The 144,179-nt window shown below is 43.9% G+C and overlaps 2 protein-coding genes across 2 annotated transcripts; one reads left to right on the plus strand and one right to left on the minus strand.

Moving 5' to 3' along the window:
* Nucleotides 1-28,553: 28,553 nt before the first annotated feature.
* On the plus strand, nt 28,554-104,896 carry LOC133114711 (trinucleotide repeat-containing gene 18 protein-like). Its single transcript, XM_061224294.1, has 30 exons — nt 28,554-28,714; nt 30,419-30,748; nt 58,552-58,713; nt 64,185-64,313; nt 64,966-66,735; nt 69,218-69,314; nt 71,821-72,014; nt 73,351-73,497; nt 73,897-74,084; nt 74,460-74,847; nt 75,825-76,748; nt 78,170-78,318; nt 78,820-78,953; nt 79,514-79,642; nt 80,048-80,219; nt 80,798-81,176; nt 81,969-82,238; nt 85,151-85,381; nt 86,812-87,218; nt 87,612-87,755; nt 88,784-88,928; nt 89,763-89,880; nt 97,738-97,813; nt 98,179-98,287; nt 99,557-99,673; nt 100,556-100,714; nt 101,078-102,399; nt 103,067-103,303; nt 103,708-103,782; nt 103,885-104,896. The coding sequence occupies exons 2-30, from the start codon at nt 30,541-30,543 to the stop codon at nt 104,089-104,091; spliced, it is 8,787 nt and encodes a 2,928-aa protein (XP_061080278.1). The 5' UTR covers nt 28,554-28,714; nt 30,419-30,540; the 3' UTR covers nt 104,092-104,896.
* Nucleotides 104,897-130,762: 25,866 nt separating this feature from the next.
* Nucleotides 130,763-135,214, minus strand: LOC133113998 (actin, cytoplasmic 1). Its single transcript, XM_061223190.1, has 6 exons — nt 135,058-135,214; nt 133,264-133,393; nt 132,727-132,966; nt 131,905-132,343; nt 131,617-131,798; nt 130,763-131,497 (listed from the first exon to the last, which is right to left on the minus strand). Exons 2-6 carry the CDS (start codon nt 133,384-133,386, stop codon nt 131,354-131,356), a joined length of 1,128 nt encoding a protein of 375 aa, XP_061079174.1. The 5' UTR covers nt 133,387-133,393; nt 135,058-135,214; the 3' UTR covers nt 130,763-131,353.
* Nucleotides 135,215-144,179: the final 8,965 nt, after the last annotated feature.

A 144,179-nucleotide genomic window follows, 5' to 3' on the forward strand; every position in this document is an offset into this window, starting at 1 on the left:
GCTTCTTGAAATGACTCGGTCATTAATTAAAGCTATTACAAGAAAAAAAGAATACAAAAGAAGGGGAGGGAGAGTGGCCCGTGAAGCTCTACTAGACCTTTGAGAAAAGGTAACCAAAACCACATACTGCTGCACTGTACTCCCACTCCCAGCCCATAGTCAGGGATTCAAGTATCAGAGTTTCCTCAGAGTTTTGCCAAAAGAGTGCCTTCTTTCATTTTAATGGCAGGGTATTCTTCAGATAGAACAACAAGATAGGGAAGACTATTTTAGTCTTTATTTTTCATCGAGCCCTTATTTTTTTTGTAGCACATTGACAATGGTGCACGGAGGAAAAGAACGAGACAATGAGGTGATCTGTGGAATTACAATGCAACTGGATCCCGGGTGCCTCCAGGAGAGGAAGCTGACACCTATGATGTCATCGCTAAAAGAACCGCGGAAACAAATTGTCAGGTGGCAGGTGCTCTCAGCCATTGTTACGTTTGGCAGTGTTGTGGTCTTTGTGCGTGCGCTGTTGGGTTACGAGTAAGTGTGTCCTCTTAGGGAGTGGAAGGGGGGTTAGGATTGGTTGGGGTGGTGGGATTGCTGGTGATATGGGGAGATGAAAACAGGGATATCATGAACCACTTTTCCCCCCTAGAGGGCAGTTTCCACCTCTTTGGTACTACTCCTATAAAAGTATCAATATCTCAAAAACTATTGACTGCACACACATGATTGAAGACATAAATTACAGGCTTGGACCATTCAGAAGTTTCAAATTTATGTCAGAGTATGTACATGGAGTGTACACAAAAGATACACTAAAATACAAAATAATTACAAAACCTTATGTTTTTATAGTTTAGCACTGAACATTGCAATTTCTAAGTAAAGGACCAACCCAGAACTATTATATTTGTGCACAGACTTGATGTCAACGCATGTACAAAATATGGTAAAGGTATATCGACAGGCATTCAAATTCTGCATGAGTTTTCCCAAAACTGCACCCAGAAAAAGAAAATGTGATTATTCATGCAACTTCTGGATTGTCTATTTTTGTTCTTATATTGGAACATGATTTTTTGAAATGGTATCAAGGAATGTTAGAAGGTGCCTTTTATTGTCTGAGTCTGCCAGGTGAGGGTTGTAAACTGTGAGTGTGGCGAGGGGGAGTCTGGAGTATTGCTCTGCTTTGCAAATAACAGGCTGATAAGCATCTAAACAGCTGTTCTCGCTAGAGTCTTTTTAATCTGGCATTGCCGTTTATTACTTCTGCAGTTGTATTATATAAATATGAACCCAACAACAATTTGAGACATCGATAACTCAACCGCAAAGGGGAAAAGTTCATAGGGTTACAGCTGAAAGGAAGATCTTACTGAAAGATAAGATCTAAAATGAATTCCTTTCTGCTGCTGTTGTTTGTTTTTTTTGGGCTGATATTAGCTATTTACCCCTCCCCCCAGATACCTTCAAATATGACAAAACAGACCTGAGGCATTGCTGTTTTCTGCTTATTGGCCTACAGGCTGTTGTCTAACTTGGGGTGTCTCTAACTTTGGATTAAACACAGTCAGTTGCTATTAGCTTCCTCTCTGCTAACTTCCATGTTCATTTTTAGAAAGGCAGCCGCTCAACATACCTTCATGCTGTGGATGTATTGTACAAAGGGCTGATGTAACACCCTGAAATATTTAGTCTGGCTTGCTGCTGCATGACAAAGCAGGGAAACTAGGAAGCTGCCCTTGTACGGTGAGATCAGCATCATTGAATGAGGAATGAATCCAGAAACTCCACATTAGCAGTTCATCCATTTAAAATGTTTACGTGTGGAAGATAAACTGATTCACCGGGGACTGGGTCAGGGCTGCTAAAGCAGCTCTGTAAATAGATGCAGAATGACTTGTTCTGGTGGTCAATAGGACAAACTCTGTGACCCACAGAAACCTGACTCACAAATGAAATCGAGACAGAGCGCTGCCCATTCAAAGCCATAAATCAAGGCCTCGATGCCTTAGACAGCTTTGCCTTTTTAAATCAGGCCTTTCTTTCTGATTTTACTTTTCCCAATCACAATCATTGGTGTGGGAACAGTGCTAGTTTACCAGATAAATACCAGAAATAAAGCACGACAGAAGCCACTGCACACTACGCTGGCTTAATGGAATTGGGCAGTTGAGGCGTAGTTGCTGTTGGTTTACAATGAGTACTGAGCTTCAAGCTGCTTCCTGGAGATGTGCCTAGAAACAAAGGGGTGGGGGGTAGGGGGGGGGGGGGGGGGGGTTGGGATCACACTCTTGAGCCTAATGTGCATCTCTGTCTGTCTGTCTCCTGTCCTTGTTGCCTCCATCAGAGCCCGCTGTGCCCAGCTGTGGGTGATGTTTACATGCGGGCGAGGTAACAGCTGCTTCTCAGGAGGGGTGTCATGATTTGAAAGATCCTCATACCCCACCCCTTAAGGGATGCTTATCAACGACCTGCAATGTCAGCTGCCCGGCTTGAGACATATTCAAAATGTGTTCTGCGTCAAACGAAAGGCTATACTGTATTGCCTTGCAGGCTCTTTGGACTGGTAATGTGCTCATTTCATTTTACTCATTTTGAATACTCATAATTTTGTTATGGAAAAAAAGTTACAAATATCTTGATTACACAGGTTCATAGTGAACATATATAAAGGTATAGTGTGTGTGTGAGATTGCACCCTCTTTCTATTCTATGGTTTTATATATGAGGACATAACTAACTCACCCTCATCTATTTCATTTAGTCCTCACCAAATCCTATAATTACATAAATCTAATCTCATGTGACTCATACCACTACCACTGTTTCTAAGTACCACTGCGAGAAAATGTATAACATAATTAAAACTGGAAATAATATATCAAGTAATGAGTCAGCACCAACACTGGATATACAATGATGTGAAAAAGAAAGTATACCTTCTTTCAGTTCTAGGTTTTACATATCAGGACATACAGTAAATAACCCTGATCTTATCCTCAGTAAGTCCTAATAGATGATAAATCTAAGCTCTTGTGACTTGTCATCACACACAATTTTTACTTTGTCCTTATTTACCCAAGCATAAATAAGCCACCATGCAGAAACCATGCATGGAAAAAGTACCCTTATTGCTTCCATAGAACCAGGAAAGTATTGAGATTAATAATCTTTTTCAAGAGAAACCAGGCCAAGACCGCACACCATTACAAAGTCACAAGAGCTTGAAAGAAAAAAAAGTTAAGAAGGTAATTTGAACCAGGTGCTGCTGTCAAGTGTACGTGATTAGTTGATCATCAGGAAGTCCTTCCACCTGTATATAAAAGCAGACAGTTAGGTCTGCAACATTCAGGTTTCTGTTAAAATAGCTTGCCAAATTATATGGACAAAATATATCTTTGATGGTTTCAGGGAAGTAATTTTTGCTGATCATCAGTCTGGGAAATTATATGATGCCATTTCCAAACAATGGGAAGTCCACAGTCCAACATTCTCAGGGTTGTTGGGAAATCTACACAGGAGATTCACCCTGAAGCTACACCAAAGGATCTACAGGCCTCTGTCAACAAGGTAAATGTTGGGGTTTATGATTGTATAGAAGGATTGCTTTCACTGCCATGTGTATCACAGTAAAGATATTTGCCAGACTATGGTGTGCTACAGTAGAAATTAAACGTACTTTGCAGTTCCCCTTATCCTATCTGCATCCCTACATCTATGCCAGGGGTGCACAACTCTGGTCCTGGATGGCCGGTCTTTGTGCTGGTTTTTGTTCCAACCAATTACCTTAATTTAATTTTTCTGACAACTCTATAAACTATGCTGGTTCACTCCTGTACTTGAGCACAGTGTAATCTTTATGATACAGTTACAGTCTATGGTTGGAGCTGGTGCATATACAAATGTCAAGATCAAGATATGATTGAGCTGATTAAACAAGAGCTGAAGATGGCACAAAATCCTGAAAAGCCCAAAGACATGCAAGTTAGGGACCACAGCGCTCATTAGCTAACTCTGGCTCATTTACATTGATGTGGAAACTGAAAATGTTGATTAATGTGCGCTGTCCCTGGTAAATATATAAATAAAATTGCCCCATATTGTGCACTCCTGATCTATGCTACACCATGCTACCTCTTGCTATGTGTTTTTTTTCCTTGTGTAGCGATGACTACGATGAAGCGTAATCCAGGAGAAGGGAGAATGTGAGTCTATGTTTAGATTGACCTGCAGGGGGGGCAGTGCTCCACTGACAGCGCTAGAGGAGCGATGGTTACTGCTTAAGGGCTGGCGAGTGCAGCAGGAGCGCCCCTAATGTGTCAGGACAAGGGAAAGGGAAAGCTCATTCCACACTGTTAGCCCAATCTAAAGTGGATCAGGGCTGCCGGCGAAAATGATCCCAGACACGCGATCGAGTCGCTGTGGGGGTGAGGGGGGGGTGGGGCAGTCGTGTTTTTGTGAACGGGGGGAGGGAGCTCTCCTCTGGTTACTTGTCATCATAACTGACACCATCGACGGCCATCGGTAACGTGGCATGCTGACTTTGGTGCTGGGCTTTCTGGGAAAAGTTAAACAGCGGCCATCAGATAACGTTACACTATTTGCCTAGTTTTGTTTAAAAGCAGTGTCTCGCCTGGGGTGGGCCGTTGGATTTAAAACTTTGACCTCCTTTTGTGAAAGTGTGCACTTACCCTGGCCCTGAAGCGTTGGTGTGATGTCATCTCTCCATCACATGACAGTCACCCTGCAATCACCCCTGAGCTCTGTCACAATGGGCTCTCTGTGCAGAGATCGCTCTATTTAAAAGTCACTGTTGACTTTTCAAGCGCAATTATCTAAAAAAAAAAAAAAAAACCTGAGCTGTGACCGTTTGACCTAAAAGCCAGACGTGCTCAGTAGAGACCAGACGGAATGGAACACACAGATCAGGTTTTCTTTTTAAATCTAGGGATGTTTTTCTAAAATATTTTGAAAACATGTTTGATTTAGCAACATTATTTCAAAGGAAATCAGCAAATGACTGTCTGGCAAAGAGACCTAAAAATGGATGTGACCTCTCAAGAAAAAAAATAATAATGGCATTTTCAATTCATTATTTATGCATTAAAATGGTAAATGGTAAATGGCAGGCATTTATATCGCGCCTTTATCCAAAGCGCTTTACAATTGATGCTTCTCATTCACCCATTCATACACACACTCAACCACCAACGGCGATTGGCTGCCATGCAAGGCACCGACCAGCTCGTCAGGAGAATTTGGGGTTAGGTGTCTTGCTCAAGGACACTTCGACACAGCCCAGGCGGGGGAGCGAACCGGCAACCCTCCGACTGCCAGACGACTGCTCTCACCGCCTGAGCCATGTCGTATTAAAATAAAATAAAAGTTTTTAGAAAGCCCCGCAAGTCTATCTTGAGGGTTAAATAGAGTGTATAATTAACTTTCCCAGAGGAAGTGCTGTTTAGCTCAAAGCCCCAATGGAATTTACCATTTGAAATTATTTTCTGCTTTACAGTGCATGTGTACCAATGTTAGAATAACTGAATCTCAATTAACCGCTCCTTCCAGGCATTGCACACTAAAGGAAATGACACCTTTTCAGAGTGGAGGACGCATATTGTCCAATATCAAAGGCCACAATTACTACAAGTATCATATAAACCGCAAAATGAGAGTCCAAATTTAAGCAGGAAGGTCTTTCAGGAACAACTCAGCTCTCTCTGCACTCTCAACCTGCGTTCCCATGGCGTCTTGTTGGAATATTTGTTAATGTTATTCTGACTCTTACATTCATAATTTGAACTCTTTTGTCCAGATTTGGACTCTACTCTTCATATGTCTTTTTCTGTAATTCTTATACTTGTTTACCGCTTCATTAGGTGTCCATTTTGGATTGACACTCAAACTGACATTTTCTGCCATTATCCTCAGAATATTCCATGTCATGCATACATACTTGCACATGTTTGTGTGTGCAAACGTGCATGCATATGCTCTAGCATGTTTCTGCATTTAGCATGTTTTTGTGAGCATACATACAATACAAACTTGTGTGTACTTCTGCATGTGTATTTGTTTGAGTGAGTACTTGTACAGGGGCGACATGGGGCGACAGGTGCTACATGGCTCAGGCAGTAAGAGCAGTCGTCTGGCAGTCGGAGGGTTGCCGGTTCGATCCCCCGCCCGGGCTGTGTCGAAGTGTCCTTGAGCAAGACACCTAACCCCAAATTCTCCTGACGAGCTGGTCGGTGCCTTGCATGGCAGCCAATCGCCGTTGGTGGTTGAGTGTGTGTATGAATGGGTGAATGAGAAGCATGAATTGTAAAGCGCTTTGGATAAAGGCGCGATATAAATGCCTGCCATTTACCATCTGTACAGTATGTATGTGTGTGATCCGCTCATGTGCCTCTGTATATGACACATTCATGTTTGTGTATACTTATCATGCATTTAATATAGGTCTCAATCAATCAGTTCAGTCAATCTGGGAGTCGTGGGCCCACGGGGAGCCAGTGGTGGTAAAATCGATCAGAAAGTGTAACTCTTTACAGGAAAGAAGAGGTGAAAAAATTAATTTCAGCCTCTCATCATGCCACAGCCAAGCACAACACCTTCGCCTTCCACTAAGGCATGTGACATCTTCCACAGACGTGGTAAAATCTACGTAACCGTGATGGCGTGGAGCCGCGTGCTACTTCAGAGGCCAGCACACGCACATTCAACAAAGAATGTTCCGGTTTCGGAACCCAGTCCGGCCAGCACTTTGACCTTTGACCTTAGTCTGAGCGTCTCCCGGGCGCCGACCGTGCCTGTCCCCAGCTCTGGCCTCGGACGCCTTGGGCTCTCGTGTGCCGGTGCGAAAGGGCGGGTGCCCGGCTGGTTCACACCTCTCCGTACATGACCTCGGAAAAAAGGACATTCATAGGCTGTAACTCACGGGGGGCGGGGCTTGCGGATAATACTGAAGTGAGGGAATTGTGAGCAGTCCGCAATTAGACAAGAAGCTGACTGCCCATGGCTGGACTACAGAGGCTGCTGACATGGATGTTTGTCGGTAACCCAGTTTGCCACTCCTGCTCCACATCTGCTGTAAAAAATCTTAATTTTCCCCCATAATCGTACAATTCATCCTTGTGGCAAGGGATTCGTAGGTTCTTCCCAATTAGCATAAAAAATACATTACAAGTATTATTAATTTAGGGCTAACCATAACTAATCTCTGAATACCTTAGCAATAGACGGTGCTAATCTCAGCATGTATGTCTAATTGTAATTTAGGAACTGAGAGATTTCCAAAATAAATATCATGTGCCTGTAAATACCCTAGAGCATGTGATTTAATACGGTTTACTGTGCGTGTGCTAAATCAACAGTGTTTACAAGGCTGTTTAATACATGTTTCATATTCCTTACCAAATAGTTGCCTTGGGTTTTATTGTTCAGAAGAGGTGCAAGTCTTCCCATTCGTAAAATAAGACCAACAGAAATGGCCTATTCCAGGTTTCTGTCTCCTTATCCTCCTGAAAACCAGCGATTCAGCTTGGTCTCCAGTCTTAATCAGAAAACCGTACATAACACAATGCTGAAACCTACACCACAAGGGACATTCAATTACCTGTTTTTCCTGTGAGGCCTCAGGACGATACAGGCTACACAAAGGCACTTGTTCACCAAGGACACCCGCAGACACAAGGCGATCTCTTTAAGCGGACTGGTGAGACGGTGGACTGACAGGTAGGGCTGTTGTATTTCACACAGGCAGTGGCAGGAATCTCTCCCCCCGCTGAACGCGGTATCCGAAACCGTTTCCCACCAGTCCCCGGGTTGCTTTGGAAGCTTTCTGCACAGAATGGCTGCGGATGTGAGATTAGCCGACAAGCCGAACTAAACTGAAAGTGTCAGACGCATTCCAAGCGTTTTGGTTTTTTTTTTTTTATTCACAAATGCATTTTTCATTGAAATTCCTTTCCTGAAATTGTTCCACCCTCTCTGCCCTGTTCCCCACTGTGATTGGTCTACATTAGAAATGCAAAAGCCTCACAAAAATACCTTTCATTCATTTGACTCACAATTAAACTAGCTTGAGGCTTTATCAGCAGATTAAGACCCCCTATTCTGCGAAAAATGAATCAGAATAAAGTATCTGACCTGAAAACTATAGGCTGAATAAGACCATGATTGTGGAATGTGCATTGAGTGCTTGTGTGTTCATTATAATGGTGGTGGGGTTTTTAAACTTTAAAGCGCATTTAAGTTGAATGTCCAAAACTGCCTAAAGCTACGTTTGTAATACATGAAGAAATAAATGGGTGTTTTGTGATTTAATCATTCAATTTGTCATGCCCTTGTTTCCTCCATTTGTTCCCTGCTGTTGGTTTCAGCTTCTGCAAATCAGTGACTTTAGGTTGACCTACTTTCAGTCTGAGGTCCAGTTTATCATTTTTAATTAGAAACATTTTCTCTGTTAATAAATGTGATCTATTTACATATGGTAGGTCTACTTAATCATTTAAAGTATTAGTTCAGTAGTATTATATTTTCATATTTGGATGTGATCACATTTCATTACAATTTTTTTTTTTTGTTCTATTAGCAGAATAGTCAGTGAATTTTGTATATCAGCTGCATCGTTAATGCACTCTGATAGGCTATACAGCAGTGTCAGTTGTGTTCATTGAAAGCTGAGAGAATTAGATTTCAAGATAAGGTTAACTTTCAGAAATCAAACTTCCCCTATCATCTCTTGAATAAATAAGTTGGCCTGCTGGTTTTTAGTTTTGCGGCAAGAGCAAGGAGAAGAAAACGGACCCAAAGCAAAATACTCCAAAAGTAGGAAACGCAATTAATAAAACGGACGCCGTGAAGCTGGGCTGGATCAATTCGGCAGTGACGTGAATATGACCGCTGCGCTATTTTGATTAAATGCCGTGGCCGACGAACAGTGATGAATAGCGGCGAGAGAGAATTAGAGTCCTTCGTGAAAACGGGCATCCCCTCGGAGATGAAACTCTCAGCAGTTCGGCGTCTGGGCCTGGGAGAGACGTGGCGGACCCCTGGCCCCGCCCATCACGCGCGGAGCTGTCAGACGCTGTAAGACGGAAGGCCCACGGGGTGCCGTGTCACAACTCCCTCCGGGACTTCAACCCAGGATCTACTGGTGACGGAGAGTTAAAAGTTCAATAAATTTTGTGTTCCACCACTGCTACTTCGCTTAAGTGGTTCACATAAAAATGAGGAACGTCACTCAGATGAGAGAATGATTTGTTTCCTATTTTGAAATTTGAAAGGGAAAATTGGTGTGTGATTTTCTTTTACTGAAAAGTGCTTTTAAAACATGCAATTCTGCTTCAGATGCAGTGGTAGGGGGAGGTTTGACAGAAATGGCTGTTGTATCTCCATAAACCACATAAGGAGTTGTAAAGCAGATTATATCTGTCCCTGGGGACTGCTTTAAAGCTTTTATGTAATTGAAATAACAGGAGAAGGAGAGGGCCCTTTAAATCAAAATGTTTCTATAAAACTTAAAGGGACATCGCTCTTTTGGAGAATGAGAATTTCTGTAATTCTCCATGCATGTTATGATTTGTGTTTGAACAAAAAGGGCAACAACATAAATAAACTTGTTTAGGTAATTTTGGTATTGCTAGAGAACTGCCTCTGTCTGTTTTCACAATGAGCTCTGTTGAGCTCTGTCATTACCCAATACTATTGCTAACTCGTATTTCAATGAATGGAAGACTGTGGCCTAACATGGATCAAATCCTAAAAATAATTTTCAGTATTGGAAATGTATGGCACGCACAAACATTCTCACTGGAACTTTTTGCTGAGAGGGCCTTTTCCCCAAATATTGTTTTACTCTCTGGCCAGCAAAAAGGACACACAAGAATCCTGTTTGACTTGGAAAGGACAGGAAAGCATCATTTTTAATGAATGAATAAAATGTCAAACAATACTAAGAGCTAAGTTCTTCCTGGCATCTGGGAAAAAGCTGGCTTGACTACATAATTTTTTGTTTACTGTTTAGAAATGGTTACAGTCCAATATTTTTTTGATGTAGTCTATTTATTTCAGGAGGTGATTTGTGAACCAATACACCCTCAAAATAGTTATAAACCACACGTAAGCTAACATTTTTGTGATGCGATATATGGGGCTCATACCAATCACTTATATTTTCTCAACTTTTTTTCTTTCCTTGCTCCTGAGCCGGAAACCTGCCATCTTTAAGGATATCCCAACCCCATAAATGTTCCTTCTAGGACCTTGAGGTAGAAGTCAGGACCTCCCAACCTTTCCTCTGAGCAAGAAAACATCAGCGCATCCTTTGCCAAAGCATTTCTTCGGGAAGCCTGATCTAGAAATGACCGACTTGCGGTTCACCTCTCCCCATCTGCCACGTCTGTAACTGACGTGACTTCAAACTAATGTTTGACATTCCATTTGCCAGATTCACGTTTTCTCGATTTCCCTGTCTTCACTTCTTTGTCTTGTCACTTTTCCTGGCCTCTCTGTATGGGTACAGCTAGGAGTAGAAAAAAGAGCAAGAAAAAGAAAAAAGAGGAGAAAAATAAGCGATTTGAATTAGCCCCTGGACTTTTTGCCAGCGGTACGATATCCCTGGGGTGAGGTGCTCAGGTGACTCAGTACCTGGGGGTGGAGTTTGAATGTGCGGAGGCAGGACACAGGGCTAATACAAAAAAGTTTAATTTCTTCATTGTGAACTCGTCCACTGTATTTGCGTCACTGGCAAACAAGCAAGTTTCTTGCCGATCACTTTTTGCTCACCGTGGGGTCTGGTCTCATTGTGTGGACCTGGACTCCTGATAGCCATTAGACACAAACGACACTCAATCACCACAGCCCAGAGCTAGGCCAGCCGGCCCTGCGCTCCATATATCCTTTTAATAGCTGCAGATGACGAAGACGGACTGTCACAGCGGGGGTCTGCTTTTCCTGCGAGCCCCTTTGTGCCTAATGGCACAGGACCCCCCTTTAAAAGAATCCTGACCATGACCAGCCTTCCACGGAAATCTGTGGAGGAGCCAATTACCCGGTCCGAGAGCACGGAGGCCGCAATTCTCTTTTTTGCGGTCCATTTTCATCTTACACACCGACACTCGCCCTTCCTTGTTATTCCTTCGCCTCGTGTTTTCCCCTCTCGTTCTTTCGTGCCCAGGCGGAACCATCCGGACGGTTCTGGGAAGTTCTGTTTTCTCTAGATAAGCCTTTATGCAAATGTTTGGGAAGAGCAAAATCTTGAAAAAGTCCCATTAATCAACCAGAGGGAGAGGTTGTTGTGATGGCAGTTTCTGTTCTTGCGAAATGCTGACAGTCTGTGGACTGGACTGTATGGCATTCTCCAGCTTCCTCAAAAGCAAGCGTACCCTGGGCCTGTGGTGGCTATAACTGAAAACAGTTATTTCCCTGATTCCATTTAACTGTCCAACATTATGTTGTCCACTGAAATTATACAAAACGATATATACAATGGGCTCCAGAATTATTGGCATCCTTGATAAAAATGAAAAAGGCGGTATTTAGTAAAGAACACAGAAAATAATTTAGCCATAAAGGGATCACAATTTAAGATTTGCAAAGATCATTGGGGTCACCAAGTCTCATAAAAAAAAAAACCATAAAATGGCACCTCCATAGCTACAAACTCTTTGGAAGGGCGAACAGTCGTTACTGAGTACAATAAACAAAACCAAGGATCTGGAGTTTGCCAAACCTCATTGGAATTATGACTGGAAGAGAATGCCATGGTGAAATGAGACCAAAATTGAATATTTTGGGCGTAGGTCATTGATGGTTTGGAGATGTTTCAGTGCTACTGGCCACTGGCAGAAAAACTCTGCTAGGAAGCTGAGACTTGGCCGTAGGTAGATTGTCCAGGAGGACAATTATGCCAAACATGCATCAAAATCCACACAGAAATGATTAAGTGAAAACTTAATCCATTTTCTGCAATGGTCATATCAGTCTCCAGACTAAATCCCATCAAAAAAATCCCATCTGTGGTATGAACGGCTGGTCCATAAGCGCAAACCCAAGGACATCAATGATTCTGGAAAGTTCTGCATGAAGGAATGGACAAAAATCCCTCCAAATGTGTTCTCTGACCTTATCATAAATTATTGGAAAAGACTATTTGCCTGGGGTGTTTACAAAAAGTATCAACCAGGGGTGCTACCTGTGAAACCTGTTTATTTCTTTATTAGAAAAATGATTGATTCCATTCAATCAATAATAAAGCACACTACTTTACACATGTTGGAAAATACACTCAGTAAGCACTTTATTAGGTATTTATTAGACTCATTAAATGCTAACTTCTGCTGCTGTAGCCGATTCACTTAGTGGTTTGATGCGTTGTGCATTCAGAGATGCTCTTCTGCATACCACTGTTGTAATGTGTGGTTTTTTGCATTACTGTCACCTTCCTGTCAGCTTTGACCAGTCTGGCCATTCTCCTTGGATGTTTCTCATTAACAATACATTCTACCCACAGAACTGCTGCTTGCTGGATGTTTTTTGCACCATTCTCTGCAAACTCTAGAGACTGTTGTGTGTGAAAATTGCAGATGATCAGCAGTTTCTGAGGTAATCAAACCTCCCTGTCTGCCACCAACAATCAACCCATAGTTGCTTAGATGAAATTACTTCCCCATTCTGATGGTTCGTGTGAACAATAACTGAAGCTCCTGACCCACATCTGCATGATTTTATGCATTGCTGCCACACATTTGGTTGCCTGAACAAGTAGGTGTATAGGTGTTCCTAATAAAGTGCTCAGTGAGTGTAAAGATATAACTGTATAATTTCTAGTTTACAGTATTTTTGCCCATATTTATCAAGGATGTCAATCATTATGGAGCCCACTGTATATATATAATAATATTGAAGTCCACAGACATAGTACACATTGATAAAACAATAAATTCTTGGTCAATATCCAATTCTCACCACCCAGGGTTTTATGACACCAATTGCATTGGAACATATTTGAGGTCACCTGTCCATCACACCAGCCTTACAGATTTGCCATTAATACAGCCTGCCAAACTTTCTTGCTAATTTCATTTACGGCTGTAATCATTAAAGCAAGCTTGAAAAGTGATGCAAGAATTACATTTCAATTTGAAGGAATTGTAATTGGTGTAATGTAATTGCTGAACAAGTAAGATTCCATGCTGGCAAGAAGTAACATTGGCCAGTCCTGTTTACGTAGAACCCGACAGCCAAACACCCATTATATACAATAGTTCATTAAATTGGCATCTTCACCTGTGGCTAATGTGATTAGTTATGTGCTGCCTGGCTAAGGATTATTACTGAATTGTTATTAATGACGAGAAGGCTGAGGGATAATTAAAATCACACTGTCAGAATATTTATACTTTTCTCCCAAGCCTCTAATAATGTAACAAGTAATGCAAGAAAACAGAAGAAAACTGCTTCCTTTGTTGCTTTTTTTCATTTCACGGGCATGTAAAACACCAAGGCATGCCTGATTCTATATTGTTACCGTAAACACATCTGTGTATGGTTGCCCTGTTTTTTGCCAAGTTACACATCAAAGAGGAATCCTAAAGAGACTAGTCCCAGCCTAGGCTGAGATGTACCTAAACGTGGTATAGAAGCCGTAGGCCTACATTTACGCATCCAGGCAGGCGTAATATCCTGTTTGTAGCAGAAAGGCATATCACCGCTCTTCGACGGGATTCCCTGTTTCCACGGAAGTGGAGCACAAACATCAGATGACACGTTGGCGAATCGAGGATGTGAACCTCTTAACTTGCATGTCATGGGTTTTAGCAACTGAACAGCTTCCCCATTGGAAGGTATTACGCCTGAATGCCAGTGTAGATAATGCCTTTGCCACACAGATACTCACTTCCCAGTATCTTCGCTTATGCCCTGTTTTGGAGAGCGGTCACAGCGGTGTATAATTTGATCTAATTTGATCAAACACGCAGCCCCTGCATGTTAAATTGCATGTTCCTCATTCCGCATTCCGTGGCTAATCTCGACTCGCTACGCTCCAGACACCCAGGTGATAGTATTGTGTTTCGACGTGCTCACCTTTATTTTGCTGACACGTTGCAACATTAAACAACGTGAAATCGTTTAGCTAGACTGAGAGCCTCTTGTTGTTGAGTTTCGGTTCTGAATAGTCGCATTATGCGCTTTTCGATTTGCGTCGATGAATGACTTTTACTCCACTGCTGAGATTCTCTTAACTGTGCTTAAACAATGAAAATCTGTGGGTGTGTGAGGGCCACGTAATGAAACATCCTGATTTTAACATAAATACTTTTATTGTAAATCTGCCAAAGCCACTGGGTGGTGCATCCTTTTTCTATTGAGGAACATAATCTTCAGGTATGACTATTTGCATCAAGCCAGACAGTTTAAAAATTAGATTATACAGCGGCTAAGACCTCTCTGTAGTTCATCAGTTACCTTCACATTGGGATGATAACTTTTCATGCGAGCACAATTTGAAAAGCAACAATACTAAGGCTCAAAAGGAGGGCTCAGAAACCCCATCGCTGCAGATAGTGTGCAGAGTATGTTCAGCATTAAACTCCAATGTGAGTCTAAAATGGATGATGTATTCTGCCAGTGTAAGATATGCTCTTCTCAGAGCGATTTTACAATGATTTTACAATTACACTTTGCTGTGTACGATGCTTGTAAAGAGGTGCAAACGGAGACGTCCATCTTCATCTGGTGTGGGATGATGCCGTGTACTTATAGCACAATTCTTATAAACCCACCTGTGTACAAGCCAGTAGATGATGTCTCAGGAGGCTTCTGACGTCTATCTATCTATGACATCACAGCCCTTCAGTTCTGTTCGGCCTATCACTGGAGCCTGTCCCACCATGAATTAGGCAAGAGGCAGGAATACACCCTGGAGTGATCACCAGTCGATCACCAGGCAGACACACCATTCACTCACACTCATAACAGGCAATTTATGGTCTCCAATTAGCCTAACCCACATGTCTTTGGACTGTGGGAGGAGACCCATGCATACACGGGGAGAGCATGCAAACCAAATTTGGACACTGGACCTTCTTGCTGTGTGGTGACATTGCTTCCCATTGCACCATCGTGCCGCCCCAATTTCAGTTGTGCCTCATGTAAATTATCAGACAGTCTAAATATATTTTTTAATTCCTCCCCTGTTTGGAATGCCCAGTCATGATCATGCTCCAACCCTCATCACAACCTCCGCTGTATGGTCTGAGCACAGACAGCTGCATGCCTGCCTCTCGATAGTGTGAAGTCAGATCAAGCAGCAGTTTGGTTGGGCCCACACAGACATAAGCCTGAGCCAATGTTCTGCATCCCTCCCCCCCTCCTCCACCCAGCAGTTATCAAGCTGGAATCAATTATGTGCCATTATGTGTCGCTATTTGACATGAAAGCAGACAAACAAAACATTGACATTTCAAATTTATCATGGGCCTTTTTGCTTCCTGGGTGTTTCTAAGCAAAGTTTGACCACACCTTCCCTGGGCCTTTGGCTTGTTAACCCCTTAAGTATCACCCCTTTTCTTAACACAAGCTTGAAAATGACTTGTAAAATGGCTCAACAATCTCGAGCTGGGAGCTGGTCTGAACTGGTAAACCAGCTAATCCATGTTGTACTGGGAGCTGGTCTGAACTGGTCAACCAGCTACCAGCTGTATGAAAACCGTAGGGTAGGATACTGTATTGCTCATATCAGGCTAAATTGGACAGCCCTATCCAGAGCACCTACCCTGGTGTCAGATTTAAGACGATGACCTTTGGAATTGGCATTGCAAGATAAGATATGATTGGTTTTCTGAGCCAAAGGATCCTGGTCCCTAGCTAAGAGAACTGATTATTTTGCACCGTCACCTGGGGACAATGTCCCTTTCCGTAGCAGTCAAATATGAACAGTGCTAAATATGAACCTTTAACACAGTAGATTTTACATAAAAAATAGTCTGCAATTCATATGCTAAAGATAATGTAGACTGAAAAAGTACTGCGGATGTACTCAATCAGTAAGGAGTCATGCATGCATCTTCTTACCATTTCTACATGATTGCCTCCTGTTCTATTTAAATAGTTATGAAACTGTAATTTCATCAGACCAGTCTGCTTAGTATCTCTTTAAAAACTGACATTTTAGTTTGCTAATAATCAGATTCCATAAATTGCGTGCCAAAAGTATTTCAATTTCTTAATTTGCCCTTTTGTTGTTAGACATGTTTTGCATGAAGAATGATCAAAAAGCCACTGCTGTTTAATCATTCATGGGACACTTTTCTGATGAAGTAATTCTCTTTGGAAGAAAATATATTCAAATAGCCTTGCCCAATAGTTATGGTGCTGAAACAAAATGTCCAATGTTTATGATAAATTGCTAAATAGATTGTGGAACCAAAAGGATATCTGAATCCAAGAGGAAGACATGTGAACAATTATGTGGTGAAAATGAAATCCCTTAATTTTGACTGGATTAATAGTTGAATGCCAAGGTTATAAACCCATACCAAATACCAGGTGTGCCTTTATTGCATAATACGTTAGAGAGCTAAAATAAAGTTGTGATGTAGGGACAATTACTCTGAATAATAGTCCAGGTTCATTTCAACAGGTTTGAAATATGAGTTTGACCATGTAGATGTCAGTTGTGCCAATATCTCACGCCGTTGGCATACCATCTCCAATTGCTCCGCTAAATCTCTCAGCTACAAATCTCCAACAGAGCTGTGGATTTTGGTAATCTGAAAATAGCCCGGTATTTTTGAGCATCTGTTCCCTATTTGAAACAAACCACTCGTATTGAAATTTGGGTGGGGAAGGAATATGAACCATTGTTTATCTGGCGGCTGTCATTTGCCTCAGTTTAATTTTTCTCTTTACTCTAAAGATACACACATCCTAAAGGGTTGTTGAACTAACTGGCAACACATGGATCTTTTGTGGTTCGTTCTGTGCTGCGGCACCTTATCTTAAACTCACATCAAATGGGCATGTGCTGTTCACGATAATATTTGTTACGGAAATGTGTTTTAGCTTAGTAATGGGCTCTGGAGATAAGGGAAGATGTAGAGAACCACCAGGAGGAGAATGGGGAGGATTTCATTGGGCTGTTGGGCTCCTTTGAGGAAAGTCCAAAAGAAGGAGTACCGGCTTATTTTGGAATGGCCTTTTGAGTAACACAGGGAGTGAAACCCTTCTGTCAGAACTGCTGACTGTGACATGATGTTTATTTTGGCCTTAAATGCACACACTCATAGCCCCAAAGCCACTGTGCAAAAAAACACTTCTATATTGTGTTTCTGTATCCTTGTAATGTGGTCTTGCCTGAGGTTTGCTACCAGCCCACCTGTTTGGATGAGCTAACATTGATCTTGCTTGCAATATAAAGACAATATTTTTTATGAGGACCAGTGAGGATCTTTAAAGGTCAAGGAATGCTTTAAAACTAGATCCCTTGTATGCTAATTCTGCTATTACATATTACATTGCTCATTTATGCACATTGTATTGTGATATGTTAATTACATTTCTCTTGGGAAACTATCTCGTTGTCAATTAATTTAATATGATGTTGAGGATTATGATGATAAATTACTAAACTATATCATAAAGGATAAATCTTTACAGCTATGACTGAAATTTATCAAATGAATCAGCATGATCATTGATAAAAATAGAAAATAAGCAATACATTTAGTCAAATTAGATCTTGGACAGATAGGTAAGCCTAATTCTACACATAGCAAAGAATGAATAACATTCTGAATTACTGGCAAGACATCCATTTAGGTACACAAGTTGAAAATCCAATTCAGACATTTACCAATTGTGAGGTCAATTTATGGAGCTAAATAATGCATGTATAAATTAAATGTGAATATATTAACATTTTATAGCATTATAATCATAGCAACAGATCAGCTCACTGATAAACCCAGCTGTCATGTCTCAAAATGTATACTGGAGTTGAATTTTAAACCCAGAGGCAATTGTATAGTCTATTATCACAGACTGATCTAGAGTATAGTCTTGCATTAATGAAGATGTTGCCACATTTTCAGATATTATTTCCACTAAATATTGAGTTGCATGGTAAATAATAGCAATTACGTACATGATACTCTCTGGTGTGAAAACAGTACTTTTTGATTGTGATTCTCAGAAATAGTACACTCTTACATATCTACCGTAACAAAAATGGCTTGAGCAACTCCATATTCTGATGTAGGGTGGATCTCAATGCAAATTTGTTGCTAATAGCACTTTTTTAGATTTGAAATTTGAAGGTTCCCCTTTCACTCACCGCAAAACTAAGGTACAACATTAAGCATAATTTCGATCAAAGACAATATAATAATTGTTGTTTGCGATGACATTTAATTATACATCATCCACTGTCTTGCTTTAAAGTTTTTATTTATTTGTTGACAGAAAATAAAAAATAAACTAAATATGGAATGACGTGCGTTCCTTCACATTTCGTAGTGGATTTTGGCCGTTGCGTTTCATGGCATCGGTGTGAGCGCTTTATGTGGCTTGTTGTATCGCTGCCCTTGAGGCGTGCAACATATTTTCCCCATTGAACTACAGTTCCCAAAATGCAAATATTGCTGCTGACGAAGCATGTCATCCCCGTGTGATTTAAATGTACTTTCTGAGTGAAGTGGTCAAGTCACTCTCGCCAAATGGTACAAATGAAAAAAGAAGTTGAAAAATAAATACGACGGGGACTGTACAAATGAAAAAATCATGTGTCGGGCGTGCTCTGCCGCTTGCGTAAGGCAAACCTGCCGGGACAAGAATGATAGCCTACAACCCCATGCTGCACTGGAGTTTATGTCAATTTCCAGACCAGGAAAAAATATCAGAATTTCACAAAGAAAAATACCTTTAAAATGTCACATTTAGGCTACCGCCTTATGTGCATCATTCCCCTCATATAACCTACTTCGGAGTGCACTTACATGAATATGAACATGGTTATTATAACTTTTACAGATTGTGCCCCAACTAAATCCGACCGACTAGTAAGTTCAAATGCATTCATTTGAATGTATTTTTGAAAATATGAGAGACACAGACCCTTTAACGACGCATATTTTTCCATTTTGGTGCCGATGCTTTGGGCATTTTCCCACCGTTTTGCTATGGTCTGACTATGCTCTCCCCGGCTCCACACGGCGATGTCATCATAAGCTTTAGCAGGGATTACAGAGGAATTGTCAGATCCAACAGGAAAAGAACCCACTGCCAATTTATGAAAACAAAAAGCCAAAAAAAGCGCTTGTCCACAAATGGTCGCACGTCAAACATCAATGGAATTATGAGAAAATAAAGATAATGTAAAAAGAATGCATACACTGTGCAGCCTTCATTTGTACCGTGCTATGTGCTTTCTTGCATTCTGTCCACGTTTCCAGTCTAATTAGTTGCACTTCAGTCATCGCCAAGGCTAAATCGAAACGAGTGGTAATTCAATGTAATCCAACACGTTTAAAAACAATCTTGTTTTATAATTGACGGTTTTTGATTCTTGTGTATTTTTGGTAATAACGGAGAGACTCTTTTGCTTCTGACACTGACAGAAATTGGCCTTTTTTTATTTGTAAAAGTAGGCTTTCATCATCTCCTCAGAAGAAGGAACTAGCCTATTTTCTGCATTTCGGTTTAAACCTGACGCTCAAGAAGCTAATATGTGAATGAAAGGATTCTAAATTTTGAACAACGAAATAATCCATCTGTCAATTTATACGTGGTTTGTTTGGTGTGAGTGCGTAGGGGGTTTCTGTCTCATTTGTCACGCGGAAGCTTGAATTTGAAAGAATAGTGTTAATGCATACGGCCCATATGTGATGATGAATTATTATTTTTAATTAGTGTTTCTGTTTTTTTTTTTTTCTCCTAGAATGGTATTGTTAAACAAATGCAGGTAAACATCTTTTTTTATTAAATGAATAGGGAGACATACATACCTTGCCCTCATTTGGGCATTATTTGAGAAAATGTACAGCTAGTTTCTCCAAGATGTGCACACTTGTAGAAAAAGTCCTCATTCATTTAATGTGTCAGGACAAAAAGGGAAAAAGAATGTCATGTTTTTTATTCAGCTGGAAACTATTCAGGGACTACTGTGAAAGCTGTAGCCTTGGAAAGGATGTAGACAGGATCTATACAAATAAAAAAATAAAAACCTTTCTGTACTTTTAAAAAATACCACATGGATTCAGAAAAATGATGCAAGAAGAAACCTTGGAAATGTTATGTTGTTAAAATGCTCCAAAGGTTTTGGTTTCATACAGTATATGTTCCACTTTGAAACATTGCTGGTCTAAGATTTTTATGAGAAAGAGATAGAGTGGTCCCTGAATTAAAGGAACCTGTATCTATCCCAAGCACTGCTATCTGGTTTACCAGTGGTTTGATTTGTATGAGATGCTGACAGATGCCATTGTACAGGTCACACATTCTTGTTGTAGTTCCATAGACGCTAAATATTGCTGTAGAGAAACAAGTATAAAGGCAGCAGTGAGATTCTCATTAACTGGACTGTTTTTCTCCATGTCCACTTGGAAAGAGCTTAATGAGAAATTCACATCTTGTTTTTCCCAATTTAATAGAATCGTATATATGTAACAAGAAATGACACACCCAGGATGTGAAGCAGTTTTAATTTCCGTGTTGTCGCAACATAACAGATGATATTCAGTTCTATAATTTTTTCAAAAGAAAGAAAATGAGTCTCAAAGAACCTGTGGAAAATTAAAAACATAATCTTTTGGAATTATGACATTATGCAGACAATAAAGTACATTTCAGAATGGTAAATGGATTGCATTTATCTAGCACTGAAGCACTTTTGCACAAAAGCCATAAGCACAGTTGATTCCAAGTATATCGAGGAACCTTACTTTACCTAGTGTACTCCAAGACCTTTAAGAACTTTGTAGTTTGTACATTTACTTTTGCCTGGCTTGTTCAAATGAATGAAAGTAAAACTTTGAGGAGTAGTCATGTGGGTGGCAGTAAGTCACTGCATGGGTGGGGTAGTGGTTAGGATGCAGGATGTGTAAACAGCAGTTTGTGGGACTGAATAATAGGAGGGGCACTGCGGTTACATCACTGAACAGGGACTTTTTTCAAATTACTTCATTAAACTCTCCCGCTTCATTGGCTGTCCTGAAGGATACACATTACAGCTATCTACGTAGCCCTGGATTAGCGTATCCAATAAACATGATGAGTCAGGGTCTGCAGTGACAATGGGCATTTATCATCCTACCATTTAAAGACAGTTTGAAGGAAGGCTGTCAACCACATCCAGGAGGTCCAAGACACACTTACTGATTTGGCCAGTGAAATGGTCTTTCTACTCTGACATGGAACATAAGCTTTTTGTGTTGTTGTATCTGCTCTCCGTGACATACATTTGTTGAGCCTTGCCAAGTATAAAATCAGATTAATTTTAGGACCCATAAAGGAACAGTCCGGTCTTAAGACTGCCTGCAAAATTTGCTTTCATAAGATGAATTACGGATATTGGAAAAAGTCACGCTTCCATTCAGAGCAACATTTACTCAAATCACATTCCGCAGCAATTCTTCATTTAATGGCAAAGCTCATTATAGGTATTTTATAATGCAAAGAATACCAAGAAATGTAGTTTTATGGATGCTTGGCGCATGAAGAACATTCCAATATCACAGATCCAGCTGAGGAAATTTCTGCAAATTTACAGCTCCCAAAAGGCCAAAGAGGACATTTCTCAAGTTGCTGCCAGACCATGACTGCTCCCTTAGACAAACCGGTAACATTTTATAATAAGGTAGGCCTCCATGAATTGGCACTAACTAATGTAGATGTTGGATTAATTGATGTACAAATGCATTAAGCGTGACATTTACTTATTTCCTTAGTTAATGTATTTAACTACTAACTACTAAATTAGTAACTGAATGTTTCATTCCAATAGGCATTAACTAATGTAGTTGCTTATATGAATGAATGATATACAAATGCATAAACAAAGTTTAGCAGATTGGCTACTCTGTAGTCAAGTTCATAACAGCAGTAGTTAATGCCAATTAATGTAACCTTATTGTAAAGTCCTATATTTGTGGAATGCTGCATTAAGACAGAATTTCGACAGGGCACAGTTTAGAGAGCTCTGTTCGTCAGTGAACAGTACATAAGTAGAAATCTACTTAAGATAATGTCTAATGTCTATAATCCTTTTCAGCTATACTATGTTTGGAATATTTGTTTGAGGCATGGATGACAGAAATGCTGCTCATATCCAAGATTAACCCCTGGTTAATTGCTAGCTGAACTGAATTGTGCGCGTGTGTGTGTGGGTGTACGTGTTCTGTAAGCTCCTGAAAGCTCCAGTTGCCAGGTTTCCAGGTAGTACCATCTTATGTACATTTGAGTAACAAACAATGGTGGGTAGGTGAAACATGAGCGTGATGTCTTACCGTCAGTAAAGTGGAATTTATAGTAAAGGGAAGGCTTAGACAATAACTTTTCTCTCGCCTTGAAACATGCACACGGATTACATTTCTGGAGAGGATACATTATCCTAGAAGCGCTCGCTCAGTTCTTGTTAGCAGGCACGCCCTTTTTAAGTAAAGGTTCCCTCGCTCTATTAAATAAATACATCAATTAATATTTAATGGCCATTCAAGATTATGCAATAATTAGGCTATAACATGTTCAACTGGATAAATTCAGACGGATATGGTAGACCTAGTCTAAAATCTGCCTGCATATACCAAATGCGTCAACTGAATGATTACAGTTCAGTACAGCCGTTCAAACATCTGTGAACTTTTATTGGATATGAATACTTATCCACATTATTGTTGATAAGTATTTTGTTATTTGTAGTTGTGTGTATGAAAATGTAATTAAAACGTCTTGCGATTTGTAGTATGCTATGTATTAGTTAGCAGGCCCATATGCCTATGAAGCGACGTAAAAAAGAATTTCCAATATCACTGTGTGCGACTATTTTCTTTGAGGAAATCAGCTCAAGTGAATTGATAAATATAAAGAGGAATTTTCGGCATTGCGTGATTGATGTACTAGGTGTCAATGAGACAGTACTTCATAAAGATATAATGGAAGCTTACAAACTTGGTCTGTAAATTAAAGAAGACGATCAACAAAAATCAAGGACACTCCCTGTAATAGTATTATAAACGTCATACTGGCGTTCTTTTTGTGTTAGTTTAGTCAGCTGCAGACTGGTGGTGTTATATTGGAGCACACGTTTGTTGGCTACAAACACAATTTTTGGGAATCGTACTGGAATTAAAAGCGTTTTTAACGTGCTGCTCTTTCACTGAACACTGAAGGAAATGAACTTTTGGCATGGGGAACTTCGATGTGTCTTAGTCATGAGTGTTTGTATTTCTATTGGCAGATATTTCTATTTTGATTTTTAAATAGGAACAAGTTCTATATTGGTACTTATTGACTGACATTTCCCCCGTTGAAACGTTATACGCTTCTGCATATTTCTGCATATCCATGCAACATTGTATACCCCCAAAAACAAACAAACAAAAAACATGTTTACCCAAGTAGGCCAAGACAGAAAACTTAATTTCTCAATTGTCTTAGCTGTATGGCCAATTTGCTGACACTAAAGACAGTAGACTCTCAAAAAGACTGTGTGCAAAAATACTCACTGCTAGTTTCCGCATGAATCGCACATATACACGTGATGTCCATTTTAGCCGGGGTATTGCTAATTGCTATTCGTAGCTTCATAATCTGTTATGGTGTAAATGGGTGTGCGTCAATTCACGCTCTGTAGGGAAAATACAACTTTAAAAGTTAAGGCCAATGTAGCATTACTTGAACTCATGCTGCGATAATGTTTTGAATTTACAAAGCAAATAGACCTACTCCCTCCATTTTAAATCAAAAGAGGTCTTCATGGATTGAGGTCTTTTCACGTGCTTTGCATCAATAATTGAAAGAGCGTAGGTATACAGCTTTATCGTATCCCATCTAATGCTTATGTAATACTCTCTTTATTAATACATTGAGGCTGAAGGTCCCAAGGACGTAGGCGTTTCATTTCAATGATATGAGACGAGCCGCAAAATAAAAACTGCAGTAAGAGGGAATCCTCTGAGAAGTTATATCCCTTTGAGGTAAGATTGATCAACATAGGCATACACAGTGCTATCCGCTTTTACTGTAAATTAACAATTTCATTCCGGTCATAAAATTCGCCAGCGATGCAGTAGGAACGGCGTTGTACGCGTGAATTACGTTATCTAACATTGAAAAGGTCAAATAGCGTATCCAAATGGCACTGTAGGCTAGTCATACTATTACATAAGCTAGGTGTGGGCCGTTTAAAATGTTGGAAGGACGCACTACCAACACTGTTATCCAGCAAAAGCGTAGGTATAAGAGTGTGTAATTTGTCTCTAATGAGAGCACGAATATACTCACATTCAGTGTCGGTCTGTAATTAATCGTAACAATTACATTTTATAAATATTTCAAATACTAAATACGTAGGCCTATACATATTCCAACCCACCGTGGTCAAGTAACAAACTTGTCAAATTGACCTGTTGTAGACATAGGCCTGCATACGTAGAATTTCTAAGTTTTAAGTTCACTGGCGTTCAGGGGGTTTGTCTTTAATGTGGTTATGTTCAGAGTAAACGTTTATTCGCATTATCGCATAGCTAACCCTTGGATGGTGGTAATAGGCTGTCCAGCATGTACACAAATGTATGCGCTATCTACAATTATGTTCCCTATGTTTAAAATAACGAAACTACATCCTGCATTTAATCTGCAGATAATTAATATAAAATCAGTAACCAATCAAACTGGTAGTCTGATTTGTCACTTGTCTAGAAAGCAGCTGGCTTCTCTGATATGTCGACATTTCAGACATAGGCTATACATTTTATATAAAATTGATTTGCATTTTTATTTATTTATTTTTCAACTGAGTTGTGGAGTAGGCTAGGCTACATGAACAAGCTTGCACAACGCATTCCGTGCTCCTGGCAATGGATACAAATCTCACTGTCAAACTAGAAAGTTGTCTATCACTGTAAGACTACATTTGCAGTTTATTTCAAATTATGATGATTTTGTTTAATACGCATACGGATACACAGTGTCTTCAATCTGAAATAAGGAGTAGAATGTAGTAACACAAAATGCAGCACAATGTTCAACTATGTTTTACATAAAAAGAGTGACAGCAGTAGGCTACGATAAATAGGCATTGCTATTATTATTAAACGTATTTTAGATTGGCGTTCTTGCAATAACAGCCTACGTATCCAAGCAAGCCTGAAGCCATTGTTTATGTATACACGTAAGACTGACCAGTCATCCACGCTGACAAGATACCACTTTCCATCCTCGGATTGCGCGAGGTCTCTTACATTCTTCGTCGTTGTATACCTGTTCTACCTTAAAACACGTTTTCTATGATCAAACATAAGGTAATGAGCTGGATGAATCAAGCAATGGTTGGGTTCTTTATTTGTGGGGTTTTGTTTCTAAGCCTGATAACTGAATTGTATATGAAAAGGTGAAAGTAGGCCTAGTGTAGTGCAAGTAGTGTTATCCATGGTCTCGAAGGTAATGCTCCAAAAAAAGAATTCAAAGTACATTTTCCCAACATACAAAGGCTAATTTTAAACATTAAAGGCGTGACCGGTTATGGCATGGCGAGCTAATTTTGACTCACTGGCAAAGGTGTATGAAACGGTTTATGTGACTTTGTAAAATGACCGTTTTAATAAGCTATCACAGATGCTTTAATCGCCAATACCATACTCAAATAATCGAGAAAATAAATGGCAACAGGTAACTGCGAGGTAACTGCGATATCTGGAACAATTAGCTACCTCCTGGATGCAAGTCACTGCACAATTGTGCTATCGACTATTTATTTTAGAGGAAACGCGTTCTTATTTTTTATTTCGAACAGTATTTTAATTACAAACAAGATTCAGCTATGGTACTAACATTTATGTTAGTACCATATGCTCTTAGACAAATGTCACAGGCTAAATGACAAATGAACGCATGCATTAAAGAATTGAAGGCAGGACAAGCTATTTTATTTATATATATTTTTTATATTTTTTACCAATCTTTACTTTCATCAACTGAACTAAATCTCAATACCCCGCTACTGAAACCCATAACACGTGCTTATAAATGTCGTTTTTATTTATGCAGCCATATCGGCTAGCGGGTTTTAAATGCGACATTTTCTTTTATCTGGTGGAAAAGCGACTAATTATACGATAGTCAGAATATTCCAATATATGTCGTTAGGCCCATTATAAATACAAAGAAATGACAAACCAGTATGTCTCTTAAATTTTCCATCAGAAAATAGCCTATAATTAAGTTACAAAGGAAATGTATTTCAAATACGCATGGTCATAAACAAAGAACATGTACTCGCATTGGTTATTTCGTCGTTTATTGAGTTAAATGTTTTTATACATACCCAGAATAAAAGAGAAGCACCTGGCGTCTGTAAAATATCTTGCAAGACGAGGAAACGTAGCAGAATTAACAGTTTTAACGCAAAAATTGACGACGTCTGGAAATCTCCTCGATTTGGACAGATTTAGAAAAACAGCGTCGGCTCACCACCACCACTTTTGTTATCGAAAATATACAGTCATGTTCGATTGCAGCGTTCACTTAGAGTAGAGTAAGTTGGAAGGTTCGCGTTAAATTAAGTCGTTTTTTTTCTGTAGCTCCGTACATTGGACTTTGTCCGCATTCAGTTCAAGAAGCCGCGAGCCTCCATGTTGTTATAATTTCCTCGTCACAACAACCCACCCCCATGCTCAGATCTTTCCCCTTTTTCCTACTGATCCTTTGGCGGGGAAAATGGAACGTCCAATGTCAAAAGGTCTTCGAAAAAGTAGGCTACGCTTGTTTTGCTGAAGGTTAAAATGGCAACTGGATAAAATACAGAGGAGACCCATTTTTGCCTTAACATTCAGTCATTGCTTTTTCCTTCAATCGGTACTATTTTAGTCTTTCCTTCTGCCTCCCAAGAAGGGGAGGCTTGAAACCGCCACTAAGGACGTAACAAAGGAGGATTTGAAACTGCACTTGCATAACAACGTGTAGTGCTGTATGCCTAATGTATATATATTAACTGTATGCCTATATATATATATATATATATATATATAGCATAGTGTTATAAAAACATAAAAATGGTAGAGATTGCATGCATGGTACAAGTCAGTTTCAGCAACGTAAATATCGAATATGTCCGCTATTAAATTAATAACATACCACAATGTTTTTACCTTTGATGTTTGTTTATGCGATTGTGCCTTCGCTTTACATAGGCCAATGTCTGTTATCCTGCATGTAGGCTGCATGTGCCATCAAATCTCCTTTTATCAGGTGCGCGATTTTAGTTTATCTTGTCTGTTTTCAGGCCTAATGTGAACGCCTATTGTGGTATAGGGGCAAAATAAAACAAATTGAGCGGTTTAACGGTGGAAATGGCGCATGTAAATGCAAATGTATTCTGTTGTTTCACTTGTTGTTTATAACGATATAATGTTATAAATAGCCCAGCCTACATATTTATGGGTTGGTGGAATTACAGTGATGAAGAACATCATTTTATTAAATACGACAGCAATTTCTTGTAATAATTGAATAAAATTGAATCTACAAAATGAAAACAACAGATTTACAAAAGCAACCACGCAGATGTTACACTGAGTTTTCTTTCAAATGTAATCAGAAGTATTCATCTAATGACTTTAAACATTTGCTTGTTATTACTGTAAAACAAAACTCAACTCTAAGAATATTTTATCCATCTTAAGACTCCGATGACTTATCACTGAGTATTTTACGGTTTACAAATTAGGCTGGACATATCTCCAAAGAAAGTCAACCACAATTAGAAAGACGCGCATTTCTCACTTTACCTTAATGCACATTATTTGCAAGTATGTATTTGGTCTTCTTGTAGTTAAATAATTCCGGAAAGTACTAATAGTGGTCATCAAGTAGCTAGCTAATAAAGTAGGCCTATGTGGCGCATCAAAAAGGTTAAAACCTTTTGCCTGCAACGAGTAAAATACAACCACAAACCTATAAACATATACAAGCTAAATCTTGACATTCATTCCGATTATTTTATCCAAATTAACACAGTGGATCTACGTCTATCACCAGATCTGCCAGTGTCTATTTTGATCAGCAGAGCTTGAATAGAAAAGGTTCCTTTGAAACCGCCTTCCCAAAAATTCCCACTGCTTGTTTTGATCATTCAGTCTTGAAGGGAGGGCACCCTTGAAACAGCACAATCTCCTTGGTCCATAATTGGTTTTATAGAGCTGGCGAAGAGCCAAAGTGTTTACATTGCGGTGATTGGCACTTCGTGTAACCAATCGCAGTTTCTTTCTGCAGAATTCTGTCTTGTTGGGTTTAAATGGGCGGTGCTTGTAAAACAATGCTTGTTTCATTGCCTAAGAGTTTACCGAAATCTACAGTGAGGGACCTACAAGGGGCTTTTCTCCCCCCGATGTTAGCCTACAGTTTATCCTCCGGCTTGTGTGTAAATGGAGTATTCGCAGTCTTTCAGCAAACATTTGGATATAAAATAAGCGTTGGATTTATGTAGCACGATTCACCATGGCAAGTAAGCATTTGTGTTTTACAAAGTAACTTATAGCTGCTTATATCCGATATCTTGTACAAAGCGTATGGATTAGCCTACGGACAGTCAGTTTTTTAAAGTTATTAAAAAGGCGGGTACTGTTTAAATTAGAGCATAATTTCAAAAAGGGTGCTAAAACAGACATACACGCACAAGAACACTGAAGGTGGGACGATTCATTGAGATAAGTTTGATGCGAAGTTTGATAAACGAAGTTTGAAATGTAGTGATCATCAGTTTGGTTGATTATAAAACATGACAATTTAATACGACCAAATTAATTGTTTTTCATTGGGAAGGATTCAGACTTGTGCTATTGTATTATCAGAAAGCGTAACATTGGCGATAATTACCATAATACAACTAGGGGTTTTCTTTAATTCACATTTTATTCGCGGCTCGTCCTAAATGTTTGTAATCAATGGCGTGGTCACCATTACAGTTTGCGTTCAAGGGGATGAATGACACCACCAGTCTTATGAACGCATCAATTAGTATTAACGTGTAACACCCTGTGATAGCAACAGCACAACATAACCATTTCTGATGAAGAAAACAAACCGTTGCATGATAGCGACAAGTACTGACTAGGAATTATAAAGCCGTTTGTGGGATATTTGTGCAAGCAAAGAAAGTGTGATTTTGTATTATTGTCTGAAAAAATGTAATAACATCTAGCACTGTTGGTGATTTTATACGCTTATTTTTAAATATAACAACATACTGGACAGCTATTACGAACGAAGAAACTATCCGTCGTTCACAAGTCCATAGTAAGTAGTCTGCGCCTCCGTCTGTGGCGTTGCTATAACATAAACGTTAGGTTACTTTTTGGTAAACATTGGCATCGGTTGCGAGTTCAGGGCAGTAGCCCATCTTCCACGGTATTGGTTTGTAGTTCTGTGCGTTGAAAACACGGCTGGGAACAATCGTTTTCAATGTCGTATTTTAAATCGTTTCATCCGGGATTTCCGTTGCAGTTCTGCAAGCTATATCTAGGCCTAAATGCTGAGTTTTTACGTTTTCTTTCGCTCGGGAGGTAAGACATTTGGGCTTACTGATGCAACGAAATGAAGCCTAGTCGGTATACTACGTTATATAATGTTTTTTCATAAATGAAACCTGGCTACTTTACGTGTAGCTACTGGACGCGTAAAATCTGCATAGCGTTGCGTGTTTGAATTGAAAATGTTCGTTTGTCTTAAATTAGTCTGCTAAACGTTCACTACCCACACTTATTTCCTGCACACGAAAATAAAACGCTGTCTGATGCTTCAGATACTGTATCACATTTGTAGCAAGATCAATATAGGCTATTTACTTGAACAAACGGTGTTTTTGAGCAAATTAGTTCGTCATTCAAAAAGGCAAAGCAAAGGTTTGTAGCTACGGTGTGAGGGCTGCAAATTAGAACAACGTTGCATACCTTGCACACAGTCAAAACCATTACGAAAACAATTATTTAAATTTACCAATACATTGTTTACAAGCGCTGGAAGACTACAGCATCGTTATATGAAGGGATCTGGAAATAAATTACAGGATTGATCAATTATTGCAAATGCGTCATTGACGTTCTTTGAATTAGCCTGCGTGCTTTGATACCTATTCTTCGTTTAAAAAAAACTGTTTTGGTCCTTGTCCGAAAAGAGTGCTCTGTGTTTATTTGTTTTATTTTCTTTTTAGGTCAGCAGAATGCCTGATACAGACACTGATTTGCCCGGAAATATAGGGACTGTTTAACAGTCTGGCTTTCTCGGAATTCCTCAGTGGACTGTTTCTGACACGAAGTTTATCTGTTTTGGATAATGGATGGCCGAGATTGCGGACCCCCGAGATCTGTTCATATACCCCCACCTTTACTCACGGGGCTGGCCATGGAGTCACACCGGCTTGGAGCGGCCGCTGCAGCCGGCAGAATTCCTCCTTCCCCCGGCCACTTGGGCGCGGGACACTCGGCATCACTCCATAGTGGAAAATACTTGTCATCGGCCATTAACATCCGTTCTCATCACGGTGAGTGTCGCTCTATTTTTGAATTGCGATCGCTTTGTGAATATTTGGTTTGACCATTTTTGATGTGTTCAAAGTGAATGGATGTGTAAGTTATTCGTAGAACGTTAAATAGCCACAGACTATGTCAAAGTATGAAAAGAAGTGTACACTTTCGAGTTGGCATATGTTTTGCGTTCAATTTGTTTTTCGCTTTTGGGTCATGCTTACGAACTGTTATTATGTATAGGCTACTTGTATAGTCTTTGCATTGTGTAAATTAAAAGCGACGCCACATATTTTTTCGTTTAAGGGGAGTGCATTATGGGCGTGTAGCTATAACGTAGATCATCTAACGTTGCCTTCCAATAATGACCACCACATGCTTTGTAAATTTTGAATGTAATGGAAAAATGGCACAAGGTCTTCCACTGTTAATCGCGTTCATTGTTAGGCTCTTATGGCATAGCTTATTTATGTGTTCACGAGAGCGCTGAACTTTGACATTAGCTATTAGATTTGGTGCGTTTTGATCCTCGTGATGCGAACGTCGCGGATGACTGATGATTCGATAATATCAAATATACATAATATGTTAATGTGTTTTGATGGGTTGTTGGTGATTGCCATAATTAAAATGTAATGCGATATTCATCAGATAGCTTGTCATTCAGTTTATTTGAATTTCCCAGGGTAAACGCATGGCTGAGTGTTTGATTTTCATCGAAATGTTGAATGTGTAAAGATATGTTGTTTTTTAAACAGAGTAGAAACAATTATTGCACCAGCTTTTGCATTGTCATTATATGCATGTCGCGTGGGGCAATGATTCATACCACTGCCAACTAATCGTATTTTACATAGCCTACGTAGAGGTACAGTTTCATTGAATTGCATAACGGGAGTTGACTAATGAGATGGAAGCTACAGTTAGACCAGCTGCGTCTCTGTTTTGCTGGCTACAGTGGCTCGTCTTAGCGTCTCGGATATCTGTGTGAAATGGATTGAGCGAACTAAACATGTACATCGTATATGTCTACTGTAGGAGTATATTTGTCTTCTGTAAGGGAAGCAGTTTTGGTGTTCAGAATCTGTTCTCAATATCTATGCTGACTGAGTGACACAAATCACAGAGAGAGCTTTTGTGCTTTTTGAGATCTTTTGTGCTTTTGATTTTAGATTTTCTTTTTTAGCTGCAAAGCAAGAACAGTCAACTGGGTATTTTTATTTTTTTTAAATTAAATTATTTTTATTCATTTTGCATTAACTCTAAAGAGATGGGAGAAAATAACTTTGAAATATCCTGGTATATTTTAAAATATACTGAAGACTCCCACAAACTTTTTTAGATGTTTTCCAGACTTATTTTTCTTTAAGGTTACTTGCATCGACTTCTATATTCTTAAGCATGTAGACTAGTTTATAAAGGACACATTCTGTGACACCAGTAGGAATTTGGTATATTAAGATATATTAGATATTAAATTTATTACATGGAGTTGTTGGCCCAGCGCAACATTTTCCAAAAATCTGTTAAACTGTCACCAGTATGTTTATATGTGTCATCCAGCATGTGCCCCATGCTCTGTAAGCTTAAAATGTGTTGCCGTTTTGCTTAAACATTTCTGAATATTATGTTTTGTTTAATATTTTAAATGGACCTTTTAACATTTAATAGCCAAAGAGCCTTTTTGTTTTACCATCTTCATTTTCCTTCAGAAATGGGGGCAGAACAAAACCTCTGTTTGCAGGCTGCAAACTGCAGGCTTATTGTATCTGCCCGAGCATTACAATTTGTGAAAATATGTTTACAAGCAGATTAGATATGCAGACAGGGAGCTAAGTAAGGAAGCTAATCCATTGTAATAAAAGCTCAAAAACAGAAAGAACGTTCTTGCATAACAGGGGGAGGGTGCGAGTCAGAGAAAGGCAGGAAATCTCATAATAAAGTAGCACTCCAAAACTGACAGATTGTAGCATGCTTTTTGTGGAACACAAAAGGAAAAAGGATTATTTCAAGTTTGGGGTGGGGTGGGGGTGGGGTGGGGGGGTAGGTGGGCAGGTCTTGGGCAGTTTCCTGGGTATGTCAAGGAAATGGTTTGTTATCTCAGGTCAACAGTCAAGCTGATAGTTTGGAGAGTATCCCCTTCTCAGTGCTGTTCAGAGCAACCTGAAAGCAGTTTCAAGGAACGGCTGTGTTGGAAATGTCAAACATGATTGTAGCTGACTGTTGCAGGTCTCTCTAAATTTGAAATTCAACGTTCTGTTCCCGACACAACCGAGACGTTTGTCAGCCAACCCTCTCTCAGGGCATTGCTGGTTTTGTACAATTGTAATATTTTCCACCGTATTTCTCTTGAGCTGGATTTATGTGATTGTTGGTTTGACATGTCTTTTATAAACACAGTGTTTGTACTGCTGAGAACTTGCATTTAGCACTCCCCTAGTGCTACCAGTGTGCGGTTTATTGCAGGCTTTTACCTGTACTGTGTGCCTGTCTGATAATGTGGTTGGATGATGTGTCAGAGAAGCCAGATTGATCCCGGTGAAGGGAAGCCATTTCACAAAATACAGTGCTGTCAAATGGTAAGAGATCTGATAGCTGGGCTAGCTACGCTGCAGAGTTTATCTAAAATGGGGGAGGCGTTGTCGAGACGATTTGATACAGAGGCAGAGGTCTTTGCTTTAGAGGTTCCACCTCTGCCCGTTCTGATCTCCCTGAACTGAATGGCTTGGACCTCTATCTGCATTCTGTCATGTTTCCTATTGGTTAATGTGGGGGAAAGTGTTTTTTTGGGGGGAATCAACACACAATGAGCACATTATTATGTATTCTTTAGACTTAACTCTTCTGCTGCTGTAGCCAATCCACTTAGAGGTTTGATGCATTGTGTGTTCAGAGATGCTCTTCTGCACACCACTGTTGTATTGCGTAGTTATTTGCTTTACTCTCACCGTCCTGTCAGCTTTGACCAGTATCCTCCTCTGACTTCTCATTAACAAGGCATTTCTGCCTGCAGAACTGCTGCTCACTGGATGTTTTTGACAACGCTCTCTGCAAACTCTAGAGACTGTTGTGCATGAAAATCCCAGGGGATCAGTAGTTTCTGAGATACTCTACCCTGTCTGGCACCAGCAATCATTCCATGGTCAAAGTCACTTAGATAATATTTTTTCCCCATTCTGATGGTTAATGTGAACATTAACTGTAGCTCCTGAGCTGTATCCTCATGATTTTGGCTGATTACATCATTGCATTAATAAATGAGTTATATGTTAAGTGCTCAGTGAGTATTGTTAAATCACAGTCCTCAAAGTCAGAAGAAAATCCTGGTTTTCCACCCTCCCTTTACCTTGGAGTCAGGTATGAATACAGTCTGGCCAATCAATATCACATTGTTCAGATAATTACCTCAGGGTAAAGAAAACCAGGGCCGGAGTTGGATGGTTTCGTGGTCCAGATTTGATGATTGCTGCTATATGCGTTTATGAGAAGACCACCTGCATCTGGAAACTGTGTGAAAGTGTCACGCACAGTGTTTTAAGTGAGCGATACCTGATCCAAGTCCTCTTTCTAAGATGGTAAGGAAGTGGGGGTCGGGGTGGGTAGAGCAGGGTAGGGCGATGGGGGATTTATACCATCTCAGTCTGTGACCTATAGCTCAAACGGAAGTGCTAGGACAGGAAGAGAAAGTGTGGTGATTTCTCAAATGGCTCCAGTAATGGCTGAGTGTCTGTTTGATTGTTTAGGAGTTTGTGCTCCCTGACTGGCATACAAACAGGGGGGCCCTGTCTTGCGTAGAGGCCATAATGTCACTCGCTATTCAATTATTGTCTTTGCTGTCAGATTTTGAATTTGATGCTCTCTACGCTGTATTAATACAGCTGTATGCCATTTGTAAAAAAAATATATATATATACTATTTTTTGCCACCTGCATAACATTTATCATTGTCCACATGCAATCCGTCTAAATTATAGTAATTGTAATAATTGCTCGATGTCTTGGCAGGATTATTTTTGTTGTTGTTTTTTTATTTTATTTTAAACGGTCAACTTTTTTCCAGGCCTTATTTGGTGCAGTTAGATTTTATTCGCTCTGTTCGCGAAGCGTGAGTGGGGGCGGCAGGACCGAGGCAACGTTCTTCATTCCCCTCACAACTTCAGTTCAAACCAATTTCAATCCCCAGAGTTTGTGCCGTGAGAAGGACGAGACGCAGGCTTTTCGCTTCCGTTTCTTCAATGAATCCTCGCTCGGGGCGGCAGCTGCCGAACAGGCCGCGCTCCGAAATAAAAATACAGCCACTCGCTAAAGCGCATACCAGAAATGTGTTACTGATTACAACCCAGTGGAGAGGATCTGGGCGCAAGGCGCGTATTACTTCTGACGCTTGGGTCATTCGATAGCGCTGCCATTTGGTAGGAAGGCTAAACCGGAGCAATGTGTCTCAACTTGCGCGGTGTCCGTCTGAGCTTTGGTTACGGGAGACTTCAGTGATTGCAGGGCGCTTTGGACCGAGGCTTTCTTTATATGTACGTTTACGACAGTGCATGCAAATGTTGAGCGCGTTTGACTGCAGAAATTGTACTTTGCCTGATTTATTGTTTCCACCGCTACTGCAGGAGAGGCTTGTAAAAATATTGTGCAATGTCTGCGTTGCCTAGAACTGTATCTACACCGTGCCTCGTCAATATCTGTTCTGAGAGTTCATTCTTGTGTCCAGAATGTTGGCTGGGAATAGCGAAATGAAAGGTGGAGGGTGGCGGGGGAGGAACATTCTCGGACTTAAATGGGCACTTCTGTGCAGCACAGCATGTGTTTATGGAATGACTCAATTTCCTCAGAAACGATTGAAAATAGTGTACTTCCTTAAAAACATAATTCATCAGCCATGTTGGATGCTTTCTTTGGAAAACCGAAATAAGTGTGGACAGGGTTGTTCCTGATGGTGTTGAAGTACACTTAACCTAACTATGTATGTGCTTCAAGTTATGGCCATTTAAAGCTATACGCCTTCATGAATATAATGTTTATGTTGGACAGTTTGTAAGCACTCACAAACTGTCATTCTTATAGATTCTTTCCTAAAAGCCAACTCTGATAAAAATGGCTTTATATTTAAAGTGACTGCAACATTTTTTTAAACAATCTTTGGTTACCACAGAGGGATAGGCCTATATCCAGCACACATCCGCAACACATATCTATTAAAAGTAAGAAGTAACTATAATAACACAATTTTAACGTCAGACAAATTATTTATGTCATGATTGTATGAGTGTGGTCTGGACTGTCTCACCACCCCACCTCCCTCCTTAACTCCCAAATGTAGCACCTACAAGTGTATTGGAAAGGAGGGAGACTGGGAGAGGGGTAAGGTCAATAGAGGGATTAAGATCTGAAAAAAATGGCGAGATGCAAACTCCACACAGAAAGACCCCCGGTCAGAATTTGAACCCTTGATGTTGCTGTTGCAGGGAACAGTGTTATCTACTGCACCACCATGTTACCACATTACTCATGCTACAAATCTTTCTATAAAAAATCTCTATGTACAACTCTGATGAAACTATGGGAGGAGATATGCAATGAGACCAAACTATTTATTGGCCATTAATTCTTGATGTCATCAAGGTACCTGACCCAGAAGCTGAGACTGGTAATAAATTGAACTCCACCCATTCAATCCCCACATTGGAATAGATGGAAATGTTTACACTGATATAAGTTGATATTGCAATGCATTTGATTTCTCTAATTTGGCTGATGCTTAGTTCATATCATAATAACACCAGTCAATGTAGTTTGAAGCCATTCACAGATTTACCTTTACAGTCCTTTTGAGGAGTAGTGGTATGTTTAACCCCTGTTGAGTAATGAACGGTGAAGATGGCGCTCATTTTTCATTTTGTCTGTTGTGTTTTCATTATGTATTTGAATTCTGGGACAGAGGAGGTGAATTTGTCTTATTTAAAGCGCGTCTATTCGCAGCACGTTTGTTGTGAACGGGTCCATTTAGACGTGTGGAAATGCTAGGTGTCTGGAAACATTTAGTGTTTGAGGTTTCATGTGTTGTCTTAAGACATGCTGTGTGAACCTTGTATATAAAAAGCCCTGCAATTTGAAATTTTAGGTTTTTAGTTTCCATGTAGACTATGTGCAGGAATTGAATTTTTACAGCAAGGCCTATGCTGTGTTTCCTGATTTTTAACCTCAGGAGAGCGCGGAGGACTTTGACGTTCTACAATTTGTGGCCGTGTTGAGCTAAAGCCAGACTGTTGGACCCTGGTTAGGGTGTCCAGAGCCGAACGGAACCATACTGCGTCACTCGATGCAAAGACTAAATCTACGGAACCCAACAAAGATGAGCTACAGCCCTGTCATGTGCTTGTAGCGGCCTGAGCTAATTTGTGTTCTACCAGTCTGCTATTATTGCATTAGGACTTGATCAATTTAACAGATGTCTTCATCCATGGTGAATTAGGTTAGATATACTTTTTCCAGCGTGTGACCCAGCTCTAAATATAAACATCTACTTAATGACAATTCATTCAAAGCGTACAGGCGGAGGTGTGTGTTCTGGTAACGGAGCGCGCTACTATGTGCAAAACTCACAGGTCTCCATTTCATCAGGCCTGAGATTGTCAACAACGCCCCTGTCCCAGAATTGGAAAGGAGATTAGATGCACCTTCTGTGTCCCACGAAGGCCCCCCCCGCCCCCTCCACTGTTCTCTCGATTCATGTAATCTTCATCTGTTTAAAAAGATTGTTGTGGTGACCGTGGGTGGAACGCCATGCAGAATGTAAGGGCAGGGGAAATGACAATAATTAGAATGACGCATATTGCGGCCTGCGAACATAAAAATAAACACGGAGGAGAGCAATTATTTTGGTTGGCAGGCGCTGTAATTAGATGCTATGAAATGGACGCTTTAAAAAAAAAAAGAAAAAAAAAAAAAAAAAAAAGACAAATCTTGCTGGTGTGGTCTTCAAGTGTTGCTCTTAGCAACAAGCCTTTTCTCCCGGTCTCATTGTGAATGGCATTCCTTCTGATTTAGCGTGTTTTTTTTTATTTTTTTAGTGATAGTGTTTTTCACAGATATTAAACTGAATTCATAACTGATGGGAGAGCGACTGTGTTACCACAGCTTATTTCAAGGCGAGGCATGTACTGTAGAATGGGCCGTCAAAGATGGGCTGCAGTCTTTGCCGATTTACAAGGCCGTTGCGCTTTGCTGCCTTAGACTGACGGTCGATTGACAGCGGTTTTTATTAAGCCGGCAGTTGCTGGAATCCCACCTGTAATACTGAAGCAAGGCTTTCCCCTCTCTGACCCGTGGCGACGATCCCATCAATTATTGACACGGGGCCCTCTTTCGGTTTTGGACGTTACTTTCGCTTTCTCTTTCACTCGTTTTGTCTGGACTTTTATGCGTTTCGGCAGAGACGAATCGCGTGGTTTTGTTACATATTTGCTCGCATATGTGACCGTGCGGGCATCTGCGCATGAGTGTGTATTTCCCATTTATCAGTTTTGTTATTTAGTGCTTTGGGGAAATCACGCCATATTTCTGACTGCCAGTGAACTTAGGTCTTCAGTTCACATTTAAAAGTAGTTTCTGTCAAATAGATAGTGTCCAGGAGTGGATTTCCATCAGAGCAGCTTTGAGGATCTTGCTTGGATTTCAAGTTGGGGGTGCAGGTCCAGGGTGTAAAGCGAAACCAGTCATAATAGTCATAATGGAATGGGGCCATTAGTTTGCCCTCCAGGTTTAGTCGTGCAGTCTTTTGGGACCCCCCTCCTGTCCCTTGTGTGTTTTGGATTTCAGTTCACGGTGCAGGGATGCCCAGTGATTCTGAGTCTCTATGACTAATATTGGAGAGCTATGGTTGTGATGGGTAGTCAAATGACTGATCTTTGCAGATTTTTCTGGTCTTAAGCGCTGTAGTATTCACAGGGAGTGCAGGCCAGAGGAGTTTTCATGGGGATGAAGGAGGGTGGCAAGTTACAATGCAGTCTATGACGTAAGCTCACGAACGGAACACGGGAATGCGGCCGCTTCCACTTGAAGTTAACGTCCGTTCAATGGTAGTTTTTCTCCTGAGGAATGTGGTTCATGATTATGCTTGCTTATTGACTATCTCAGGCACTAAAACACTTTGATTGATGTGAATTGGACCTATAATTATAGAGAAAATGACAAATAACCTCTCTGTGTTCGGAAGACCATGTTAGCTCATGATCGTTCGAACCACGCCGTATAAGTATTCCCGGTTCGTAATCTTTCGTTAGAAACAGCTTCCTCAACACTGTGTCACAGTGGAGCACTATTACCACGTCGCTGTATGCTGAAATGGATTGCATATGTGACTCGTACCAAGTGTTTCTGGAAACGGAAGGAATTATACTTTACACACACAAAAACCAAAGCTCTGGAAGTTATTTTTTATTTATTCGTCATTGAAGTTGCACTGTTCGGAACACAGTGACTTTACGTTTTGCGTTTGGGTAGTGGTACAATTTCTGTTCTTTTGGTTTCTATTCTCCAGCACATTGGATTTTAAATGAAGCTGTGAATAATGCTGTTAAAATGCTCTCTTAATAATGTTCCAAACAGTTGAATTTGGTAAGCCTGTTTTTTTGGCCAATGTTTCTGCCTGTTCTTTAAAAAAATTATTTCTCAGCCTCATAGTAGCTCTGGTCCTCATGTTGACAAATGCGAATAACAGACTACAAAAGCTTAGAATCAAGACTAGATGGTGAAAGCTTTCTTATATATGCAAGGAAGCGAGTGAATACGCCTGGCTAATCAGCAACCACTGAGAAGCCAACTGTCCAATTACTTTTGACTATGTATAAAAAATATCGATACCCTGAAATTAAAAGTGACCGTTTGCATTTTAACCTCATCATTTCGAATCCCATGTGCATGAGTACAGAGCCAGAAGAACAGAAATTGTACCCCTGTCTAAATACTTACAGATTGCGATTTGTGCAATAAAATCCATCCATTTAGAAGCTGCATTTCCAGATTGTTTCACCGCTGGAAGTTCAGACGACTCGCACATCTGGGTGGCAGTGGCAGCATTGTGTAACCTGCTGCTTCTCGGAACGACATTCTTCGGCTTTCGGATTCCACTGAACTGCGTTCATCTGCTGGAAGATTATATGGCTTTGTGCTCCTTAGGAAATGATTCACTGAAAACACTTGGCCTGCACTTTCCAGCTAATGCCTTTCAGACCTCCAGTCATCTGCCGGGGCTGAATAGGTTTGTACAATCCGTGTTTTTTGTTTGGTAAGTTCCGTGCAGAATGCTCGCATTAACATTAACGGGCGTTAATGATTGCTAAATGCGTTGTTCAGTAATGCTCTATTTAGCAGCGCACCCTCCCACCCTCCCAAAAGTGGTCAGGAGATGCATTGGAGCAGAGTGTAATGGTGTAGCATCGCCATGAGCTGCCTGAACTGCAGTTTCAATCAAGCGCGGGCTATATTTACAGCTTTGTTTTTGGAAGTGCCGATACAGCCTTTCCGCCATCGGCTCCAAGAGCGCTTTTGGGTGGGACCGGCTTTCTGTTTTTATCTTGTGTGCCGAAGCATTCTGTAGTCTCGCTCTTATCGGCCACGTAACTGTTTATTTAAAAACAGGAATCCTGGTCTTCGTCTGGAGGTGGGTGTGGTAGCTGAACGATGGGTGATATGAGCACTTCCATATTGTGTTTAGTTGGCCATTAAAAGACATGCCACTGCCTGGTTGAAGTGAGCACATAAGAACTGTAATTAGTGGGATTAATGTGGACATCGATGAATGCATGTCTTTAAAAGTAAACTCACTGGAAAACCAGTCATTGTAAACCAGTCATTTTATTTGTAAAATATCTGAATTTAATTTAGTTTCTTAGGTTCGTAATATTTATTTAATGGCTTTCAAGACAATAAACAGCCAACAGATATACATAGATGGCCATTCCAAATTATGGTGGGAATTGGATATGGTCACCCCCACATTGGGCTCCATAATTATATGTAAATGAGTAATATAATAATAATGCACACATGATTTGTTTTTGTTTCAGCTACTGTGGCTGTGAATTCTCAAATCAAATTCTATTAGTGGATGCCAGTGTATGCCAAAGCCAGTCTGGAAGAACAGCACAACAGTTTCGTTTGGGATTCCTGCCCTTCAAACCCAAGTTAAAATTCCACGGCCATCGCCTTTTTTTAAATGAGAAATTTGCTTGGCATTCCATGCTTTTGTGACGTTTGCCCTCAATGTGCGTGACCTAGTTTCTGTTTTGAACAGGTCTTAGTTTTCAGATGAGCCCATCGCAATCATCACACCCCCAAACCGGGATTTGTTGCCAAATGGTGCTTTGTGCACCTTGTCATGCGTATAGCTTTAGCCCCAAGCTATTCTGTGACATCGCAACCTGCAGAGCGAATGCTAAATGTCTTGTAAGCTTGATAGTTAGTGCACGGTTGCAAATACTCTTGCAGCTTTTTTACACTATACTCCTGGGAGCGCGTAGAAATTATCAATTTTTAAATGCCTAAAATAATTTTCCTGACACACCTGACACTGAACGTAGCAGCAGCAGCAAAGCCACAAAAGTGTTCTGCAGGTAGTTATTCGCTACCTTTTTTGAAATGTCATTTCATTTTTGTGCCTAGAATCCGTTCGCTAATCTGCCTCCGAATACCTCGGATCCGCTCTGGTTTCACAGGAGCCCCGGGAACTTCTGAGCGCGAGAGAAGTGAAATCCACAGATTTGTAACGCGAGAAGAACGCATTACCCGCCGTCTCCAGTGGCCGGATGACATTTTTTATTTGGCGTAGCTCTACCAACGGGCAGCTCTTCCGAGAGCAGACTAGCCAGTGCTCTCTTCAGATAAATATTTATCCGTTTAATTCCAGTAAAGGCTCTGGATGTTATTGGGAACTCCAGAGGTGAAGGAGAGGTGCTGTCCCAGTGGACAGACTGCAGCGCTCACTCAGGGGGCGGCACGGACTGTGGGAACGTGATGCGGATCGGGTCTGTCATCACGCACAGTGGCTGGACTGGCCTGTGTGTAGGGCTGCATGTCTCTGTAACCCCACCACCAATGCTTGGGTGTGAAAAGCCTCGACTCCTCTGCAGTGAACCCTGATCTATTGCCACTTGTTTTCGCCTGTCTGAATTTCTTTGCTCCCTTGTTGTATATTAGTCTAATATGGACTTGCATTCTTATTTATCTTGGTACTGTAGTTACTGTCCTACCTCCTGCTGACTCCATTTGCCACGTGTGCTGGAAATAACGTTCATGGCCGTACAACTGATTCTTTGTGAGTTGTAGCTTGTAGCTTGAGTCTGACCCGTTCTGTAGTTTGTTCTAATGACCTTGAAATGCACTTTTCTAAAGTCGCTTTGGATAAGAGCATCTGCTGAACAAAATGTAATGTAAAAATGGCAGCCGATAACACGGTGCCGTGTAAACATGCAGCGGCTGTCTCGACTTTCCCTCTGAACTGGAATGTGGCCGCGGGCTCAAAGCGCTCTGTTGGGCTCGTGTCTCCACACCGTTTCTGCCGCGACACGGCCAGGAAGCCCGTCATTTCGCGCGCTGCAAATATATTTCACGCCCAGATACGCTCGTCTGTGTCGGGCGCCGCTCGCGTCTGTCGAAATGTTTTGGAAGTGCCTTCCTCCCTGCTCACGAGGGGAAGCCAGGCAAAAAGAATCACTTTCTCGCTCGGGCAAAGTCTTCTGCTGCTCCCTGCCGGGAAGGGTCAATGTGCCACAACTCACTCCTGTCCTTTCAACGGGGATTTCTTCTTGCCTTCTCGAGTGCTGTTAAGGTTAACGACGTATTTATGTTCTAAATGCTTTGATTCATTCTATGTCATTTTGCTGAAAATGAGTGGTGCCTAAAATGGTGCCTCTGGAAAATACTGTACTGTACTATTGGCAAAGGGATGGCTTCACATTTTTTATGTAACCATGCTAAGATAATGCACCACAAAGAGATTGATTGGGTAGCCATTTTATCGATAAGTGATTTAGGTAGTGAGTCGAGTCGTGCAATCCCCGATCTAAGAACTGTCTTGTTCCAAGTTGGCAGCAGGCTGCTACTATAAAATGTGATTCTGCCACTCTAGAAAGGAGGCCAGCTGCATGTTTCTTGAGTCGGTCTGTCTGGAGGCTTTGATGCTCAAACTCGAATGCCTCCCTATGGCTTTACTCCTCCTGTGGTACATGTCGAATGTCGTAAATCTCAGAGTGTATTGCAATTTTAACCTGAGGAATATATCTGTCCGTAGTCCTTTATTACTTTGTCTATAACTGTGAACTGTGATTTGTCATTTGTGAAAAATGTTCTGGTTTTACTGGTTTCTTTGTGTGTGTGTGTGTGTGTGTGTGTGTGTGTATGTATGTGTGTTCTTTTTAATAAAAACTGGTTTACTCATAGACTGGATTACAGTAACCGTTAATCCATGCTGATGGAGGCTGTCAGTTTGGGCCAGGGCCCCGCATATATGTAACCCTTTGAACCTGCTCCAACAGCAGGGCCCCCCTGTGAGCAAAACAAACACACACACACACACACACACACCTGGAGCAGTCACAACAAATTTCCTGTGATACTAGGGATAAGGGGGAACCAAGGTCTTACTTATACCTTAAAGGTGTCTCACACATTCAATGCCTTTATTGAATTTAACTGGTGTATTTCAAAATGGCCAATAGAGTGTCAATGTCATGTTGAATTCTGCTTCAAGTACCCGATGATATATCTTTATTTTAAATTCTTTATGACCTTTTCATCTTTTTTTTTTTGGCCCACAGAAAGGCCTTTCTCATTCATCCTCCAGTATGTGTTCTCTTGTATCCTCCAGAATGTATCCTCTTATATTCTCCAGAATGTACTCGTTTTAGTTAGCTTTCTGGAGTCCAAGCTGTTGGAGAAATAAGCCCTCAATGCAATCTGTAAATATCAGTGCTCCTAATTAACGTATTTATGAAAAATTTGACCATTCATGTTGACATTGTTACTAGCCTCCCAGAGAGATGATCAGTTGCTCCCAGGGTTTTGTGAACGGCTCTGTATTCAGATGTGCATAAGACATGAGGCGCCACAACTCTGGAAAAGCGGTTTTGCATTAAAATGAATCCAATTTTATTTCCATGTTATTGTCATAGTTACAGTGAAGTAACCATGACGATGGTAATTTGGAAAACAAAATTGTCATTCCCAGTGGCATGGTGTCATCCATCATAAAATAGATTTATTTTGTCATTTGTCTTGTGTTTTTAGCCAGATGTATTCTTGCTTGGGTTTGAAATGAGTGGCTGTTATTGTGGGTTATGTGGCACACTGCATGGACTAGCTTTGGCACAGCAGTAATATGCCTAATTAATAAGGAATAATTAACGTTAATATAAGGATATATCCAATGATATATCCAACGAGGGCAGTACTGTGTTTTTGTACTCCCCCCTCCCCCAAACAGGGTGTATGTTGCTAATTTATGATTAAAAAGTAGATGGCATTAAGGTTTCCAGCTGTAAAATTTTGATTTGGCGTTAATGCACTGCTGTGTGCGCACATTTCCCACCTGGCCGGTGTCCGGACTCGTGAAGAGGAAATGAGACGCATGCACTTGTTTCGCTCGGAAAGGGTTTACTGCACATCAAAGGGTAGTGCGTTTTTGAGGCTTGTGGTTTCCCCCTTTCAAAGAGTACATGGGCCACATGATGTGGGGAGGCAGGCAGGAAAGCGCCAAAAACAACAGGAAGTTAAAATGCTGCAGCGCGTTCATCGTTATTACGGGCTACCTGAAAGGCGAAACATTTTTTTAAAAACTGAAATTCGTAAGCTTTGTCGTCGCAACCGACAACAACTATCCTCCTACAAAAGGGATGGAAACTGGACACAATGACTGACGTGCTGTTTTTAAAACCGACTTTTGTAAAGAAAGGAATGACATCGGTTTGAATGCTAAGCTCGGTCCATCCTTGGTTCTACATAAATGCGCGTGCTCACGGGATTGGCCGAGGGCGCTTTCGCCCCATTGTGCGTGTGGTTTGAAAGCATGAAGCGGTTAAACCATTAACCTGTCTGACAGATTAGTGCCCTCTGTTCGCCTCTTATTAATGATTCATTTTTGTTAAGCCTCATTTAAAAAAAACCCCCATTGTGTATCAGAATACATATGGCACGTTTGTCAATGAGTCACGTGATGTGAATCGGGCAAAGGAGACGGACTGGGTCATGGTATCTCTTGTTCGCCCCTTTCTCTAAATCCTGTGGTCTTGGCCCTTGATGTATTTTGTTTCACTTCACCTTGCCCAGCAGTTCTTAAAGAATGCAAAGCAAGCTGTTGTGTAGGTCCTTCATTGTGAAGTATGCCGTGGAGTGTGTTTGCATTAGCCCCAGTTCTGAGGCGGGGGAGTTTATTTCTGTGCATTGTAGCCTACTGCAGCAGAGATGCTGTTAGATACTGCTACACACTGCTAACAGATGGACAATGGAATGGAAGTTGCAGAGATAGGAAGGTGCTTATCAGCTTTAGGGTAGTGTGTGGACTGCTGTGTGACCTGTGTGTGTGTGTGTGTGTGTGTGTGTGTGTGTGTGTGTGAACATTGGTCTCTGAAAGATGTTGGTGTGTATTTATGCGCGCACATCTGTATGTGTGTGCATCTGCCTGTTTCTCTCTGAGCGTACACATCTGTGTGTGAGTCTGTCTCTCCAGGAGATATGGCTGTAGCCGTCTCTGTGTGTGTGTGTGTGTGTGTGTGTGTGTGTGTGTGTGTGTGTGTGTGTGTGTGTGTGTGTGTGTGTGTGTGTGTGATGGAAGCTTTGAGCAGTGCGTTGCTTGGGCGTGCCACATAATTGCAGTCCAATTCACAAGACTGCTGAGCCGCCCCCCGCCAACCTCCGCATTTGGGTCACTTGCATTCATTTAAATGCTACTTGGCAGGCCATGAAAAAAAACGCAGTCCCAGCATAAGTGCATCAGACGGACTCCAGGAAGGCATTCGCCGAACGTTAGTGTTTCACAGCAGTACGGAAGAGGCTAACGCTGATGTCCCTTTGACCTTTTGAGTCAATCTCTCTCTCCTGTCTCTTGCTCCCTTTACTTCCCCCTTGCAAGTAGCAAGCAAAGTAGTTTCAGCAAAATGGCGATGACCGGAATATAAAGCTACAAAAGCCTGCGATATCAGGGAGGTAATTTCCTTGCAAAATGTTTAGAAACCCAATGGATTTCCCCCGCTCAATTCAAAATTAAGAGTAAACATTTGGTTATGGTGTCAACCCCACCTCAGACAAATTGCTGGGTATGCGTATTTGTCAATGCAAATTCCCTCCTGTAAATGTGTATGTATTGGCAATGGCAGTGTTCTTCAGTACTTCTGTGCTGGGCACTGGGACTGCTGCCCGTGGTTGTACAGGAGCCAGGTCCTGGAGGGCCTCTAGGCTGCCAAACTCCAGCTCATGCAGTTCCCCCTGCAGACGTTTCTTCTGCTTTGCGTCTAAAAACAGACCCTTGACACCTTTTTAACTTGTATGTGGTTACATATCGCAAGCGTCAAGACTATAGGCCCCTCAGTCCCCACTGATGAATGACAAATATTCGTAAATAGTTGTAAAGAGTCTCTCGCCGTGTCATCTGCCGTAATGCATGTGACATCCTGTAAATTCGGTTGGATTTTTATTGGCTGTCCGTGTTTTACAATTCATGCAGCTGGAAAGGATCACTCCGAAAGTGATCCCAACAATATTGTTTGTCACTGTCGTTGTCGTTGTCGTTGTCGTTATAGTTGTGGTCTGGACTCCACTTCCACTTGAGTTAGAATGATTTTTAAAGTGACATTTACAGTTACTGTTATTGTATCGTTCTTGGTGTTGACGGTCCTTCGCCTGTGCTTAAATTGGTTCACTTAGTGCTTTAATTGGTAGCATCAAATATTCAAGGTGTCAGGGGTATATAACCTTCAGGATTGAGCCTGCAAATGATTGGACACTCCAATGGCAGCAAACATGCCTGAAGAGTCAATTCAATGCAAAGTACACAGAGCACAGAATTCTGGCATTATTCACTGTTCATGCTGGAATTCTGTGCAGTGCCTGGAATTCTGGAATTAAATCTGAAATTTAAAATGTAACCTGTAACCGCCAACTCTGTCACTTTGTTCAACTGCTGCTTAAAGGTATAAGACATTTAAGTAAAACAGTGTCCCATAAATCTGCATGCAAAGGGTATTTGAACACTACAATACAATTAGTCATTCTTGCTCTGTGGTTACTCCCACCTGTCAAAGTAACCAAACGGAATAAAAGTTATTTGTTTCTGTTTGTACCCTGCAGTGCTTGCTGCGAGCAGAAATTTCTGTGTTCTTTGCCTCATCCAGATGGACTTGTCAGGACAGGCAAATTAAACTACGCAAACCTAAGGCTTGTTTTTCCCAATGAACCGGTGATTCCATTTTTTTCCCGTTGGAATCAATGGGGATGAAGGTGCTTGCTGTGCAACGCTTGTGCTTATTTTCACGCTGTCAGACGAGTACGATTTTCTCTGTGAGATCACCGAAACGGTACAGTTTCTGCTCCGTCGTGCTGGTAACAAAGCAGTGCATCAGCAAAAAGAAATGTGCTGTTGGCCTAAAGAAAAAAAAACCCCCAAAAAACTGTAACCATTATTACACAAGCCCTGCAGCCTTTTCCTGCTGTTGTCATGTGGTCTGACCCCAAGGAATATTGCACCACAGCAGGATCAGGCTTTAGTGAATGTGGTGTAATGAATGGGGGGAGGGTGCAGCATTGGGCAATTTAAGAGAACTACCAATGCTTGCAGGTGCACCTACTCCATTTGAAGTGCCTCCTTCAGAACTGGGCAAACCTCGACAGGCAGCATTAACTAGAAACTAATAAGCTCTTAATACAATTATTGTGTTAATTTGCTATTTTGCGTGTGTACATCAGCAATTAATTTGGTTTATTTTACAGTTTAAAATGAATGTTATTGTATTTTATGGGAAATGCTTGTGTGCAAATTTTACATGAAGTTATTTTTAGTAATGGACCAGTGCTGTTCAGTTGTAGCTTTTTTTGGTGAGGTGGATACAATGGTATAATGGAGGTCGGTATAGTGGAGGCGGGTGTAGGGGTCAGTATAGTGTAGGCGGGTGTTGTGGTCAGTATAGTGGAGGCGGGTGTTGTGGTCAGTATATTGGAGGCGGGTGTAGGGGTCAGTATAGTGGAGGCGGGTGTTGTGGTCAGTATAGTGGAGGCGGGTGTTGTGGTCAGTATATTGGAGGCGGGTGTAGGGGTCAGTATAGTGGAGGTGGTGTTGTGGTCAGTATTTTGGAGGTGGTATAGCGGTCAGTATAGTGGAGTGTGTTTACAGACCCAATAGGTGGCATGATGCGTGAGACCATCTACTGACTGGAGCATGGGGTTGCAGTATCCCTGCAGTGAGTTATCCAGTCCACCTGAAACTACCATAAATCCCCTGCAAGTCTCAGTCTTGCGTTTCATTATCAAATTACAGGTTTAATTGGCTAGATGCACTGTTTGTTCACATCCTCATGTCAAGGAAAAGCGATCTGATCAGATAGGGTGTACCCCAGCATGTAAGTCAAGCCTTTTTGCTTAGTCTATCAAGCAGTTGAGCTAATACTCGTTTTTAAAGTGGTCTGGGCAGGTCTGGTTGCCATGGCGAATGGCAAGCTTACATTAACAAAATGAATTCCAAACAAAAACAACTGAGTGTGTTCAACAAATTGAGTAACTGTGTTAATGCAAATTTCGTATTTTAAAAATGTCCGCCAAATTATCTGTATTTCTTGGTTTTATCTGTTTATTGGGTGCTTGAGCAATGGTTTCAGACTACAATGTTGTGTCTTGTAAGGTTTGGGATATGAGGCTTCACAGAAAGGTTGACGCACTTAACTTGTACCTGATGACAACAAACATCTAACTAATCATATCAGAAATATGATGTATTAAACGGGTTCAGGTTGCGTTTTAATTGGTAGTATTATTCACTGAAGGGATCAGTATGCACTGGTTAAGATCAGTGGTGTAATAGCTTCCACCAAGTTCCACCCAATTTTGGCCGACTTTCTGGTTGCCTCTGCCAGAAGTCTGAGACTTGGCCATCGGTGGACTTTATAGCTAGACAGTGACCCAAAGCATACCTCAAAGTGGTTCTGTGACCCCAAAATCAATGTTCTACAATCGCCATCTCTGGTGCCGGACCTCAATCCAATCAAAAATGTGTGGACATGAACTCAAGAAAGCAGTTAACCGCTAACCCTTGAAGGGGGACTCTGCATAGAGGCAAGCAGGTCCAAAATTCCTTCGAAAGTGTTCCTTAACCTTGTCAAACATTACAGGGACTCCCTGCTGTTATCCTTGCCAGAGGTAGCTGCACCAAGTACTAAACCAGGGGTGGCAATAATTATGAATAATTGATTTTGTTGAAATTATTTTTTTAAATTAAATCAATGTATGAATTTTGATGTTTCTATTGAAACCTCAATAAAGTACTGTATTTCTCCATTGGAATTTTGAGCTTGAATTTTGAGGGTTGAAAACATTTAGGCAAAACAAAGTCGCATAAATCTGTATGCAAAGGACATTCAAACACTGCAATTCTATTCAACGCGTTTTTTGATGTTACCCCCACCGACCGACTCAGTCTAGCAGCGCATCCTTGGTACCTGACATATGACAACCATTGCAATTATGTAGTTACACCCACCTGTCAAATTAAATAAAAGTTATTTGTTTCTGTTTGAACCCTGGAGTACTTGCTGCAAGGCTTTAGCAGAAATGGGTTCTGTTCCTCATCCAGATGGTCTTGTCTGGACAGGCAAATTAAACTATGCAAACCTAAGACTATGTTAATGACTCGATAACTGCAAAGAAAATTCCACGCAACTTGTTTTTCACAATGAACCTACCAAAGATTCCCATTTTTTTTTGGGGGGGGGGGGGGGGGGGGGCAATGGGGGTAAAGGCGCTTCCTGTGCAACGATGAGGAGGGAGAGTCGCAGAACGTGGCACATCGGATGTTTGAACAAACGTTCATGCTGTTTTCACACGCGGTCGGAGGTGCATGATTACCCTCTGCGAGGTAACGGTGTGTGCCACTGGAGAGCTTCTGCTCCATGGTGCTGGTGACAAGGCAGCGCATCAGCAAAAATAAATCTGCTGTTGGCCTTTTTATTTTAAAAAAGCTGCGTGTAACCATTCTTACAAAAGACTGTATCACCCACAGCCATTTCCTGGTATTATCATGTGGTCAGAGCTGAAGGGATTTTTCAGCAGAGCAGTGAATGTACTGTAACCATTTTGAAGATAATACTCTTATCTTGGTAATGTTGCTAGTTTGCTTTTGTAAACATCAGCTTTAACATTTTACATTTTAAACAGAGTGTTACTGAATTGTATGGGGAAATAACTATATGTGCCTTGCATTCAAAGCCCATTTTATATGAAGTTCATTATTTTTATCCAGTGCTGCACATTTGAGCTTTTTGTGGGGTGGCAGGTTTTGAATCAAGAAAAAGTGTCTGCTCCAAATATTATAGAGCGCACGGTGAATGGCTAATCTGTAAAATGAAGGTTGCTTCGGCTGCCCCTTGGTGTGCGTGTTTGCACAGCCAATAAATGACATGATGTGGGAGGCAGAGGATGCAGTATCCCTTGTCTACTGAACTGCTCCAATCCACCTGAAACTACACCATATTCCCTGAAAGTCACACAGTCGTATGTCTCGTTATCGAATTACGGGTTTAATTGTCTTGCTGCACCGTTTGCTCACATCTTCATGTCAAGGAGAAGCGACCCGATCAGATAGGGTGTACCCCAGCATGTAAGTCGAGCATTTTTACTTTGCTGAGCTAATCCTTGTTTTTAAAGTGCCTCTTCTGGACAGGTCCTCCATGGTGTGTGGTTAGCTTACATTTTTGTAATGAAAACCTCTGTGTTTATGGGTCATCACTCCACTCTGAGTGACCACTCCAATTATGAAAATAAAGTGGCACGATTTAGCATTTTTGAACGACCATAACTTTTTTTTCTGAGCTGTATTATGAAAATCGGTGTTCATAATCTGAAAGTAGACAAAACAATTGTGCCAGAGTACTTGTTCAGGTTTTTCGCTGGTTTAATGCTGCAAAAAATATGATGCTGCAAATTCTACACAAACCCCAATTTCCTCTTTTATAAGAGCCAATATCTCCATAATCCAAAGTGGCTTTTGCATGCTCTCTGTGAATGTTCTTTATATATTCAATAAAGTTTGAGCAAAATTGGTGTGGTTACCCCCTAGACCGATGGTTGGTTTTACGGAAGGACCCTAATGACTTTTTGCACATGCGTATGTCTCCTAGCTGACGGTAATCCGTTTTCATCACAGCCTGTGGCGAGACTGATTGGTTGTTGATGACCGTCAGCTTTGTCGATGGACCCAGAATTTATGAAACTCATACCTTGCTTCCTGATGGCATCTTTTGATCGAAGTGAACAGTGAATGTTCAGACCAGGAGGCGGTTTTTTCCACATTTATTTAGAGTGTTAAAAAGGTATTTTTGTGTTCTTCTGTGAGCATATTTCAGAGTAGGCCAAAGGATGCAGAAGATTTTGATATGTCTTGGCCTTTGTTTTCCTTTTTTTTGGCTAATTAGGTTAGCTATTTAATGCTAACGGTAAGCATAAAGGTAAGATTCATTTAGTTACTTTGTATTTTATCTTGGTTTCCTCCGCTCTAGATACTGGTATGATTTGGATCATCTTAAAGAACATTGTTGCAGGCTCCTCGGAGATATGGCCTGGGTTTGTGGGTTGCTTGCACCAGCTATGTGTGCTGCTTTTTGTTTTTGCAACATTTTTTTGTCTTGGCCATTATTCATTGCTGTCTGCGGGTGCACCGGTGCTGCTTTTTGAAGGTAACTGACAACTACTAAATTACTTACGCCTTATCTTTTTGGTTAGAGCTTACCGTCACTGTGTGCATTTTTCAGCCTTCCCTTTTTCCTACCGGATATCTTCTGTTCTTTGTACGTTTTTGGGCTGGAGTGCCTTGCCTCTGTCTCTTTTACGTTCTTTGTATGACTTGCATGATTAGTCGTGTGGGTATGAGGGCAAAATAAAGAAGTCCTTTGCTATTGTAGTGGTTTCCTTCATCAATCTGATTCATCAAAGTTGGGGAAAGAAATAATATAGAAATGATTACAGAAATTACAAATGGAAACAATTTGATCTCATCTGCTGTCCATTTTGCGGTCTATTTCATCCTGGATTGGAAAAATCTTTGCTTCGTCATTGGTTCTGCTTATGGCATTTCCCCTTTTTTGCATTGTCATGAGCGTGATAGAGTTCAAACTTACTGGTTTCATCAATAAGCCCTCAATAGATCGTCTTCATAGTTGTAGGAAAGCTGACTTGATTGAATGAATGAGGTATTCTCATATTGACCAGCTACCGTGAAAGCCAAAATCAGGGAAATGTTAATTTCAGGGTTGCAAGGTGAAGTCTCCTTTTTGTACTATGAAGTTTGTCGGCTAAGCGATGAAGCTGGGGTAACTTCAACGTGCTCCGAATGAAAAGAAAATGGAGGCAAAATAGCGAGCCGCCAGAGGAGAAATACCCTGGTTTCTTGCTGAGAAAACTGCGTAAACGGATACAAAATTGTTTTTGCATTTAAACAGTCTCCATGTTTTATGTCCTGAAAAGGATGTCTTGTACCTTTTTTTAATTATCATGAAAAGAGACACCATGCTTTAACTGATTATCTTGCTTTGAAAAGAAAAAATGCAAAACTTGAGTTTCTGAACACATTATCTTGAGAGAAGTGGGTGCTGCCCAGTCAGCCATTTTCCATTTCCTTTATCAGACTAATCCTTGTTTGGCTCAAGTGTTCTGATTCGATTCATTGTGCTTTTGTCATAGAATTTGAGTCCGATGTGGTGAGTGGTAGAGTTGTTGTTGGCATACGACCAAGCAGTCTTATAAAAGGCATGTCTTATTTTGGCAAGGGCTTAACTGGGGGAAAAGTTGTAATCAACCCTGTGGTTTCCTTTGACCCTGTATTTTTTACTTCTCCTGAAAAACTAGCACAGTTGTATCCAGAGGCATTTCTCACCTGCTCTACCACTCAGGGAATGTCTAAATGGAGTCCTACCTGATCCCATCATGCCACTTCTGCTTTACTTGGCGAAGAGGGAGCGGACTACTCCTGTAGGGAATAATCTTCAGGCTGTTCAAATGTTGGTGCCTCCATGCCACAGATATAGCTGCTTGTGGAGCAACATAAATATTCAGACATTTTGTCATTCTTCAATCAGGCTTTATCTGAAGGGATCCAAAAATTGTCACGGGGCCATTTTGTGCAAGCAGATGCCGCTTCATGCGAAATGCTCTCGGCTTGTAATTCCTGCTGTGTACGGTCCTGAGATAATTGAGCCTAACTGAAGAACTAAAACTTCCAGCAGTGTTCTGCAACATTTATTTAGGCCTTGGTATAAAAAGGGATGTTGTGCAATGTTGTATGGCAGCCGTGTGTATCCTCTCACTGCACTGTATCATATTCCAGTTTTCAGTGAATCGTGTGAAGTTATTCCTGTTCGTTGCGTAAGGCCTTTGCTATGCATGAACGCTGGTAACTAATGTCCTTTAACCATGATGTGTGCAGCAACTCTGCTGGTGATTAAATGACTGGGTCAGCCATCCCTGGCTCTGCTTTGTATGCTGAACACACTGGTCCTTACTGTATGGTTCACAAAGTAAGCGACCATAATTACCTCAGTTCTATCCCAAGTGTAAAAGGTCGACATGGTTATGCTATCTGAATACAGTATGTAGGGGGCAGCTTGTAGCCTAGTGGCTAAGATACTTGGGAGACCTGACAGGTTGGTTCAACCTACCGGTCAGTGTATCCACGGTAAGATTTGCACAGCTGTTGGGCCCTTGAGCAAGGCCCTTAACCCCACATTGCTCCAGGGGATTGTCCCCTTAGTCAAATCAGCTGCAAGCTGCTTTGCATAAAAAGTGTCAGCTAAATAACAAAATATTTCTTATTTATATTAAAAGGCCAACTGTGATCGCTCTCGTTCCGGGCTAGCGGCGCAGCCTGTTATATTCTGCACCCATTCTTTCCAGCTGGAGGGCTCTGCTTCTGACTGTTCCTCGCTGTCTGAGCTGAGCGGGGACAGCATTGAGGTATCCTTGAGAACTGCTGTAGAGGGGAAACCTAAGTTCGAGGCACTGGCCAGTCTTGCTAATGATCTCCTTCACTTGATAATGGAGTCGGCAAGACGGCAAGACGGCCTTTGTCGACTCACGCAGAGCACATACCCCATGTGTTACACCAAACTTGTGTGGTTGAGCATTAACTTGTATTGATGTGGGTAACAAACTTTCAGTTAAGCAGCGCACCTATGGAGTAAAACCTTTAGAATTTGAACACTTGCGGGGGGAGGTGTGTTGGAGCTCCTGCTGGTTAATAAACTTGATTGGTCATTTTACTATTGTAAACACAATCACAACTGTTATCCTTTTCCCTGAATGAATGTCTATGTTGACCAACTGGGATCTGCATCCATTGCCATTAAACAACTGGCAGGTTCCATTCTCCAGTCGTGCCAAAATAGATTTCCACCTTTGTAGCATGTGACCATTTTCTTCAGTATTTAGTTATCACGTTTGGTCTGTGAAATGCACCAGCTGTAGTTCATTCCAGAACTAGTTGGTAAACCAGTTCATAATATCATAGTGTAAAGTTGGTCATAATATCTGCTCTGTCTCTGAGTGCAAAGCCTGTTTGGTTGACATTGTGGTGTACAGTGATTCCTGCTCAAGCTTATTCAGCATATTGATTCACTGCCAAAAGTAACCTAACCATGAATTTGGCAAAAAGTGAGTCTGGAAAGGCTACAGGGGAATCAGGGGAGCACTGTTCCTGAGAAAGTTCAGGCAGTGTGCCAGTTTTCTGCAGCAAGCACCAAATATAAACTGTGATTTTTATTTTGTATGGAAGGGTATTTCCACAGATTTATAAAAACTTTTCGGTTTCCCTCAATTCAGTTGTTCCCCTTTAGTCTGATTTCCGTTTGTCTGCTGAAGGCCTGCAGGTTAACATCAATCAAATTCTTGATGTTAGTTTTCATGGGGTTTTGTATTTTCTAATTTAACTACTAAATTCTGTAATTAGGTCAGCTTCCTAAAATGAGTGTTAGGATAAGATTGCTACTTTTCATTTGCGTTTTCATTTCTTAAAATGCTATAATTTTAAAATTATTGTGAAGTAAAATGATTTGCTTTGGTAATTTACTGATTCTGTGAAATATAAGCTGTACCTTTGTACCATTTGGTCTGAGTGGTTGTCACAACTTGGGGGCTTCTTGGGTCATGCCATTTTCATTAAACATCATCTGACCAACTACAAATCAGTTTTCACAAATATGTACATTTATGGGGTTGAGTGTTTAACCTGTTCTTTAATAATGGTTTTTGCGCCACAGTTTCTTACGAGGTTTAGGATATGAGGCTGAGCAGAAATAGTGCATTGTAGCATAGGTAGAGTAATTTAATGGCTCAATTTATCTTTAGTGTAACTGTAGTTGCACTGATTGGCTGTTTTCACGAATATACCACTGCTCTTAATGATCCAAACTTGTCTGAGCTGTGTTTAATTATGTGGTGTTGGAGAGCTCAGCGCTGGGCCTATAGAATGGCTACTGGGTTGCACAGTGGTAGCAATTACCGTATTATTCTCCCACCACCTCCCCATTTGGACAGTATTTGGTCATACCCTGTGGCCACCGCAGAAAGGGGAGCTGGTGGCAATGGCTCTATGATCTGACCTGCTTTCCTCCATGGTTTTTAATTAAAAAAGAATCTGTTAAATGAGAATAATTGGGAAATGCAAGAGCCCTTTGAGTTTACGCTGAGTATCACGTTAGCAGACAACATAAATGCTCGCTGATGGGTATTTAAGTGCAAAGATGCGAAGCGACCGACCTTTTGTTTTGAAACCCGCCCGGTTGGCTTCGTTTTGGGTGCAGCAGTCTGCATCTTTGTGTTTCCTGCGGTTGGAATTTGTGCTGTTTTTGTCCCGCTGGCAGTGTGGGCTCCACTACATTTGTCCAACGTGAATGAGGAAGTGTCGGCAGTCATAATGCAGGCATTGAGGGTTCATTTTGTTTATCAAACGGGCAACGTCTCTGGCCCTCTGCGCAGTGGGGGAAGTGTTGTGGTTGGTGCTATCCACCCTTTGCCTCTGTTTATCTTGTACAATCTTCAATGGTGCAAAAGGTAACCGAACAGCTGCATAATGGCTTTGCAGAGCTAAATTAAAACCCGTCGGGCTAGTCTTGTCTGACCTTGAAGGATGTTTGTTAAAGTTTACATACGGGAATAGGATAAAGAAGACCAGCATGTGTTTCTTTAATTAAGGCTTGAAATGCTACCGTGTTCTGGGTTGTTTGGGTTTTTGTAGATTTGTTGAGTGGGAAAGCAAAGGGAATTGCAAATTGGCCAAGGCTGCAGGTGGTTATTTAATGATCTGGGAGACCCAAATTGTGAAGGACATCATCCTTAACGAACATGGCATTGTCGACATGAACGTTAGTTCTGTTATGACCTGCAGGTATTTTAAAATAGTTTAAATTGTTAGAAATCTTGGAAACCACCCTCAGATGCAAATCTGGGTGGTTTGCATAGTGTATGTAAAAAAAGCTTTATCTGTAAACATTATTTTTTTCAGGGCAGTTCAGGTTTTTCAAAAACTGCATTCTCATTTGTATCAGGAGAAAAACATAAATAGTGCTGTTATTGTCTAAAGTCATGTTTCAGGATGAATGAATGCATTATTTTTCATAATCAGTTTTATGTTACTGTCCTGTGTGTGTGCGTGCGCGTGTGCGGGTTGGCAGAGTGCAGGTCGTGGGAGGAAAAGGTGGTTTCTGGACCTACAGCAGAGGGCTTGGTCAGCCTGCTTTGCAATTACAGCTCCACATGAGCAAGCAGTCTTGCCATCCCATTTCCAGCCCTATACACAGATGGGGCTGAAGTCTCTGAGAAAAAGGCTGGAAATGACCAGTTTGGTGTTCCCTCTCCCAATTTTGGCTCCAGCTGTCAGCACATTGTACAAACTGTAGCGAGTCAGCGGCATGCACTGTGGTTACAGACTACTGGCCGGCTGCGAGTTATTTTCTAGAAGCGTCTCTTTTAGTCCCTTCAAGTTTCGCCCGCACTTTAACCGATCCCCTGGTTAAAGTTTAGCCGCCATCTTAAAAGCTCCCAAGCGGTTGCCACCCATAACTTCAGCCTCAGTGGACCCGGTTATCTCTGTTCAGGGAGTTTCCCCTCCCAGGTTAATTGTCTGTTGACCCCTGCTGAGACAAAGGCCCTGGTTTCTATTCATGGGTTTCTATTCCTCCTCCCCCTTATTGTGGTAATGCGGTGTTTACATATGCAAAAGAGCTCGCTGAGTAGACCCGGCTGCCAGGGAATGTGTGTAGATAACTGTATTTATGCAAAGGCCTGATTCTCTTGATCTCTGTATATAGCTGTCGGGTATTAAGCTGACTAATGGCAAGTGGATGGTCCAACTGTTCATGGAGACAGGTTGGCATTCAGTGCGGATAGTGCAGCTTAGTACAATATGTCTAGGTGGGTCCTCACCCTGTCTCCATAAAGAAAATGCTTAACGGTATTGTTAGAGTTGGTTACTGGTGTATTTCATTTGTTTAAATGCGAGAGTAATGTCCTTTTTAAAAGAAATCTTGAGAAATATCCTGGCAGATTTGTTAGCGGCGAGTAGATTTATGCCATCGCGGCAGGGCAGCGATCGGCAGTTGCGGTGACCGAAATGAAACCGAGCCGGGCGGTGGCGTGGCGGTAGGCGGTGATGGAGTGCAGCCGAACGGCGGGTTGATTCTCTATACTTAAACCAGGCCAAAATTGCCCGTTGATGTGGAAAGTGTGTTTGGAAAAGCAAGACCAAGGGGTGTGGGTATGGGGGGGTGGGGTTGGGGGGGGGTCGGGAGTGCGGCATTCATTTTTGGGCACAGCGCCTGCATGATCGGGCCTTAGTAATGGTAGACTAGGCTGCCCGGGTTGATGGGTCTGACAGTTTAATTTGTCGTACAAAATGAGAGTGGAGTTCCTAAGAGCCCGCAGATGCACTCTCTCAAAGGGTGACTGCGTGTGGCTGTTTTTTGGGAGAGAAAAGGGGGAAAAACGGTCATCAAAGTGGCCCTCCCCCTCTCCTCCCTCCTCTAGTCGCCTTTTGTTCAGAAGCTTACGCGTATTTTTGAATGGTCCGCTACTTTTCCGCAGCATAACACGGCCATTACAATAGCGCCCGTTTTACGAGGGCTGCTCGGCCTCCGCGCTGAAAGCCTCCCTCCCTGTGCAAATGTCAAGGTTGACGAATGAAAGACTTTTTATTTCGACATTTGTTATTGAAACTGCACATCTGGTGGCCATTGTAATGGTTCTTAACATAACATTGAAGGTGAACAATAATTATTCCTGACATTTGTTTACAAGTGGGAGCAATTTACACGTGGGTTTTTTTTTTTCTTTAAAAAAATAATAAATATTCCTCTGCTTTTAAGAAAATAAAAGGTGTGTGTCATCGCTCATGCTTGTTTGAGGCTTGTGCTTAATCTCCACACAAACCGCAGGAATGCATTGAGTCAGAACGTTGCGATGAGTCAAAAAGGAAATGTCAGAGAAGGGATGCAGCCTTTGCGGTCCGCAGCTCTGTTTGCAAAACTGTTGCGCAACCCCGTCGACTAATCCTCCTTATCTTCCCTGTGCTCCTCAGGTGATGCCTTTCAGGTCGGGTCCTCCCCCTTCCTCGGTGGTTACGTGAGCTCCTCCAATCCGCACGGAGGGCCCGCCCCCATGACCTCCGACCCGTCCTTCCGAGCCCCCAATCCGACGAACCTGCAGATGGCGCAGCTGTGGGCTTCCCACCTCCACGAGGGTAATGTCCGGCGCTGACCTCGCGCCCTTCCGCCCGCGTATCAAACGAGCCACGCTGGTTTGAGCAAGCCTCGCAGTCCAAGAGCAAGCAAAGTGGCTTCTGCAGATACGAGTGCTGTTGAGCGTATTGAATTTAACGATCTCGTTTTGTTGTAAGCGGAGCACCGGGGGCCCTGGGTATGAGGGAAATATGGGGGTGCCTGGAGAAATGACAGGCCGATTTGGATTTGCGGAGTAATGAAAAGCTTGAACGGTGGCCTGGATTGAGTCAGGAAAAGCTCTTCTGTAGTTTAAATTAGTTTGAATTACTGTGCTTTCAGAAGTTCGGGGTTGAAGAGGGCTTTTGCCGAATAAAGAGATCATTTAGTTTTGAGAAAATCGAAACAACGATATAGTAGTGTAGCCCCGTGCAGGCACTTAAAAAGTACCGTATTTTAGAAACTAAAAAGAAACTGGAGGAGTAGTTCTGTATTGGGAGCATGTGCGGTAGTTACTGCATCACTGATATCCAGCAGAGGAGAAGCAGTAACCGGCAGAGTAGCAATAATAATGTGGTAGCATTAACATTAGCATGGTAACAGCAGCAGTAGTATTAGTCCTTCTGTCTCAAAGGTTGACTGCCTGGTGGTTCTGCAAAATGCAGAATGCAAAACAATACAGTGCACCTTCAACAGGACACAAACATTGCTGGTTAACTTGGCTGAGCGATGGCCATTGTTTAAAAAATGGCACGCTTATGAATTTCATTGTTTGCTACCTGCGCTTCGCTTTGGTCTCAATACCACATCTTTATGGGCCAAGCGTTTCCAAAGGGTCCCTCCTGAGGCAGCTGCAAGTTTGGCTTTGAGCGGTGTCCTCTTTCCTTGTTTGTGTTATTATCAGCGGGATTGGCTTTGGGAAGGCTTCCCGGGCCCCGTCTCTCAGGGTTAGCGCCTCTCGTCTCTGAAACGCAGGGCCCTGCGCACCTGCGGGAGGCCAGCCCTGCGGCAGGGTCTTGTTAACGGGTTTGGCGGTGTGGAAGTCGGGCGGGCCTCCGGCGGCCCACGAGCGGCTTCTGAGGCTTTGTCAGGGCAGGCCGCCAACGCGGGGGCCGCCCCTCGGAGCCTTCAATCTGCCCTGTGTCCGCGGCGCCTGCGGAATGCCTAAATAGCACAGGAGCCCTGGAAAAACGGCGGAAAATTGAGTTGTGTAATCCAAAGAAAAGTGAGGGAAAGAGAGGGGAGGGATATAAAGTATATACCGTATTGTGAGTGAGATGCGCTAGGAGTAGCCGGAGATGCATTATTCATTAGGAGTGCTTTTGGGAGCGCCTGTACACACTAGGTCTTTGTAGCAGTTGCTGTAGTGTAGGCTGGACTGAATTCTTAATAAATCCTTGTCATGGTTTTCAAAGTGGTTTCCCAGCTCGACAGGCATAGAAATGTGATGAATGGCTGACATTGAAGTGTGCTGTGTTCCTGCTGCCTGTGAAACTATTTCAACACGAGTGTTTATTCTGAAGGGCACACCTGGCTCTCGTGAAACAAAAGGAAGAGGCGTGCGATGGGAACCACTTGGGGGTTGGACTTTTGTCCATTTGGGGGTCAAAATCTTGATTGCGTTTGGCCTGTATTTCCAAAAGCATGTCAGTACAAAATATTTTTCCTGTGAGAAAAATCCAATATGAATCCGTTTGTGCACGGATTAATTTGCGAGTTTATGATGCTACAGCCCCCTTGTGTTTAACCTCAACCAAAGAAGGCCTCAGACGTTTTAAGGTTGTTCAAGTTCCAAACATTCCTGCTTTCGTTGTACTCCACCAATGGCCTTGTGTTCCACCTGGTATATCCAGACCTAGGTGAAATACGTAATTGTTTGGGATTCAAATAGTTTTCTATGCTTTACTGGTTGTCTGATGTGTTGGAGCTAAATAAATAGTCTCAAAAAGTCCTATTCAATATTTGAATTGAAAACTATGACATATTTTACCCAGGTCAGGTTATGTCTGTACTCTTCTACATTATTGAGACCTTGTGACCTTAGCCTATCCTTATTAATGCATCCTGCGTCCATTAGAATTGATGGTTTGGGCCTAAATGAATCAACGATGCCTGAAGCGCATCAGTATATCTTCCCAATTCACAACCAGACTGTCTTAAACACTTAATCTACTGTGTGGTTTATAATCCCTTTCATTGCCTGTTTTCCTCTTGTGTCGGTCTTTATTGGGTGACTAGCATGGGGCTCCATAGTGCCCTGCGGTCAGGCTATCTCTCTCTCTGTGCTGGGAAACTCTAGTGTCCGGGGAAGGCCGTTGAACATCCAAAGCTAATTATCCTCGTGTAATGGCCTGAGCTGATATCTGCTCACTTCGTTGTGTAAAATGAAACGATAAAAAAAGGTTGTTGTTCTGCGATGCTTGCGGGTACTTCTTCCCCATTCTGTCTTTGCGAAGGAGCATAAGCTAGCTGCTTGCTAACCGCCGCTTGATAAGGAGAAACGGTCATGCTGGCTAGTTGCACAGAGCGTCAGGATACCTCTCCACAGAGTACAACACAAGGGTTTAACCTGTGAAGACTGGTATTTGGCCTAAATGGTGCAGAGTGATTTGGAAGGAGATGCTTTTTGTCCTGACCTTTGTTTTCACTGACATTTCCACTGGGTGAAAAAACTGGTTTTGCATTTGTGTTTATTTTTCTCCTGAATGACATTTGTAGTGAGTTCTCAGGAAACCCCACTCCGTATTTTTTGTGACACTTTGTTGCTTTGTTTCTTAAAATATTAGATTGGAATAGGAACTTGAACCCTGGCAAGCTCAAAATTGGTAACCTTGCTAGGGCATCATTTCATTTCCATCCATTTGTTCATGCGCTATTTTATTCAGTGGTAGTTTTGACTCCACTTTTTTACCCTGCAAATTCCATTCCGCGGTCGCCATTGCTTGATGGATGCGTGTAATCATTGTATAAAAAAGATAAACCTGCTTGTGCAATCGTTTGCTGGAACTCTAGAATTCTAGAAGATTGAAAATTATATAAAACCTGAAATATGTGCCGGCCCAAAGCAGATGTAGACATTTATTCTCACAAAGCAGGAACCACATGCGTATGGTCTTTAGCAAATTACATGGTTTATGAATAATGGTAATTCAGTGCGGAAAGAGCTAGCTTGGGACTGACTGAATTCTTTGTGCATTTCCCTGGTTGCAGAATATTCTCCTGTGGTTCTAAATAAGCAGGTTGAGAGAGCCTATTTAAGGTATTCAAAATAAAAAAAATAAAAAAAATAGTAGTAATAATAATAATGCTCATCATAATAATAATAATAATAATAGTAGTAGTAATAATAATAATAATACTCATTATAATAATAATAATAATAATAATAGTGATAATGCCCTGCATTTATATATACATTTTCTCACATTCAAGCGCTTTATAATGTTGAGGTGTACACCTCCCTATTTGAGATGGATATATGGTAGCTACCGCAATGCCTGTGTGCTGGACTAGCATAAAAATAAAATGGCTACTCTTAGGATCTTTGCATAGGGAAGAGCCTATGGCAGTGTATGTCTTTCCCTTTTATCAAACGATCTCTACCCCCCCCACCACCACGCAAATGTGGTAATGCTCATTAAGGTGACCTGACCTATGAACTTTTGCCCTCCCCGGACCTCACTGCTGTTATCTCCAAACTGCTGCAGATTGTCCCATATCGACAGCTTTTGACACATGGCCTAATTTGTTTTGGGTGAAGTTACTGGATGGTCATGAAATTTATGAGCATTGGACGTCAGATTGACGGGCATTCACTCTATTGACTTTGGCTCAATCCCCCGTACCCCATGTCAAAATAAATTGCCACAACCACAAATTTGGACCTCTTTGCACAAAGCATGGGGCTTTGTCAATCAAGTGTTCTTCAATCCTGAATATTCTGTCTCTACCTTATCCGTTTTATCCAGAACCTGTTTATTTATGTATTTATTTATTTATTTTTGCTCCCCTGTCAAAGCCTTGATGTGCCTGAGTGTTTTTTTATGACATAGATTTGACCGCTGGTTTAGTCAGTGTTCCTGTTCCCTGTTAGCTGCTTGAGGGTAGGGGTGATGGCCGCTTGACCTCCTCCCCTGTTCTTGCTTCTCTTGTTATTGCAGCTCCCTGCCAACCCTCCCGGGTTAAAACCGCCATTACCGCCAAGAGCTAGGGGCCATTTGTTACAATGCGCTGCCGCAAGGACAGTCCTGTCACTGAGAGCGAACCAACATAAAATAGAGCAGAGAAACTGGCCCATCCATCTAACAGGTCTCTTTGCTTAGTCCGACCCCCCCCCCCCACACACACACTGTTTGCGTCAATTCCCATTTTAAGGGCCTTCTCATTTAGTTACCGGAACAACCCCGGCAACCCTCTTCAAACCACGAAACCCCGCTGACATGCCCAGGAGCGTTAACTCAAAACAGGCGGCGGTTCATACGGCAGCTCCCCAGATATGTCGTCGGGCAGGCTTCGTTCTTCCCTGCAGGGAGTCACTCCGGGTTCACCCCCTGCCTCTAGCCAGGGCGTTTGACACCCTTCCGAAGCATTCCAGTAATTTATGCAAGCTGTCCCATTATCACGAGACCATTATCTCATCGTGTTGGTGCTAACTGAAGTTCGTTTAAAAAAAAAAACGCTTTGTGGGAGGGGATAATGTGCAGTAGCTACTTGCGCTATAATCAAAGTGAAGTTCAAAGTTCTCAAAGGGTTAGAGTCCCAGCACAGCTCAAGTTAGATTCCAGTTCCTACATTGCACATTGGGATATAAAGTTAGAAGTGGTCTTATTAAAAGTGCATCAAAGCAAACACTCTCTGGGGTTCCTCCCTGGAATATGCAGTAATTATCCTTTTAATACTTAAGTCGAAAGTGTAGCAGCATTTAATCAAAAGGGGAGATGCTGTGGCTTTCTGTCTTTTTAAGTTTTACATATCCCCCCCCCCCCCCCCCGTGAAACTTGGTATGAAACTCACGTGTATGTGCACATGACCGTAGATCACCTTGAGCGATCATCGCTAGCGGCGAGAAATCTTCTTGGCTCACTGCTTCGGCATTTTCATAATTCAGTTTTATGATTCTACATATCTGTGCGCTTCTCCGGCTATGACGTGGGTTCATTACTTGATAACCTATAACATAAAATAAAAACAGAAAGGGTCGTAATAAAATGAAATGGTACCTGAAGGTTGCTTGTGCATTCTTCCTAATGATAAGAACAGATGATTCAGCCCATCTAGATTTTCATTTTATCAACAGTATAGACTTTATCTAGCATCTTTGAAATGTTTTTACGAGGATTTATGTCATTTTGAATAATAGTCTGCTGTGAATTGTTTGAATGAATGCCGTGAAACGTCATGGTTAATTAGAGGCTGTGCATTGTAGTATTGCTGCAGGGCCATGGGGCCTGCAGCAATGCCATTCATTTATGTGGTGTGGTCTGTGTGTCCTCAGGTTTCGCCCACCTGCCTGGCAGTTTATACCCCAGCTCCTACATTCCACTGGGACACCTGGAGCACCCCAGCAGTGGAAGCCCCCTCCACGCTCAGTTGGGCCAGCACCCTCTCTTTGAGCCCCCAAAAGGTCAGTGTCCCACTTCCTGCCCCATATCTCTCTCTCATTGGGCGCTCATTCCTCCCCCTTTCAGGAAGGTGAAAGTAGTGGACCGTTATTGCCATAACTATGCGCCATCTTCAGCTTGATCAAAAGACTGATCTTTTTCTTGCGTATATGATCTTTTCATGTATCGAGGTTTTGCTCTGTGCTCATGACTGCCATGCATGCGTTCATTCATGTGTACATGCACACGCCTGCTTGTTGAATGTGTAATTGGCCTGCGCTTGGCAAGGTTTTATCACATTGCCAGATTTTTTAAGAACCCTGTGCCAGAGACCTAATGCTGGGGGGAGTGCTGGTCGGTTGAGTGGTTATCACTGCCAGTTATGGATGCCGTTTCTACTCCAGCCTTAGGAACGAGGGGGCATTGATGTGGGTTATTCAGCGGTTGGATGACTCCATGCAGTGGTACATCAAATAGACTTTATAGGCACATTTGCTGCTGCTCCAGAGAAGGGAGGAGAATAATCCTGGGAGGAAACTTGTAGAAAAAGTAAAAAGAGCTAAAAGGGTAAATGCCGATGGATCTTCTTCGCCGATATCAGTCCCTTGGTGTTTCGGATCAGTGTGAGCATGGTTTTCATTGATAGTGTGCCTGTGTTTTTTTTTTTTTTTGCAGAGGGCTTCTACCTCCCAGGCCACGGAGGACCATCCGCCCTGCACGCCCAGTCTGCGCTCTCCAGGACCCCAGCCGCCCACACTCCTAGCTCCCTCTCGAGAGACAGGGAGGCCCTACCCTACCACAGGGTCGCAAAGGACACGTCCCGGGACAAGGAGAGGCCCTGCAAGGCCGAGCCGGGCGAGCCTCATCCCCGCGGCCCGAGGGACGGAGACAGAGAAGAGCCTCGGCCCCGCAGCGTGGTGGACCTGACGGAGGATGAGAGGAGAACGGGCGGCCCGCACAGGCCCTCGAAGAAAGCCTCGCCCTTCTTCCGCGAGCCCTCGCCCGGCCCGGGCAACGGGGAGCTCAAACTCGGCGCCCCCCTGCAGACGTCCTCGCTGAGCAACTGTAGGAGCGGCGGTGCCTCCACCCTGCTGAGGCCTCTGGGATCGGAGCAGGACAGGTGGGCCCGGGATGCGATCCACGACGACGAAAACACGAGACCCGGCGCCCCGCCTCACGGGGACAGGTCGAAAAAATACGACCCGGCAGCGACGTCATCGGCCGGGACGCTGCACGGGTCCCGCGGCAGTCCCTCTCCTCATGGTAACACCACCCACTTACACCACAGACTGATATCTGCCGGCACGTACCCGCCTCCCCCACTCCCTCGCCACCTTCCGCCCAGCCTGTACCCCCTGTATCCCACAGTGAAAGACCCCGGGAGGGAACACCGGGTGATTGCGCCCACGTTCGTGCCTTCTGTCGAGCTTTACGATGAGAGACTTGGGCCCATTCAGATTGCCTCCCAGGCCCGGGAAAATAAGAGCAGCAGGAAAGGGGAGAGGGACTCGCACCGACAGACAGGTGGAGAGAGGACTCAAACGGACCTGTCCCGGCCACCCGCAGCCCACGAGCCCCCTTCCCATGATGTCAAAGGTATAGAAACATTTCGAGAAGAAGGCTCTGTCATTCGGTCCAACTGCATTCCCACAAGGAGGCCGCCACCTTTGGAAATGCATGCGGACAGACCGGGGCGCAGTCCGGATACGGACTCTGTGTTGACCAGTAAATCAGCTCTCGAAGCAGAGTATCGTAGCCAAGACCGTAATAGAATCCAGAGGGCCTCCATGAGAGAAGGTGGTTTGAAGTACGGAGGGGTGGACTCGACCTGGATGCACCCGGAACAGCCTTCACCCAAGGGCTTCATTTCCACAGAACACAAGTGGAATCCCTTTGACATGGCCGACTATGCCTCCGGCCAGATGTCCGCCCTCGTGGCCCAGCATGGGCAGGGCCACAGGGGGGAGGAAGATGGAAAGAATGCTTACCTGGATCCCTCAGGGGTCCACAGACCTGCCCCGAGCGGGAGCTCCAGGGGGAGCCCCAAGGGGCTCCACCCGGAACCCCACAGGGAAGTGTCGGCCATGCAGAGCCTGATCAAGTACAGCGGTAGCTTCACCAAGGGCCCCGGCTCAAGGCCCGGATCAGACGGCAAGGGTCCGTTTGCGGGCCTCGGTTGCATGAAGCTGGAGGGTGGCCAGCCCGCGGGGCCCAAGACCCAGCACTTCCCACCGCAGCAGTCTGGGAAGCAGCTGAAGCGGGACCCGGAGCGCCCGGAGAGCGCAAAGTCCTTCGGCCGCGAGAGCATCGGCTCCCAAGGGGAGGTGGAGGTCCGGCACCCGCCCGTGGGGATCGCCGTAGCGGTGGCGCGGCAGAGGGACAACGGCAGCAAGCCTGGCTTGGGCCCGGCGGACCGAGAGCGCCCCCTGATGGGCGGCATCAAAGGTGAGTGGGCTCTCTTTCCGATGTGATGGGCACAGCTAGTGGTAATTCTCTCTGCTACATTACAACACTCGCAGTGCATCCTGTCTCCTGGGTCGCTAAGTTGGCAGAGCTGTCGTTACGTTGTTATTTACTGGAGTCGGTCCGCTGTTGCTCAGGTGTTTTGCTGGCGGGCACATCGGCAGTGCCCCTCCCTACTGAACTTATAACTCGCTGGATAAACAGCCGCTTCTTCCCTAACCGCAACTCTGCCAACGATCCTTCCTGACACGATGTTAATAAGCCACTTAGCCTCCGTAGCTGCTTGCTAATGAGTCACCAAAGAATATCAGACGTCCTTTGACAATACCCTGGTTGAAGTCTTATTTTTTTCCATGCTAAAGTGCAGGTATACAGTGGCCTTGCATGGAAAACAGAAAGTGCGAGTTGGGCGAGAGCTCGCCTCTTAAGAATCGCATAATAAAAGCTTTAGCACGGACAACAAGAGCAAAGACAATTTCACTTCTCACCTCCCAAGTCGCTGCGGGGGCACTTATTGGCTGTGACCTTCTGGACAGCGTGACCTTGGCTTCGGCCCACGCTGTTACTTTGGCTGATAGCTTCAACCAGCCCTCAGCAGTACCTTCCCAGGTGAAGACACCAGTCAGAACCTTCCACCAAAATGCTGCCCTGCTGCATTACATTTAATTTACTGAGCAGAAATAAGAGCTTCAAACAAGGCCTGAATTCTAATGGCCCATTGAGTTTGTTGCTAAGCAATGGTATCCTAAGGAGAGCTAGGGGGTGGTAGGGGGGGTGGGCATTCATTTATTTTCTTGTGTATATTTGGGGGATTGGAGAAATAGCATTAGCCCGTTTGCACTGAGGGAACAAATGTTTGAATTTATGGAGTACTTAGAATATAGAAAGCAGGCCTTCAGTGGATTAATCTGTAGTGTTTGCTCAGCAAAAGGCTCATGTTTAGAACTGTATTTTGGTAACCTTAGAAACGGAGCTAAGTGTGATTGAGATCTGCTGGCTGTTTCTACTCCCTTTACGGTATACAGAAACAAAATCTCCTCTCTGGGTGAAAAAGTGGAGCTCTGGCCTACTGATGCTGAAAGCTTGTATTCACTTTCTCTTAAATTGTGTTAACTGTGGCATTTTCATCCATAGTAATCTAGTATTCAAGTTATGACTTTCCATATTCTATGACTTTGCCCACAAAAATAATTGCATAGTACATCTTGGATTTTTATGTTTTACATGTCCAATTAGTGAGCGCTTTATTAGGTATTTATTAGACATATTAAGTCTTCTGCTGCTGTAGCCTATCCACTTAGGTTTGATGTGTTGTGTGTTCAGAGGTGCTCTTCTGCATACCACTGTTGTAATGTGCGGTTATTTGCATTACTGTCACCATCCTGTCAGCTCTGACCAGTGCCCGCAGAACTGGATGTTTGTTGTTTTTTTGCACAATTCTCTGCAAACTCGAGATACTATCGTGTGTGAAACACACAGGAGATCAGCAGTTTCTGAGTTACTCAAACCACCCTGTCTGCCACCAACAATCATTCCACAGTCAAAGTGGCTTAGATCACATTTTTCCCCCCATTCTGATGGCTGATGTGAACATTACCTGTATTGACATGATTGTATGCATTGCACTGCTGCCACACAATTGGCTGATTTAGATGATCGCATGAATAAGTAGGTGTACAGTAATAAAGTGCTCATTGAGTGTTTGTGATGTCGTACAATGTAGTTCTGGTAGATTGGCTATTAATCTTCACTCTTAAGTTTCAAGTGTCAATACTATGCAAGAAGGGCCAAGGAACCGAAAAAGGCTATATGTAGACCAATAACAGCCAGACATAAGTAAGAGCATAAATAAGAGGGCAGAAGAAAGAGTAGTTATGAAAAGGGGTCATTGATCTTGGTTCACTGGCCGCTGGCAGCCCAGTCTCTGTCCACCCTGACACTGGGGACCCGCTTCCACGGCTGTTAAGAATGCGTTTCCATATAAATGTGATTTTACTGCGGAGGGGAGGTGAAAGGGAGCTGAATCCACAGGGAGCAGCTGTGTTGAGTGGAGAGGAGCAGTGGAGCGCGGGGTCGTCGGAGGAGGTTGGGGTCGGGCAGCCGTTCTGTGCGGAGCGAGTCTCTCCGACGCCCCGGAGCATGACAGCTGGAGGGGGCGGAGGGCAGAGACATCTCCCAGCCTCGTTTTTTTGAACCGTCTCCCGGATTCCTCCGAAGTGACGTTCTTCCTGTCGGCAGCCCTCACTGCATTATCTTTTCCTCCCTAACGCAGTGGAAAAAATGATGGCAAAGCCCGATTCCAACGCGCAGGGAAGGATATGCGTATCTGTGTCACCTGATACGTCAAATAAGAGCCCATAAATGTGTTTTGCACGTTTCCTTTAAAGTAGCCCCCCCCCCCCTCTGCTGACATTCAGGATTTTGGAGTTGACATCTGTCTTCCCCCGCCGGGTTTTCCTTTCAGGTTCAGGGCGTCCAGAGGAGGACAGAGGGGATGAGGGTATTCGTGACGACCGTCTCCTGCAGGGCCGACTGGAGCGCGAGCAGGAGAAGCTGCTGCGGTATGTGTGTGCGCGTGTGCCTGTGTGTGCACGCGCACGCCTGTGTGTGTATGTGTGTGTGCCTGTGTATGTGTGTGTGCCTGTGTATGTGTGTGTGCCTGTGTATGTGTGTGTGCCTGTGTATGTGTGTGTGCCTGTGTATGTGTGTGTGCCTGTGTGTGTGTGTGTGTGCCTGTGTGTGTGCCTGTGTGTGTGCCTGTGTGTGTGTGTGTGTGTGTGTGTGTGTGTGTACGTCTTTTTGTCTGGCAAAGCAAACTGACATTTTTATGAAAACGTATGACTTAACTGCATGCACATATGCAGGTATTCAAACATACATAAACCAAAGCACAAATGCACCAAAATGTGACGTACCTATGGTTAGCTATTGTGATTTTGCTGAATGAATCTCTAGCCCCAGGCAGTAATGATTCTACTCATTTGGTATGTTTATGTGTCCACACTGGGAAATTGAGCAATTTTCTCTGGAGAAATCCCAGCTTCTTATAACCAACGGTTTTTGTGGCTCATGCTCCATGTATTTACAAATCCGTTCCAATGCATTCTGTTCCTCTGAGGAAGACCTAGGGCCCATACCACATTATCCTTGGCAACATGATTCTATGCATCAATAACTTTCAGAACAAAATGCAGCCTACGCAGGCTGGAATTGAAACAAAATGGAGGACAAAGGGAGAGAAGCCGAATTGTTCTTGGATTATAGCAATGGATTTGATGATAATCTTCCCCCTGTGGCTTGGTTTCTTACAATGCCAATGGGAAGGTCCCCGAGCACTGATGTTGAAGGTCATTTTTTGTGTGTTTGCTCTTGTTTTGGCGGGGCTTGCATTGTCAAGTCTGAAGGATGCGAGTTTGTGCGTGCATGCATGAGTCTCGCCAAAACCCACACCCTCTGCCTTGCCTCATAATGGTTTTAATTAAAGCCCTTATTTGAACAGGAAGTCAACTGAGTTGTTGCTATTAACCCTTGCTAATTTAAAGAGAACTGCAGGACTGCTGTTGACTCCACACACGCACTGAAGTCTGTGGGCAGCCCTGCTATCGGATGCTGGACGCGTTCAGGAAGAACACCGAAACGGGAAGTGGGGAAAACTCAATTCCCGGTTTTCCCCAGAACATGTTGGGGAAGCCGCAAAAATAGATGTTTCTCCCGCAGTTGCATGGCCGTTGCTGATAAGGCCTGGTAAAGGCCTGGATACTGGTCCTTTTGAAGGTTACTCTTGAAAGGAATCCACTGTTCCCATAAGTAATCCAAGGCTCTCCCCAGGAAGACCTTCAAAGTGCATAAACAAGTCCATAGATGCCTGCCCACAGGCACTGTGCACGAAAGCGCTGCCCATTGTGCGATGCAGGGAGGGGGACCATCCGCGAGAGCAACAAAATGGACGCCCTATTTCAGCTGTACCCAGGCCTGTCTGAGCACCGCACAATTGTGAAACCTTTTGTCTAAATGAACTGGTTCTCCTCAGTGAAAACGACTTCTGTTTACATCAAGGGCCTGTGAAGGCTCGCTCTGTATGAAAGGAGTTCATTTCCACCAATTTATTTTTCCTTCAGTCCCGACTGGCAACTTAAATAGAAAATAAATCAAAATTAAAGAAATTCCATCTCCCTCTCTCAGCATGCGATTCTTGTGAAGATAGAACTCGATACCAGTTTGCACGATTTTTCTTCTTCTTCTTTTCCCCCTCCTGCTCCAATCGCGCTGAGCTCATTGGCGGCGGCAGGAAACGGCAGGACCCCGACTGTGGAAATTGGTGGCTAATAAAAGCGGCGGCTCTTTCTCAGTGGGACCCCGCTTTTAAGCGTCGCCGGTCCTGTGCGGCTCGGAGCTCGGCGCCAGGCAATTTACCTGCTGCCAAATCCCAGGGCGACGCCCGTAATGCGGCGCTTCTGTGTCGGCAGCCTCTCAAACGATGCCCGGGCGTGTTGTTCTGCCCGCTCGCCTCTGCCCCATCGGTTCCCCGCACCACAGATGCCGATTGCGGGGCAGAGCAGAGCACGCACGCTGGGTTTTCCAAGCTTTTAAAGGATGTAGCTGTCTTTTTTTTTTTTTTTTTTTTTTTTTTTTTTTTCTTCAGGCATTAGCTAGGCTCACTTGAGGCTCCGTCTCTCCCTTTCTCACCTTCTCTTTTACAACCTTGCTCTCTCTCACCCACTCTTAATGTTACTCGAAGTAGCCGCTCTCACACTCGGGAACTAGACGAGAATGTCGCCTGTGCCGCTTTAAGGCAGATTTTCTGGGGAGGATTTGAACGTTGATTCTGATGCAAATCCAACGCTAATGTCGAGTGCAGCGGTATGCTTGCTGTAGTACAGTGGTTTTCACGTGCGTGGGCGAATCTTGACCGTGTGCGTTCACCGATGTTTTTGTGATGTTATATTTGGCCTGACGTACCTAGCTCAGTGTGCTTTGACTCATGAATGTGGACCTCAGACTGTACATGTTGACCTGACTGTTTTTGTTGTCCGGTGTGAATGACGATCTTTCCTTTCACATTTGCAGGGAGAATAAAGAGTTGGCGGATTACACACACATGCACCTGCCAGAGGCAACAGCCAACGGGCTGAACCCCAATCTGATGGTGACGGGAGGCCCGCCCCTGGTTAGCTCCGGGCGGTGGCCCCCGGACCCCGCCTCCCACCTGGTGTCTCACCCCTGGATGCCCCGCCCGAGCGCCCCCTCCATGTGGCCCTACGGTACGACCTGGTGCCTCTGGGACCCTCCCCTGGGCTGATTTCACCCTGTTCAGTTGCAGAAGTGCGTTGCAAAAACATTGAAGTGTGTATCGTGACCCTCAAATTATCTACCTGCATTCTGAGTGGTTTTGAGATCGAGATTGAAAGATTCCAAAATGAATGGGCTCCAAACAGATACGACCTTTTGAATTTACCATATTTTCATACTTGGAAATTGCAGTTTTGTGTAAAACTTCACACGTGTATTTAGTACTGCATAAACTGCATATGACCCATTTTTGTCAAAAACTTCAGTTTAGTTTCTGTATGATCCAGTAATTGACTGAGCTTCTGCTCATTTATTACTTTTGCTATTGTGCTGGGGACATTTCTTCCACATTGAACTTGCTTGGACATGCCAGAGGCGGGGGAACTCCATCAGTGGTGTAAGAAACTATCATGAATAATAGCCTATTATTAATAACTTATCTAAACATGGATTTAATGGACGAGTGAAACCGTGTACAAGGGATATCATCGGTTTCATTACACTGAACATCCATCCAACGGAATGGATTCACAGTAGTGTATGGCAGCAGAGGTTATTTATGGAACTTTTTGACAGAAGGTTAATTTTCAGATGACTGAATGATAAGTATTTCCTTGTACAGATGATTTAATAAGGGCTAGCCTGGTGACAGGTGGTATAAATGGCCTTGCTTGGGTGACGGATTGCTCCTCCGAGTAGGCGTAGGGATATCATCTGGGAGTGCGGTTTTGGGAAAAACATTAATGGTTTGCAGTCTTCTGCGATGACGCATTTCCCCATCCAGTTACTCCCTTGTTCTGATTTCTGTCTAGACGAAACGCAAAACAAAACACGGTTTTCAGGGGAAAAGGCGAAAACTCTCGCCAGATGAACAGTCCATGAATTCCAGGCTGCAAAGTGGTGAAACCCACTTAAACTGTTTGCTTGAACCAAACGGTTGACCGCATTTTGACTTCACAATCTTGTCTAAAAAACATGGGAGGTTGTTGAGAGACTCTCTTGGGAGTCTTGCAAGGACTAGCTGGGAACTGCAGCAGAAGTGGGGTGTGGACCCTCTTGAGCACGGGTATCAAACTCTAGTCCTGGAGGACAGCAGTGTATGCTGGTTTTCAGGTTGTTCTCATTGAAGTCATTGTTTGGCTGGAGAATCCACCCGCCTTCTTAAGACCTTAATTCACAGCTGACTAAAAGGAACCCACAAAAAGCTGCAGACACTGCAACTCCCTGGGAATTCAGTTTGATACCTTTGCTCTAGTGGGCATTCTTTGGAGGAGAAAAGCTCTGAACGTCTGTCTCCTGATCAAACAGGGCTGGGCCCACCCTCGCTCCACCAAGGCCTGCCTCCAGGATACCCCCAGACCCTCCCGGGCTCCATACCTCCTCCGTACCAGTTCGCACGAGACCCTCAGTCGGGTCAGCTGCTGGTCATCCCCACGGAGCACCTCCCACACTACGGTATGGCCTGGTCTCTGCCCGGGGAAACATCATTGCCTTTCATCGCCAAAAGTAACCAAGAACTGTTCCAAGTCAATTCTGTACATCAGCTCCAACACAAGCTTGTTTTGATGTACTGTAAATGGCATATAGACTTCTACATTGTGTGTGTGTGTGTGTATATATATATATATATATATATATATATATAGCACAATGGCTGGTACCATTTCACGTCTCGGATGTAATTATCTTCTGTTTAACCTGGGAACGTTGTGTTATTGAATGTGTGTGTTTTCGTGAAGGCGCTAATTGTATGTGCAGCGTAGACTGGTTGTGGTAATGAGGGCTTTAGCGGCGCTTTAAGCGGTAGGGTGCTGGGTGCGTGGCGCTGATTTCCGGTCCCCCCCGCCCCTCCAGCGGCCGAGCTTATGGAGCGGAGCCCCCCTCTGTGGCCCTCGCTGTACCCGTCGGCCAGCAGCTCCCTGCAACACGCCCAGGAGCTGCACCTCCTCTCCCAGCAGCAGCTGCTCCGGCAGCAGGAGCTCCTGATGATCCAGCAGCAGGCCGCCCAGGTGATGGAGCTACAGAGGAGCGCGCAACTCGCGGTGAGTGACCTCCTCCGCCCGGCGCTAGGCCTTTACCTTCTTTAGGGGTAAAGGCCTGATTTAGTCTTCACTGAGAGACCACCGGGAGTACAGAGTACATGGTGCTGAGGTGTTGGATTTCTGCTATGGAGGTAGGCGCACTCATCTTGTAGCCTTGCGGCCATCTCAAGGCGAATTTAGCTCAGGAGGTCATCTGGCAGTTGGAAGGTTGCCGGTTCGATCCCCCACCCTGAGCAAGACGCCTAACCCACGATTGCAATTGACGTTTATGTGTGTGAATAGGTGAATGGGTGGTATTAATTGTAAAGGGCTTTGGCTATATAGATGCAGTCCATTTACCATTTGCCTGACCAGTTTCTTCCGTCCACTCCACAGGAGAGGCTGAAGGCGAGCGAGCACAGAGCCGAAATGGAGGAAAAAGCCGCCAAAAGGAGCGCCGACGGCGGCAAGCACGGCGTCTCGGCCAGACCCGGCCCCGCCCTGCACTCCCGAAAGCCGGCGCCCCCCCGCACCCCGACGCCCACCGCCGCCTACAGCAAGGCCCTGACGCCCCTGCCCTCCCCCCCGAAAACGGAGAAGTCCCTGCCGGTGCGATCGTATTCCCACCCGTCCACCCCCGCCCCCCGCCTGCCGAGCCCGCCGTCCGCCCCGCCCCCGCTGGCTGCCCCCATCCCGCCCAAAGAGGAGTGCGTTGACGTGTGCGAGAACAAAGAACTGGACCTTCAGAACCATGTCTCTGCACCTCTACAGGCGCTGTACCCTGGTGAGAGAACACATTTCTCCCAATGTTACTTTTTATGGCTAAAACTGATATGTGGAAACCAATGTGTGGTTGAAGCATGGGAATAATCTGTGCCTGTTTAATATTGAATTTGCGCAAATTGCATTGCCCCTTGTTTTGTTAAAAGAAGCAATTATCCGTTATGTACTAATTTAAGTTTGAGGAGAGAAATGGAACAATATTGCTACATGACCGCAGGTGGTCAATTGTTCCAGAGTGTCTAATTGTTCCAGAGTGTTCATTTAATTCCTCAATTTTGCGTCTAAATGGAAGGCAAGTAATGAGAAGATGGCACTTAAAATGGTCGCCTTTAATCAAGGTTAATGGATGTGTGTAATTACAGATTAATTCTCTGTTCGGTCCAGAAAGCTGCAGTCGGCTGCCTTTTTTTTTTTTTTTTTTTTTTTTTTTATAAACAAGTTAATGTTTTTAGCTGACATATCTGAAGTTGAACCCCATCAGCCTAAAGCAATGAAAACAAGCTAAGCCTGCGTTCTGTTGAATTATTATAATTTTATTAATTTTTTTAATCAAAGAACCTAAACAACTTTAGCTGAGCAGGATTGGTTTGAATGAAACCCAGTATTCATTCACAGGGGTGACCCCCATCCGAACCTGAGAAGCACTGGCGTAGAGTATCTGTCAGGCTTAATCACGAGACCTCCCGTCACTAGGGATTTGCCGCTGGCTCTCCAAAATAAATATCAGCTTCTGACTGTACAGCTGGGTCCCCTGAGTCATATTATTCATATTTTAGGTATACACAGGATTTTGCACTTGCTGTGTCGCCGATGAGCTTGAAAGCGCTGAAAAGCCCTGCAATCCTGGCTGAGGGATCTTTTACAAAGTCTCAGACGTGTTTAGCCATTCTGTCACGCGTCCGTTCCCATCTTTCCGGAACATTCTGGCGCTCATTTTAGTTTTCTGTAAGACTGAAAATGCCCCTCCCCTTTTTGCAGAAATCCCTCCCGGTTACCCGTACCCGTCGCTAACGGCTCCGTTCGGCAGCCACTACCCCTACCTGCTCCAGCCGGCCGCGGCGGCGGACGCAGACGGGCTGGCTCCAGACGTGCCGCTGCCGGCGGAGACCCCGGAACGTTCCGCCGCCCCGGCCGACGTGAAGCCCCGACGCCTGCGCTCCCCGGCCGCGGCGGGGCCTCCCCCGCCCCGCGGAGAGCACCCCACGCTCAGCGGCCCCGCGGTGAAGGAGGAGCCCGGTCTGGAGGAGGTCCGGGAGCACCCCGACGACCCCGCGGCCCGCCTCGCGGAGATGCCCGCACCTGCCCGCTCCTGCCAGGGGGAGTTTGAGACGGGGCGGCGGTCCGTGGTCGTGCCCACGCCGGTGGAGGGGCCGACGGTGGACGAGCTGGCTGACGGAGGGAGGGTGAAGCTGGAGGAGACCGCCCTCCTGAACTGCCGAGCTCCATACCAGGGGCCTGATGCGGACACCGCTCTCCCAGAGACCGAACCACCGATCCTGGAGGGGTCAACCGGGCCCGAGGGCTTAACCTACCACCCCTCCGCGTGTTCCGACGAACCCCAAGCTCTGGTTGACCCTGCCTCCCCCGAACCCGAGGAAACGGAACCAGAACTCGACTCAGAGCAGCCCCTCGAGGAAGCTTTGGAGGTCCCCGAGCCCGCCCCCGAGACGCCGTCCCCCCCGCCTCACGGGCTCCCTGGCCTGTCCGTCACGGACGTCGCCCTCGACGACCCCATGGCCGGCATGATCGCACTGGTGGCCGCCAGCGAGCTCCCGCAGGCCTGCCTCCTGCCGGGGTCACCCTCTGACCTCACCCCCCTGGGGTGCTCCGGGCTGGAGGGCATGACCCTGCTGGGCGAGGTGGCCGAACTGGAGCTGGAGAGACAACACTCCGCCCTTCTGAGTAAGTGGAGCCTGGGGTCAAAACTCGTAGGAGAAACCGGGCAGGGCTGTGGTCCACTCTCCTGGTCCTGGAGAGCACAGCGTGTACTGGTTTTTGTTTTCACCATAATATCAGTAACCAATTCAGACCCAAGAAATCAGGTGAGGTGGGTTGACGGTGTAATCAGCTGCTTTCAATCAATTACGTAGCGAGTAACAACGAAAGCCAGCACACCCTGCGGCTCCCCAGGACCAGGAGTGAGGACCACTGGCGTGGGAGGAAGAGCTCTAACTCTCCCAGAAATTGGTCTTGTATCGCCTTCCAATGTTGTGGTAGACCGTGGCGCAAGGTCGCCGGGTGGATTTTAAGATCTCAAGCCAATGTCACATAGCAGTCCGCCCCGGAAGCCAAACCCCAGCTGAAAATGAAGCCAATGCTCTCAGTGCCATTTGTTCTGGAAAACGACCAAAAATAACTCCTGTACATGTGGTTATTTCTCCTTCAGAACAAGTCCTTTTTTGGTGCCGAGACAAGTCTGTCTGCTGTTAATGATTTTTAAGAAAAAAAGGTTTAAAAACCACAAAATGAAAGTTGATTTTCAATCCTGCAATTGAGTGTGAAATTCGATTAGCGACCAGGGCAATTTGGCAGAAGCTCTCAAAGCTTGTAGCATATGCTGTAGGATTAGCCATTTTGACGTACATTGGGCCAAGAGGAAGCAACTTTTTCATCCTTTTCATCCTGAGTGCTCCTCTCCTGCTTCTGTCATGGCTTTACCTTGAGCCTCAGTTTAAGAGGCAGGCAGTTGTAATCAAATCGTACTCCCAATAAAAAAAAGCTCACAGGAGCAGTTGACATCCACGGGCTAATCAGCAGGATAAATTGCACGCAGCGGAAGACAGACGCGGTAAATGGTACTCCGTGTAATGATTCGAGTGGCAGCCATTGATGGGCGTACTTAAGACCGTTGGACTGAGAGCCGGTCTCATTCGCCCGTCATTGCCGACAGATATGAAATTGCACTTTGCTTTAAAGTTTTAATGAAGCATTGCTATTTTGCTGTTGTCTTAGCCATTGCTTATTTACACGCCTTCCCTACCAATTTATTTTAGTTATTTCTACAAATGAATGAATGCTGTTTACATTTGCGATCTAGTGCACGTACTGGAAAGTAAGTCGTTTCACAAACTGGTTAAGGGCAATAAAATGTCAATGACTCGGCCTGAGAACAGCTTGCTCCAATTCGCTTAATGAGTGGGAAACCAGTTAAAGACATGTCACCCTGGATGGGAGCCTGGTATATGACGTTTTCTCTGTCTCTCTGTCTCTCTCCTTCTCTCTTCTTTTGCACTCATTTGCGGTCTGTGTGTCTGTCTGTGTCTGTCTGTGTCTGTCTGTGTCTGTCTGTGTCTGTCTGTGTCTGTCTGTGTCTGTCTGCACAGTAGCAGGCCCCTGTGGGTTAGAGACCCTGCTGTTGGCGAGCAGGCAGGTTCTCCTGGAGGAGCTGCAAAGGCCCGTCGTCACCATCCGCCTCCCCAGGGAGCTCAACCCCAACAGGAGGTACAGCTGGATGCAGAAGAAGGAGGAGCCTGTGAGTATCCGTCCAATACCCTCTCAGGCTCATTTACTCAGTGCCTGTCACACAGGCTCATTTACTCAGTGCCTGTCACACAAGCTTAACCCATTATGGACTAAGGCTCTTGATAGAAAACCCATAGAAAGGCCTAGGAATCACAATGCATCTCAACGGTCATGTGCCTTGAAAAACGGTCAAGTGCAACTCTTGCGTCGCTTCCGTCTGTTAAGGGAGAAGGGAGGGTTAATTATCTTTGTGTGTGTGTGTTGTGTGCGTGAGAGAGCGCGTGAGAGTGTGTTTGCATGGGATATAAGTCCAAAGTATGACTTTACAGTAACATTTTACAAACCTGTTTGTAGTTTTGAGGAGGAAGCACTTGGTATTTCAGTTGAATACAAGCCCAAGACCGTGGCCTAGCGTGTAGACAGACACCAGCGTGTGTAGTTGAAGCAGTGTGTGTTTCCATGCGATGGTGAAGGCCCCTGTCTCAGCATGCCTCCTGGTGCCCTTCCCCAGCTCTTCTCCAAATCAACCCTGGAAGGGATGGACATGTTGGAGGTGGACTACCGCATGAGGCTGGCTGAGCTGCAGAGGAGGTACAAGGACAGGCAAAGGGAGCTGGCGAAGCTTCAAAGACGCAGAGAGCGCGAGTGAGTAAACCTCCACCCCAAGAAAAAGGGACAAAGCTCTTAGCGGTTTTCCGGCCAACATCCCCGAAAATCATTACAACCGTTTGTTCTCTTCTCCATCGTTTGCCAGTGTTTATGGCTCAGAGCCGTGCTCTCCCCGGTCACTGTGTGTGACTCACCGCCGTTCTCTGCCACTGCTCTTGTTTATTTTTGTGTATGGGACAAAACTCTCACCCTTTGCGTTTTTTTACGCATATTTTCCCCTTTTACTCATTCGTTTTTCAAAAACACTCAGTGAGACAAACAGTGCCAAGAACCTTTTAGAAAAACAGTCTGAAGGCTGAAGCCAGAGAAGCATAGGGATGCAATAACTCTCACACACACGTACACACACTCTAACACACTCGCACACATACGTACACACACACTCTCACACACTCACACACATACGTACACACACACTCACACACTCACACACATACGTACACACACACTCGCACACATACGTACACACACACTCTCACACACGCAGCGGTGATGTACCCCGGGTGCTAACCCTGCGCTCTTGCTGAGCCCCCCAGGGAGAAGCTGCTCCTGGAGGAGAGTAGCAGGGCGTCGGCTCGCAGGGGCCCCGGAAGGCCCCGGAAGAGGAAGCACAGCCTCGCCGCTCCCTCCCCGCCCGCCGGGAAACTGGACACCAGGAACGCCAGGTGAGCCTCTCTCCTTTACGCGGTGACACAGCTCTGCAGTTTGTGGACAATTTCAAAAGAAGCATCTTTTTACCAACAGTTTTTAGCTTGAAATATTTTGTATCATTGCACACAGTGGTTAGAAATTATTTTCAGTTCAAATTTACGAAGCATTGCACTTCGTTGACCCAGTTTAGGTATTGTCAATTTAGTCAACGTTCAACATTCAGTGAAGTTCAGTTAGGGTAAAGGGTGGGCGTGCCAGTAGTCTTTGAAAGCATCATTGTATTGAAATTCCCCAATATAGCAGGTGTTGAGATTCAGCTACATACCAGGTACAGCAGGAACCTTGAGGACCTTGGCAATGGATGTCCCAGGAAATGATGTGCCCCCTATTATGTGATGTATTTTGCCCGTTTTTCCTAGGTTCAGCAAGAGCCTGCCTCTCTCTGAGGACTCTGAGGCCGGAGAGATACTGAGGAAGCGATTTCGGGGACCCAGCCTAGAAGAGGACGAGGACATGGACGGAGCGATGAAAGTAAAGAGAAAGAACAAGCAGTGGGGTGATCGGGAGGCCTCATCTAGCTTCTCTCAGGAGGTGAGTCAACCCCAGGGTGGCCAAGCCTTGGGCTGGAGGGTCTACTGGTTTTTGTCTTTACCTTAAAACTTTGGCAGCCAGTGTATACCCAGGAAACCTAACTGAAGTAGGTGTGTAATCGACCGCTTTAATTGTGTCAGTTAAGTTATGTTGCAATGAAAGTCAGCAGATCCTGTGGCTCTCTAGTGTAGGGATGGGCAGAGCCAACAAACTGCAAAAAATTACTTGCCGAGCGTTTTAGTTTTGTAATAAGACTTGATCTTATTTTTTTTCTCTCTCTAGTAGAGAATATTAGCTTGTTTTAAGTTACTGTTTGCTTGACAAGTGAAATGTCTTTCCCCATTGTCAAATCTTTATCTCGCCAATATTTTTCTCTTACTTGGCAAAAAAGTAAAAGATATAAGATTTTAAATGTTCAATATGAGACTAAAATACTTATTGAGATTCACTTTTTGGGGGGTTTCTGCAGTGCACAATCCTTCTGGTAGTGGTGGTGGGGGGGGCTTCAGCATCTTCTATTCCTTGGCGATGAAAGTGACTTTCCCTGACCGTTCCGCTGTGCTCGCTCTTCCGAACAGATGCCGATGAAGAGCAACAAAAAGAGGAGAGTGAGCGAGCAGGAGCAGCTGGCTTCCAAGCTGGACAGGGCCCTGTCGCTCACCAAGCTAGGTAAACTCCACAGGTCTCCCTTTCAGTACACGGAGGGCCACTACGGGAGAGCCACGCCTGGCTCGGGGAGCTGCGGTAAGTTTTCGGCGCTCCGAGAAATGGAGCTGAAAGCCAAGGCGGGGAAACAGAGCCTCTCTAAGGGACTCGGCCTCTTTCAGAAGTCGTCCAAAGGAGGTAAAAACAAAATGGCCGCCAAAACAAAGAACATGGAACCCTGCATGAATGTAAAAGGCCAACAGAAAGCGCTGTATTCCCCTGTGAGGTCAGAAGTCAGCAGCTACTCCAACAGTAAGTCTCATTTAGGCACTCTTTATATATTTTATGTCTTAAAGTGTGTCATTTATTTTTTGAGGATAAGCTGTTAGGTTGATGGTCAAAACGTATAAACCAAAAAACCACAGAGCTTGTAAAGCTTTTAAACTTCTTTTGACCAACTTTGTAATACGAATCGATTTAAATGTTTCAAATTTCTCTTAAATGTGTTTTATGCATTTAAATCACCAGTGTGTTCCTACGGCAACATGGTAAATTATTGTAAATATCCATGTGCAACGATGCATTAAGCAGTCCTGTAAGCTTTCAGGGAATGTGCTGCATATTTTTAATCAAAGAGTATTTGTATTGAGGTTTTTAATCCTTTTTACTCATTACTTTTATGGAGGGGGATTGTGGGGCTGTTCATTTTTGTAATGATGACTGTATGTTTAGAACAGCACATGTATATTTTACTAGTTATGGATGTGTTGCTTTAACTTGTGGAAGAACCTATGCACTTGTAAGTCGCTTTGGATTAAAAGCGTCTGCCAAATGACTAAAATGTCATGTTAAATGCAAGACATCTTTCTATTGTTATGAGAGAAGTAGGTCCCTCCTTACAGGGGAGAGCAGTGGAGGAGGGAATGTTTATCCTGCTGAAAGGTTTTTGAAACAGCTGGTAGCTGTTTGACTAGTTCAACCAGCTCATTCAACATGGTTTCACCAGCTCAAGCTATGTTTTGAAACAGCTGGTAGCTGGTCATAGCTGGGTTTTACACTCCAGTAGGCAGGGAAAACGGATCTGACCCGTCTGTTTTTGCACAGATACAGACACGGAAGAGGAGGAGGAGGAGGAGGAGGAGGAGTTGATGGAAGGGTGGCCGCCCCGCCCTGCTCTGAGCAGGACAGGAGCCCGGTCGCTAAGGCCTGCCCTCTGCAGCAAGGCGTCCAATAAGAGCTGGCCGCTGTCAAAGAGGGGCGGGGCGTCCGGGGGCCTTCATCCCCAACGGGCACTCGGCAGGACGACACACAAGCACTTTGGTTTACTGCTGCGGGAGGCGGGGGCCAGCTCCTCGGAAGACTCTTTCGACCAAGGTTACTAGACCGAACTCTAACTATGTACAGTTCAGATGAAGATGGCGGCCATATTTGATGATGGCCACCTCTTTTCTAAAGCAGCCATTTTTGATTCTGGCAGGGTTGCCATTTTGCCTGCCATTTTGTCTTCTTTTGTATCATTTTCTACAAGAGCATTGGCTCCATTTTGGAGTCCCCTTTTAATTATTATTCTTTTTTATTTCTTGGTCCATAGAGGCGTGGGTAGACTTGTAATTGGGGGGGGGGAAAGTGATGTGTGGCTGCTTTGCGAAACTTGCTTGTCGACTGTACTGTAGTTTGGAACCCAGGCTTTATTAAACATGGTGATTTCATTATTGCTTAAAGAGAACTGTGTGCTTTGTCTCTATTGCTGTGTTTGCTGTCTGCTCGTTCGGTGGCTTCACTTCATTCCGCGGTGCTTCTGTTTTTTCCAAATATCCCTTACACCACACGGTAATGCTGCTCAACCCTCCGAGCCCAAATTCGGAAAATGTCTGTATCGGGTTGCGTTTCCGCTGCTAGACATTGAATCCGGTGCTCACGGACTGATCCCGAAAAGGGCCCGCAGTGTTTATGACAGTCACGTTTCGACGTGCTAATCTCCAGTCTGCCATGACAGTCATTCTACCCAACTGTTAATTATCTTGTCTATCTGAAGAGAAAATGCTTCCAACACTATGTGAATAAAATATAAATGAGAACTACCAAAGAAAATGGCACAAGGCCCATTTGAGACCTTGGCAGCTACCAATAATGGCCTAGCAATAGCAAAATGTGCAGATATTGCAGGCAATGCCAGGCAGGTATTCTTTTAATGGCAGATTACATACATGTGCATTCGTATACACATTTTTATTGTAGTGTTTTTTTGTTTTGTTTTTTTTAAATAAATCACAGGAAAGCTTTCATGAATTGGAAGCTTACTGTGGAAGTTTTTAAACATATGTCGACATCATTATCTGTTTGTTTTGCTCAGGCCATGACTTGTTTAAGGGATATTTGGAAAATGGGAGTACTCCCTGTATGCTAAACTAAAACAATGAATAACCTAGCTGTTCTAGTTTGCTAGCTTTTTCCCTGCAGCCACTTGGCAACACCCTCCATCTCTGCCCCCCTTCCCCCCCCTCCCTTCCCATGATGCTTTAATGTCTGTCAGTCTGTGCATTGGCTTGTCCTGCTGCATTAAAAGAGGAGCAAAGTGATTGGCTGGGAGTAGGGCAGACAGGAGCGCAGCCCGAGCAGCGAACATTGCTCTGTAAGTAGGACTGTCGCCATTTCTCCCTTCTAATGTGACCCTTTTCACAATTGTATCGTATCTCTCACTAAATTATTCGTCCAGGTCTTCAAACCAAATGAACTCAAAGAGAAAAGAGCCATTTTGATGGCTTACATATTCTCTTATTTTTTTGGTTATTATCCTTAAAAGTGTAACCTTTCAAAAATAGTGTCCATCAGCCATGGTTCTTTTATTAAACCTGCACAATCGCTGGTAAAGGGTAGGCCATTTAATCCAAACGTAGAAGTTTATTTACAAGTAGGGTTTTGCTGTAACCATGCACTAAAAGTTTTTATAGTTTGCAGATCTCTTCATTGAGCAATGTCCTGTGCAGTCATGTTATGTAATTATTGCTTTAGTTAAACTATGCAGGTAATTAAACAATCTGGTTGTGTGTATAACTGTCATATTGCACGCCTGTTGCTTTAATCTTGTTGGTTTAGTAGAGCGCCGTGCATTAGGGTTTAGGATTACATCCCTAAGCTTTTCTCTATATGCATACAAGTGGTATGGGGTTACCATGCAATGCACCAAACCTTTGTTGTTGTAAGGCTTTAAGACCCTTTGTTTTATTAGTGGTAAAAAAAAAGTAAATGTATCTAAGGGAGGTAGAGGGGAATCTTATTACCCTTACTTGTCCAGAACGAGGACCAAAACGTTTTTAGCGACACGGCTGGTCTAACTGCGCTCGCGATTTTGTTCAGAGCTTAGTTGGTTGAGGAAAAGGCTTTAAAATGCTATTCTCTTGGCGTTGCGAATTTGACCTATCAGAATGGCAGTTGTATGCGTGTAAGGCCCAAGCACGGCGCCATCCTGTGCTCCGATTAACAGATCAACTGTGATGCGATGGAGCCGATGGTCCAGTAGCGCGGCGCCAAACGGGAAGGTCTCCTGGGGCGGTGTTAGCAGTCAGGTGCAGGATTAAATGAGACATAACCATGGCTGAACGGGCCAAATTCCTTCAAAGCCCCTCCAGACGGTGCCGTCGCTGTGCGCCCGTCTGATGTCATTTCCCGCCCCCCTTTGGTTTCGCCATAGTCTTCCCAGCCAGCACAGCTTGCTTTGTGTACGCGAGGCTTGCTCCTAGCGTCCGCCGCCTCCGCCCGCGTTTGATATCGCCGCCTGAGCCGCGGCGCGCTAACCCAGCGGCGCGCTAACCCTGCGGCGCGCTCGTTCCAGCCGCTTTTGAACCCCACGCTTTCCATGTGCGCTAACAAACGCCCTTCCAAACCTAACTGCCCTGCAATTTTCTCTGTCTCTCACTCTCTTGCTGTCTGAATTGTTAACGTGTCTCTAATCTGCTGACGAGCGCAAGAGTGAGCTAGTGCGTGTGGGTATTTGTGTGTGTGTGTGTGTGTGTGCTGGTGGGGGGTTACTGTCGAATACCTGGTACCTGGCCTAGCTTATTACTACGAGGCTGTTGCCCGTTCAAACGTCCAACTAATGTATTCCGGTACTGACAGCTAGTCATGATACTTCCCCGTTTTTCTACGCTTTATAATCGGTAAGGATTTCTCGAGTTGACAGCGCAGGCAGTACCAAAGGGGGAGTGCATTTCTCAGCACCCTGTCATTTTTCACTGAACGACCCGCTTCTCTTCATCGAACACGTTTTTTTTATTTCCCTCTGACAGAATACTTCATGGAGAAGGAGGATTACGAGGATGAGGAAGAGGAGGATGAAGACGAGTACGGGGGGAGCAGCGGTTTGTGCTCCCCCTCCGTGGAGGAGAGCGGGCTGGGCCTCCTCGCCCGATTCGCCGCCAGCGCCCTCCCCTGCCCCCTGATCCCCGCCCCCCTCTCCGTGGTCCAGCTGGAGGCCAAGCAGAAGGCCAGGAAGAAGGAGGAGAGGCAAAGCCTTCTGGGTAATTGCCGGAGATCAATACGGATGGTGTTTCACCTGAGCCCCTTGTCGCTGTTCTACAATGAGAAATGAGCAGCGCTCTTTTAATTGGTGCCCCAGACATCGTAGGTGGTGCTTCTCCTGGGGACCCCTGAGTGTTCTGGGTTTTGTTACTGCTAATCTCTTGCTCATTTAAGGCTGTTGATCATGTGATGAGTTCTCGCATCATTTTTTTACTTAAAGTTATGCTTGGTTCATTGTCATTTGGTTTGTCTTTGAAATCTTCAATATCTGCCAAATAGCCTTTGTGGCCAATTGTCCACACTCCAAAATCTATATATTCATAAATGGTTGAAGTAATAGTTTGCAATGTAGCACAAACACAATGTGAATATGGCTCTTCATAGCATGCATAACTCTTTCTGACATATGGCTTAACAGGGCAAATAATCTCTGAAAACATGAAAAGTGTCTAGTTAAGAAAATGAAACGGTTTGTTAAAATTCTGGGATTACAATAACCCGGTTGAGAACCGCTGCTCGTAGGGAGCACAATGTTCCGAATGTAACAATTATGTGCCGGTAAAAAAAATTCAGAGTCAACATGAGACAAAATGTTTGCTGAGCAGAACACCGAATGCTAAACGCTAAACGCTTCACATTACGGATTTGCTCTGGTTTAAATGGCGGTCGTGCGCTTGTGTTGCGCTAACTGTGCATGGGGGATGCACAGCATCATTGCCAAAAAATGTTTGTTCTTCAAAGTGCTGAACCATGCCCTCTGTTTCATTAATGATGAACTTACATTTTATTATGCTGGAGACGGATGCCTGAATTCGATCACTCAGCTATTGAAAACTCTGGAAATTGAATTAGGCTGTTTTGTATGCTAGCCGTTGTTTGGGCCCGAGCAGGCCGGCTCGGAGTCAGCAGGACGTGGAAAAGTTCCAGTCAAACTCCAGTTGTCTACTGTATGCTGCTCTGTACACCGATCTGTCACCAGTGGAGAGCCACAGGATCCCAGTGTCTCAAAATACATTAGAAAAATACAGTAAAAAACAAGGGCCAGTCCCATGGTAAATGACGTTGGTCAGGTCTTTTAAACTTCATTTAAGTACCGCTCTCAAGGATGTGATCATGGTTCATATCTCCACTTGGGATTTGAACCTGCACACTGCAAAAGCCAAAAAAATAACTAAATCTTACCAAGTATTTTAGTCTTCATTTTGGACTTAACATATTTCAGTATTTCTTGCTAAGTAAGACAAAAAGATCAGGTGAGACTATTTGACTTATTTCAAGATTTGCCAATGGGGTAAGAAATTTCACTTTACCTGTCATTACTAAGACTAAAACACTTTATGCTTATTCCCCGCTCTTCATTGTTAGCTTGTGTAGCTTGTGCGCTCGGTCCACCCGGCCTTACCCTGCCCTTACGGCTCTCCTGCCACAGGTACCGAGTTTGAGTACACCGACTCGGAGAACGACGTGAAGATCAGGAAGAGGCTCCCATCCCTGCTGCACGGGAAGCGCTCCGCTCCGGAGCTCCCCCTGCTGGCCCCGGCCAGTGCGCTCCGGGAGGAGCCCGGCCCCCTCCCCAACCCCGGCCCCAGCCCGGGCCCCGGCAGGCCCCGGAAGCCCAAGAAGACGCGGCCGCCCCGGGCCGTCAGCCTGGACACGGCGCTGGAGGCCAGCGACGAGGACCACTGGGCCCGCCGGAGGAGCGAGCGCATCTTCCTCCACGACGCGGCCGTCACCGCGTCCTCCACCCCGGTGTCCCCCACCGCCCCCCTGCCCAAACCCGCCCGCTGCCCCAAGAAGGAGGCCGCCAAGCCCAAGGAGGCAAAGGACGTGGCCAAGGTTAGATCGGTTTCTTCAGTCGCTAGCTTGAAATGAATCGGTTTCTGAACCTGTGTTGGGTTTCTTTTATAGCCAAAATTAGATGATTCTTAGGCAGTGGTCTCCAACCCTGGTCCTGGAGAGCTACAGGGTCTGCTGGTTTTTGTTGTTACTCTGCACTTAATTAAGTTAATAACACCGTTAACTCACCTGGTTACCTAGGTCTCACCGGGGTGCTGATTTTAAGGTGAAAACAAAAACCAAGCAGACCCAGTAGCTCTCCAGGACCAGGCTCGAAGACCACTCTTCTAATGCGAGAAGTTGTGATGTTGAGGGCCCATGTATAGTATCAGCTGACTCCTCTGGACCTGAGCTGACCTCATGCTTGCTTTGCTCTGCCTGTGAATGTTCCAGAAGAAGAAGGGTAAAGACAGCCCGGTGTCCCTGTCCCCGCTGTCCAGCCCCGCCCCCGAGAGCCGCTCGGCCCCGCCCTGCCTGCCCGTCAGCCCCGTGCGGCGAGGCAAGGCCAAAGCCAAACCCCGAGAGGTGAAGAAAGAGGTGAGGCGCACAGATGTATGTGTTTGCACGTGTTCGCGCATGTTTGTTTATGTTTTTCCATCATCCACAATAACGGTGCATAGTATTATGTTAAATGTGTATGTTTTAGGATTTACTGTTTATTTTTCGTGACTTTTCATTTAGCGGTTGTATTTCGTAACATCTGCATTCTGTTTATTGTATATATTGTTACACCGTGGTCCTGGAGAAACGGTATCTCGCCTCCCTGTATGTCCTACATATTGTGGAATAACGATAAAGTGAAACTTGAACTCTCGTTCCCACTCCCGCCCGCTTTCCCTATCACCCGCCCCAAACGCTGTCTCTCCCCCGCACAATTTACCCATCTCTCGCTCTCCCCCTCCCATACAAACGCACACGCACCGAAGCGGCCACCTTTAAAACGGGTAATAAAACGGGCCGGTAAAGCGTTTCTTTTCCACGACGCAGTCCGTGGAAGAGAAAGCTGAAAATGGAGGACAATAAGAGCGGCTCCAGCCGGCCTCCTCCGCGGGCGAGGGCGGTGCGTGTAAACGAGCCGTCTGCAGCTCGGCGGCCCGGGGGTCTGAGCGCCGGCCGCTCCCTGACCCGCGCGGAGCGCGCTGTAATTAGTCTGGAAGGCTCCGCGGGAGCTCGGCCCGGTTCGTCAAAAAGCCCATTGTCCGCGGGTCCGCCTCCCCCGACGGCCTGTTTTTTGTAAATATGGCGTAAGCGCTGGCCTCCTTTGTCTGAGTGCGAGCCGTGCTGCGTGCTTGAGCCGGTCTGTGGAAAAGTCGTGTCCCGGGATAATCAGACCTTATAGGAATAGAGGGATTAAGTTTTCAGTCTCTAATCTTAACTCTTAACGGGTGCGTTTGGCCTTGCTGATTATGGAGCTGGTCATCATACAGAGACTGTTGTTCTTGACTTTAGTTTTTTTCTTTAGTGCCGTATAACTCTTTGGATATGGAGGCTACATGGTATTGACCTGTATCTGAGGTGATGGTGGTGTGTTCTCTGTGTGTGTGTGTGTGTGTGTGTGTGTGTAGCAGGCGAGGGGAAAGGGCGGGGCTGTCAGTAAGCTCATGGAGAGCATGGCTGCCGACGAGGACTTCGAGCCCAGCCAGGACAGCAGCTTCTCCGAGGACGAGAACGTCCCGCTCAGCACGCCCCCGGACCGGCCCACTACCCCCGGTGAGCCCCGACCCCTGTCTGACCCCGCCCACCACAGCCCACATGACACAGGCCCCGCCAAACTCCCAACACTGTCTGACCCCACCTACCACAGCCCACATGACACAGACCCCGCCAAACTCCCAACACTGTCTGACCCCACCTACCACAGCCCACATGACACAGACCCCGCCAAACTCCCAACACTGTCTGACCCCACCTACCACAGCCCACAAGACACAGACCCCACTAAACTCCCAACACACTGTCTGACCCCACCCACCACTGCCCACATGACACAGACCCCACTAATCTCCCAACCCTTGTCAACCAGAGCTCACGTCTCCCCCATGACACTCTCTCGCCCCTTCCTTCCCCTCTGTGTCATTTGTGTTATTTGCTTTGGCCCCAGACTCTGCATTCAGAGAACAGCCCCTGTTAGCAGCTGGTCTGCAGTACACCTGTTACACAGAGTGTGTGTGCCGTCTGTTCGGTCTGCGCGCTGCGCAGGAACGCCGTGAGAGGAACGCGCGGCTCGGGGGAACAGAGTGACGCAGCGCAGGAATTACACCGCCACACCCCCCCCAAATGGTTCACCCTAAAAAAAATGGTTCCGCATTAAAGGAAACATGAAAAAATGAAATAATTAAATGTTTTTGAAGCTTTGTAGCCTTTCTTTTTCACTGCAAATCATTTTCTTTTCAATTGATGATATTTCACTAGTTTGAAACAAATTAAAGTGGGTTAGCGTGGTGATTTCTCTTGCTAAGAACTTGCCAAACGAAACCCCAAATGAACGCCCCTGTGAGCACGCGGTCCCTGAGCGCGTCGCCTGACCCCCCGTTCTCTCGGCAGGCCCGCGGAACTGCGTGATCCAGAAGGAGGAGCTTCAGGACGGGCTCCGTGTCCTCATCCCCATGGACGACAAGCTGCTGTACGCCGGCCACGTCAACACCGTGCACTCGCCCGACATGTAAGACCCTGCCCCCCCCCCCCCGAACCGCCGCCTCGGGTAAAAGCCGCGTCTGAGGAACCGAGCCACCGTGTAGGGACCGCCCGCCCGGGCTCCTCCGGTCCAGTTTCGGGCGTCGCCCGCAGTCCGCGCCACAGTTCTGTTAAAATACGGTCTGCGGGATGGGTCGACCGCTGCTGACTGGCACCCAAGGCCTTCCCCCGTCTGTTTGGGAAGACATAGCTAGGGACTGGGAGCAGTATATATGTAGGGTATCCACCAATTAAAGCTGGGGTAGGCTTCAGAATCGGGGCGGAAGAAAGATTTTGAATGTATCTCACATTTTGATGGCCAGGTGAGGCCGCCTCCTGGCTGAGAGCTGCCCTCATTGGATGTTAGCTACTGGGAGCGATGGAAAAAGTCCCCTGAAAATCCACCCAGGGACCGTCACAGATATCAATTTTTTCCGCAGAGCTGTTGGTTTATTGCTAGCTGTTGGAATGTGAAGAGAATTTCATCAAATATTACCAAAAATACTTTAACTAAATACTTGATGTGGCCGTATCCACAAACTCTGGTGTACTGATCTATGTACTCACAGTAAAACAAAATCATATTGGAGGGGGATCAAGAAAAGTTTTCAGCTGGCAATCATAACCTTTTCAGAAGATGTTGGTCAAATGTAATGTTTGCGCTGATTAATTAAGCGCAGAAGCTGGCATGAAAGGGAGCAAATAAATTGTCCCTTCTTTTTCTCCTCTGTACTCAAATATGGAAAAAATTATTATTATAGTCAAAATAGATTAATAAAATTCACGTGGAGCAGAACAGGGCAGGGTGGTGTTCTCAGTAGGGAATCGCAGGTTTCCAATAAACTTCTGGCAGCTAGCGCTGCGTCGTCCGTTCCCAGTCTCATTTCAGACATAACCAGACCGTGGGAATCGTCTGAGCAGATTAACTGAACTCTGTACACTCGCAGTGGCTAGCCGTCCTGTCCCTTGTACGACGTGGCCTCCCTCTCCTCAAGTGGGTTGTTTTTCCGTCAGAAATGAAACGCCTAGCGGCTCCAGGCCCCAGCTTGGCTTGGCTTCCAGAAGCTTCTGTTCTAATGTATCGGGGCCTGTCTTCACTTTTGTTTGGCCTAATGGAAGGAGGGCCGGGATGGTTTTAACATGCTACGGCTTCTGAATTGTGAATCGTATTTCTAAAAGACCTTGGAAAAAAGCACCCTCTCGACGCAGTCAAGAGAATTCTGCTGAACAGACATTGTGGTTTTTAGAGAAATCTGCCTCCTTTTCTTTTCTTTTTTTTGTTGGCAGTTTTCAAAGTTGGATTACACGTACTTACGACTAAGGCGAGGTCGTTCGCAGTTGCAGTTTGCTATTTTAAGACCGTGACTAAAGCTGTGATACAAATGAAATGAAAAGATGAGTGAAATGTGATTTTAATTGCGATTGTGTGTGCATAATGAAAGCGCTTATTTGAAGGTCACTTTTGCAGTGGCAGAAAAACACTGAATTATTCATGAGGGTTGTTTAAATAGATAGATGGCATTTCAGTTTTGGTGTACGTTTTCAATTTTGCTAGTTTGAGAGAATGCACTTCAAAGCAACTTTTTCAGTTACATTATGTTTTCATAGGCTGTACATATTAAGAAATTAATATTGTTGTGATCATTCACAGATATAACCGTACATATCAGTTATTTTATATCTGGCTGGTACTTAATTGTCCCTTTTGAGCACAGCTAACCACATTTTCTGGGTAGGACAATGGGGTAGAACAATTTTTGTCACAATTTTGTAATTCTGTTACAGCAAATTGTAATTAGACAAGCACAAATCATTAAGGTTCCAGAGGTCGGATTAAGGCAGGGGTCTGCTTTTTTTATCTTATCATATATTTTTTCAACAAAAGTATATTGAGCATTGAGATTTTGTAATAATCTGAGTGTATAGTCAGTTGGGGAAACCGTCTGATGTGGCTTACCCTAAATACACAACACATACAAAATATGATGTGTGGTCACCCACATCAGCAGTAGGTTGATAAGCTGTTTTTAACTTTATCACACTTCCTGGTTTGGAATGGTGAACATGTACACAGAACTAACATCTGGTCAGATAAAGGCTGAATACTCAGGGAACACCATTCATGATTTTTGCTTTGATGCATTCAACACCAAGATTTAACTAACTACTTCTTAACAGAAACAAAAAAAGTTCATACGTTTATGTCGGTCACATATTAACTACTATGTTCAAACAAGATGGGTGCTACGCTCAGCCATTCTCTAAATTGTCTAGGAACCTGCTAGCCAGTTCACAAACTGAAATTGAATCTATTAAATGTTTAGTGTGACATTGCTGAGTATAGAATAGCTTTGTACCGGAGAACTAGCATTCAAAAGATAGTGTTCCCATATTGTTCCCGTTTTCCATTTTTGGCTCCTTTTACCATGGTTGATGGAGTTAAATCAGAAATTTGTTACATCAGAAACTTCTATAAATACAGTGGGGACCAAAAGTCTGAAAACACTATAAAGTCCTGGCTGTTTTCATTATTTATCAAGAAATAATGCAATTGTGATACTCCAGTTACACTTCTTTTTCAAGAATACATTACTGAGAGCAAGAGGTGCTTATTAGGATTGCATTCCCACCATGGTCATTGGACCTGAACCCGATCGAACATCCGTGGGAACAGTTTAGGAAGGAAAATGGCAAACATCAAGTAACATCAACAAATAACCCTTGGGACGTGTTGAGTGTGTGCATGATGAATGGAAAAGGAAGGAAATGGATGATGAGGTGTTACCAAAGCTGGTGGAATCAATGCCAAGCTGAGCAAAGGCGGTAATTACTGTGAAAAGTGGGCACTAAATACTTTTTGTCATTTTTGATCTTCAATACATATCCCCACGCTTTCTTTACTTGTAATTTAAAAGAATATATTCTCGATTAAGACGCATAAACGGGAGTATCAGAATTGTATTAGTCCTTGAATAATGAGAAAAAGAAAAATCAGTTCTTGGTAGTGTCCTCAGACTTTTGTATATTCTTAATTGCACACAAAATCTGGGTCTGGGTCAATCAAAAGCAATAATAGCAAAACCAGAATTGTTAATGTAACGTGTGCCTTCCACTTAGAGAAATGTTATTTTGACTTTGCTTTCATGCAGTGCATCAGTTGAGGTTGAATTCAGTCATTCTGTTTTGTGGTGGGAGATTCCCTCATATTTACCAAGCAAATATTTTTCAGTACCTTCGGGAAAGTGCCTTTAAGCTATGTCAGGTGTCAGGTTTACCGATGGTCTTCAATGAATACCAACTGTTTTTAAAAGCTTTGAGCTAGCGTGGTAGAGACCTTCCACACTTAAGTGGCTCTAGTTCTTGTAACGCTTAATTCTCAATCAGATTACTACAGGTTACCCAAACTAAGGTTATTAGTAGGCTGACACGGGGGAAAAAAAACTATGTGGATAGTATTCCATGCATAGAAGTGTAATGAAAATGTAAACTGCTAATTTCTTCTCTTTGTGATGGAGGGATGCTCCTGGCACTGATCACGTTCATTTTTTTAATCGCAGTTTCCTTCGCAGCTGTGGTGACGGAGAAATGGCTATGCTAGGGAAATAAAATGACCTGGTTTTAACCATTGGGTCAGAGGGGCTGTCGAGTTTTTGCTAATGCGGGAACCATCATCCTGTCAGCTTGAGTGGATTTTTTAAGAAGTCTGTTATCTAGCCCTACTGTATATTAGCACGTTCGATGAAATGAGCTAGTTATGTGCTATGTAATGTATATTCTCTTTTCACGCTGCAGTGCAGTGAAATGAGCAGAGGTGTTTGTGCGCTTGTCTGCATGTGGGTGTGCCCTCATCTTCATTAGAAAGCACTAATGAAGAGGAGTGCGCACCCACCCATACACGCACCCACCCATACACACACACACGCACACATGCAGGCACGTGTGCAGACGCCCATTTAGTGGAGCAGATTAATACATCTGCCGCCATGGAAAAATTCGTAATTGACCTGTTTTTGTTTTTGTTTTTTTGTCCCCTGTTGGATATTGGCTTTAAAAGTGATCAATAGGGAATTGAAGCTCACAACTCCGGGAAAGGGGAACGCGTCGGTTCCTCTGTTCTCCCGCGTCTCCCCTTTCATTCGCCGGTCGTTTGTGCGTGCGGTGTTCGTGCAGAGCATGCCAACGATGCTTTCCCATTAGTTATGACTAATGGAAAAATAATTTGAGAGTTTTCGCCCTTCAGTGAGTTTCCAGTTTTTATTAATGCTCTATTAGTTTAATTTGGTTTCAGAGGTGGGGCCATAATCAACGATTCAGCATACGCCACTTCGGACTTAATTTCGATATGCCTTTGGTACATCGTGCCGCAGTGGCTAGGTCTCTTTATGCAGCCTGGACAGCTCTCTTTACATGGAAAATAATATAATATAGTACTGCTGTTACAGTGCTGAAGCACTCATGTATGCAATGACATGAATGAGATTTCATTGCTTATCTGAACAAGGAGAATGTTTGTTTCATGTATGCACAGATCATTTCCACGTTTGAGCTAATAGAGAGTGCCTTTTGAAGTTAGATTGGACTGGAAGTCTGGGCTTTTGTGTTAAGCCGCAGCTTATGATTCTGATGATGCTGCTTTTGTGCCCGTTATTGTATTGTCTGTATTTTACCGCCAATGAATGTTTTGAGAAATGGTCTCTTCTGAGGATTTTATCTTTTTTTCTCCTTTTCTCTGAACTGAAGAGACCTTTCATTTGTTTTACTGGCTCCTACAAGTGATGCAGCTGGCGGTCATCCCAACCTTTTGTTCTGTGGGAACCAATTAGGCGCATTACTGTACCTTAACTAATTTGTGGACGTGCTTTTAAAACACTCTCATGTATCCCTTTTTTCTCTCCAAATTTTGAACACTGTTGAACTGTTGTACTGCGGGGTCTGTCCGATCTGTCACATCTGCTGCAGACTGAAGTGTTTGCTGCTAATTCTGCAGTCCACCAGGTCAGCAGTCACTCTGCTTGAGGACAGCAGTGCAGACGGACTGCAGTCTCGTGTCCTACCACTGGTGTCGCTGTTGCGAAGCGAAACTGCACAGAAGCTGCGGTCTGTTGTCCTACCAAAGGTGTCGCTGTTGCACAGAAGAATTGCACACAGGCGGCAGTCTCATGTCCTACCAAAGGTGTCGCTCTTGTGCACTTAAGCGGCACATTCCATTCTGAATGTAACCCCCTCGGCCGGAGCAGGGTCCAGCCAGGTTTTTGTTCTGGACCTTGAAGTGCATCAGTGCATCAGTGCACTGGGAATTGGAGCTTTATCTGGGTCCTGGTTTCTGTTAAGTTGTTTTATTTTCATCCGGGGAAACACTTTGAATGTTTCTCTTCTCCATAAATCTTGAAGATAATTTGCCAAGGACACCGACTCATTGGCCACTGAAAAGCATGTCGTTTTTATTTTTTTTATTTTTTTTACTTTAGTTTCTTTCCCCTTCTCTCATCCGAAATGGAACGATTTTGATTACATCAGCCACATCTGTTTGCCTGAATGTAATCAGTGCGATGTGCGTAAGGGAACTGGTCTGTTCAATCTCAACTGTTCTGAGCCCAGAGAAATCCACGCTGCTCTCCAGGTCGAGGCCAAATTTGCGAAGCTGCAAATGGAAACAAAACCAAGGCTCCAATGTCACAGGACTAAAAGCATTCAGAGGGCATATATATATATAGTATGCTTAATTTGTCCTCCCATAAAAATGCAGCCCTCATAAAGATTGCTACTAATCCCATCCTTAACTAAATCTCATTGGTCTCCTCCCAGGTGTCTTGCTGAAGAGCGTAGATAAAATCTGAAGGTTTTAAAGCCAGTAGAGACATACCTTCCTCGGAAAAGTATAACCGAATACTAAAAAAGTACCTCTTCGATCCGCAATAGGCCTAGTATCTTGTGCTGTGTCAAAATTGAAAATGATAAAGAACACAATTCAGGGTGATTTTGCAGAGTAAATGCTCTCGAATAAAAGAAGTTCAGCCACTCTCGGAGAGCTTTGGAAGAATAATGCCTGTTATAAAAAACAAAGTAAGAAGTCTGTACTTTCATTGTTCTGCAAGAGTGACTGGAATTCTTTCAGTGCTTTCTTTTTTCATGCTGCTATAAGTATACCTTTATTTGCCCTGAGAAGGGGAACTTGTCTTGGTCGGATATCACAGTAGCAACAGAATTGTGTTTGGTCTAGACTAGTACACGTTGCAAACAAAAACCTTTCAGAAAAAAACATTCTTCTCAGGATTTTACAGACTTTGTACCCATACTGGTCCACTGATCACAGCACCCTACTTGCATGACCAGGGGCTCGTCCCCTTTGTTTGTGCAGTTCCGGGAGTCAGTCGTGGACAATATCCTGGCCCAGCAGATGTCATGAGGCTATATACAATCCCCATGATTGAACAGAGTGTGGGGTGAAGAGTTCTTAATTCGCCAAGACAGAAGTAAACCGTTTGGTTGCTGCTTAAACCATGTGATAGGTCACGCTGTTTTGGGACACTTCTTGCTGGAATTCCCCGATGACGTATGGAAGCCTTTCATTACTGTTAAGGAAGCTTTTTGGAGGACCACTATCATTGAGGACTGCCCATATCTGGCGCTTTTTTAGTTTTATTTTCCGGTCACGTCCTCTTGCTTGGTCTGGCAATTCTAATCTGATTTCAGATAGAAGTCAGATACGTTGTAACCTTCTCCATTGTCATTACAGTTGTTTCCCTATTTTCCTGTACCAGTCGGTAAAGCTTGGCATTGGTTAGCGTTTTCATTGCTTGAGTTATTTGTGCTATGCTTTTTGAACACAAACGAATCAATAAATCAAGTCTGTGACTCTTCTCTCTGTGTAGTTTGATCTCGTTTTATTGTGCATTTCCAAGTACTGTTATCTTACAGGCTTGGATTGATAGCTAACATTTCCTGAACAGTAGTTGTTCACTGTTCACCAGTATGCCTCTAACGTTCTCTGTATTCTCTGTAAAAAGTCATTTGCATGACAAACTGCGGCATTGTGTATTAGGCTTTGGAATATTAATTTATATCAGGATGACCTCTATTTTTCTTAAGGAAAAATGGCAGCATACTTTAATGTAGAGCACTGTCTTTAATGGGCGAAATGTACCAGGCCTGCATAACTGTATCCAGGAGATCTTAAAAAACGGCGCTCTAAGTATAGAATTCTCTCAGGGCAATGCAATGACTCAACCTGACAATTGCCGCTTAATTTTTTCCCCAGACTAAAGCCTGGTCCATTTTTACCAGAGCTCCTGGGTATTAATTTAGTGGCTTTTTTATGGGGAATGCGGTAGGAATGGAGAGCTTTTGACATCCTCTCGCAAATCCCAATCACTCCTGACACTCCCGGACAACAGTGAAATTAAAATGACTATTGAAACGGAGAAGCTTTTCAGCCTCCGCGGTTTCCTTGCGCGTAGCCGCCTCCCCCCAGTTGCCCCGGGGTGAGTGCTGCATCCATCCGTGCTGCTGCTGGCTGAGGGTGCGCTCTCCTGGGCAGACTGTCTGAGAAGCCCGTTGAACAAGCTGTTGGTGCTCGAGCTACCAGTTTATTTGGTTAGCTTGCAGCTCTCTCTCTCTCTCTCACTCTCTCACTTCTGAGGAAATTTCTGGAAGGGCTCCTTAATGTGTTTTTGTTTATGCTCACAGCATATTCATTTTGAACCTGATATATGTAGACTGTGTGTGCGCACGCGAATGCGCATGGGTGCACGTGCGGCTGATTGTGTGCGTATGTGCGTTCGCTGTCTGCGCAGTTCGCGCGTGTGTGGCGCGTGTGCTCACTACGACCCTGGCCGATGTCTTGCAGATACAGAGTGATGGTGGAGGGCGAGCGTGGAAACAGACCCCACATCTACTGCCTGGAGCAGCTGCTGCAGGAAGCGGTGAGCACCACTCTCTCCGATAGCCAAAGCAGGGGGGACGCTTCCCCCTGCCAACAACAACCTTGGCCACTCTGGGCACTCCCCGACAGATTTATGAAGTTGTTTTCATCAAAGGCCATGATTCATTGCGTTCTCTGGAAACAATAAAAAAAGTGGTTTGAACAGCCTCGTGTTTCCCCCATGTGTGTTCTATGAAGATAAACACCACTCACGCATAACGCTTATCTTGTTTTTCAATGGCTGTCCTTGTCGGTATTTAATCTGTTTAGCCAATGTTTTGGCCTCTGACTTGGGGGAGGTAAATTCACATGATGCTTCTCTCTCTCTCTCTCTCTCTCTCTCTCGCTCGCTCTCGCTCTCTCTAGATCATCGATGTGAAGCCTCCCTCAGTGAAGTACCTCCCAGAGGGCACCAGGATCGCGGCCTATTGGAGTCAGCAGTACCGCTGCCTGTATCCAGGAACTGTAGTCAGGGGTAATGCCTACTTATCATTCTGGCTTGTTTGGCCACTGGCAAGACCTGCGGGCCTGTTTCAAAAACTTTATTTCCTCATGGCAACAACAATTTAGTCCTAGGTTTTTCTGATTTTGCATCCCTCTCCATACTTCCTCTGCTTTTCTTAACCCTCTCACCCCAGCGAGTGTTTGGCTCCAGTTCAGTCTCTATAGCCCACACATTCGTACAGTGAAGCGCATTCGGTGCCCTGAAAATGCCAGAATGTTCCACTAGGTGGGAATGGCTGCAATTTTTTAAAACCCACATATCGTAAGGTCAAAAATAACAGAATTTTCAAACTTCAGTGTTGGAGAAAGTGTGCTATGTTTCTGTTTGGCAGCCTTGAGGTCTATTTGTCAGGTGAAGGTATCTTTTGATGCGTGAACTAAAATGCGACAACCTTACTTTGGTAAGCCTTGCAAAGAGGATATAATGGCAAAGGCCCTTAAACTGAAAGTACAGTGACATGAGGCTGTTGTGGCTACAGACCTTTCCCTCAAATAATTTAAATGGTCTCTGCATCGAGGAGGTAAGTCACTGGAAAAGGGTCAAAAAACCTCTTAGGCCTTGGCAACACATTAATCTGTATGGCACGGGAGAAGCAGTGATGGCCATTTTGCTACTCTGAAAGATCAGCTGTATTCCTGCTCTCTGCCTGGTTCAGAGAAGAACGCTGCTGCTCAGTGATCGATTGGGGAAGGCAAGAGCACGTTCTAGCTGTTTGCATGCTATCTGGCCCAACAGAAGGAATGGTGGACTGGTTCTGATTCTGATACGCTCTCTGGGTCCACATGATGGCCGTTTGGTTCGAACAGTGCTCCAAAATGAGGGTTCTAAAAGTTCTGCTTGAATAGGCTGGGTTTTTCTTTGCCTTTGTAGAGATAGTCTCCCCCTTCAACTCTCTGCATTTCACCTTGGCCTTTTTTTTTGGTCTCCACATTGTGTCCGCATTAGGCTTAGCATACAATGCAGACCTTGGATTTGGATTCCAATACTTTTCTACACTTTACTGAGCTTGTCTGGTGTATTGGAACTTATGAAATGCTCTCAGAAAGTGCAAACCCTGCCTTCTGGTCCTCTTAGTGGGCTCAATTGCGCCAGCCCAAGACCAGTCCTGCACAGAAAAGTATTTGAATCCAAAACGATTACGTATTTGACCCAGGTCTGCCAGAAAGCTACAGCTGAAATGAGAACTGCGTTTAAGAAGCTTCAATAAAGCGTAACCTCACCCCACCTCGCGTCCCTCAGGCAACCCCGACATGGAAGAGGACGACGACCTGATCACCGTGGAGTTTGACGACGGGGACACAGGCCGGATCCCGCTGTCACACATTCGACTCCTCCCGCCTGACTACAAGATCCAATGTAGGCATTTCATAGAGTTGGCACAGGACAGTCAGAAAATGCAGGAAAAACCTAACAAAGATATTTCCTTGAAAGAAGTTGATTAATATACCTTTGCTGCAACTTCCAAATAATATATGCAACTAAAGTTTGCAATCCAGTTAGGCAGTTTATTGTGTTCTTTGGCTATTAACACTGCTTTGGAGGTGAATACTGCATAGTAATTATTTTTTATTTATATATTTTTTTTATTCCCAAATCTGCCAGGCTAGTGCTTATAATTGCAATTTAAGTATTTAATCAGTTTGTCATATTTGCAATGTGTACAGTTTTAGATTATTTTCCCAAATAAATTGGCTTCTTTTAATGTTGTGATTGGTTGTGCACAGACTGTATTCCTGTTGACCCACAGACCCAAATTTAGCATAGCATATTCACTAATAGCAGGATTATTTATTCATTTTGGGAGGAAACGGCACTCTAACTGAAACCTCGGAGCAGGAAAGGGGCTGAGAAACTTTAATGTTCACTTCTTAGGTTTTGCTGTTGCAAATTGCTAACTTGATTATCTTTTCCTTGTGAAGTATTTCAAGTGGGGCAAAATTACAACTGACAGTTTGAAGGGTGTGTTATTAAGCAGTTGTGGCTTTTATTATTTCTTTTAATTGGCTCTGTTTTCAGAATGTTCTTCTCTACTTGAACCAAGCTTTTGAAAGTGTTCATTTTAACGAGTTTGTCAATGGACAATGTGTCCCTTTCATTTAGAAGCAAGGTAGAATGGCGCCTGCTAGGCTTGGCAATGTTGTGTATAAGATTCTGCCCAGATAGGAGACCTGGGTGTTGGGGGCAGGGGGGGGGGGATTGAGGAGGATTTCGAAATCCTGATTGGCGGTCGTTCCGTAGGTGCCGAGCCCTCGCCAGCCCTCTTGGTGCCCAGCACAAAGAGGCGTGGTAGGAAATCTAGCAAGGAGGCGCCAGAGAGCAAGGAGGCGGACTCCCCAACTGCAGAGGAGCCGGCTTCCAAGAGCAGAGGACGGGGACGAAAACCCAAACCAAAGCCTGGTAATTCCAAGCATCACGATCATTCTAAAGCAGAAGGGTAGCAGTAGATCCCTGGCTTCTTTTCCTAGTATGTTGAGCTCTAGTCAGAGACTGGAGCAATCAGGTTCATCTCCAGTGAAGACCGTTTAAAGGTTTTGCTGCTAAGTGCGTAAAATGAGCTCTGGATTAGAGCATCTGCCAAATGCCAATAATGTAATGTAATGCAATATCAAGAATATATTCTGAAAGAAAAGTTAACTTTTTTGGGAATGTTTGAGTTTGACCATTTTACATTTCTTTCTGCTCACTTGATTTGCTTGAATAGGAACAGGGATTGAGCGCAGATTTACAGCAGTTTGACGCCCCGTTTCTTCTCTTTGGCAGATTCTGAGGTAATTCCAGAGGAACGGGAAAAATCTGAAATGTCTGCTCCCGCTGAGGCCCAGGAGACCCTTCTCCCACCCGGCGGGTCGGCTCCCCGACTGGGTAGAAAGCGGCAGCAAGGGAACGTGGCCAGCTCCTCCGCTGCGATACCTGACGAGGCCCAGAAGAAACCAGCGCCAACCAAGGCCGCAGCCAAAGCCAACCCACAGCCGCAAAAAGCAGCCTACACCTCCCCCATCTACGGAAAAGTCCTCTCGGTCAACCTCTACAACGAACCGTCCATCTCCCTGGGTTCATTCCTGTCTGGCTCAAGCGTCGACCTGGGGAAGACCAAACCGGCCAAGAAAGGAAGGAAGAGCGATGAGGTCCATGAGACTGGGCCCGGGGCAAAGGTGCAGAGGAAGCCACCGCAGGCTGAGGTCCTCATCAAGCTGGATCATGAGGGGGTCATGTCCCCGAAGACCAAGAAGACCAAGGCCTTGATGATGATGGAGGACAAAGGCCTTGACAAAAGGCAAAACAAGGCAGTCATGGGTGTGGCTTACACCACGGTGCCATCCGGGGAGGCTATTCAGAAGCCGGGCACGACCAAAGCTCCAGAGAAGGAGAACCCAAAGGCTGTCGCCGTCTCCTCCTACAGGAAGCTGGGCAGGGGTGGGGAGGCTGTGGTCAAGGTTCCCAAGGTCGATAAGGTCGATAAGGTCGATAAGGTCGATAAGGTCGATAAGGTCGATAAGGTCGAGGAGTCGGACAGCAGTAGCAGCACTGGCTCCGAATCTGAAGGCGAGGCAGAGGAGCCCACGAAGGAGGAGGAGGAGGTGGCACAGGAGGATGCTGCGTCTGGCACCTCCCGCGCCTCCAGCCCTGTCTCCACCAACTCCTCCAGCTCATCCACCAACAGCTCCTCAACATCCTCCTCCTCTGGCTCCGGCTCGACCTCCTCTTCCTCCTCATCCTCATCTTCAGCCTCTTCAACCACGACCGACGAGGACTCCCCCTGCAGCTCCGACGAGGAGACCGCAGGCTCACCTCAGAACTCCTCCTCCTCTGCTATCCCCCAGAGTCCCCCAGAAGCTGAGAACAAGCTGCCTGACGCGCCGGAGGCCCCCTCTTCCGTCCCCACCAAAGGCCAGAGGCGCCAGCAGGCCAAGCTGAAGGAGCAGCAAAGCAAGAGTCGGCCCAAGAGGCGAGAGGGCATCCACCTCCCCACCACCAAGGAGTTGGCCAAGCGCCAGAGGCTGCCCTCGGTGGAGAACCGGCCCAAGATCTCAGCCTTCCTCCCAGCCAGGCAGCTCTGGAAGTGGTTTGGGAAACCCACCCAGGTACGATTCACCTTTCATCAGGTTTTCTTTGTGATTTAACTGTATTCTCACAGTAATGAGGGGAAGAATCAGAAACCAGGCAAACCCGAATGCTGGGTTCTGACCTAATGCTGTGCTGTCAGTGACTTACTGTATGGTCATGAGCCAGTCAGAAGACCAGTCTACACAGAAGTGCATGGTCGTTCTATACATTCATTCACTCGTTGGTAGCAGGCAGAAGTGTAAAATCCAGGGTCAGAAAATCCTCTCTAATTACTGATTATTTGCTAATTACTGTAGCACAATTCTTCAGCCGGGAGGTGGAACTAATTAGTTAGTAAATTATCTGGCTGAGTTCATGGGTGGAAGAAACGCATGGCAGGACTTACTTTCTGACCCCTGGACTTTACTCTGGTAGTACACAACTTTCCCATCATGACTTAATGACAACAGGTTATCTAGCTCTCTGCCACCACAGAAACATATTTAAATTTTAAAAGTTACAGCGCAAATAAGAGATTAAGGAGTGGTATCCCTGATGGCGTTTTATTTTCCTTCCTTATTCTCCAGTTTGGAATCAGCAGTTACGCCAGGCTCTTCTGTTTCCGCCAAGAAACGAGCACCCACACGAGTCGCATACACTTGAGTCTCTGTGAAAAAACGTTTCTTTCCAATTCTTGTCTTGCAGAGACGTGGGATGAAGGGCAAGGCTAAGAAGCTGTTCTACAAGGCCATCATGCGCGGGAAGGAGATGATCAGCATCGGGGACTGCGCCGTGTTCCTGTCTGCCGGGCGACCCAACCTGCCCTACATCGGCCACATCCAGAGCATGTGGGAGTCCTGGGGCAGCAACATGGTGGTCCGGGTAAAGTGGTTCTACCATCCTGAGGAAACCAACCCTGGGAAGAAACTGCATGATGGAAAGGTTTGTTACACGCCTGTTACAGTGCATTTGCCTGAGCAGGACATTCCTTAAGAGGGGTGGGGATGACCTTGGGCAGCCATTTTGAAACCCACAAGTTATCATTTTATCCTCTTGTTCAACACTTGTCCAAATTTATACCCTAAATCTGTTGTGTTTTTGGTACTGTGGCCCAAAACTACAGTATTCATCCAGTCATTGGCACAGCACTGTATGGGAACTTATTTGTAAATGGTATTATTATTATTAGGATTGAACAATCAATTGATTGGTCGATGCGGCAGAGGAATTGGATACAGTTGGGAGTGGTGTGCAATTGAAATGTTTACTATGGAACTGTGTCGCCAAGGATATGGAGGATGTTGGTAGCTGTTGCTATTGGTTCACATGATCGTTCCTACCGACAGGCCTGGGATCCGAAATCTGTTAAGGGACTCCATGCAGCTTTGCAGGCTTCCAATCAGAGGAAGGACTTCATGGAGGTAGGGGAAAGCCTTTGGTTTGATTTAAGCTTAAAATGCAATCCCAGTTTGTGAGTGAAGGTCACGGGTGTAAAAATGTATTCTATATTCTCTTTACTCCAGCGTGCCCTCTACCAGTCATCCCACATCGACGAGAACGACGTGCAGACCATCTCTCACAAGTGCCTGGTGGTCAGCCTCGAACAGTACGAACAGATGATCAAAACCAAGAAGTACCAGGACAGCGAGGACCTCTACTACCTCGCCGGCACCTATGAGCCCACCACGGGGATGATCTTCAATACGGACGGGGTTCCCATCATCTGCTGAACCCTCCCACCAACCACCGCCATGTCCTCTGACCCCCATCAGAATCTTCTCTTTGTTTGTCATCGTGTGCCACAGGTGAAAAATAAACATAGCTCTTGGAAGCAGGGGAACCCGCACCGTCGACACAATCTCTAAAACGGTGATGATTCGCAGCATCTCGGCCGTTTGTGGATACCAGCGACCGTGAACGTGACTGTGACGCTAGCTGAGTGAGAGTTCTAAACGACAGGCAGGATGGTGAAGAGAAGGAAGTGGGCTCACAGCGAGAGAGACTCCGGCTGCTGGGAGTTCATCCTCAGGGCACTGTATCGCATAACCGGACACTCCAAATGCATGCATGACTGGTCTGAAATGGAGTCAGCGGTAGCACATGATATAGCGATTGGAGCACGTGCCCTTCTCGGTTTGCAGAAGTCCAGGCTGATGGAGAGGTTAATTTTTTATTTTTTTCTTGTGTGGGCACCGATGTGGGCCGCTGATCATTTCCTCATATTCATTTGGGGATAAAATGCAGAGCAATGTCAGGCCCTTGGATTTTTCTTGTCACAACGTTGGTGAAAGGGGTGGGGAGGGCATGTTGTGAAACTCCCCAGAAGCCCAGTTTGCCTTAGCAGCTGGGCCCCCTGTTTCTAGAGCAGCACCAGCAAACCTCTGTGAAAGGAGCCTGCGTTCCTTTGGCCCCAGGACCCACTCCCTCTGCACGTCTGCGGCCTGTTCCCAGCTCATCACAGGCCGCAGTGTGGGGCAAATGGAAAATCACGCCCACCAGGAGAAATGACATCACAGTCCATGTTGCCTGGCAACACTGAGGGAAAGGGAAAGGGAGGGAGGGAGGGGTGGGGGGGTGGGGGACCATGATGGTACTTAAAAAGAAAGAAGGATTTTCAGACTGGTGCTGACAGATTGGGTCTTGTCCTGTCTCACACCAACAGTCTGCCACCAGCTGTGCTACCATCGCAACAGGGTCACTCCAGCCTCGATGCAGTAACATGAGATTTCGGGATGGTAGAGGAGAGAAGATCGAGGGGAAAAAGGACAGAAAAAAGACATTTCCCTCTTCCTGGAGGAACTCCAGGCCTGACATGGGCCTGTCCCTTATTTTCAGCCACTCAGTCTTTATTACTCGACAAAGTGGACAAAACCAAATTTACCACAAAATTTTACTTTATCGATTTTTTCAACTCCCCGGAAACAGGGAGACGTAAAAGCCCTTTGGACTTGAGACTCGTGTTGCACTGGTTTGGAAGGGATCCCAAGGTTTTTATGTATATTACATATAAATATATATACACAGTATATGTTTAGACAGGTTTTTGTTTTATTTTAATGTACCGTATCTATGTAAAAGTTTTATTTTTAAAGATAAAGAAAAGCTTTATACAACTGTGAATTTAATTGGAGAAACAAAATCAGGAAACCTGAGATTGAGGACAGAGATTAATCTTGTTGTTGGTTCTTAACTCGACTGCACACTAGGCTTAGTGAGTCATTTGTATTACACAACGGAATACAGGGAAAATTAGTTCTGGAATAGGTTACAGTGTCCCGTGGTCATGGTTATCGAATGCTACAGTACACCAGAGGATCACTAAACACTACCCATCGTTGAATGTTGAAAAGAAGTAATTACGTTGACAATCTGGGGACTGTAGTAGATGGGTTCCTTTAATACCGTGTGTGTTTGTATATATTTTTTTTCCCTTTATTAGCGTGGCTCAGATTTGGAGTCACACTATGTGCTGTCTGTTGAGACTTCATAAGTGCTGTTCTCAGCTCGTTGCATTTCTAATGCTGCGGAGACTGGGAACGCGCTACCTTTTTTATAATTCCAGCTAAAATCCAGAATTTTGCCATGCAATTTAACTCCTGCGTTAAAAAAGCACTTTCAAAAAGCGGTCCAATAATTGACCAGTGGTTAAAGAAGAAAAAAAAAAACCCTAAACTCTGAGATTGGAGAAAAGTGGGATTCTAAAACTCATGGGATACCTTGGTATATGCTATTATTTCTTTAGATTTTCCATTTATCCATATTGCTAGTTTCACTGTATAAAATTGTGCACTTAGATATTTGTCTTAAACCAACCCCCACCCCCCACCGTTCTCATGGCAACATAGTCTATAGCCTTAATCTTCGTCCAAGAGAGCCGTCTCTAGATCGAGTGACTGGCCTTTCTTTTAAAATCTTATAAATATGACCCATTGAATGGTAATCCAAAAAATGTCACCGATAGTCAGAAACACAGAAACTTGTCTTTGTGTTTGACTGTAAGGACCAGGATCTTTAATTGCTTTTAATATATGCTGCTTTATTGTCTCATTTACATTAAGCATGTGCCTAACCCCAACTTCACCGTGATTGCAGGTTTGATCGTCCATGGTTAAATACAGGCCAGCAATCCATTTGTATAGACGCTCGTAGCAGCTGTTAAGATGCCAAAATAATGATATCAAATTTTAAATCGCCTACTTGGATTTCTTTTTTTTTTATTGCAGAATATCAGATTGCCTTTACGCTAATAATGTATTCAAACTGGCTGATCAGTTCTCCTAAATTTGACTGAGATGATTAAAATGACAGAATATCAGATCATAAATATTAAATTATTATACAGAAAGTGATCTATCATCAGCCTGAGTAAATGTAATTTGTGTGAGATTAGGTATAATTTCTTGACTTGTTTCGAAGCCACATTTTTACATTCTCTAAAGGCATTCCCTCCAAAAATGATTAGTCATCTCACCCTGCTGCACCTCAGCTGAGTGTGTGCTTACACTGACCGATACGGACTCCATATTTGTTTTTGGCCTCTCCGATTTCATGCTACATCCCACTAAAATGATTAGTTTTATTGCTACACCGCATAGAGGGGAAATTAGGCTTCTGTGGGGGTCTCTAGTGGAACGGTTGTTTCAGTATTTCTTAACCTCTTAACTTACAGACATCAAAGTCATTTAAAAAAAACAAAAAAAAACAAAACAACTTTTGTGTCAAATACATTTCTCGTAGAATTGTTGTTCTTTGAGATAACTATCGTGTAGCTATTCATTGGGAATAAATGCTGTATTCAAATATGAACCTTTATATTTACTTTATTATTAAAATAAAAGATTATATTTTGTCAGAGTGTCTATTGTTTTAGTTTTTGTGTTACCCAGAGAAAATATATTAACAGACCCAGAGGCCAAAGTATTCATAACTGCAGTACAGATAAAAAGATGTGTTGGATGCATCGTAGCGATGATTGAAATTTTACAATGAAGTGCCCAAAATTTTCAAAGCTTGAGGTAATCGTTTAATGCACTTTTCGCATTTTACTTTACTTTAAATGTGAAAAAATAGTGTCACTGAATAAAACCTGCATTTTATCCGCAAGCGGAACAATCAGGTGAGGTCACGTAATCTTCCGTGTGCCCTCACAAAACATGGCGGAAAAAAGGTGAGCCGTCACCTAGCCATGAGCCTGATCATCCCCCCTCCCCCTCGCTGTTTATTGGTTTGTTTTTGTCACATGCCACCTATCTTGTCCCAGGCTCATAGCTCCCCACTCCTGCCTATGTGGTTGAGGCCGTGGGCTGGAGTCTGGAAGCAAATGGTGGGCGATAGGCTGTTGGCAGGTCTGTGGGGGTGGGTCCTCGGCATTGCATTATAAAAGCAGCATTGACCAAGGCCCATCTGTATCAATGGGTGTCAGATTGTTCAAACTGACTGTCATGGTGACCACTACATTGATGCGTTGCGTTTCTATATACAAGACCCATAAATAAGCAAATTGACAACTGTTTCGATGCATTCGTTTTGGGACTCTTCCAGGATATTCATTTCAATTGTGTTATACCGTAGTTTATCTACATGCGTACAGAGAACTGAACAGTTTAATGTTTGATGGCCCAACCATCTATAGTAGAGGGAGGGAGTTGGGTTTGCAGAATGTTAAATGGGATTTATTTTTTTAATGTTCTTTTTGTATAACAAATCTTGTCTTTTTTTTTTTTCTCACGTTTTCCTCTTCCTGTGATGTTTTCTCCATGCTTAATGTGCAATACTGCTGACTGCGCTCTCTTGAGGAAGCTGCCAGTTGGGGAATGGAAAATGTTTGTGAATGGAGATTGAGGAATGTGTTCGGGTTGGAGGCTGGTCCTTCACTGGTCTTTGTCATTCTTTGAGCATTGGAAAGGTCCAGTGAAATATATATAAAAAATATATATCTATATATGTAAGCGATATAAAAAATAAATACAATTAAAAAATGATTATTTTGGAATTTTAAAAATGTCAAGGTTTTGTAAATGATCCTTTTTGAGAGGAGGCTGATAAACTATGAATCTGTTGCTTTGTGTATACATTTAATCGTGTAATAAGTATAGTTTTAAAAGACCGTGGTGACACAATGAAAACGGAACACAAAAAAAACCCCAAGCAAACATGAAACATGGCTGTGCAACTTGTGTATAAAATTTGCGTAAGTGGAGCTTTTTATTTTTTACTGACACTACAAACCTTCACAAGGTGTTCCTTTTAAAGCTTTTTAGTATCTTGAGATTTTTTTAATAGTTTATTCATCAATAAACCACAATGTTATGAAACCGTTTCTGTCGTAGGTTCTTTTCCTTCTTTCTAAATATATTATGACTGCACCTTGTTCACATAGAAGCTATAAAAATTGTTTCGCTGCGTCTGGAAAAGCAAATATTATGCTTTCAATGTGGAAAATACTATATGTAGTCTAGCCAAGTGTGGCAAGCATTTAAAATTAGATTTGTCTAAGAACTTCCTGTGTTGAGCATTCGGTTCAAATCTAAATCCAAATAAGGTCCAGCTGGGAAAACTTTGAACTTAAAAACAGCTGATGGCTTGATCTGGATGTGCTCGTTTCGTGATGACTTTAATATAATCTGGACAGAACCACCTTCAGTTTTTTGGTATGACTAACACCATTCCAAGGTTTTTTTTTTCTTTTTTTTTTTTCTTCCTCTTGCCAGACTGCTTTTATCACTATAATTATCACCATCTCACTTCATCCCAGATTAGACCTTCTGCACATTGTCCTCTGTCACCTCAGCTTTGTGACAGAAATCTGTTATAAACATGAATCTGTATCAGTTCTCTCTCGCTCGCTCTTTATTTCTCTCACTCACACAAGTTTGTACAGGTTGTATTTACACTAATCCATGATCATAAAGGTGTGCAAGTGTCCAGTGTTTCAACATGCTCTCTCTCGCGCTCGCTCTCTCTCTCTCTCTCTCTCTCTCTACATGTGCAGTCAATTGGAATATTAAATGGCTTTTTAATAGTATGAATTTGCGTACATTGACACTGTGTTTGCCACAATTGGCCTCCACTGCTGTTTAAGTTTCTATTTTAATCTTTAGTTAAATGTACAATAGGTCATTTTGGACTCCTAAAGGTCAAGAGAGGAATTGCAGCAACAATTGAAACGCCATTGGCTGTGGCAATTAGAACCAATTTTCAACCAATGCCTTTAATTATTGTACACATTGTTTTGGTACAGAGTGACGGCCCATCAACTGTATATTTTGAAACCAAAATGTAAGGACTATATCCACAGGCAGAGGGTGAGTCAAGATGTCAGCCAATGATAGGAACAATGTTTTAACACAAAAATCTTACCTATTGTACCTTTAAGTGGGTAGGCAAACTGAGAACTCCCATTCCCCAAGACCTCATTCCAAAAATAACTTGGTGGGTTTGAATGCAAGAGGTTGTGTAGCCAGCCAGAGACAGGGTGATTAGAACGCCTGTTTTGTGGGAATTTGACCAGGACTCTGGGGTTAACACCCGTACTCGGGTTATTCAAAGTCATGCTCTTGCATTCACAATGATATATCTGACAGACTACTGCTGAAAAACATTTGAGCTGCTCTGTAAACATTGAGAATATTTCAAGTTGTCAAGAGATCTGACATTTCTCAATTCCTTGTTGACAGTTTGTCGCAGGCTCTTGCTTATAATTGAGCGCATTTCCACCCCTGCACGGGAACAACCGCTTATGAACGTCAGATAAATATGACAATTTAAGAGGTACGGTATAATGAATTCATACAGAATTACAGGTTTTCATTACTGGGTACGATTCACGGATTCAAGGATAAACTAGTTAAAGCTTATCGTCACTTGGACAAGCTTTTAGCTTAAACTGTAAATTGGGAAATGGCTTGTGTCAGAGATGGTTTATCTGATAAAGGTTCTAGTATAGGGTTGTGGCAGTCTAGGGGTCATGACTGCTGGAGAGGATGCATGCATCCCATGTTACACAAAAAGCTATTGAAATACTCCCCTGTAGTTTCCTTGACATTAGAGTAAAAAAGGAAAAAATACAATACATTTTTCGCCCAGGTATACAATCCCCCACATTGACAATAGCACTGCTTTCAGGAGTTCCAAACATTATCACAGCGAATAGCTACTTTCTTTGCGGCCTATTCAACAGAGGTATTTGTGCGAAAAGTTTACACCGAATCGAAAATCCTTGGGCAAGTTGAAAGGATTACATATCTCCCGGGTGGAAGCGGCATATTTTTTAATCCAAGCGGGCGCAGCAATTCATACAAACAACAGATATGTTTGAGCAGTCTGCTTTGATGTCTCTATTTTTGAAGAACAGAGGAGTCTGCATTCATCACTACAACGGAGAACAATTCTGAGCTTTCGCATTAGTGTGTGGCTCTAATACGGCGACGGCACAGTCGCGCATTATCTCAACAGCCCCGTTTGCTTCCTCTGTTCACTGCATCAGCCCCAAATCACAGAAGATTGTGTAAAATTCCCTGCATCCATCAAAACGGCAGTTCACAGAAGCTCCTGCTGCAGGCAGTCAATGGCATTATTAAAGGCAGAATTACGGTAGGAGCAGACCATCATTCAAAAAAATGCCTTCAGTAACTTTATATTGGAAGAAATATATATCTATGCATGTACGTACACTACCCGTTTGTTGCCTGAAGACTGCTGTCTGACTTGAGTAATAAAACCCGGTAGGAATAAGAATGTCAAAAAGATACTGTGGCGGTGTTTCTCCAGTGACGGAGAAATTGAAAAATTGCACCGCACTCGCTAGACTACCTCCTCATTTCTGCGTTTATTTGTCTATGGGAACAGTGCCACTAGTCTTTTCACTCTAAAACGCAAACATAAAAACGTTCCTTTCGGAAGTAGGGAGAATAGGGTGTGCGGTTATGCGTTACATGCGTACCTTACCTATTTACTCATTAAAGCCTGCAGGCCTCCCCTGGTGTGCGACGGAGAGGACGCCGCTGACAGGAGCCAAAGAGGGAGGGAGGGACCAATCCTCCTCCTCCTCCTCCTCCAACCCCGATGAGTGTGACAGGTATGTTTAAAAATCTATCGAACACCATATCAGATTATGATTTGTACTTCAAAGGTAGAAATGTACAACACAGCCTGCTGTCAACATTTGCATTGGCCTCCACAGCCTGGTGCATTTAGATTTCCCATCCAATCACCAGTCCTGTTTAATTAGCTAAAACCTGACTTGGAAAGAATACCGGAAAGCTATGGATCTACAGTGGACTTTGTTAAAACTGACACGGAGACATTACTGCACTCTATACGTGTGCTTATTTTAGCTCCTCTAAAGGCCCACTCGGTAATTTCCACAGAATTGCTTTTCGACAAAAATTACCTGGATAGAACAAAAATACCTTGGATCATGGTCTTTGTAGTTTTTACTGGTTGTAGTTTGCACTGGCGTCTTTGGCATTAACTTCCAAAACGTCCATTATATAAAGAATACAAAGAACGGAAGATGAACACGGAAGTAGTGTCGGCCGGCACTTATTTGAAATTCTCATTTTTCTTTATGAGTATCTTTATCGTTACTTTTATTTGGACAATCATTCTAGACAATTGTATCATATCTTCATCTTTTTGCACGTTGTCAGCCATTTGCATTTTATTAGCAACCAAGTTTACTGAGTGGGCCTTTAACTCTTCGTTCCATTACTAGCAATTATGCTGCAGGCCAAACTAGATGCAAGCTAGGTCCCTGTGTTTTTGTCTAAACTCAGTATGTGAGTACGACCCTGTGTTATTGGCTAAACTGTGTCGGTGGATAGGACCCAAGTTTTTCACTAGCTTTCAGACTTCCAGCAGCAAGGTGAATATTCAGACACCTGTTAATCAATTCCAAAAAATCACTGCACTGTGGTACCTGAATCATCCCGATTAGCCATTTAGCAACTAATTCTCTGAAATTACATGTCACTTCGCAGTGGTGCTCAAAGCTATTGACACATTCATTTTTGTTCATCAGTGTTCATGATGCTGTACTGTCTATAATATCCTAATGGCTTTCTGTAGAACGTATATAGTGCTTTGGGGCTTCTTGCTAAACATTAAGAAAAGATTAGGAATGAGAAATCCCTCCTGACAGTAAAACAAAATGTTTTTATTAAAAAGTATCTGTTATGGAATAACTGTAATATATGACAATATTGAATTTAAAACACTATATCATTGTCAAAAAATTGTCTAGAAAGCTGTAGAGACTCTAATACTGTTTTCAACTGAAATACAGGTACTGTAACAGTTGGAATTTTAGGCAATATTGCAGTGCCTGTTATTGGCGAGTCATCATACAAAAAGTGACTTGTATAGCAAATGGTTCAGAAACAAACAACTATAAACCCATGAATCATCATTAACAATGTTACACTAGGCTCAAGTAACTTACAAGTATGAAATCAACAAAAAGAATAACCTACCACTAAAAGGTACACAGCAAAATGTTCTGGGTTAAATGTATGCCCCTCTCCCCGATTACATTTCAGTAACGTTCAACTCATATAGAGTCTGTCACAGTTTATTTAATGCTACTCTTGGAGAGATAAATGTCAAAAGCATAAAAGACAATATTTCCATTACGCCGAATCCAAGAGAATATGGCTTTCGAAGCAGAGCATCAGGGTTTCTCCTGCTTTCCCAGAATGTGAATGAAGTGACTATGGCAAGGCCCTGTGCTTCTCTGTCTGTTTCTGGTCATCATCGCAGACCGTCTGATGAGCTCTGCATACGGCGCAGCAGAAGGGTTTAACAGGATTACACCGGCTGCACTGGTTCCCACGCTTCCAATTCCTTTGTTAAAAAAGGAGGCGTCACCCACGGCAGTGATTACGGAACAAAAAATAAAGCTGAACGCTAAATTGAGGCTATGTACTATTTGTTTAAGGGGATTCTAAAAAGCAGTCTGACTTCACCTTTCTGGTAGAAAACAAGAGAAGGGTTCCTCCAATGAGTGAGTATGGTGGTAGAAACCAGTTGAGCAATAGTGATGGTGATTGGTCTATGCTTTCTGGCTATATGTCGGAGTTCTATGCGGCTGTTAGTAAGGAATTCGCCGGACAGTATAGCTCAATGGCAGTCATTTTTGGCATTGAGCTGCTGGTTGTTACCAAAGCATGGTATGGTGGAGCTCCTCTTTGTTTTCCTTTTGTGGTCGTCACAAATGTCAACCCTGATTTTAATAAGATTTTAAACAAAATCGCTGAGAGGCCTACTGATTGTGACGGTTCGACTGGGAACTATCCGGCTCAGACACTATTGAAAATGAGAAAAGAGAATCGAGGCAAAGGTTGTCACTTTTTACTCCGTTCCCATAAGCTGCTTTTTGATACACACACACACACACACACACACACACACACACACACACACACACACACACACACACACAGTTCCGCCTTATTAGCAGGATTGCAGCCACTGAAGGGTGACAGATAGCCGACAGACACTCTATTACCTGTACATTCTTCAAGGGAGACAGAGACTCCACAATCTGAGGTAGCGGGAAAAAAACCTGACACAAATAACCCACTTCTGCAGTGAGTCGGACAGCAGCGTGGACTCTACAGGATTTCTACTGAGTCTACGCCGGGGAGTCCTGCTTCTGACGGGGAATGCTGTTACAGCAGACGGAGAGGCAACAGGGCTTATCAGAGCACCCCCTTATTTATGTACACTCAGTGAGCACTTTAAATCAGGGGTGTCAAACTCCAGTCCTGGAGGGCCGCAGTGTCTGCTGGTATTTGTGGTTTCCTTTCAGTCAGCAGCCAATTAAGGCCTTGAGAACAAGGTGTGTGGACTCTCGCCAATGAAAGACTTATTAGAAGTCAGAAGCCAATGAAAGAAATGTATCTCTCGTGCTGAAACACACCAAAAACCAGCAGACATTGCGGCCCTCCAGGACTGGAGTTTGATCATGTCAATCATGTGGCAGCAACTAAATGCAGAAAAGCATGCAGAGGTGGTCAAGAGGTTCCGCTGTTTTCAGACCAAATGTCAGAATGGGGAAGAAATGTGATCTAGGTGACTTTGACTGTGCAGTGAGCAGCAGTCCTGCAGACAGAAATACGTTGTTATTCAGAGACGTCACAACATATCTAGTGGGTAGGCTACAGCAGCAGAAGACTTACGGTCTAATAAGTGCTCGCTGAGCGTATATACAGTATAATTTCAAGATTTAAAAAGTGTTACTCGCGCTGCTGCTCGTTCTGTCCGCATTTGCTGTACAGCTGGTTTACGCCGCTTTACAGCGGACCAGCAGGGAGGACAAGCTCCGCTTTCTTTGAAAGGTTAGAGATTAACCGAAACGCCCTCCTTCTCGGTTCTGAACCACAGACGGTTAGCCCGCGCAGCTGCCTGTGACAGGGGCGAGCGTGAAAACCCGGAGAAAAGCGGCCCATTGTCAGGCTCTGAAAGACCTGGGCCCACCCGTGGTGAAACCATGTTACTCCTGCGCGGAATACCAAAGGAAGCCGGCTGTCAACGGAGAGGCCGCAGCGGTCGCCCACGGGCAACTGGCTGTGCCCGCGACACCGGCGAAAACTAGAGTGCTGTAGCCGCAAGGAATCAAGCCTCCCTCCTGTGCTTCAGGACTTTTTCTCTTTTTTTAACCGGCAAAGTTTTTTAGTTTTTTTCTCTGAAGGCAAAATAAAAAACAGACCAATTGCAAAACTGGAGAAATGTTGTTTGTGTTTCAGTGCATTACATTACATTTTATTTAGCGGAGGCTTTTATCCAAAGCAACGTTCAAAACGGTGCATATCGAGGTCATACAGCAAACAGCCGAACGCGTCGGATGAGGTACGTCTCTTACATTTAAGGTACGTTTCTGAAGCATGGAGAGCCTCATTGGCAGCTGCGGTGTGCCGTGTCTTGGGCTTCCGGTTAAAGGCGCGGCGTGTATGTGATGATTAGTGATAGGATGCCCTGCGGAGGACGCAACATCCCCCTAATTCAGGGGTGGCCGGTAAGTGCCTGCTGATTTTTGTCACTTTGATAAATGAAGGCAGATGATGACACCATTAACTTGCCTGACTTTGTGTCCTGCATCTAAATTGGCTGCTCGTTTTTAGGAGGAAATAAAAACCATCCTGCGCTGTGGCCGGAGGGGATATTTTACAAAGCAGGAACTACTTTGGAGTAAATCCCGGAACGACTCTTTTGACTGAAGTCCGTGTTCATTTTGGGAGGTTTCCGGGTTTTACTCATTGCAGTTATGCAGCTAACTCGGTAAACCTGCTTTGTGAATTATGAATTATTAGGGCGACATTGGCTCAGATAAGCCAAGTCAGATAACCCTGGCAGTTGGAGGGTTGCCGGTTCGATCCCACCCTGGGTGTGTCGAAGTGTCCCTGAGCAAGACACCTAATCCCCAATTGCTCCTGACAAGCTGGTTGGTGCCTTGTATGGCTGCCAATTGCCGTTGGTGTGCGTGTGTGTGTGTATGAATGCCAATCGTTTACCGTGCCCCAGGCTTGCTACCCCTGACCTGCAATGCCAAACATGCCACTGAGCAGCCAGCTTTTGCAGAAAGCAGAGGAGTTAGTCTGGCTGTTGGTCATTGGTCAAGCACACCTCTGCTACGGTAGCATGTCATCCATATGAACAGGGAACCTAAGAAAATAGTCCAGATGCTTTCAGTTATGACACCTATGACATTATTTTTAAAAGGTTTTGACAAATCATAGCCCTGGAATCAAGGTTCTCATAAACCTCAACTGTGTGTTCTTTTTAATAAGCCTCATATAAGGTGTGTAAAATAATGACAAAAATATCTAACAGAATAACCCAATAATATTTCAAATAGGATCATGGCAATGTGATTCCTTTGCAATTTAAGGGCGGCAGAGAAATCTGTGAAGAAGACTAAAGTGGGAGGACTAACATAAGACACAACCGTTAGAGTAGAGAAGTACTTCAATGAGGATACACTTCTGAAACCAGACTGTGCTATAGCAGCATTCATAATGTGAAATTATAAATGGCTTGGCAAATAGCTTTTAAAAATGAATGAGGATAATAAAGCATTTCAGTGAAGATGCATCTCAACCAGAAACATTCTCCAGTGGTCTTTCTACTTAAACATATTTCATGCTTCATGAAGAGAGAAATAATAAATGAGAGTAAAAGAGTGAAAAGGCAGAATAAAATGGTGCATTTCAGTCAGTTACTCGTGGCAGATTTCCATCTTCACAGAGTGGGTGGACACTGTATGTATGGTATGCAAATGAAAGAGCGGTTGCAGGCTTCTGAAGTCGTCCGCAGCCCTGATCAGAAACTCACAAGAAAGAGCCTCGTGCTCGCAGCTAATTCCACACGCTGAAAGCTGTTAACACATGATACACTTTTCAATTTAGAGACGTGTGGTGAAGCCTTTGATCGCAGCCAGCTGGGAGGTTTGAAGGCTTTCCCTCTTTACCCCAAAATGGTAACACACGCACTCACATACTTACGCAGGCACTCACACACTCTTACATACAGACACACACACACACACGTGCACACACAGGCACACACACATGCACACACACACAGGCACTCTCACTCACTCTCTGGCATACAGACACACACATACACACACATACGCACACGCACAGGCACTCACACACACGCTCTGGCAGACAGACACACACACACACATGCACCTGGTGAGGTGAGCTCACCTGAACGCAGGTGACAGACAGGATGAAGGCACTGCTCCCTGCTCTGAACACCAGGCTAGCAGGGGCTCCAGAGGCGGTGGACCTGCTCCTCTCTCTAATAACACTGCTGCTGGTGACAGAGCTGTCAGCACTCAGGGGTCTCTAATCAGAGCGGCCGAAAGCTTTGACCCACCGCACGCACACCTGAACGGACCCACACACACACACACACACACACACACACAGACACACACACACACACACCTGAACGGACACACACACACACACACACACAGACACACACACACACACACCTGAACGGACACACACACACACACACACACACAGACACACACACCTGAATGGACACACACACACACACACACACACACACACACCTGAATGGACACACACACGCTCACACACACACCTGAATGGACACACACACGCTCACACACACACCTGAATGGACACACACACGCTCACACACACACACACACACACATGAATGGATGTAAATTTCAGGAGAAAGAAAAACATGAATGAGAATGAGAAGTGTAATGTTTGATTTCACAGTGGAGAAATGATGTTACATTCGTGCTCACTACATGTTTGCTCTTCCATTGACAATTTGAACCTCAATATCTCACTCGTTTCAAAACCAATCTCAATGCCATTTTATGGGTGGACTATAATGGCAACTGGTATAGCTATCTTGTGCCATTTCTGTGTTATGGATAAATTAGCATAACAAACGTGCAAAAGAATTCAATCCAACGGATCCCGACACAAGACCGCTCATTCTGTCAGAAATTCATAAATATATGTGCTTTTTCTAATTTCATGACATTTCACTTGAAACCTTTTTTTTTTTTTGTGTGATTAATACAGTATCTGTTTCAGGCCTCAGAGAGAAACCTAATTATTTTCATCTGATCTTTGTATATTAGATGTGACAAGAAATGTTACTAGAACACAATGACCAATCTGCAATATTTTCTTAATGCACTGAAAATAATGAGCGTGTGTGTTTGTGATTTTCAAAGAAAAGGGTTCTCATAGTAACAATGAAAGCTTCAGTACAACTTTTTAGTTAGTTCATTATTTCTCAGGAATCGGGATCCTAACTGCTGAAACCAAACAGATTCTTTTATAGTTAGAATCTTCCTTTTTTCTTTTTTTTCAATCATCAAATGTGAAACGGAAAGAAACCGAAAAGAAAGAGTGAAGGGAGGAGTGGAAAAGTAGCTGAGTGTAGGTGAGAGGAAAAGAGCACAAACTGAGCAGTTAGGGCGAGCAGAGCGTGGTGCCTCTAAGCTAATTAGCCACAATCCTCCTCCACGTTTCCATTTCCCACAAGTCTCAGCAGATTGATTCCCCGTCGAAAGCCCAGGAAAAACAAATCGGTTCCTTTGAAGCTGAGGAGGTTCCCAAATTGTCGGCCCTCCCCTCGCTTCCCATTAGGAAGGTGCTAAATGCCTTTCGGGGTTTCTTTCCCTTTTAACGAAAATCCAATTATTAGCAAACGACTATGCCCGCAGGCATCTTCTGCCCACAAGGAACGACGCTAAAGCAGATGCAGTGGCGATTATGGGATGTGGTTTTGAAGGGTTTTGAAGGGCCCTGGTAGACTGTGAGGGTAGGTGCATCAGGGAGTGTCAGGCGTTGGTGGTAACCTTATAAATCTCTCTGTCTGCAGAATGTGCGCTTTGTATCCAGACATTCTCATGCCCATGCAAGACAAATTTTAAATCACATCATTTTATTTCAAGAGGCTTTGTTCACTGAACTTTACACATAACATAAAAAAAACTAAATGGAGTTTTGTTTTGAATGGAATGCTCTGGAATTCTCCATGCCACTGTGAGGGGAAATGCCTGCAATATTCACAGGCCTTTCAAGTATGGCACCCAGAATACTAATGCCCAGCTAGCCCTGCCAGATCCCAAACAAGCACAGGTCAATGGGTCAGCATATAGGCTAACAGGTCCTTATTACAGCACCTCCTGTGGAGATACAAGAAGTGACATCACCTGAAATTAAATGAATAGTTGACTTACTGATGTTTCAGGGGGGCATGACACACCTCATTATGAGTCGCATGCTGCTCATCCTAGCAAGCTTGGCCTCCTGTGTTCATACATCCTTGTTCTCCACAAATCAAAGTCATAAGTTGTATCAAATCATACGGAATTAGCTACAGAAATCAGTTAAGCGCTATTAATGTACAAATTCATGCTTAAACCTCTTTAGTGTGGCCTGACCTGTATGTAGTGGAACAGTTGGAAGAAGAGTGCACACCCATGGAACTTGGATGAACTGGTTGGCAGTATCATTCCAGGACTAAAGTGCAACTAGGCCATCCAAAGGTCAAGGGTCAAGAGCTCCTGTTTTCATTGAACTGTTGATGTTAAGCAGTAGTGTATTGCTTTTCTGTGAGCCTTGTCAAGATTAACCCTGGCATTCATTTTTTTTTTTGTATTTTACCAAGATAGAAGAACCCAGGGTAAAGCTCCAATTAGACTTTAAATGAAAAATCACATGTACACTTAATAGTATTTTGTTGAATAGCCTTAGGTATCCATTAGAGCAAACCGTGAAGCCTACAAATGATCAAAACACATGCGGCCTTCGCATTCCACCAGAACAGCCGACATTTCACTGGGGAACAAACGGTCGGCGACACACTCCGCAACTAAAATTTGTGTTGCCTCGGCGGAACAACGCCAAAGCGCGAGTCGCGTCACATGCGTGAGCACACGAGAAGCGGAAAAACAACGCCAGGACAGATGAAAGAAGACCGCCACGACACATAAAAGAAACAGTTCCAGTTCGCTTTCCCCTCTGCCTCACACACGCTCCGCCTCGCCACAGACCCCTTCTTAAAAAGGCATAACGGCGAACGGGGGGGAAATAAATCCATAATTGACTGTCGTGTCAGGGGAGCCGCGTGTTCCTTCGGAACTGGAGCGCGGAAAACGTTTCCCCTGACAGACGGCGCGAACCGGCGGCGGCGGTGAGTCACTCTTCACCGGCTCCGCCGAATCGCGTTCAGGAGACGCGCGCTGGAGAGGAGGTGCGGGGGCGCGGGGAGACTCGCCGAACGGCGGTGTGAAGGAAACTGACAACGATGTCGCTTCATATATTCGCAGGGGTGGGCCACCGGGTGAGGGGATGAAAAGGAAAAATGCAATTTCGTCATATTTATTTCCCATCTTTTTGCTTTCCCTTGGTGACTTTGAGGGGTTATTTGATAGAGACTTGCCTGCCGTGAGCTCGTGCGGTCGCAATAAACCGCGGATGCGTTCAGCTGTGGAATCCACATCTCAATCCGCAATGCACCTTTGGGATTCCTAACAGGATACAGGCAAAGAATTTCCGAGTTCTTTTAACACGGCCATTGCACCCACCCAAGCTCGTCATTCAGATATGAACTTGAATGAATCCATCACTGTAGGGACTTTGAGGCTTTCTCACTCCCACTCAAAGAGACTGTGACTCGGAGGACCAGTAGAGTACATCAGACCAGTCCAATGACCACCAGCATCTCCTTTACACACTGTACCAAAACATATTTAACTGGTGGCTGTCATCACTCTTTTTCACCATTGACCTAGAGAGCAATCCTTGAACAGAGAAGAAAATGGAAGGTTCGTTTCAACTCGCAGTGGACATCTGCTAAAATTCAGGAAGTTACAAGTGAAGAAAGAGTTTATTGACCAGACAGGGTATTCTTAGCAGAGTCCATCCATGCTGCTATTGTTGAAGCAACACTGTCAAGCGTTGTTCGGTGGTGAGAATGTGACCACATGCCTTATGCCACTGACAAAGGAAGTTCTCACTGGCAGGTAGTGCAATATCCATCATTTGTTTTGAGAGTCTAGAAAGGATATAGAAAAGAGGAAGGTCCTAGTGCTTTCAAACCTACTACTGTCCTCTGTCATGTACAAGATTATTCATTGGTTTGTGTGGTGTGAGGGTGATGAAAGGCTCTGCTTCCAATGTTAATCCCATGATGTTTTCATTTTCATAACTGTATGGAAGTGCTTCATAATTCTCTGTAGTGTCAAAGAGAAACTCACTTTCATAAAGTAATTTGCTTCAGAATTCAGACTTTGCATTACCAATGCAGTTAATATTTCAGTACTGCTTTCAAAAACATTCAAACGTGAAGACAAATGGAACAGAATAGACTATTTACATGAAGGGCAGGAAGACCAGGTTAATGGTGGTATGACTTGGGCCCTGTTTCAGAAAGCAGGATTGCTAAATTTGCTGGGTAACCGTGCTGATTAAAACAAGGAACAGATCTATTTACTTCAGTCCATGTTCCAGATTTGTAAGGGATCTGGTTTTTACTCTGTGCAGTAAAAACCAGATCCCTATTCTGGAAACAGAATAACACAAATACTGGAGTTACCCAGTGTATTTGCTTGCGTTAGACAGCAAAACTATGAAAGCCCCACTAACTAACATTACAAAGCCAGTGGTCATCAGAACCTTCATTGCATACCAAACCAAATATACCAGATAAAGCAACAATGCCAAAGATTTCTAGTGCAACAACAATGTCGATTATTAATGTGAATTAGTGCATATTTAAACAGTTTGACCAGTGATTTTTCTTTTCATTCCTTTTCACAATTCCCTACTCATGCCTTGTGAAATTTTGATTGTGTGCTGAAGCTCTGTGAGATATGCCTTTTTTTGCAGTAACCACAGATGGGCGATTCGGCAGATCCTGGTTCCCCCTGAGCTCACAAAATCACCCACAACAAGCTCCTGGCAAGCATTGCTGCTGGTGAGGCGTAGTTGTCAGAGAACTGGGCTTTCAGCCTGGGGGGATAGCTACTGCTGTTTTAACAAAGAGATAAACAGCACACACACTCTCTCTCAGACACACACACAGATAGATGCAGGGAGAAAAACAAATGTAAAAAGTAGGGTAGTCTGCATGCTGCTCCCAAGCTCCAATTTGCATTAAAAAATAACAGAATTTCAGTTTAATTTAAACCCCTTAAATTAGATGATAAATATGGCCAATACTTACCCATTTATGTAGAGTTTTACTGAAGGCTTTATAACTAGATATGAGCATCACAATCGCATCTTGGGGAGAGCGGGGCACTTTCCATCACTCTGAAGTGAATCTGCCTTCTTAATGATGTTCCAAACAGTTGACTTTGCTAAGCCTAAGGTTTGGCCAATGTTTTCTTCTTGTTTATCAGCCTCATTGTAGCTTCCTTGACTTTCATTAGTACAACCCTGGTCCTTGTGCTGCCAAGGGCAATAAAAAGTCTAGAATCAAGACTAGCTGCACTAAGGAAGGAAGTGAACACTCCCTACAAATCATAATCACCTGGAAGCTACTGTCGTGAAGTGGGGGGGGACTATGTATAAGTGCTGTAGCTCCTATACAGTGTAACCAAAATATATTCAAAATATTCTTTAAGAAAGGCTCATGTGAATTGTTTGATTCCAAATCTAAAATTATAGTGTCAAAAATAGAAAACATGGAAACATATATATATACCGTTTATGTGATAAATGACACGACACAAATTTCTACATTTCGCCTGGTTCTTTAAAACACTGCTGGCTACTACTATCTACGAAATAACAAGGCTGCAGCCCATTGAAAAGACAGATTAAAACATGGTGATATGCGATGAACAAGGGCATTGCAGCAACTGTTACAAAGTGTGAGTGTGTATGTGTGAGTGTGAGTGTGTGTGAGTGTGTGTGAGTGTGTGTGAGTGAGTGTGTGAATGAGTGTGTGAATGTGTGAGTGTGAGTGTGTGTAGCGGTGGGTGACATCAGTACTTCATCCAAGGGCGAACAGGGTTTATCTACACCGATCGGAGGAGCGTGACAAATGGGATGTGTAATGGAAGTTGAGGTAAAATAAATAAATAAATAAATAAAAATTCCAGTAATGGGTGTGAAAATCTTAGGTCCTCAAAACACCTTGAAAAACACACTTGGCATATCTGCCAGCTGGTATCATTCATAATTTATCACCATGCATTATGCATGTGTGTGCATTCACTGTACATACTCTTAACTGTATATTTCATACATACAGTCAACACATGGAGGGGATAGCCTATCGCATGTATAAAAACAGTGGCATGAATCCGCGTCGATTAAAAGGAGATGAAAGGTTTTCCTCCCGTCTTATACAAACAAACATACAGTACATGTTTGCACATATTCACGTGCACACACAGACGCATACATGCACCAAGAATTAATGAGTGCATGTGAATGCGGTATGATTCCAGTATCAGGTGGAGGAAATGTCTCTGCTAAAGGAACATGTCTCTGCTAAAGGACGTTCTCACCCTTGTACTACAGCCACAGTAAAATGCTGGTGGAAGAAGACTCGGGACTCTTTTTTCAAACAACTGAAATTCTAGCTGCGGCCAATACCCTTTTTTAACAAAGAAGCGATGTTTGCTTACTGTAGTGTCCTCCATAATGTTTGGGACAAAGATCCATGATTTATTTATTTGCCTCCATGATTTGAGATTTTTATTTTTTTTAAACGCATGTGGTTAAAGTGCACATTGTCAGATTTTAATGAAGGGCATTTCTATACATTTTGGTTATACCATTTAGAAATTACAGCAGTGTTTATAGCCCCCATTTCAGGGCACCATAATGTTTGGCACACTGCAAATTAAAGTGGTATGGAGGGCATTGTACACTAAATGCACTTGTAAGTCACTCTGGATAAAAGTGTCTGTCAAATAACTAAACTAAGAAAAATAGTTGCTCTGTCTGCCTTTTTCCCTCTTGCTCAAAGGTCACCAGTGACAAATCAAAGTGTTATTTCACCTTCATTTCTCTCCTGCGCTGTAAAGTTCCAGTCTTGTGCATTCACTAAAGAGGTTTACTTTCTGTGACGGGAATAGCCGAGAGCTCGTGTTCAATGCGAATCCTCGAATAATGGGGAAGCAGTCGCAGCGGAGCTGAACGGGAGGTCGCCACCTTGGTGAGTTCACCGCTATCTCCCTGTGTGTAATGCATTAAAGCACCCGAGATCCTTTCAAAAGCTTGCATCCCCCGTGTGGTAAGGGGGGGTTCAGCATTGCCAGTGACAGACCCCAGGTCTGCTCTGAGAGTGCATCTCCTTGGCATTCCCTCCTACGAACAGCGAGAGACCTTTTTTAAAGAAATAACAAAGGATAAAGCTCGGCTAGAGGCCTGACGTGTGAGAGATCGGCTGGGCGTCTATGGGTTAAAGCTGGGAGGCACGTCCGGTAGAATGGAGCCAGCAGCCAATCGGAAACGGGAGGAGTGGACACGCCCTCTCTTTGTCCAATCGCTGCCAGGCCTTTCAAAATTGTTCGGAGACCTCCAGATCTCATTTTGCCTGGTCCCAGAAGGACTCCTTTGATACAATGGACTTAATGGCGCAGAGGCCCAGGCTGTCCTTCAGGTTAAAAAAAAAAAAAAAACAGAAAAAAACATCCATTCTGCAACTGCAACAGCCCTGACTTCGCCCTCGCTTTTACGACCACCAAGTCCTTCACACAGGCATACTATGTTAGATCGTCATTCACGTCAGTAAGAGTCGCTAAAGCAGGGAGACGAATGGCAGAATGATGAGAACTCCAGTTTCCCGAGAATTAACAAGCTAAATGGATCTCGCTAAAAATCAACCGCAATCAAGCCAATATCCCCGAATTGAAAAAGGCTGACTCAAAATTGGAACGAACAAGCGGTAAATGGCTTCGTCGGCCGTTTGGGCATTCATTTAGATTTTCGTGCACGTTTTAACAGCACGGCGGTGGTGCCGCCTGCCTTTTCTGCAATGAAGCTTTTACATGCCGCTCCACACCCTGAGAACAGAAACATTTGCTTAAGAAGGGCTCTCTGGGGGAAAGGGGGTGGTAGTTGTAAGAGATTACTGCAGACCCAATGCATTTCAATGACCACGGACATACATTATGCATCAGACAGTTTAATGAACAGGACATTTGGATCTCCTTTCTTTTCCAGGCCGGGTTAATCAACTAAACTGTTTCGGGAGCAGCAATGACCCTCACTACACACTTTTTTCATTTATGTCACGGCTTATAACAAACGTCATAAAATGGCTAGTTACCTTTACAATATGATAGGCTGTTTGAACACTGCAACCACTATCCCTGCTGCTACTACTGCTGTTACTGCTACTACGAATAGGCCTACTTTTATGGTCTGTTCAACATCGTCTTCAGAGTATAAATTTGAATTAGATGCCTCCTTTCTCCTCACTGAACACTAACTGCCTGAAGCAGGAGGAGAGTCGACAAACGGCGCCCCCGCACCAACTCAACCCCGCCCCCCTGTGAAGTGCCGCAGTAACTATCTCTTGATCATATTTCATCAAGGAGTGTCAGCGAACACCACGCGCCACACAGAAAATCATATGCAACTAGGGCACCCATCTCCAGATCGGATATCGTCAGAATCGGGAAACCGAAGTCGTCCGTCTGTTTACACGTGTAGGCTATTACGAATACTGATTACGCGTTATTCAGAGAACACGAGCAGGATTTTATTACTCTCTTTGTAATTTTTAAATTCAGTTTTATGGTAGACGTACATTCATTATGCCTTTTAATAATACAAATGATGATTATAATGTAAATTTGATGCAGCTCGTCACCAGAGGGACATTTCGCAGCTCTAACGCTACTCGTTAGACAGTCCTCTGTTATCAGAGCCAAATTTTCAAAAAGGACAACATCGCCATCTGCTGTATTTCACTATGAGCTACAACAGGATGTAGGCCTACAAACATCCGTCAACACAGAAAAAATCACAGTATGTTTTGCACTCGAAAGAATACGCAATCGTCTTAAATATTATGCATTTACATAATCTGCTAGATGTACTACAGAGTAGCAGTAGTCCTATGTTGACTGAGTTTCCCAATGACGGTGATTATAAGCAATTACCAAATACTATACTGAGATGAATATCCATTTAGCAAAACTTTCGTATTGTTCATTTGGAACAGCAGACCTTGAGCAGAAGATGAACTCAAGACAAAAACGGAATGGGGAGGTATCAACCTTACTGGAGGTTGAAGAGGTAAACAGTTCACTAATTAATATTGCCCGTCACAGTCTCACGCAACAGGCGCATAGGAGTGCATTGTCATCTGGCCGTCCTTTTCGTATCCTCCATTTTAAACTGAATCTGCAACCTCCAACGCTAATACGTTCATAGCGAAAACTCCAGATGTCCACGCTATCGAACGCTATGCTTGGTTGCGTCACAGTGAAAATCCATGTGCTGTTATCGAGTTAAACGTGATAAGGACAGCACACAGCTGCTTCTGACTGGCCCCCGCTGATAGGCAAGATATTTAATTAACCCCATAATGGGTGGAGCTCTATTGACTTTTTATTTCCAGCCAAATCAAAAACACTTTTCGTTCCAAAGTAAAGGTTCAATTCAATGAATCTCAGATAGCATATGGCAACTCTACCCATTTCTGTTTTCATTGAAACCTCATACTTTTGTCCCATTACCACCAACACCTTATCTCCAGGCCACTGTTCCCACTTGGGGCAGCTTTATGTGCTGGTTGAAGACACAATCCAAATAAGAAGAATAAAGTGGAATAGAGTAAATTCAAAAGACAAACTGAACAGAGTTATTGAATGCCAATGAAAATGAAAGCCTCACCTTTCACTCAAAGGACAATAAATGAGGAAATATAAGCTAGCTGAATGGCTGTATAGGGCTTGTAAACTGACTATTACTTTCACATTGTATGGTCGAAGAAAACAGCGAACAACAGCACTGCCTCCAGCACATTGAATATGTTCCCGTTAGTTCCCAGGAGAAAATGTTTTTTCTTCCAACCCTCTCCTGTGTCGTCCAAGCAACAGCTGTCTCTGAAAGTACGAGCCCTGTTTTCCAGAACGGACGTGAACACTACAGTGTTGGAATAAACACACTTCCAAGCCCACTCCGAGGTACAGAGGGCTGGCTGTGGCCCAGTTGGTTCAATTGACAAATCGGGTCATTCGTCGCGCCTCCGCAGCGAAGGTATGTCAATAAACACGCTGCTGACACTAAACAGCTCTTCCGCCAATCCAATCTGCTCTGCGGCCGTACGGAGACGTGAGCGATCGAGCCGCACGGATGTTCGCGCACACATTTCTGTGGCCTAATATTTCACAGACTCCGAGCATCACAAGGCAGAGAGACACCTGGAGCTATTAGACAGAATCCCAGGCCGAACATCAAGACTTTCCATCAAAAGTATAAGCAAAACATATTTTTATACACTTTGGTTTCACCAAGTAGGAACTACAGCACTTTTTATACATAGCCAATAAGCTTAAGAGAAAACTTAAGGCAACTAGCCCTCGGAAAAAAGCTGGAGCTGAAGATGGTTGCAGTATACAGCCCTGGCAGAGCATCACCAGAGAAGGTTCTCAGCACCTGGTGATGTCCATGGGTCACACACTTTGAACAGTCTTTGCAAGCAATGTGACAAAGTACTAAACATGACTACTTTTATTTACATAACTTTAATATGTCTCAAACATTATGGTGCCCTAAAATGGGCAGCTATGTATAAGGAGGGCTGTAATTTCTACACGGTGAAACCAATAAAAATACCCTTAGATAAAAGCTGTGGATGTGTATTGATCCATATTTATCCAATTGATTAAAAATCAGAAATTGTGGAGTACAGACCAAATCAAGAAAAAAAAAAAAGATGTATGTCCCAAACATTAGGAAGCTCATTTATTACATTATTTTTTTTACCTATGATGATGTCAGATCTGTTACAGTTCAGGTCATGACCCCATGGATGGAATAAGAACCGTCCACATCTAGGTGTGCAAACACACAACCGCTCTTCCTTAAAATGGACAGAAATGTGTAGCACAGTCCAGTTTTGTTTTTGTGGTCTAAGTTATAGTTTTTAGGCTCAGTGGTTTTAATGGAAGAATCATATGAACACATGGTGGACAGTCTTCATAACTTCATATGGAGTCACGGGATGTTTTTTTGGAGAAGCACACAATGCTCTATGTGATGGATTCTGGGATACAGACAGTGTTGACCAATCACATTTGTCTGTAACTATGTTGCTGTAGTTCTGACAGTTTGAGTTGAACCTGCCACCGCCCTATAGAGGGTATTGGGCCATGTGAAATAACTAAATATGTTATTTTTCTTCAGAAATATGCCTTTTCGTATTGATAAACCATCATATCCAGGGGAAATTAAGCATTGCTCGTCCTTATTTTTGTAGAATTCCTTTTTTTTGTGGAATTTTTGGCAATGTCCCTATGGACTACCATCATTCTTCTCTTCCTACATCCCATAATAAGCACTAACTGTGTTCACGGTTACTGAGCGGACAGACTTTCTGCTGGCAGTCAGAGTGCCGTGGGGTTAGGGCTCCATGCTGTGGGGAAGGAGTGGCGACTCACGACAGACGATGGAGGTAAGCTGAGGAGACGACCAAGGAAAGAGGACACGTTTTCAGAGAAGGGGAACATATAGGAAACTGGAGGATACATAATCCATGACAGCAGATGTCATTGAAGAGGCAATTAGTAGAACAAAGGAACCTGGTTTTACAGAGACATTACTGGAACTGGTCTTTCAATCAGAATGAATAAATACGGAACCAATTCCCCCACTCAGGGAGAAACAGAGATCTCTCTAAACGCATCTTGCTACGTTTGTGCTATGAATCTGTGACCAAGGAAAGAGACTTGGACATTCAGTGCAGTGAGTTCACATTGAATTCCGAATTCAATGAATTCTGCCACTCAGGTTTGCATAAAGGACAAACAGGCAAAAATACAGTGGAGAAAACCAAGGAGACAGATCGCCCTCCTGTGGTTCACTCATCAAGAAAATGGAAGCACCTATGCTGTACGTACAGCAAAATCATTTAGGATTTTTGTTGAACAATCCAAACTGTCAGGAAAGTATATGTAGCAAAACTTAATATAGCTGAAAGTTGTATTTTTATTTCCTTTTTTTTTGTTTTGAACATACCCTAGATAACTTTAAAGAGCATAATGGGCTGTCAGTCAACACTCAGACAGAAGGTGTGAAAAAATAATTATGAGCGTATCAGGATATTTTAAGAAATACTATTGTATTAGAGTTGCTTAGTCAGTTTTTCCTCAATGGTCTTGAGAATCCAGATTGAGATTCCATATTGAATCCAGAACATTGATTTGAAAGGACCATCTATAAAAATAGATTCTAATTTTCAGTTCCGATAAATTCCTGCAATGCAAGTTCTAACGCTCCAGATAATGTTTATATTTCTTAGGATGTATTGTTTTACCAAGTAAGTTAAGAGCCATACTTTGAAGAAAATGTGGTTTCAAGGTTTTTCCAATATCCTCTCAGTTGTACTGTTTTGATGTCCCCAAAATTGTGTTCATCTGGAATGGTAAAGGATTGACCAGGGTTTCCTGGACATTTTACAAAGTCATGACCTAAATAGTATAAGCATCTTGATTAGGCTAAACCTATTTCTTAGGATGTATTGTTTTACCAAGTAAGTTAAGAACCATACTTTGAAGAAAATGTGGTTTCAAGGTTTTTCCAATATCCTCTCAGTTGTACTGTTTTGATGTCCCCAAAATTGTGTTCATCTGGAATGGTAAAGGATTGACCAGGGTTTCCTGGACATTTTACAAAGTCATGACCTAAATAGTATAAGCATCTTGATTAGGCTAAACCTATTTCTTAGGATGTATTGTTTTACCAAGTAAGTTAAGAACCATACTTTGAAGAAAATGTGGTTTCAAGGTTTTTCCAATATCCTCTCAGTTGTACTGTTTTGATGTCCCCAAAATTGTGTGCATCTGGAATGGTAAAGGATTGACCAGGGTTTCCTGGACATTTTACAAAGTCATGACCTAAATAGTATAAGCATCTTGATTAGGCTAAACCACACATTTGGGATATGTATAAATTCAGGAGGAATCTGTGCTCTGAACTTAAGCAGGTAGAAACGTGTCCTCATGTGAACGGAACAAGGCAATGGGTTTCATGGTGAAAATGTTACGTTGAAAAGGCACAACCTTTGGATAAATAAATCAGCATGTAGTTAGCGATTATAATTTTCAGCAAACTGTTGCATTGCATGGGGAATGGGAGTTGATCAGAAATGTGTAGTTTCTTCAGTACCACAGCTGGCAGTGTGGGGTAGAAGGAATAGGTTGCTCAGAAGTTGTTCTTGCTCAATTTCAATTTGGACAATCCCTCCAGAGCAATTTTAGGTTAAAGGCCTTTGCTCAAGGGCCCAACAGCTGCACTGATCTTATTGTGGCTACACCAGGGCTTGAACCATCAACCTTCCAGGAACTAGTCAAGCACTTTAGCCACTAGGCTACAGGCTACCCCCCCCCCCAAATAAAAGCACATCGTATTTAAGAATACTTGAATTATTCCCCCCCCCCGCCCCCAGATGGCTAGATGTATGCATCCACAGCTAACCCTGGGCAATAAACACCCAGTAATATACATTTACAAGCATGAACATGGCTGCTAAACCAGCTAAGCTCAGAGAAACCAGGGCATTCACTTACTGGAGCACAAATCTGGTTGTAATTGAATACCCTTTAGTTTGGAAGAAACCCTCATCCCATGATGTACCCTCCGATGATAGATATGGACACAGCACAAGAGTCAAAGAGTGGAGAAGCAATACGAGAGATTTAGCATGGTCTTTCACATGTGCACTTTATTGGATTTGAATTAGTCAGTGTACAGATTGGCTCCACCATCACGTCTGGCACCGCCACTTTCCATACGGCTTTTACATATGCCCAGGGGGACGTAAACCTTTATGTTTTTGTATAAAGGTAAAGCGGTTTTGCATAACAAAAGAAAAAAAAAAAAAAAAAAAATACAGGACCAAGAATTTAAGGCTGAAAGTACAAAAACCCAGACATCGTTTCGGTTACATAATTTACATAAGCAATACTACAACGAAGTTTAAGTATCTGCTCCCAAACACTGGGCAGCCTTCATAGAGGCAAATAAGTTTCTGAACAATGCATTTAACATTTAACATTTGGAATGACTAAAAAGAAAAAAACAAAACAAAAAGTAGTACATTTTAAAGTCCTCAGATGCATTGTAGAACTTCGGGGATGCTTATTTGCCAAAAAACATTGCCGTCACCTTCACCGTTCCAGTTTTTAGATCCTGAGTCAAGCGCCAAAAATAAAGAAAGCCATGCCAATGTTGTCGTTTCTGGTTCTCTGCGCAGTTTGAGTCGGTGTGTGAAGTGGTAACAGTCTGTTTAGAAGCATTTGCGGTGGACGATGGAAGGGCCGGACTCATCGTACTCCTGCTTGCTGATCCACATCTGCTGGAAGGTGGACAGGGAGGCCAGGATGGAGCCTCCGATCCAGACGGAGTATTTGCGCTCAGGTGGGGCGATGATCTGCGGAGGCAAAGAGAGGCAGGTGAGTCTACTGCGCGGGCCACCCGGGGAGGTGGTTCCTAATGCGAACGTGATTCGAAACAACTGGCCGCCGGCCACGCCTAGGTGAAGGCACCCACCTTGATTTTCATTGTGCTGGGGGCCAGGGATGTGATCTCTTTCTGCATTCTGTCGGCGATGCCGGGGTACATGGTGGTGCCTCCGGACAGGACTGTGTTGGCGTACAGGTCCTTACGGATGTCGACGTCGCACTTCATGATGGAGTTGAAGGTGGTCTCGTGGATGCCACAGGACTCCATACCTATGGAAACAAAGCGGGTTTGGTTAGTCGTGAAGCCATTTGGGTCCTAAAACCGAAGTCTCGTCTGACTTGAGGGCGCATTGATAGGTCTCAGGGTGTCACTTACCCAGGAAAGAGGGCTGGAAGAGGGCCTCGGGGCAACGGAACCTCTCGTTGCCGATGGTGATGACCTGCCCGTCGGGCAGCTCGTAGCTCTTCTCCAGGGAGGAGGAGGAGGCGGCGGTGCCCATTTCCTGCTCGAAGTCCAGGGCCACGTAGCACAGCTTCTCCTTGATGTCACGCACGATTTCCCTCTCGGCCGTGGTGGTGAAGCTGTAGCCCCTCTCGGTCAGGATCTTCATGAGGTAGTCGGTCAGGTCACGGCCGGCCAAGTCCAGACGGAGGATGGCGTGGGGCAGGGCGTAGCCTTCATAGATGGGCACAGTGTGGGTCACGCCATCGCCGGAGTCCATCACGATGCCGGTGGTACGACCGGAGGCGTACAGGGACAGCACGGCCTGGATGGCCACGTACATGGCTGGGGTGTTGAAGGTCTCGAACATGATCTGCAGGAGGGGGGGGGGGGATGAGAATCAGTTAGCCTCAAACCGCTAAACACCAAGACATGCAGGTCAACCATTAGTGCATGCTTCCAACCGAGGCAACATTAGTCAGGTTTTAAGTGCAAGAGGAGGGGAGGAAAAAAAACCCCAAACATCCAAGTCAAGAGTGCAGCACACCAAGGAACCGCAAACGGGACCAAGGGAGGAAAAAGGAATGAACCTGCGGCTTCCCAGAACAAGGACGAGAAACTCAGTCTGGAGAGAGCTCCTGGAAAGAGGTGGCAAGGGAGAGAGAATGAACGGAAGAGAAATAAAAATGAGGGAAAGGGGGGGGACAGTTTGAAAGGTGGCCTGCGTGTGCGCTTGCCCCTTCTCCGCAGCCGTACCTGGGTCATCTTTTCCCTGTTGGCTTTGGGGTTCAGGGGGGCCTCTGTGAGCAGGACTGGGTGCTCCTCGGGGGCCACACGCAGCTCATTGTAGAAGGTGTGGTGCCAGATCTTCTCCATGTCGTCCCAGTTGGTGACGATGCCGTGCTCGATGGGGTACTTCAGGGTCAGGATACCCCTCTTGCTCTGAGCCTCGTCACCAACGTAGCTGTCCTTCTGTCCCATGCCAACCATCACACCCTGGGAACAGATTGGGTTCTTAGTTAAACTTCCATTGGAAGGGAAATGTGAAATCAAATCTCTAGGGGGTTCAGGACATTGTATCACAATGTGCAAACAGTAGACTAGTTTTATATCATTGAAGTGACTGCAGAATTCCAAACATCATTTATGGTTGAATGCATAGACAGTAACTTTAATATTCGCAATTCATCTCATTTACAAAATGAATGTAAATGTTAATGTAATTTCGTTTAATGGCATTAAAGATGTAGCCTTCATTGAAACTGCTTGGGCTAGACAGCTGCAAGTAAGTACCTGATGTCTGGGGCGACCCACGATGGATGGGAAGACAGCGCGGGGAGCATCATCTCCAGCGAATCCGGCTTTGCACATACCGGATCCGTTATCAACAACCAGTGCGGCAATTTCATCGTCCATGGCTTAACTGAAAAAGGAGAAAAAAAAAAAAAAAAAGTTACCACAAGCACTGATTATCCTTATCCCTTGCGCAAATGTACTGCCCATAAAATGCACCACGTGACTACCTTAGTCTCATTTCCTGCTTTTGACGGCTGCATGTTCAAGACTTGGCCACTAGGGGGAGCTGACGCCCAACTATTCTAACCGAGATATTCGAGAGACAAAGGAAGTCCCGCTTCATTCTCTCATTATTACCATAAAAGGCAATGGTCTGAGCAGCCTTGCGGTTGCCGGCGGCGTGGCACTCAGCCAAACTGCAAGGGTTCAGGAAAGGGAACTTATTTCGACATTCAACATGGCTATGGCCACTCCCTACACCATTCATTTTCAGTTTACAAACCCCCACCCCGCTTGCGGATAAACGACTTTACGTTATATCCGCGTATCCAACTCTAAAGATTTTAACCCTACTGCGTCACATTTAGCCAGCCAATGTAGATAGCCAGCTAGCCATGAATGCACCCTGGTAAGCTAGGTATTACGATGCAATGACTTTAGATGGTTATAGCCGTTCTCGAATTACACTACAGGGAATTGTGCATCATAGCAACTCCTTATTCTAAAAGTTCGAACAACGCCAGAATACCAGACAACCAACGTACGGTAGTGTTGAACTAACGTTACATTTATTACAATGTGGTGCCGATTTAGGTTTGCTCGTGATAAATGAAGATTAACATTTTGAAAGTCAATTCACTGCCATCCAGTTTAAGCGTGCCTTCTACGCAACCAATTACAAAGAGAGCCGTCACGACAGCTAACGTTCACTGGCAGTCTGCTTCAATTTAGCAGGGAGTCATTGGCTAGGTTGCACTTGCTAGCAAATTCGAACCACGCCTTAGCAACTTCCTAGCAAGCCGTCGACCGGTAGGAAACCCTAATACAGCACAACCACACCTCACGTTAACTAAGAAAATAGATTAACAAAGAATACATCAATTAAACGCTCTCATTTGTGACCCCTTAAATAAAATTGTCATGCTGTGAGGTCGTCAAACGAGGTTAGCCAGATGGATGCAAATGAACTTCGAAGCTCCATTTGGAGAAAACGCAGCAGCCCTAAAAAGCCGGCTGGATGCACTCACACTTGAAGTTCGCTAGCTATCAGTCAGTGTTCAGAACGAACGAGTTCACCGGCTAACAGGGAAACTAGGTCACACCCAATCTCATCAGGAGCCATACGTAGAGAAAAAAAATAATCTTAGACATTGCAATGTTCGTCTTGTTGCATAGTAAAGCAATGTAACGTTAAATTACGAATGAAACATCGAACTTGCATCCCTTTAGTTATAAAATAAGAGGCCATCGAAGCAATTTAACCAACATTGACGTTATTGCTTAGCCAACTGACTGCACCTATTCATTCAAACATTGTTCAATTGTCCAAGCACCTGCACCAGCCAGCTAAAGTAATGCGAACAAAATAACATCAAATAAGTAGCCATTAATCCATTATTCAACTGTAATATTAGTAAAGTAAGCCAACAAAGAACCTCATGCCTTCAGCACATTGCTTGATATTGGTTGCATACATTTAAAAATAAAATAAACATTAAAATGATTGAATCCGGCTTTACTTAAAACTATATATATATACATATTTTATATATATATATTTTTTTTTCTTACCTTGGGTGGGGGGTTTTAGCGGCTTAAGAGAAACTGTTAGAGGTTGTAGTTTTCCCGCACTAGCTGCGTGTGGAGGAGCTCAAAGTGAATCAGTAGATATTGGGTGCACTATTTTATCCTCAGTCAGACACCCGGCTCGAGCCATAAAAGGTAAACTTTCGGAACTCGGCAATCTGATTGGTCGAGCGTCACGTACTGGGTGTCGCGTGCACATTGCTGCACTCAGTTGCAACTTGAGAGTCAGAAAAGGAGGAAAAGGCAGAGAATAAAATAATATGTTTGCGCTGGATCAATACAATTAGCAACACACAGCCAGAATTTATGAATTTGTGTAAATAGCCTCAGCACCCAAGATTTGCTACTCGGTTTTGTTGTTTTGAAAAATGTTCTCAATAGCAATAATACAACTGTAGCTTGCAATCTTACACACTGGTAACGATAGCTAGTCGAATGTCAGAAATCTATAACCCAGCCAGCGAAAGTATATGTAGATTAATATATACACGATTACTGTTTCATAATTAATGAAAGTTCATGTGTTTTGACAAACTCAGACTGCTTTGCTCGTTCATTGTTAGCTAGATGGCTAGCGAGCAAGCTACATAAGCAGTCGTGCTAATTTCTTCGGGATTGTAAATGAAATTTGCCCTGAAAAATGACATACAAAATAGTTACGTTCAATTGAGAAATAACAGACATCCTGGTAACACTTTGAGGGCCTGTGACAAGCACAATGTGTATGACATCCATACCCTGCAGCTGGGAGAGGAGGGGGGAATCTAGGGCACTACAAAGACCTCCGCCCCATTCATTTGTAGTTGTTATTGTAACGATAGTATTACAAATTAAACTCCAAGGACGCTAGGCACACACAGTACATCGCAATGCAATGTTATATTTTAATGTGTAAGAGCATTACGGAGGGTGTAGTGCACGAGGCCCTATCACTTCCTCTTATTAAGTACAGCTCACTCTCGGCTGCTTTTCGCAAAAGCATGTGTTTGACAGGTTAGTTAACCCGAAAATACCGTCCTCAGCAGTACTGCGACGCTTGCTGAAATGTTTCTTTGTGTCACAGCTTCCACGAAAATTATTTCATAAAGTTGTGTCCCTATGGTATCTTATCGTTCTTTCGAAATGCACGGAAGACTTTCTGCCGGTTGACAGGTTCCCAGATATGAGGGATTTGAAAAAGCCCAACTGAATCGGGAGGGCGTGACTGTTGTGACGTCAACACTCCACCCGTGCCGGGGGTAAGAGAGAGGCCTAAACCGAGGTGAGCGTATTGCTAGGCCTACTTTTTAAAAATGTCTTTTGCAGACGTTATTGTCCTGAGTGACTGACATGGCCATTATTGCCAGATGCATGTAGTATTTAGAACTGTCAACAAATGACTGTGAACATGTAGGCCAATGGTGTACATATTTTGTGGAACTAAAATGATTCAGTCTTGTAATGTGTGCACCCTACATCCCTGGGGGACTGGAAATTTTCTAAATCATAATAATAATCATCATCATCATCATCAATATGAATCACCCAAAAGAATGCAATGATAACAAATCATTTGACATTATGTAAGTTTGCCGCTTGCCTCTCTGTTCATGCTGTATTTCAATGGGTATGTTACATGGAGAGGCTGTCCTGGTTTGACAGTGTAATTATAGGATCTTACATCAAGAAGAGTCTTTCTATCTATCTCAGCCAACAATGTGTATTATTCTGTGAATACTTTTATTTATCGAGGGCCACACATACAATGCCACAGTGGCCATTATTATTATTATTATTATTTATTTATTTATTTTTTATCATTCTAGTATTAGTTTCTTGTGTTTTCATCAATATAGTGGACATGTAAGGAATGGATATTTTTCCATTCCCTATGGGATGAATCTGTCTGTATGGGAATGATCCAGATTTTTAAAACCTTTTAGGAAAAGCAGTTTTATTCTGATGTGTCTGCTGTTTATTTTACATTCCAGAGATAGCATCTGTGTTTGAAATTCCACAGACTCACTAATGCCGTGGGTCTTGCTGAGCAGGTGAATGAAAAGCAGTAACTAGGACCACCTTGCAATATGAAACAAGCCAATGCTGATGAATCAGGGCACCTCCCTGACATGTGACTCCTTCAATCAGTAATCTACACTCAAAGTGCACATGGACTCATGTCTGAGTGCACTCATTAGCGTTTATAGTCCTGTTTTATAAACAAAACCAAAGTTCCCCCCATCCTGTACAAAAAACAGCTGATCCCATTGAATCATTATCGCAAATTCAAGTGACAACATTATAAAAGCAACCTTGGCTCCTACACGGACACAGTACACAGAATAAATTCCCTGACATCACACTGTTTACACCCCTGCACACACACACACACACATACACGCGCCAATCTAATCTCGTAGCTCCTTCATCACGGTACCTGCTCATATGTCTGAATAATGGGCTCTATGAGTTTTTGCATATTTTACCCCTCTAGTATTTTGAAAATGAAGTGAAATCCTTTTAAAAAATATATATTTTCTTCTTTTTGTTTTATATGGCCAAAATTTTGTATTTTTTCATTCTAAAGAGCACATTTAATCCCAGTTGGACATAATTTAGTTGACTCAAAAATTTTTGTCCTTTTTCTGTCCGTCATTTTTAGTTGCAATTCTGTTTATTCCCCTTACAATGACTAGGATTCAGTCATAATATCTGCATTTTTCATTGCATGTTGGTTCAGTATGAGAGAAGAACAAAAAATGAAATTGGCCATTGTATTGTGTGAAATAAGTTAATACTATCCACACAAGTATGTCTGGTAACACTCTTTGTATAACACAATACTTTGTAAGGTGGCCTGGTAAGACCTTAACCAACGGACTGTTCCTTTTATAAAACATATCTTTCTCTCACATTGTGTGGTTGTCCCAGTCTGGTGTTCGCTGTGTATAAATAGAGAAGGCTGTCTTTGCGGCTTGAACATTTGAATGTTAGCCGTCTTCTTTCAATGCTTATTTTACTATGAGGTTGAACTCTGCCTCTGTGCCTAAGGTGTTACACTTACATTTTATGTTATTGCGCATTGTCGGAAAAGGAAGGCATGGGGAAGTTCACCCAGTTTAATGTAGTATGGCATGTTCATAGAAGGAACATTTATGTACTTACAGTATGTATGCGGAATGTACTCACGCCCAAGGCATTCTACCAGCTAACGTAGTTTTAATGGTTTACAAAAGCAGTCTATGTGAAAGTGAAATTCGAGTTTCGATGAATGCAGGTTCCGCCGTCTTTCTCTTTTTGCATCTTCTCACACCCAACTTCAACATCATTTAGAGCAAATACACATGGTGGACCGGGCCGTGAAACATGGTAGAAACAGGCTGGCCCTCACAAAGATATACATACGGAGGAATGGGAGTCCTCCAAGGTCTTATTTCAATAACATTTCTGCTATGACTCTGGACCTGACTGTGAGAAGTGTATTGCTGTTCTATTCAGGAACACAGTTTTGGGCCTCAGATGGCTTTGCTTCTGTGTTGTGGTCTGTTGTCTCCTTTGTTTTAATGGCTGTTAGACACACATGGCCTGCATCTGCTGGCGCAAGACAATGTGGCGCTCTTTATTACTGGCTGCCGCTCTCTTTCACACCACGTCCGTCTCAAGAGCAGCAGAAAGCAGTTAGGGAAGATGTGACGGGTAATTTCACATGATACAAACTCCGTGACCTGCCATGTATTTCGACTGTTTTCCCCTCAGCGAATACTCAATGGAATAGGGTCACGGTAAATACGGTCACCCCGTGTGACCGGTGGGGCCGCAGTGCTAAAATCGGAACGGCTGGCAGCTCACTCGGTTACGCTTGGGGCTGAGCAAACTTAGAGCTGCCTGCTTTGAGCCGCATAGCTTTGAGTCCTTACATTTCTGTAAATAATTACTTATGCTCAGGCCACTTTTAATTGCCCCAGTCTCTACACACTGAATCAGTGCTTAGTCAGTTCAACACCAGGAGCCTACAGGTCAAAGTGAACGGGAGGAAGGGTGTGTGAGGAAGGACGAGGGCACAAGGACACTCAATTTTGGCATCATGCTAGTAAGGCCCAATCATCAATGTCAGGCACATCTCAAACTGCTGCTACAAATTAGCGCTAAGTGTAAATCATGTGAATGTCCCGGCATTCTGAAAGCAACAGTAATGCAAGTGGGATCTTTTTTATAAACAAAAAAGAATGAAAGACTGTCTGTGTACATAAGAATATTCCTGTGGTGTTAAGGTGCTGATACTGAGTTTTGTGTATTCAGAGAGAGAATTCCAGAAGAGCTGGATTGGTGCTGTATCTCGCTCCAGAGTAAATTAAGCTCACTGTGTCATGTGAAAAAGCGGGAGACCATGTTTTTTTTTTTTTTGGAAATCAGGCTTATAATCAGAAAGCTGGCAGTTTGGGCAGCTGCTATCATCCCCTGCAGTATCAGTAACCACCCACCCTATAAATTTCTAGGGTCTGAAAGCTGGTTAGGTCTCACTGGATGAATGTGTTTGCTATTGAGAGATACAAAACATTTTCAATACTTCACAAAGCGGTCAGAATCGGGAGGGAAAAAAACCTATTCAAATAAGGCCATACATTCTTTAGTAAAAGCGGCTCAGAATACCCCTCCCCCATCTCTTCCTGATTTTCAAAAGACGGCCTGCAGCCCAGACCCCTGACCGCCCCACCCCACCCAGCCCCCACCCCCACCCATCCGAACGGCCTCAAACACAAGGGCTTTTTAACATCCGGCATCAATGTCGCAAAAAGCATTACAATGGAGATTTATCATTAGTGATGTAATGAAAGGTGTTAATATAGATTAGCATTGTTTTTTCAGCATTTTTTTCGCAAGATAGGCAGGTTGGCTTTGGCTCCAGCAGCAGCAGATGGGTCTTCAGTGGTCAAGGGGTCTCTGGGGAGCAAGCTGTCATTTGTATTGGGCTTTTAGAGTCTGTGAAGCAGCCCCCCTCCCCCTCTCTCTCTTCAGGATATGCACCAAACCTATTCTTTTGACAAGTAGAGTGTGTAGGCTGTAATTTCTGGACTTTACTCTCCGGTTAATTTTTTTTTTTTTGTCCCCACCTACACATAAAAAACACATCTGAGCAGAGAGTAATTTCATTATATTGACTTGACGACACAAAAGTCTGTCGGCGGACAACTATCGGTGATATACTGTCTCCTTGGAATGCTCCTTGTCTTTTTTCTCTGTTAGTCTTCCAAGTTAACTATTGATTTGAATGAAAAGCGGTTTGGTTTAAATCTGCCTTTCACAAATACTGGAGTTGACGTGAAAATGAATTAGGTACATTCAACACACCCGAGAAGTCCACTCAATTCCCTTGGGGATTTCTGGGGGATGTCACTGTGGCATCAGCCATGACATCATGCCAGATTACAATGCTTTGCTGCTAAGCTGCCTGTTTTTATTAATTTACTGGACTTCTGCAAAAAAAAACCCCAACAAACAGATGTTTCTGCCTTTCTTAGGAGACCTAACTGTCCATCTAATGGCTAATTGCTGGTTGAAGTTCAATAAAGAGGTTTTTCGAGGGGAACACTCCCACTGCCTGTGTAGAAAGTTAGGTACATGCTGACTGCTCAATTGAAAGACTCCAGCAGAGTAGGGGCTGGACTACATCAGTATGGGGGGATGGGAAATGGGATAGAGGTCAGCTTCTCTGAAGCAGCTTTCAAACTATTACAAGTGCAGACCTCGTTCTGCCCGGCAAGCTCCCGTAAGGTGAGCAGGACGACGCTGGCCAGCCTGCCTGCTGTTTCTCCTTTGTCTGGGTCCCGGAGAGAATGGCACCCCACCCCCCAACCATTTTCTGAGGGCTTTCCAGCGTCCGGGGAGAGACGTGCTTTCACCAGCGTGCGCCATAACGGCTCAACAGGGGTCTCATTCAGTGTACGTCTGCTTTAGGCCTGGGAGACCTCACCGTGCAGTCTTATGAAAGGTCTGAGACATTGGCCCACAGTCACAGGAAGCTACACGAAAGTCACCAGCTGGCTTCTTAGCTAGCAGATTGGATTATCCAACAATTTACTGCCTAAATAGGTCCATATCCCCCCAATCCCCCCACCCCCCACCCACCCCTGTGGGTGCTCCCCGTCTTCAACCCTCCTGACCTTCACCCTCTCCCCCGGTGGTAAATACATTCGGAGATGAACTATATGCGAGGAACTTCTCCACCACGTCTCTGAATGACGTCATCCCTGGAGAAAGTAATGGACTCACCCAGCACTTCCCCCACAAACCCAGGCTCAGTTTCCAAGAATCTTGTTTCTTTAAATTCCCAGGGAATTATAGAAAATTGTGCAGTTATAATGTAGCCTATTAGCCCGTTTGAAATATTGAAACTTTCCAGGGGAAATTAGTTTTTCTGCAGAGTGTCCGGGCTCTTCTTAAGGTTACGGCGGCAAAACAAATGACTTGTTGTGCGAGCTGAAAAACAGTTTGCAGTTTTCAGCTGTAATGGCAAAACTGAAATAATAGCTTTCGCTGGTGGAAGTGGCCGAGAGCAACCAGGCAGAGGAGGGGTTCTGCAGGATCTGTACTTTAGTGTGTGTGAATGTGACCTTTCCCATTCAGAAGATTGTCTGGACTCACCTTTAGGTCACCATTTGTTGTTGTTGTTGAGTTATGAAACCTACATGTCTATATGTGTAAAGGACACATAACAGACAGGGTTAAAGCAAGGGGCCTGGTCATTTGGACGAGGTTAAGCCTCCCAAAGAAGCTTTTGCAATAATAAGGTTAAACTCTGCCTAATTATTCAATGTGGTTTTAGTTGGGTCGGTAATGGGGATATAATGCTGTCTGCTTTCCAGTGAAACGCTTTGCTTGAATTAACCAAATACAGCATACCTTGTCTTTTGCACTTGTGTTGGCCATTGGCTTCCTGGTGCATCATCTTTCAAGCTTTCAAGAAATGGCTGCATCTGATTTTTTTTTAGCTTGTGTTTGCTGGCCCCTTTTCAAAAATACTTCCCATAAAAAGTTATCTGCAGTTCACTGCCTTACACAGTGCAAAATTGCATATAAACTCTTTACACTACCTACAGATTCAGTGTAGAGAATCTGAGAAAAAAGCTGAGATGCATATTTGGTTTTGAAAGTGTCATAATGTGTCAATATTCAGAGATTTTGCTGTGACTCTGTGCTGTAGGCTGTGGAGAATGCAAGTAGGCCTTGCCCTAGAATGCCCTAAAATGGCCATTTCACCGCTTCAGATAAAAACAAAAGTGAACGCTCGTATTGAATGAAAAAGATACGCTCGTCAAAGATTCGCCAAAAACAGGAAGTGAAGCCCCGACGCCATGATCATGACCACTTCCTCTCCTCCGCAGTTCTGCCAACACAGCTTCACTGCCGAAGCCAGAACCTACTTCCTCTTCACAGTGGCCTCCAATGGGTGATGAGGGCAATGAGTGGCGTGTGGAATGGTGTAGATTTACTGGCTGCTGACGGGTTGCTGTCACTACCCGCCACAAACCCCAACACCCCCCACTAAAGCCTTCACGGCATGTCACCCCGGCGACACCTCGGAATTTGGACCTGTCACCCCTTGCGATTCGATTGCGAGGCTTTCAACGCCTGCCTTTCGTTTGGCACTGTCTGCAATGTCATTATCAGGTGTCCGGGCGTGGCACTGTCGCCTTAGCCCTAGGTCTAATATTGGGAGGTCAGTTGAGATGGCAGTATCTTCTGAATACCTGTGGATGACAGGGGTTCAGGCTAGGCCCTCTGCAATTGAACCACCTTTGAAATCCTTTCAGGGCAGGGATCTGTTCACAATTAGCCATTTACAGTTTATAGATTATATTTAATTCCAGTTAAATATAATCAGATTGCTGTTGCAGTGTAGTAATACTTTTATTCATGCTTAGTGTTCTTTGTCATAAAGTCACTCATTTATGTTGGTTTTTGATGCAACAACTTGTCAATAAATAAATGTAAATGTATGTAAAATATAGGTAAAATATTGATATAAAAAAATGATATAGTTCATGGCTTTACATGGATCCTCAAATGAGGAACATCTCTTGTGTTATCAGTTATCAGACCACTGTTCTTTTGGGAGGGTTTTCTGAATTCCTGAGTAAAGATAAGGGTTCAAGCAGGGATCCTGGATCACGTCTCTCTTCGAGGGTCTACGAAAAAGGCCAGCTTTTTGGGGTTTCTTTGTGACAACACTCAGAAAGTCTGAAACGAAACCGGGCTAGCTCTTTTCTTAACCAGGTTCTGACGCGGTCGCCACCGGCGCTCCAACTAGAGCATTAATCCACAAAACCCCCATATGTCTGCTTGTCCTGTGAGGGGTAGGAACGGGAAGGAGGGGTTGGTGGTGCTCTGGGGGGAGGGGAGGCACACAGCAGAGGATTGCTGCGTGTGTGAGTCACGAAAAAAAAGAAAAGCCCACGCTTGGCTCATGCGCTCACTCGACTTCGAAACCAGCACGAGGAGGGATTTACTGTGCCAAGTCGTGGCCTATGGGTTGTGTCACAGGAAGTTGAGTAACAGAACGGGAGGGCAAGGCCGTATTCCGGTAAAGCAAAACTTAAAGGCAAAGACGCTCTGCTTGTGTCTGAGTGTGCTTGCAGGATTGGAGTTTGAAATGTATCGAATAGTTTCAAATATTCTTGCGCAATGTCAGGAAATATTTGAAAGCAAGCGTCGTGGACGGTTTTCAGTCTGACTTTCCACAAGAATGTTGTCCAACGGAACAATTCCCTCGTGTTTTAGTTTCCCGTAGTGGCACCCCAGGTGACTTTTAAAGCTTGTTAATCTGCTGTAGAGAGGACCTTCACCTCCTTTAGCCCACACCCGCTGTAGCCTTTCCCCTGATTCTGTAGGCGTGACCCTACCTCTCTCTTTGGGGAAAACTACCAGTGTTTTACTGTGGGGCACCATAAGTGAAACGCCTGAGCATTTTCATTTAAATTCAGTTTTGTAATTGCTTTGTTAATTTGTCTCTGAAATCAGCTATGACTGGTCCAACCGGAAGCTTCCATTGATTTCCGCTCAGGGAGATGGCTGTTCTGACGGAACGGTGCTCCTGGTCCGGATCAGAACATACCGGAGTCTGGATCAGG

Source organism: Conger conger, chromosome 16 (assembly GCF_963514075.1).
Source record: "Conger conger chromosome 16, fConCon1.1, whole genome shotgun sequence".
Classification (NCBI taxonomy): domain Eukaryota; kingdom Metazoa; phylum Chordata; class Actinopteri; order Anguilliformes; family Congridae; genus Conger; species Conger conger.

Coding starts and splice junctions, on each gene's coding strand:
- LOC133114711 (XM_061224294.1), top strand. CDS start 30,541: ATGGATGGCCGAGATTGCGGACCCCCGAGATCTGTTCATATACCCCCA. Junction 64,314..64,965: donor TCTCTTTGAGCCCCCAAAAG/GTCAGTGTCCCA, acceptor TTTTTTTTGCAG/AGGGCTTCTACCTCCCAGGC. Junction 76,749..78,169: donor ACAACACTCCGCCCTTCTGA/GTAAGTGGAGCC, acceptor CTGTCTGCACAG/TAGCAGGCCCCTGTGGGTTA.
- LOC133113998 (XM_061223190.1), bottom strand. CDS start 133,386: ATGGACGATGAAATTGCCGCACTGGTTGTTGATAACGGATCCGGTATG. Junction 131,799..131,904: donor CTTCCAGCCCTCTTTCCTGG/GTAAGTGACACC, acceptor TTGTTTCCATAG/GTATGGAGTCCTGTGGCATC. Junction 131,498..131,616: donor CCAGCACAATGAAAATCAAG/GTGGGTGCCTTC, acceptor TTGCCTCCGCAG/ATCATCGCCCCACCTGAGCG.